The sequence below is a fragment of the Rousettus aegyptiacus genome, unplaced genomic scaffold (genome assembly GCF_014176215.1).
Source record: "Rousettus aegyptiacus isolate mRouAeg1 unplaced genomic scaffold, mRouAeg1.p scaffold_m13_p_6, whole genome shotgun sequence".
In the NCBI taxonomy this organism is placed as follows: Eukaryota; Metazoa; Chordata; class Mammalia; order Chiroptera; family Pteropodidae; genus Rousettus; species Rousettus aegyptiacus.
In genome coordinates, this window is record NW_023416309.1 from 73,799,690 (window position 1) to 73,940,012 (window position 140,323).

Here is a 140,323-nt window from a genome sequence, read left to right on the forward strand (position 1 = left end):
ATATTTCAAAAAGGCAAATGCATTCAGTTCCTTTCCATGCAGCACATAACAAAAAAGTATCTATGCATTTGCTATTTCTCGTCCAGATCAACAGTTTGGGATGACTTTTGAGGATCCACTCAACCTATGGTGAGACATCCTGCAAAAGTTCTGGAAGTAATCTTATGTAGGCAGAGAAGAAATGTCCTTGCTGCTCTAAAGATTAGCCAGGTGAAGAGTATGCTGAAAGAAGAACTGAATGTCTATGGTCTCTTTCATCATTATCAAGCTCATGCGAGGACAGTATTAGTTAACCTCTACCAACAGATGCTTATAGAGAGTCATTCAAATTTGCCATCACAGGGAAGAGGGCAAGAGAGAAGAGGAGGAGGAGACACTCAATGTCTCACAACAGAGGGTAGAGGCTGCTGGTTGGAAAAACAACCGACACGTTCTAATGAAAGATGGAAGGAAAAAAGCTACCCAGGAACAATAGAAGTGAAATTGTCCTTCTAAGGATGCCACACCAAGCAGAAAGCCTCTGAGAACTCCCCCAGCCACTGGAACATTCTTCCTCACAAATGATGCCACCTTCTCAGTTTTGCATTTGACTTCATTAGGTAACTGGTTGCTCTTGGAGATTTTTAGTGATTTCTTGGCTTTCTTCATATTCTTCTCTACTCACAGCTAGTAACCTTCAGTTTGCAAACTGAAGGAGAAAAAGCCTACCTCCCACAGCTGTTGCAACCAACTTTCTAACATCCTGGAAAATGAAAGCCGCATGCCAGCCAGGGGCACCTCTCATCAATGGTGAGGTCACCATGCTAAACTCTTCTGCAGAAGGCCCAGGTGCCTGCGTGGATATGACTGCTCTTTAGCAAATTTGGCGAGGTCTAGTAGTTCAAAATTTTTCTCAGTTTCCTTGACTGGAGGTGGTCATTTGGTGAGCATCTCTTTCAAGAACAATACAGGGTTTCTGCATGGCCCTTTTGCATTGTCCTTCCCTTGTCACATCACTGCCCTTTCCAGCAGGTCTGAAGTAATTGTAATTGTAATTATCATTCTTTCATACTCTGAATTCCCCTGCTCCTCTTTCCTTCCCTTTCTCACCAGGCTCCTCTTTCCTTCTCTTTCTCCCCAACCCCAGTTAAATTCTTCTTTCTTCTCACTGTTCCTGCACCCGAGCTGCTGGATATGTTGTGAATACAACCTCAATAACAACAAACACACCACCACATGATGGCCTCTCTGACTTTAAAACTGTGATCAATTTCAAGTGACTCTTCAGCATTGTCCCGCATTCCTGCAGATTCTATTAATCAATCCACTCTCCGTCTCTCCAAAATCATTGTTTCCTACTTTCTTTTCTCTTAATTAGCTGATAACTTTGCTTCTTATTTTGCTGAGAAAATGGCAGCAATCCAATGGGAGCTCCCTCTTAGGCCCTGTGTAGGAGACTGCCTGGATATTCACTAATCCCATCTCTGGAGATGCTTGGGGAATTTCATCTCCCACTCTCCCTGCAGGTAGGTTGGGGCTCTGTGACTGGGTCCTGGCCTGTACTACTTCTGAAGTAGTATGCAACCAGGCCTGGCCATGACATATCATAGCTGGTCCTTGCCATTCTTCCTCTTTGTTCCTCAGCTGAACAGATGGAAGGGATCCCAAGAAAGCCTCTAGGGAGGCCCTACTGAACAGCAGAGCCTGGATCCCTGAGTCACTCCAGTGAAGAAGCTTGACATGCATTGTACTGTGATGTGAGTGAGAAACACACTTTGTGGTGTTACACCACTGAGATTTGGTGCTATTACAGCAACTAAGTAGACTCATTCACTTTCCCACCTTCGAGTATACCACACTACCAGGCTTGCATCTATACCCACGCATCTCACCTTCCCATCTGCTAAAGGGTTTCTCTGCTTCTATTAAAGGCTGTGGAGCCACACCCACTCACTTATGCTGGAGCTTAGCTTTTCTGTATATCCACAAGTTTTCTCTCCTTCCTGAGTCATTCCCACAAGCTACAAACGAGCTTTCCTCCCTCCCATCTTAGATACCTACTCTGATGAACATGAACCACTTAAATGACTTCGCGGCTTCTTGGCTTCCCTTTAGAGCAAAATTCTTTAAAGAGCTACCTTTTTCGTTGTCTTCACTTCACCTCCTATTTTTGTTCTTTGCAAGGTTTGGTTTTAGGAGTCAATAAATTCTCCTTATTATTTTTTTTTCCTCTGTTACTTCCAAACAGGGAGTTCTGACTGATACAGGAAGTGGCCATACTTTTTGGTAATTCTTTCTTTGTATGCTTGGTTTCTCCATGTCCCGCTGCCCCAGCCTGACAACTAACACAAAGTGGCTATTGTCCTCCAATAGAAGCAGAAAATTGGTCACCTACTATGGACTGGCATCACACATGCCAGGATGTGAGGAATGGTCAACCATTTGAAGGCTTACATCTTTCCACCTCATCCAGCATGTCAAGACCATCCTCCATACCATATTCCCTTTTTCCCCATCATGTTCTCTCTGTTATGCATTTTCATTCCACCTGGGACATCATTTCAGGCCTGCCTGCTCCTCCCAAGGCTGTGTCTTAGCTCTTAGAGTGATATGCAAAGGAGATCTAATATATATACAGCTGAAATTTCTGAAGAAGAAAACCAAAACAATTGATAGAACGCACAATTTAAATATATAATTCAAGAAAGTTTTCCTGAAATAAAAGAGATTTGATTTATATATTGAAAGAGAAATCTATATGCCAGGGAAAACTAAACAAGTTATTGAATTTTAAAAATAAAGAATTTTTTTGAACAGCCAGTTCAAGCCACTTACAACAGGATAAAAATCAGGCTAGTCTTGGATGTCTATAGACACACACTAAATGCCAGAAGAGATGATCCATGATGCTCAAGGAAAAAAAAAAAACATAAGTCAGGATTTTATAAAAAGGCCATAGACAGTTTTCCCTCCTCTTTTCCCCCTCCTCTTGGCAGCCAAACATTTTTTAATTTTCTCAATAGTTTTTCTTTTTCCAAAATATCATATAGTGGGAATCGTATGATATGTAGCCTTTTAAAACTGGCTTCTTTCACTTAGCAATATGTATTTAAGTTTCTGCTGTGTCTTTTTGCGGCTTGAGAGCACATTTCTTTTTATTACTGAATAATATTTCATTGCATGGAAGTACCACAGTTTACTTATTTGTTCACCTATTGAAGGACATTTTGGTTGCTTCTAATTTTTGGCAACTGTGAATAAAGCTGCTATAGACATTCATGTGCAGATTTTTATGTGGACATAAGTATTCAACTCATTTGGGTAAATACCATGGAAGATGATTGCTGGATTGTATGAGCCTATGTTTAGCTTTGTAAAAAACTGACAAATTGTCTTCCAAAGTGGCCATACCATTGTGCATTGTCATCTACAGTGAACGAGAATTCCTATTGCTTCACTCCTTGCCAGTATTTGTTGTCAGTGTTTTGGATTTTTGCTATTTCATAAGTGTGTAGTGACATCCCATTGATGCTTTAATTTTAAATTCCCTAATGATATATGATATTGAGTATCTTTTCATATACTTATTTGCCATTTGTATGTCTTGTGAAGTGTCTGCTCAGATATTTTGCCCATTTTTTATTGGATTGTTTGTTTTTATTATTGCGTTTTAAGAGTTCTTTGTAAATTTTAGATACAGGTCCTTTATCAGATAAGTGTTTTACAAATATTTTTTCCTAGTCTGTGGCTTGTCTTTTCCTTCTCTAAATATAGACAATTCTTAACCTGCACAATCTGAAGAAATATTGCTATCACGAGCTCTTCTTGAGAAAATTACTAGAGGATGAACTTGATTTCAAACAAAGGGTAACCGAATAAATTTTAGCAAAAGGAAGATAGTGGATGTTGAACACATTTAACATAGAACTAAGATGAAAACAAAAGTTTGGTGATAGAATTAAGGAAGGAGAGAAGATGAAGATATAAGCTAATTTATTCGTCATTCATAAAAAAATAAATTTGAAAAGTTGGATCATTTTTTTAGGAAAATATTATTTACCAAGAAGATCATAAAAGAGAAAATATAAACAGACATTTCTATAAAAGAAATACAGAAATTTCTGCAGAGTTACTAGCTTCCCCCAAAGGATCAGACTCAGATGGTTTCATGGAAAATATCTAATAAAACTTAGAGGAAATTATTTAGATACTGTTCCAGGGCACAGAAAAGAGGGAAAAAAGTTTAAACTATTTTAATGAAACCAGTACATCGTTAATTCCAAAGCTTAGTAAAAATTATGCAACTATTACTTACCTATTTTAGTTATAAATATTGATATAGGAGTCTTAAATAACATATTAGTAAATGTAATCCAGGAACTCATTAAAAGATTTAGGACCATTATGACCAAATAGACTACATTTGGGGAATGCAAGGATAATTTGATATTATTATTATCCTTCTACCCATGCTTAATTTCCATACAATAATAACAAAATCACACTTCTACCCAATGTGGTACAAATATTTTTATTCCATGAAGATGCCCCATTGCTGGGTGATGTTAATTTCTCTTCTAGCTCAGTCACAACTGCTGGATATTATGTGACCTGAAAAATAAAATTTAAAGTTAACCACCACAAACACTCTTTATATGAAAAGGAGAAAGGGGGAAAAAGAAATAATTGGTTAATGTACAAATCTGTAACAAGCAAGGAAGATGTGCACATCTGCTACGGTCCTTATTTCTGTCATGGCTACAGAGCTGTAGTTGATCTTTAAAACTCCTTTCTTCCTCTACCCATTCCATATTCCTTCTGCCCTCAGTTGGCACCTTAGTACACAGGGGCCCCTTTTCTGGTAAGAAACACAACCCTTTGTTCCTGAAGGGTCTGAATCCTTGGCTTTTTGCTTTTATTAGGATGTTGTAGTTTTTCATTAAATTTTATTATAAGGCACGGTCACACTCACGGGTGCCCATGAATCCCCTGAGTAATAGATATACTCCTCCCACCCTCATTGTGTCATAGCAATCTTATTTCACCTTGACAACCACCATCAAGCATTCCAGATTCTCTTGTCTGTGGTTCAGTGGCAGAAGGGACTCAAAATGGCCATAGGGAAGTCACAATTTCCAGTTCAGTGGAACCAATTATGTTTCCTCGTGGGAATTAAGACCTTTAAAGTTGATAGCACAGAAGCCAAATACAAGTTGAGTCATTAAATGTAATAGGGAGAGCAGCCCTTTGATTTCTGGACCTGTTAATTCTGGCTATGGAGGGAACCATTTGAAGACTATAGAGCATCCTGCAGGATAGCACCCCAGTCTTACATGGTGTCGTCTCCCAGTAAGCACAGTTATGGAGTGCTGAGTAAGTCATTCCACCATTATATCAGGCAAGCTGCTTATGGGTGATGAGGTACATGGAAAGATCACTGAATTCCTTGGGCTTGAGCTCAATTTGACTCTGTACTTCCTTTGCTGTACAATGAGTTGCTTTCTCAGGACTATGTTGTGTATACCATGACAGTGAATAAGGCTCTTTGGATATCCACACATGGATGGTGGTGCTGGCAGAAGTATTGCAGGCAGTGAAGGCAAATTTATATGCTGAATAATGACTAGATATATAAGCTGCCTGCCCCCTCCTTGATGTCGAGTGCCATTAGCCTGATAAACTGCTACTTTATAAGCGGGCGACTTGCTGGCTTTTTCCTACACCTACCTTTCAAGATCCAGCCTTTGTAGTCTTTCCTTTAATTATACTAGGGAAGTTTTGGAATTATCTCAATCTCAACAAGTACAGACCACCATCGAGTCCAGATTCTAACCAACCAACTGTAACAGTGTAAAAGCGCATTTCAAGAACATCTTCCTTGTTCACATTTCCCCTCTTTATTCTGGCCATGACTACTTTGGAAAATATGTTGTTATGGTTATTGGTATCAAGTCCTCAGTAAGTCAGCCCCAAGGACAGGGCAGAGAGTGATAATATCTCCAGGCACCAGCTGTCTAGGAGAAAATAGCTCCCGAGGCTCCCAAGAAGAACAATAATAAAACCATATTTCTGCCAGAGAATAGATATCAAAACTAACTGCCAACATCTGCTTCTATAATCTGCTTGCTTGCGTAACCAAAGCCCACCAAGACATAGTTTTAGGCTTTATAAGCTGCCTCCTCTGGAGAATCGGGCCCGATTCTCTAGTGGGGAGAATTAGTCGCTGGCCAGCTAATAAAGGCTCATAATTAATCTCCATTGGCTCCGTGGGTCTTAGATTTGAATGCGCCACAACGCAACTAAGCAAACTTAGAGCTGCTCTCAGCTACTTCAATTAACTCAGTGAATCCAGAATCTCTAGGAAGCACACCTAAATCAGTAAAATAACTGAGTGGCACATAGTCCTATCTCTCTAACCCAGTGGCTCAAAATAGGCAATGGTTAAAGCATCATGTGCCTTGTCAAGGACAGCCTAGCCAGATCATGAGCATGGAATCTCAACTTTGATCAGACCAAGGGCAGCATCATAGTCACAGCTGCTTTGATTGTGGGTCATCCCAGAGTGCCCAGGGAGGAGAGAAGCCACAGGCTGACCTCCACAGGGGGAAGAGTATACCATAATGCCAAAGAGATGCCTGAGAAGATAGGGGGTAGCCAGGTATACATCTCTCAGGGAGAGTGGGAGGACTATTGTGGATTGCAGAGTTCCCTTGTCTCATTCTGGACACTTATGACCAGGACATTGGGACTGGCCACCATGGACCCAAAAAACCAAATGTCAATATTACAACAATCAGTAAGAGTGCAATGACCTTTTTTTTTTTTTCGGGGGGGGGGGGATAAGGGGAGCTGGTTCTTAGGGTATAAAAGTATAGGAAGGACAATTTATTCATAGAGGCCACCCTATATTTGTATACAAATATAGAAGCGGACCCCTAATAATAAGCTTTGCAAGTCCAAAAAACAAATCTTTATGTTGGTCATCACAGCCTATGCTCACAAACTTTGTATTATACTCTTGTTAAGGGCTGCATTGTGTCCCCCTCCCCCATTCCAAAATTCATATGTTGAAGTCTTAACCCCTTGTACTTCAGAATGTGACCATGAAACCAAAGGGCGACTAAGTCCCACCCAGGCTCATACTGCCTGCACTGCTCAGCTGGTAGACCCACACAGGAGTTGGGCTGTTTAGAATAAGCATTTATTAGAGAATTGTAAGTTTCAGAGGCACAGGCGAGGTATTGCACAAAAGCCAAGTATCTCAGAAGCACAGATTATATAGCAAAAAATCAGTTGTCATGGAAACTAAGGGAGTTGGTGTCTTGGGTGCTACTGCTTTGACAATTAAAAGGGGATGAGGTAATTGATCATTGTGTCTGGTTCTGAAATCAGCTGTGGCGCCATCTCGTCTGGTCCCAGAGACTTGGTTTCTAGGCTGGTGGGGTTGTAGTTTTGTAGTTTCGGCCTGGGGCTGAAACATGTCTAAAGCCAAGACATTATCCTTAATCTAAAGTCCAACCTATTGCCCTCCTGATTACAGACCTGGGGCTCAGTTAATCTTGTGTCCTAAGGCTTAATGATTAAAGGAGCAGACATACAGAGGATAAGGTAGGGGGAGGCAAATGAGTCACAATGCCATTATCTTGAAAAAACTAGCTTGATTCAGAGGAAAAAAAAAACTATATTAAAGAAATGAAGCTTGTGTGTGGCTACAAGCTATAGGATAAGAAGAGGTGAGGCCAGGGACACTGTTAGGCCCATAATATGGGGGTTCTTGCATCAGTCCTTTTTCAACCATATTCGGAGATAAGGTCTTTAGACAGATTATTAAAGTGAGGCAAGTAGGGTGGGGCCTAATCCAATGTGACTAGGAAGGAGAAATTTGGGTACAGACACACAGTGAAGGCAATGTGAAGACACAGGGAGAAGACAGACCTCTGCAAGGCAGGAAGAGGCCTGGCACAAATCCTTTCCTCTCAGGCCCTCCAAAGGAACTGACCTCGCCAATAACACCTAGATCTTAGACTTCTAGCCTCTAAGACTGTGAGAAAATAAATTTGTTTTTTGAATCCCCAGGTTGTGGTACTTTGTTGTGGCAGCCCCTAGCAAATGAAGATTGCTCCTTTCCTGCGTGGATGCATCTAAATACTACAGGGTCACCTCTGAGAATTTGTAATGCCACAGAATACCAAATCTACCAATAAAAATTTCTCTCCATACAAATTAGAATTTTTAAGTAATAAAATCACATGTGAGGAATGGATCCAACAAGATGTGTACAAATAAAATTTTGTTTCGGAACTCCAATTTCATTGATTAAATTTAATTAAATGGCATTCAATTCATCATCAGCAAAGCCCAGTATAAAGTGATATCACTGCTCTAAACAGTGACACCTTTTCATAGTATAAACAATGAAGTCTGCCCCTGTCTCCTTTCAGGACACCCTCTGGCCCACCCCTGCTGTTTCTTAGCTGGACAGCAGGGGAAATTCCTTCTTTCCTCCAGTTGAAGCTCCCTCCCGTCGTCAGAGTGATCCACAATAAATCATCCAGAAGGCAGAGGAGGCTATCAAACAAGCTTGCCTTCTATTTTTGGTGGTTTGTTTTGCTGTAGAGAAATTCCTGGGGTAAAAGGAGTGTGGATGAAAAAGGGGTTCTACGGAAAATCATCTCACCTCTGCTTTTATGGAAGAGAACAATTCACAAACCTAAAATACAAAACTAGTAGTTTAAAATTCAATAACCTTTTCAATCTAACAACTGGAGGTTTTTGTTTTTTTTGTTTTTTTAATTTTGGATAATGTATAGAAACAAAGATATTCCAGAGTCCCTCAACAAGAAGATGTTTTTCAATTGAAAGATATGATTTTTTGCTCAAGGGAGGCACTAAATCCTTAAACAGGTCATTTAGGTAAACTGATTAATTGTCTTTTTATTGCAAACATTTAAGGACCTCAGAATAAAGGGTTATGGTCCCACTGGTGAAATTAAAACTTAGGTTTGTTTTAGGAATCAATGAACGCTTCATTATCGGCGCTTTCTAGGTTTGGGGGTGTGAGGAGCATGTTTAAAAACAAATCAAACTGTTATAAACACTTGAAGCATTAATTTCACACCAGAGGTACAACCTACACAGACATTAAAAACATTAAAAACAAATTTACCATGGTTTCCAATGTGGAAATTTGTATTTTTTTATTAAGTAGTTTAGCTGTATGTTTAAGAAAAAAGTAATTTCCTCAAATCAGGACATTTGTGACAACATAGATGGATCCTGAGGACATTGTGCTAGGTGAAATAAATCAGACAGAGAAAGACTAACATCCTATGATCTCACTTATATGTGGGATCTAAACAAACAAGCAGACTGAACTCATAGATACAGAGAACAGATTGATGGATTGCCGGATGTGGAAGTTTGGAGGCAGGTGAAAATGTGTGAAGGTGGTCAAAAGGTACAAATTTCCAGTTATAAAATAAATAAGTCCTGGAGACATGTAATGTACAATATGGTGACTATAGTTAGCAATACTGTGTTGTATACTTGAAAGTTGCCGAGATCTTAAAAGTTCTCATTACAAGAAAAAGACATTTTTATAACTATGTATGGTGACAGATGTTAACTAGACTTATGGCAATCATTTTGCAAGACGTACAGATAACAAATCATTATGCTGCCCATCTGAAACTAACATATGTCAATTGTACCTAAAAAAAGAAAGTTAATATAAATGCACAAATAACTAACCCGAGGCAGAATTGATAAACTTCATAGGAGAGATAGAAAATATTATGGAGCTTTATAGAAGGAATTCAAATATAGTCATGTATCTTTAAAAAATTATTTTGAAGCTTTAAACAAAAAAGACTTTTGAAAGACTCTGCACCTTTCAACTGGTGGTGAAGAGCACTAGGCCAAGGATAGCAAATAGATCCCCAAGGAGAACCCGAGGGTGGAGCAGGATGCCATGGGGTGGGTGTAGGATGCTGGGACTAAGGGGGCACACATCCCCACTTGGCACAGGTGTTAATAAGAAACAGCAAGGAGCAACAGAGCAGCCCTTCTGGCAGCCACAGAGCTAAAACAGGGCAGGAAAAGTGGAAAGATGCTTTGTCCAGGGCAGTGAGTTGTGGGTGGCCACCAGGCCAAGAAAAGGGCAAGGTCAAGAGAAAACACCTACTGCTCTATCGATGCTCAACAACCTCTGGGCTCAACAACATCCCAAGTCTGTGGGATGTGGTTCCACCCTGAGGGTGAGTTAATATGGGAGAATGTAGAGAGCAGGTTGCAAGCTGACCAGGTCCTTGCAATCTGTGAGGCCAGCCAAGGGTTGCCTTACCTCCACAAAGCCTCCTGAGAATGGAGAAGTAGGAACTGATTGGAGAACAATGCAGTGTTGAAATGCAAATGATTATAGCAGGCTGTGTAGGGTGAGGGTAATCTAGGGAAATGTAAATGATTATAGTAGGATATGGAGGTTGGGTGGGAATAATCTCATTTTAGCCAGCAAATGTATGCTCTTGTATAAAAGAAACTTGCAAAGATGAAATTGCTCTCTACTCCATCATCAGTGGACATTGGGCTCCCTGATCTCAGCTTTCTGTCTTCTTTCTTTTCTCAATCTCCCACTGTTCCTACTCAGAATTATTTTCCAGGGCCGCACTAGATTTACCACTTGCTGGCCCGGGCAGGGGAAGCCAGGTATCAAACTAATAAACCTTGCTTGAGGACTTACTTTCGGCTAGATTATATGCTGAATCCAGTTGAGGATCTAAAATATGTGGTGTCTTGAAGAGAAGAGGAAACTCATTACTGAGGATCTATTAAATGCCTGGCAATTTATACACACTCCCTATCTCAATCCTTACAATGGCCTTACTGGGCAGATAGGTGAGATTATTGTGATTTTGTAGATTTCAAACCGAGTCTCAAAGAGGTTACGTGACTTGATTAAGGTCAGTCAGTTGTAGCCCGTTGGAGACACAGTGGAAGCCTGGTTCTTCTCTCTACTGTAATGCTTATGGTGCTTCTCTGCATTGAGGAGGGAACACAAAATGCATTTATTGCTACCTTATGATTGATTTTACCATCCTGGAGTACAACTAAAGTTTCCTCTCTATTTCATATTTAAAGCTATTGTTTAAGATCTCATCAGGCCAGAGAAGTGGTAAATCCTTTGTTCAAGTTCCTAGAGAACCCATGGAAACTTCTACAGTTTAAAAGGGCCATCCTGTCTCCATATGCCTTGTAGAGAGAGACCTGGAGAATCCCATCAGTCTACCAGCAGGTTCCATTTTCTACTGCCTTGTTGCTTCTGCCATTGCTGTCAGATGTTGCTGCTGAAAACAGGTACTATGCAGCTCGATGCTGCCCCTGCTCACGTCTGTGCTATCCACCCACTTCGTGCTCAGCTCTGGCCCTCCTTAAGCCACCAGATACCTGGGCTGTCAGAATTCCAGTTCTTTAACTGCCAATGCATGGCTTGCCCTGGGCGACCCTACTCCCTCAATAGTGCTACTGACCAAGACTGCCATGTCCTTGGTCCTTGAAGGTGCAAAACCTCCTGATCAGCTACAGTTTCCAAACCACAACTTCTAGGCATCTATTGGGTCAGGGGGCGCCTTCGACCTATGCCGGACCTGGCCTCTCTCACGAACCACTGCAGGTCTTATCATTGATATGAAGTGCTATGAACCGAATGTTTGTGCTGAACAACCAAAGTGACTCCATCTTAGGTATAAGACTCCATCTTCCGCACAGGCCAGTTCCCAGAAAAGCTGCAGATAGCGAGAGGACCACCCCACCCTAGACTCAGCCAATCAGAGCAATGATGGAAAGTAACTCTCTAAATTCCCTGCCTTGTTCCTTGGCGCCATCACCCAGCCAATCCTGCTAAGCGACAAGCTCGTTGTACCAATCCTATAGCGCCAAGACATCGCTCCCCATGCTTATGATTTTTCCCTTCAAATACCCCTGAAGCCCCATGTTCGGGATCGCCTCCTACTCACTGCTGCGTCGGTGTGCGGACTGCGGTCCAGACTTGGGTCTGAAATAAACTCCTTCTTGCTCTTGCATCGATGTCGGCTTCTCGGTGGTTCACGGAGATACGAATCAGGGCATAACAGTGCCTGCCTTCAATATTTGTATATTGAAGTCCTAACCCCAGTGCGATGGTATTTGGAGGTGGGGCCTTTGGGAGGTGATTAGGACATGATTGCATCCCCTTATAAGAGGTGGGAAAAACCAGAGCTCTCTCTCTGTCTGCCATGTGAAGGCGCACTGAGAAGGTGGCCATCTGCAAGACAGGAAGAAAGTTCTTACCAGATACTGTTGTGGTGCGATCAAATCCAAAACCCACGGAGCCAATTGAGATGAATTGTGAGCCTTTATTAGCCAGCCGGCGACTGACTCTCCACCACGCAGGGTTAGAGGAGATCAGCCTCAAGCTCCCAGAAGAGGCAGTTTATACAGCCACCAGCACATCCCTGAGCAGATCACCACACCCTGGTTAACAGAATCAGAAGTAAATCCTTAATACTGGCTTACTGGAAAATTGTCCACCCATAACAACACTAAATCTATGAGAACCTTGATATTGGACTTCCCAAAACCGTGAGAAATAAATGTCTTTTGTTTAAACCACCCAGTGTGTGGTATTTTGTTATAATAGCCAGAGCTGACTAAGACACAGGGTCACTAGTTCTGTCTCTTCCTTTGCTCATGACATGTTCCACTTGGGCCTTTGGCACCCTCTCCTGTCAGCAGACCTTATCTACAGCCACCTCTGTCCATTAGGGAGGTTCTAATGTTAAACCTCCAAAGAAAAGAGATTAGGGTTCTCAAAAAATTTAAATTTAAATTATTATTATTATTATTATTTTTAGCTTTATTGAGGTATAACTGACAAATCAATCTTTTTATTCCAAAGAAGATCTTTGGCCCTTGTGAAAAGTGCCAATATTTTCTCAGCAGCCAGATTTACAGCAAGGCTATGGAAAGGAACAGTCTTGGCTAAGCTAGTGGACAGGCCTTGAAACCCCTCCTCTGGGCCAGCAGCTTCAGCTCCCCACTAAAATGGCTGAGGGAAAGCCCACAGGGCTTCTAGCAGAGCAAGGATCTCTTGCAAGGTCACTCACAGGCAGAATTTGCTAGCAACTTTTACATGTCATCTTGGGGAAACAAAACAAGTTTCTGTTCCTTTAATCGGGCGTTGTGTTTCATCATTTAAAGTTAATTAGAAGAAAAGCTATTTCCAGGATGGGTCACAGGCAAGCCATCCAACTGGCCCTGAGAGAGGCCTGAGGTAGGGGAGTTGGAGCTAGAGGTCAGAGGATGGAGACCAGAGGTATGTGTAAATGTGAGGGATGGGGGACAACCAGGGAGATTAATCTTAAGAGGACTCACTTAATATCAACTGCAGACCAAACAGTTTAAGACCTGGAGGGTGGATGACATGCAGAAGGAAGGCTCAGGCCTGACCTGAGGCTCTGAGATGGGGGTCTCTGTGCCCAGGGCTAAGCCTGAGTCTGGAGAAGGTGGGGCTTACCTGAGGGGTCAGAGGATTCCCAAGAGGAGTTCTGTGGGGGCAGGTGTGTGGGTGGCAGGGTCCTGGAGGCCTGGCAGTTGCTGCCCAGGCTTCGCCACACTTTCTGGCCAGAGCAGGGAGAAAGGTATCTCCTGCCTCCAAGCAATATACTCTGGAAAAGTGCAGGGGAGTTGGTTGTGAGTGGAAGCCATTCTGTCTTCCTTCCTTCCCAGCACTAGGGCCTTCTCAGCCTCTGGCCCTGTCACCTCAGTTCTAAACAATTTGCATACCATCAAGCTTGTTGGAGTTTTCTTTGCAAAAATATGTTAAGGGAGGTTCTAAAATTCTGATGGGTGAAGACATGCTTTCTCATTCAGCCTTGAAGGTGTGTGTGCCTCCGTGGTAAGTGGGTTGTTTTCAGCTAAAAGAAACTTTAGCTCCAGCTTAAGAGAAACTTCTGCTTCTCAATTTCCTAAAAGAACTCGAGTTAGGGGCCTGGTCCATCATAAGAGATTATCAGAGATACTTTCTTTTGACCTATCTATAGGGCAGGGCAAACTTGTATTTATTAACATCTACTCTTCTTTCAAATACCTTATGAAGGCCCAAGGTGCCTTCCCTTATTCCTAGCTCAGAATATCATATACGTCCATGCTCCCTTTCTGCCTCTGAACCGCTCATGTATGGAGGACTCTGACTCTCTCATGTATGCAGTGTTTCCACACATGTGTGTGTATTAAATTTAGTTATTTTTTCTTGTTAATCTCTCATGTCTATTTGATTATTAGATGAGCCATAAGTACCTTGAGGGTGGAGGAAATTTTCCTTCTCTCCCACTAAGGAAACAGTTCTGCAGGTTCGCTGAGGAAGTTGAGCAGCAGGCTGCAGAGATAGATACCTGCAGGGTGATGCTGGGAGAAGCCTGAATACCAGGCAGCCTCGATGGGTGGTCCTGCTTGGTGGGCCAGGCTGTCTGCCCTGAGCAGGTGCCAAGGGGATGCTCTCTCCTTCCTGCTGCATGGAGAACCACATAGGGTGGCAGTGGAGTTGTTCTGTGTAGGTCCTTCACACCCCAGTTTCCTAATTTGACTAAGAGAGGGAAGGGAGGCAAAGGGCTGGTAGAAGCTGTAAAGTACATTAAGTACTTGCACGGAAAGCAAGACTCAAGAGGCCCGTTTTACTGATCTCATAAACCTGGAGTTTATAAACTCAATGCACCTGGCTTCTAAACTTGGGTTTCATAGGTCTGGGGATTAAACAGAGATACTACCACCTTCTGATGACAAACTCCTGTGGCACCTTCAGGGTTTTTGCAAGCCTTGACTGATTTTAAGATAAAATTCAGAGTATAGTAGTCCCCTTACGGGGGGGGGGATCCATTCCAAGACCCCCAGCCTGAAACCTGGGATGGTATCAAACCCTATATATACTGATTTTTCCTATATATACGTACCTATGATAAAGTTGATCAATTAGGCACAATAAAAGATTAACAACTAATAATAAAATAGAACAATTATAATAATATACCATAATAAAAGTTATGTGAATGTGGTCTCTCTTTCAAAATATCTTATTGTCTTGTACTCTTATGATGACGTGAGATGATAAAATGCCTATGTGATGAAATGAAGTGAGGCGTGTGATGTAGGCATTGTGACCTAGAGTTAGGCTCCATGGATGATCTTGGATCATCAAGCGATGTTGTCAACGGTTGGGAAAATATAATATTTTTGGACTGAAGTTGACCGTGAGTAACTGAAACCATGGAAAGTGAAATCTTGGATAAGGGGAGACTGCTGTAATCAGAAAGTGTAGAGGATTTGGCTAGACTAAGTTAATAAAAATTAATAAAAGAAAAATAGTCAAAGGAAAAAGTTGCCAAATTGCTTTCAGGAATTGATTTGTTTAAAACTTTTAGCTATAAGAATAATCTCTTTACTATTTAATGTTTCGCTTCAGCTATTTAGAGAGAGGCATAATAGTAAAAAAAGTTTGGTTCTCACAGACGGGAGCGTCATGTAGGTATGACCACAAGGTGGCGCTGCCATCCTGAATGTCGGGTATAAGAGGAAAAATAAAAAGCAGCTTCTTGAATGGTGAAAAAGTAAACCCCTAAAACACAAAGTAATTTTCAATGCCTAGCATAGTAATTTAAAGAAGTTTTACGGAATCATTATAAAGCAGGAAAGCTCAGTTTTTTCCTTCTTATGTAGGGAAAAATCCAGTTCTTCCCTACTGTGTTTCTTTCCTGAGTGGCTCCTTTACTTTTTTACATAGAACACTTCACTTCTGACACTTCCAGTCACCAAAAGGGTGGAGTTTTTTTCCCCACAACTAGCAATTCTCTGCGACACCAACTGGGTGTCCCGTGACTTAATTCAATTCTAACACTATCTACCGAGAAATGGCATTAGATCCCACAGACTGAGGACTCAGTCCCATTAAGACTGCCCCCCACCCATGCCAGTGGCAAGCCCAGGTGCTTCTGATTGACCAGCTATAGATCAGAGGTTCCCATGACCCCTTCCTTGAGTTTGATTAATTTGATAGAGCAGCTCACAGAATTTAAGAGGAATATTTACTCACTTTATCAGTTTATTAAAGGATATGATGAAGGATACAGATGAACAGTCAGAAGAGGAGATAGTTAGGGCAAGGTGGTCTGGAAGGATCCCAAGTACAGGAACGTCTGTCTCAGTGGATATATTCACTGACCAGGAAGCTCTCTGAACCCCATCCCATTGGGATTTTATGGAAGCTTCATCACACAGGCATGATCAATTATTAAGTCCATTTCTAGCCCCTCTCCCCTCTCTGGAGGATGGGGGCTGGGACTGAAAATTTAAAGCTTCTAATCATGGTGTGGTCTTTCTGATGACCAGTCCCCATCCAGCATCCCACTCCAAGTTGCCGCATTAGAACAAGAGATGCTCCTAGTTCTCTTATCATTTACAAGAGTTTTAGGACCTCTGTGCCAGGAGCTCAAGGCAGAAACCAATATATATTTTTCCTATTATTTCACACATGCAGATGTCAGATTTCACAAATTGAATACATGTGTGCAACTAGAAAGTCAATCATGAAAGAATATTATCAGCCCAGAGCCCAATCGTGCTCACTTCCTGTCTAGGCTCCCGTTCTAACTTCTAACAGCACAATTTAATTTTGCCTGTTTTTGTACTTAAGTAAATGGAACCACGCTATATATGCTCTTTTGAGTCTAGCTTTTTTCACTCACTGCTGACTGTGAGATCCATCTGAATTGTTGCATGTGGTTGTAGGTGGTTTCAACCTCATGACCATGCAAGGTACCATCATGTGACTATACCCTAATTTGTTCACCCACTCTACTGCTGATGGGCATCTGGGTAGTTTTTCATTTTTGGCTATTATAAAGAGTGTTGCTATGAACATCGTGTATAAAATTTGGTAAAAATATGAATGGATTTCTGTTGTTTATATCTCTAGGATTGGAATTCCTGGGTCATGTGTCCAGATTTAGTAGACACTGACAGGCAGGTGTCCAAAGTGTCTGCACCATTTACATCTCCATTGGCAGTAGAGGAGAGTTTCAGTTGCTCCATATTCTCACCAACATTTTTTTAGCACAATAATTAAAAACATTACTTCTTCAAACAAAAGTCATTAAGTCAACTAATATTTCTTAAGAGCCTACTACGTGCCCAGTGCTCTTTTAGGTGCTGGGAATGCAGCACTGAGCAAGTCAAAGGTCCTACTTCTATGCAGCTTGGGACCCCAAGGATGCTACAGGTTCATCTTATAAATAGGCCATGTTCGACTGGTACTGAGACAAGAGGGAAGCAGGGGAAATGAGACTCAGGAGATTTTGTGGGGATCTCTGGCTGAAATTCTGCCACCCCTTCTCCACCAGCAGCTTCTACTTAGTCCTGGCAGGACTGAGTGAGTTAAAAGATACAAAGAATTTTACAGCCGGCAAAAGAATCTCAATGTTGAATGCTTTTTGATGAATTGTTTCTTCAGACTTTTCTGATATTTGTACCAAAATGCTCTCTGTCCTCTATCTAGACTCTAAAAGAAAAATGGTGGAGGAGAATCTAAGCAAGTTGTGTGCTGGGTTCTGTGCAAGGTGTTAGGGACACAGAGGTGGAGAAGCCATGGTTCCTGACTAGAGGGTGTCAGGGTGCAGCAGCGGAGACAGACAGTTCCCCCAAAGTAATGACAGGGGAATATGCCCGGCATATGCCCAGCTTTCCTCTGGTGCAGAGGAAGGGATGGTGAGGTTCACTTGGTGGGTCAGGGAAGGCTTCCTGAAGGAGGAAACTCAATCACAGATGGATGCTTGGTCTGAGATTCCAGGAAAGTGAGAAGCTTGTGTGAAGGAACAAAGAACGGAAACAGCTTGTTATATTCTGGTGGCTCTAAGTAGTTTCCTACAGCTTATAAGGAGTTAGCATGTGGCGAAGCAGAGATGACCACTTGTGGAGCTTGGAGGCAGGAGCAAGAAGTTTTGACCTTTCTTATCTTGTGCTTCTCAGACACAAGTCTGTGATGTAACGGATGTACCTCAGGGGTGCATAATAGCAAGAGCATTGGCTCTGGAGTCAGATGGGCCTAGGTCTGCATCCTAGTTCAACAACTGATTTGTGAGTGACTTTAGGGAAATTATTTAACTTCTCTAAGGCCTGGTTTGCTCATCTGTAAAATGGGGATAATAGCAGTACTTTCTCCACAGGCTATTAATTAGACTTAACGGTGGTAGTGGAGGTAGAGAATGTTGTCTAAAGCCTGGCACACAATAAGCTCTCAGTAAGTGTTAAACTGGTATCATTATACTGTTACCTGGTAACGCATCAATGTCTTTTCCCCTTGGAGAGTTCATTTTGACCCAGTAATATTTAATTTAAATTTTTTTTTTTAAATTTTAACCAAACATAAATATATTGAAATAAATACTTTGTCATATGGCAAGTGAATCTCCTAGAGATGACTCTCCTCTGACATTAGGAGAGTGTAGGTAGAAAAGTTTGAAGGGTGAGGCTCTAGGCTGAGGCTCCTTCAAGGGCGGCAGAGCCACTACTTCCTCCAGAAAGCCCTCCCTGAACACCCTCCTCATCCTGAGCTTGTGATAGTTATGAATTCTTGTTTCTCTCTCATTTGTAGTCTTCTTAAGGGCAGGGTCCCTGTTCATTCCTGTACCCCTGGCACAAGCCCTGAACTGCACACAGTGTGCATCTGATACCATCACCAGGAGCCTCTGCTTGTATTTGGCCTTATAGACTCTTGTGATCATGTTGAGGAGGTAGAAAGCAATGTGGCTCAAAGAATCTGAGGAAGGTTCCTGACTGTTGCCTTTGTCACGTCCTCTTTGATGTTTTACTTCTCTAATACCCTCAATATGTTTGACAGTTCGAACCATTCCAGCCTCCTAGTGCCGTTGTGAGATTTTAAGAGAATATCTGTCCTCTCAACACAGTGTATTCACCTCACAGAAAGTCCTGGGTGACATAGTTTGTAAACAAAGCTGGGAGAATAAGGCCTCTATCAACAGGGCTGGAGACAAGGCAGATGTAGATAGATGTGGCCGCCATAATTAAGGGAGGCACGATATCAATAGGAGCTTTCAGGGAGAAAGAGAACACTGCTTCACAGAAAAAGAAGAAAAAGCACAAAGTTTTAAAATCTGCTAGCCCCTCAGCATAGTTCTCTCAAATGAGGGTGATGGGTCAGGTAGGGATGTCATTACTTTCTGGGAACATTGGTCCAAAAAGCTGGTGTTCGAGCTGCTGTTGTGGAAGTTTTAATGGGGCTTTCTGCCCCCATACTGCCTTTCCCAGTGCTTCCACTGGAGATACAGGGATATGGGCTTCCCTCCTACAGCCACCTCCCCACCCCCACCCCCTGCCCCATTCCCAACCCCAGTGATCATGGCTAGGGAGGAGACACAGACAATGAGACCAGCATAGCCAGTGATTAGGGACTAGCCCGGCAGGAGCAGGATTATCTCTCCTGAATGATAGGGCTCAAGGCATTGGGGCAAAAGTGTGTGAGTGTGTGACCCTGCCCAGATGGGGCCATTTTGGCTCTTCTCTTCCTACTGGGTGAGTCTTCTCCCCTTGTCCCTTCCTGTTGGCTTTCCTGACTCCTCATTTTGTGTCTCAGGAGTGCGTGGACTGCCTAGAAGGAGCCAGAGGTGAAAGTTGCTCTTTCCCTCTTTCCCCATGCCTCCTTTCGCTTCCTGTCCTTAGGTTCCCCAAATTATCGATGTCTCCAGATCCCCAGCCAGAGACCCATTCTTTTGCTCCCATCCCCTGCCTGAGCTGTTGGAAGCTGGGGCTTTCCTCTGGGGCTCAGATGCTGCCAGGCTTCTCAGTTCCTGTTGTGGCATCTACCCCAGGGGAGTAGATGCAAATGGAGCGCCTGAAGATCAGGGGAAAAGGAGAGCTTTCTCTGTGGCAATTGGAGGAAGTAAAAAGGAGTAAGGGAGTAGATTTTTTTGAGCACCTACTGTGAGATAGGTTTTGTGTAAAGGTTTAGTATTAGACACCTTTTCTCACACCAAGTCATTAATTCCCACAAAGACAACTAGAGATAGGTATTATTATATCAATTTCCAGCTGAAAAAACTGAGGTTTAGAGATCTTAACTTGTCCATGGTTCACTGAGAGCTAGTAAGTAGCAGAACCAAAATTCCAACTTCTGTTTGATTCCAAAGGCCATTATCTTCTCTATACTGTTGTTACATAGGGATCACTCTTATATAGCTTGGACTCTCACTTTTTTGGAGGACACAGTGCTAGGCATGGAGGTTGAGCAGTGAGTAAGGTGGTTCCTGAGCTCAAAGAGCTGGAATCCAGACAGGGAGAGAGACATGTAAACAGACAGTGAGAATCAAGGGCCATCCATCCATTCCCTCACACAGTACATACTTATTGGGAGCAGACATGTACAAGTACCATTCTAGGCCTGTGGAGTTAGGACTGAATGAGACAAAGCCCCTGCTCTCATAGTACCTGCATTCTCTTATGTGCAGAAAGATAATAACCTAAATAGCCAAAAAAGCATAATGTATTAAAAAATGACGAGTGCTATGGAGAAAAAGAGAGCAGAGAAGATGGGAGGGACAATTTGGTGGTGATGGAAATAGAGCCTCCTCATGTGAGAATGCGGTGGCCAAAGTAGGACACTGGCCTTCTCAGACTCTCAGGCTGGCGCTGGTGGAACCCTGATCTGCCCCATGTATTTGCTTGCCAAGAGTGGAGTGCAAGGTGGGTTCTACTGCGGTGTTCTTGGCATGGGTGGTACATTCTTCTAGACAGCTTGCCCTGGGCCCAGGACCCTTGGCATGTACACCCTAATAACAAGGTGAATTTTTGATATTTGTGGTGGCATTTGTGTACAGAAAAGTCTATTTTCTGTTACCTTGTTTAAAAAAAAAATTAGTGGTCAATTTGTTAAAATACATTTTAAAACTCATTTTCTTTAAGCTTCTTATGAGTTTGATTTATATTTATATAAATTTATATAAGTATGATTTATATTTACATATTTATATAAGTGTGATTATTCTTTTTTAAACTGAGCAAAATAAGAGCCATCAACTTCACTTTCTCATTAATTATTGCATAATACCATGAGTTGGAGAAACAAAACTCTCTTAAGTAATCCATCCCATTCACAACGCAGTCAAATGCCTGGAAATATTTTAAACTGAATTTACACATTCGAAGTACTTTAAAATGCCTGACCTAACAAGCAAAAACTAAGCAAATAAGTTAAATTAATATTCATAATGAAACTAAAGTTCTCGTAAACATTTCAATACTGTTTACAAACATCATCAAATCATTTTATACTTTTTAAATGAAACCACAGATTAAGGACTAAAATTAAGAATTTACTTTTATATTGAACTTGATATCCCAAGGCTAATTTCAAATTTTTTAGCACACCAAATTTTTTAGACATTACAATATGAAATATAGACTACTGTTAAATGTAATGCAAAAATATTAGTACCATGTATTTGACTTATTTTGCCATTTATGTATTTAGTTTGAAATCTCCCGAGTTTTGAATACACTTCCCTGAAGGAAGAGCACTACCGTTCCATGTTAAGTGGGGCGAGTCTCTTGTTGGTTGGATTCCTGAGACTGGGATATGGGGCTCGGGCTGCTTTGGAGGAGGATGGTTCTCGTGGGGCCCCAGGGTGAAGTTCTGAGCCCTTTCCTAGTTGCTAAGATGGGAGTGAACTCACAGCTTACATTCCCTGGGGTCTGTTCAATCTATTCCATAATTTATTGGAGTCAGATTTGAATAGATGGAATTATGCACAACCACTAAGGTCCCAACTACTTTCACTTACTTTACTGCTCAGATGAATACAGAATTGCCATTTATTCAATCTGAGCAAGATCCAATTCTACCAGGCATTTATGTGATGTCTGATTGACTTGCCATGAGGCTGACCCCATGAGGGGACACCATCTCTTCTTAGACACAGAGGTCTACACTGTGTCCTCGTCTGGGTGAATTCCTTTTGTTCAGCCAGATGATTTCTGTCATAGCTCACTGACTTGTTTCCCTGATCACGCATGTTTTGCCTTCACACTGTGGGGTTACAGGAACTTTTGAAGGTCTTGTCCAGTCTTCCAAGAGCTGTGAGGTTGATAAGAGAGAACTCCCCTCACCTTAACTAGGAATGGTTCTTTTGTACTTTGAGCAAAGCAAGTCTCTGGCCCTTAGGAGTAGCATCCCTATTATTCTATTTGTGAAATTGTCCCTAAAACTTCTGAGAGAGTTCTCCTGGAAGCCCCTCACATCATGCGGAGCCATGTGGCCTCCTCCTTCCCCCAGAAAGGGGGAGGGTAAGGCACCTCTCATTTGCAGAAACTCTCTCCTCCAAATGTCTTCTCTTCTTCCTTTCAGCTCACTTTTTTGTTTTTGTTTTTAAATCCATCCTCTATTACAAAGAACATCCATCTCTGGCTCACAAAGTCCACTTGTTTCCATTTATACTTGGTCTTCATTGAACCTGGCGGTTTGTATCTAGTCCTTTGTTCTTAAATGTGTGTGGTGGGGTGATGGGTGGTAGGTGGTGCAAAGGGAAAGTGAATAAAGTTATTTTTCCATGTCTCCAGTTGTTGCTAAAAGTTAACACTGTATTTCTATCTTGTTCTAATAAAATTTCTGCTACAAAGCAGAAAGGAGGCTTGAGATGCGATTTAAATTCAATTATGGGAAAATAGTGACAATTTTGGACCTTGATCTGTGACAGTTGTAGTAAGGGTTGCAGAAATATTTAGAAGGTTAAATGGGTGTGATGTGCAATTCACTGGTGCTGCAGAAGAGAGAAGTGTGAAGGCTGGTCCTGGGGCTTCCCATGGAGAGGACATGGGAGGAGCAGGTAGGCTGCTGGGGGTGGTAGGGGTACATACATTTTAGAAGTAGTTGAAAGATTTGCAATAAAAATACATAACAGAAATATGGTAAATATATCTGAAAATAGAGACTATGGACCAGGGGAAACAAATAAAAGTAGGAGGTCAAGATAGGGAAAAAAAGATAAAGAGGAGAAATGCAGTTACTGTTGAGTCTCTTGGTTCACTCTGAGATTCCTGGAAGCTGAGGTGAAAGACACAGTTACACAATGCTCACTATCAGAGAGGAAGAAACGTGCTGGCTTTGTTTGGGGCACTAACATAATACAAAATGCATGTGTTCTGAGTTGTTGGTAATACTGGAAGCATAGTAAACTAATATTTGTTGATCGAATACATGAGAAAAGGAAGAAACAAACGGGGTTACATTTGCTTCAGAAATTAGGGACAAATTTCTAGATGAATCCATTGGAACAGGAGACTAGGCTTTATACAGCTTGGGGGAATATTTTCTATTTTTTTCTTAAGTTACTTTTTCTATATTATTTTTGACTCTTTTTCTATAATTCTGATATGTGTTTTGGGTGTAGTGGTTCTAGCTTACATGCCTTTTATCATTTTTATTATCCTGTCTTTTCTTTTTTTCTTATCTTTATTATTTTTTAAACCATTATTTACTTATTTTTAAATTACAGCTGACATTCAATATTATCTTATTTATCCCATATTTCTATTATTTCTATGACATACATTTTTATATGTTAACATCTCTGAAATTAGGGTGTTTTAAAATTGGTGGTGTCTCACAGTTGCTTCCATAGAGGCGATAGTTGTGACAGAGATGTCATTGCCCGTGCATGCTCCAACTGGTTGTTGCTCTTGAAGGCTTGATTGATCTTTGCAATGCCTTGATATTTCAGGCAACTAACTGTTTAAGGATTATTTATGAAAAGAATGAGAAGCCAGAATCTTGTCTGAGAACCTTTTGTTGACATCTTCTGGAAAGATAAAGGAAGCTTGCAGAATGGATGTCAACTGCCCAGAAGAAAATCCTGGAAATAACAATGGAATATTCTTTTAAGAAATTCTGCCTCCACAACGTCGTGTGGGAAAACATGGACATTGATGATGCCAAATTGAAAATGATTCTGAAGAGTTGGATTCGGCAGATAAAGAAATTTTAGGAATATTTTGAACCAACTAATTTTACCAATATTTATGTATGCATATGAGGGATATAAAATAAAATAAATCTAAGTAAGTCTAAAAAAAGCTCTTTTAGTAAGTATATAATAGAAATTCTACGTGATCGATAATTTTGTCATTGTTTTTATTTAGCGGCACATGAACAATGGCATAACTTACAATTGATGGCATCTTATATTTGATGAGATATGTATCTACCACATTTTATCTATTCATTAATCACTGGACATTTGAATTGTTTCCATCTTTTGGCTATTGTGAATAATGCTGCTAAGAATATGGGTGCACAGATCTCTTTTTGGGAAATTTTGAGAAGTTTTGAGAAATTGTACCACTTCTGTCTTGTAAATTACCGATGTGGTTTCTTGTTATTACCGGTTGGCTCTTCACATCCTTTATTGTGTTTCGATGTCATCCACCATCATGTTACATCCTCCAGGATTGTGTTTCTGTTATCAATTGTTCCTTTTTGTGATTCCTGCTCTCGTTTTGTAAAAGCGAAAGTTAATTTGTTTAGCAAATAAACTCTATGACATATTTTGAAAACTTTACCCTGTTTATTGCTGGTAAGTCTATTTCAAGAGGATCATTCCTATGATTTATTTCTATCTTTTGACTTGCTGAATCTTTTCATACGTCCAATTTTTAATTTTGTCTTTCTGCCCAGTGTTAGTCTGTTTGGGTTGCTATATAGTATACCACAGACTAGGTGGCTTGAACAACAGAGTTTCTTTTCTTATAGTTAAGGAGGATGGAAGTCCAAGATCAAGACACTGGCGGGGCTGGTTTCTGGTGAGATTCCTTTTTTTGGCTTGTGAACAGCCATCTTCCTTTGTGTCCTTACACCACCTTTCCTCTGTGTGTGTGCAAGCCTGGTGTCTTTCCCTATTCTTATAAGGACATCAATCCTATTGGATTAGAGCCTCACCCTTATGATGTTATTTGACCTTAATTACCTTTTTCAAGGCCTTACCTCCAAACACAGTCATCCTAGGTAGGAGTCAGGACTTCAGCATATGGATTTTGGGGCTAATGAAATACAGTTCAGTCCATAACACCCATCCCTGTAGAGGAATGTCTATTTTTATTCAGCATTGGAGCTGAGATGGATTTTGTTAGAAAGTGGCTGTTTCTTCAAAATACAGACCCAGGTGGAAAGAGAAAGTAAAAGTTTACGTGTGTGTGTGTGTGTGTGTGTGAATATATCTTAGAGAGCTCATAAAGCGTAGGGCAGACCTTCTGACAGTCACTGATGTTTTGGAAGTTTCTTCATGTTTCAAAGAGTTTGATCTCTGGATCTGTGTGACAATATAGAAGGAACTGGGCAGTGACTTGTTCTCTAAGAAGTGCTGTTAGCATGGTTAGCAGCCAAGCTTGACATGACTTCTGCCTTCTTTAGGGCCAGAGTGCCCTGCTGAGCAAAAGCCACAAGTGCTGAGGAGGGCATTGGCTCATGAGGGATTTGGGTGCCCATGGCACTTCTTGCAGACCTCAGTATGATTGAATTTGGCACCCCAGACTGCCCTTATCCTCAGAGGCCACCATTTGAGCAGGGCAGGGATATCTGTGGCATTCCTTGGATGTACTTTTATTTATTCCTCAGATAGGAGTCTCTCCACCATCTTCCCTACCCGAGTCCTGGGCTGCTCTGGCCTTTGCTCACCTTTATCTACACCACATCTTGCTGTGGGATTAGGGAGTGGAATAGAGTGACATACACAAGCTCAGATATTTATCTTAGACTGACTGTCTCACTTCCTGAACTTCTTCACTTGGCTTCCCTTCCCCATTTTCCTTTCACTTTCTTGGCTACACTTTCTCAGTCTCCTTTCCAGGACCTCTTTCTCTGTCCATCTATTCAGTGTAAGTGTTTTTTAGGGTTCTGTCCTAGACCTTCTTCTCCACTTTCATGGCTTCAGTTACCTTTGGTGATTCCTGGCCTCCAGTCCAGACTTCTCCTCTGAGCTTCAGATTCATCTGTATTCAACTGCCTCCTAAATAGCTCCATCTGAATCAACCACCGTTATGCTAAACCCATGTTCAGCTTTCTTGCCCCTGCTGCCAAACCAGATCTCCTCCTGGTCTCCTCGATTGGTGAGTGGCACCACCAGCCACCTGCTCGTCTCAGCCAGAAACTTGGCTTTCCTGAGTTCTTTTCATCTGCTCCTTATTTCCAGTTACAATGATTACAATAGATTCCATGGTCTCCTATGGTTGCGATTCCCAGAATTCTAGCTAACATACTTTAGAATACAGGAAGTAGAGACTTGGGTTCACAAAGTGTTAAGATATCATGTACTTTCAAATGGCTTTCTACCAGTGCAAAAGTCATGCCAAGTCCCAGGGCCAACTTTTTCATAAAGTAAAAGAACAATTATTTTTCAAAATTCCTCCAACTATTTCTATTGTTCCCACCCTATGCAATGTGACCACTGGACAGAATGGAGGAGGAGATTTATAAATGTTATACTATTTATTTCTTATTGTGAGAAATGAAAATTACCTCTCTTGTGTCACTGCCATCTTCCAAATGTAGTTATAGCAGTATCTTTAGTTAAAAAATGAAGCATCCACATTATGTCTATGTAAATATCATGTCCTACAGAACCTACTATTCTAATACGACAATATTTTCTTTTTTATATAGTGTCTTTTGCTTTTACTGGAAATATACGGAAATATTTTTTTCATCTTGCAATGTCGTCTTTATAACAATCTTCTATTTCTTAAAATTAAAACTTTGTCAAATTTTTTATGGTGTTCTTAGCCACTGTCTGAATGTCTTGAGTGTTAATTTAAATTACTTGCTAAGCATTAATTCAGTGGAGTCATAGCCCTTAGTTGTTCCATCATGCCCAAGAGAAGAGGAAAGGGCCAGTGAGCCACTTCTAATTTGAAACAAGAATCATGTCCTTGCTTAGAGATTCCAAGTGCAATAAATTATCAGGGAAGAAATTTTTTGTGTGTATATTTCCCACTAGAGAAACTTTCTGAGCCTCTCTCCATACTGCTCCCAATTCGCTCACTCCTCTCCATGGGAGGAAGCTTGCCTTATTACTGAGCACACTTGGCTCAGCCCCATGGGGCTTTCTCTGGTGTCTCCTTGCCCACCTTTTTTTTTAAAAAAAATTTTTACCACTGATGACAACAATTTCTTTTAAATTCTTGGGAGTCTCTAGCCTTCCAAAGAGAGAAATGATGTTGCAGAGAACAGAAAACGTCCGCAAGAATTATAAAGGTCCACCTAGGTCTTCATAGTTCAAAGGAGAACAAGATGGTTAGGCTTGTGAACATTCTTACTTTAACAGACTATCAAATGAGAATCTCCATCTCTTCCTTAGATTTCTTATGTTCATCATGATGACTGGCATTTTTAAAGCCAGGCCCTCAAATTTCACTAGTTAACATTATAAGGAAAAAAAAGTCAACCTGTAGGCAGAAATACAGAAAGAGCTGAATAAGATTTTTACTTCATAATACTGAAAAAGGCTCATATTCAAATGTTCTTCTACATGTCTTGTTTTTGGATTATCTTCTCACTTTCTATGGTACTTCCTAATATTGTAGAAGTAGGACATAACTACTCTGAGCACTGGTATGTCTGAAAGCTCTTTATTCTACTCCCTCATGCCAATGATCATTTGTACAATTCTAGGCTGTAAAAGTTTCCCTGGGTGGTTTGAAAGGACCCTCCTGTCACCTCCTAGTGTTGAATTTAACAGTCGAGAAGTGGAATTCATTCTCATTCTTTTCTTTGTAGGTGATATTTTCCCCACTCCAGTAGCTTTTAGAATTTTCTTTTTATCTCTGGTATTCTAAAATTTCATAATGATATGCTTTGGGTCATCTTTCATTGAAAAACTGGGCAATTAGTATAGGTTATCTAAATTTGGAGACTCATCCTTTTAATTCTAAATAATATTCTCATTTTATTTTTTTGATAACTTTCTCCCTTTTACTTCCATTTTATCTTATAGAATTTATATTAATTGGATGTTGGTTCTCCAAATTGACCTTTTATGTTATTTGTGGGGTTTTTACAGGCATAGTAAAAAAAGAACTCCTTCTCTGAAGTTTGAAACCAACATGAAAACTAAGATGTAGTATACACATGAATGAATATTAAGATGTTAGCTTTATTGCTGATAATCAGTGAAGGTGGATTTGGTTTAAAACTTTAAATCATAAGGGCTTGTTACTATTTCATCCTAGAATTAGGCAGACATATCTACTGAGTCTCATGCAGAGCTTGGCAAAGCAGTGACTCCTGGAAGAAAGTAGATTAAAAGATGGGCAAAGAGACACCAGAGAAAGCCCCATGGGGCTGAGCCAGGTGTGCTTCTTCCAATGGGGAGGAGTGAGTGGATTGAGGAAGTCTGAAGAGAGGCTCGGAGAGTTTCTCTAGTGGGAAATATACACAAAAACATGAGACAAGGGAAAAAACCCACCCAATTTAGCTATCTGTTTTCTCATTAAAAAAATTTAAAATCTCTTTGTCCTTTTTTTTTTCTTCCTGATTTTCCAAATTTTATCTTCCGAAGCTTCTGTTATTTTTTTGGCTTTAACGATAATATTTGTATATTCAAAAGACCATTGTTTTCTGAACAAGTATCTAAAATATACAAGAAATTCTGGCTACTCAACAAAGTGAATTTAGGAAACCCAATGGAAAAATGGATAAAATAACATGAAAAGTCAGCTCATATAAGGGGAAACCAAATTATTAGGAAGTAGATGAAGAAATGATCAAACCACTCTTAACTGGAAACACAAAATAAGAGTAAGATGGCATTAGATTGTTGACAGCAATTGGGAAGTTGAATAATATCGAATACCGAGAAAGATGAATCAGAAGAGGGAGACTTTATATGCTGGGGGTGGGACTGTCAGCTGACACAGCCATTCTGGAAAATGTACAGTCTGGCAAAACTCAGTGAAATTAAGCATGAGAATACTTTCAACCTCACAATTTCACTCCTGAATATATTTCAAAGGGAATTTTTATCATGTTCCACATGGGAACATGATGGGAACATTAATCACAGTGTTAATTGTGGTAGTTGGGTGTTGGCGAGAACCTAGGGTTCATTATTAGGGGACTGGGTAGATAAACCAGAATGGATACACACCATTGAATAGGTTCGTAGCAACAAATCAGATGTACAAATAGCAACATGACAGATCTTAAACATTTATTATTGGTTGAAAAAGGTCAGAAACAAATGAGATTTATAAAAGTTCCATTTATATATAGAAAAACAGACACACAAACTAAATCACTACAAATTTTATAAGGATACATCATATTCAAGAATGTATATTATTTTAGTTACTTACTGACACATAACATGGCAACCCAAAATTTCAGTGACTTAGAACAAACAACTATGTATTATTTCTCAAGATTCTCTCCTTCAGAAATTTGGGCAGGGCTAGACCAGGTGGGTCATGTGGTATTGGCTAGGGTTATACACTTGAATGCATTCGACTGTTGTCTGGGCTGTTCTGGAAGCTCCCAGAAGGCTTTGTTCACATATCAGGGGCCTCATGCCCCTCTGTGTGGCCTCTTTTCCATTTTCTCCCTTTCCACCACATGACTACCCCTGCCCCCCGCCCCCTGCCACCACTCCCCTCTCTAACACTCCCTCCCCTGTGAGATTTCTCTAATAAGATAGCTAGACTTTCTTATAGTGTGGTGGCAGGCTTCCAAGAGTGAAAACTGAAGCTCCCAAGTCTCTTAAAGGCTAGACCAGGAACTGGCAATGCCACTTCTAACACTTTCTATTAGTTAAGGAAAGTCACATGGTCAGTCCAGATTCAAGAGAAGGGGAAACAGACTCTACCTCTGGATGGGTGGTCTGACTTCCACATGCAGTGAAGGGAGAAGTTGATGTCTGCCATCTTTGGAGACTATCACATATAGCAAACACAATTTAGGCTGTTGGTGGAAAGCAGAGGAATTGATGTGGGGAAACAGAGTGGATGAGGGAAAGTAATAAAACAGGAGAAAGGTCTTGCTCAGACCCCTGAGGAAGATTGGGTGTCGTGAACTCAGAAATCAGCTAACCTAATTTTCTGTGCCTGAGGTAAAACAAAAACAAAAACAAAAATCAACCAAATAAAATGGGATTTTATATTCAAAATCAGAAAAACCCCAATAAAAAAGTAATGAGACTATGTGGAAACTTCAGAAATAGTTCGAGTATATGTCAATGTTTGGAAAATTAAAATGCTGACTTTCAAATAAGGAGAAGTAGGATGCAGAGGATGTCTCTTGTTTTCTGTCCACCAGTGCCAGCCGTGGGGGCTTGTGCCTTGAAACTAAGAATCAGTTGGATGGAGGTGGTGGCCAGTGAGAATCCCTCTATCTCTGGATAGCAGTTGGCGAACCTCGATATGAAGTTGATAATCCCTTTGCTAAACTCTTGACTATATCTCAGAACTAAAACCACTTCCCTGCCAAGACTGGGATCTCATGACAGTGTTTTCAGACTTTGATTTGTGACCCATTAATGGATTGGAAACTTGATTTAGTTGGTCATGAAGTAGAATACAAGTAGTAAGTTAAGCATGGTTTTATGGAACTTACATGTCGATCATACATCTACAAATTCATTAATTTATTCAATCACTCATTCATTCAATAAATATTTGATGAACACTTCTATGTGCCAGGCACATACAGATATGCACATGTGCGCAAACGCTTGCATGTGTGTTCTGTATCACGCTGTGGAACATATTTCTCAAATTGTAGAATGTACCTCTTACTGCGAGTTACAGTCAGATAGCAAAGCAGCCACCACTGCCTTAGTGGCTCCATAGGAATGTCAGGATATTGAAATGTGTGGCTACTCCCCACGTGTGTTAGAAAGTTACCACAAGAAAAACACAGGCTGTATACCTGAAACTAATATAATGTTATATGTCAATTATAAGTCATTTAAAAAAAAGAAGAAAAGCACAGGTTTTTGTTTTAACACAAGAGGAAATACAGGCTATTTTGTAAGCAGCCCAAGTTTGATGAAGCTTTGAAAAATCAGAGATGAGAACTGTGTCTTTATCCCGTCTGTTGTTAGAGCGAGTATACAGTTATATTTCTTGTTTTTGGAACCCTATCTTCCTCTTAGGAATATGAAGACCCTTTTCCTATGGTATGACTTTTTTCCTCTTATCTTGTTTTGCATCCCAATTTCCCTACCCTCTGACCCCTCCACCCAGGGCAAGTCACTTAATCTCCCTGAGGCTCCATTTTCTTCCCTGTGGAATGCAGCAACCTTCTGGCGTGTGGTGAGAGTTAGGAGAGGAACTGGCTGGGAGTGAGGACAACCATTTGTGTTGCCATGGGCCACACAAGGGGCTACCTGAGGTTAAACTTCTCCCGCCCACGTTTGGCTGCCTTCTGCCACCTGTCTCCCTCCTACCCTTGCACTTCAGGTTCTCCAAGGGCTTTACGCACCAGGAGAGTGAAAATGGTCAGCGCAGAGCCCGTAGGAAGTGGGAGCTGAGGCTCGGATGCCAGATTGGGCAAGAACAGAGAACCAGCCCCTCTGAACCTGGTCAGGGTCAACAATTCTGAGAAATCTGAGAAGCAGGAAGTGAAAGGGGGGTGAGGCAGAGGGAAAACCAGAAACTGCATCCCCACCCTCCTGGTTTGGCCCCCTCCCAAACTGTGCAATGAAGACTGAGATGACCAGCTTATGGGGGTGAAGGGGACAGACCCAGAGACCCCTTCTCCAGGAAGAACAGAGACAATTCTGTTTCCCGCCCCCACAACGCTTTGCCTGAGTTCCAACTCCATTTCCACTTCTGTTTACCGTCCAAAGTTCTGGGGTCAGGAGATGTCAGATTCAAAATACTTGGATACTTGGACACTCGGACACAGGGACTTCAGGGCTCTGTCCTGGACCACCCCCCTCCCCTCCTCTTCTCTCTTATCTAGCACTGCCTGCCTCACTTTCCTGGCTCCAGGCCCTCCTTAACCTTGGGCCTTGAGCTGCCTGAGGGACCCAGGAGTCAGCCCTTCTCACCTTTAACAGGTAACCAAGGTTATGGACTGGGGATGTTTGGGATTAAGGATACCCTAGTTCAGGGGCAGTGGAGACCAGATGGGAAGATGTGGGATGGTTTGGTCTGTGAGAGTGTGGAAGGAAAGCTCCTTCCTGGCCATGTCACAGCCTAAGCAATCATCCGAGAAGGGACGGAACCTGGATATATTTCAGCCCCAAATTCACCTCCAGACCTAAACCAAGCTGTAGGCTCGATCTGCTCTGACCCTACTGCAACCCCATCATCAGCCTCCACCTGAATTAGCAACTTAGAACAAGCATCAGCCCTGAACTCAGCCCCAGCCCTGAGAGCAGCCTCGACCCAACCCCAGGTTGTAGCTCCAGCCCTGGACCCAGCATGGCAAAGGACTTTCAAGACATCCAGCAGCTAGATTCCGAGGAAAACGACCACCAGCTCGGTAGGGGTGAGGAGCCAGGTGCTCATGGACACAATCCCAGGAGAGAAGATGGATTTTGGAAAGGCAAGTATCCAGTTTCTGCAGCTTCACTTAACCCCTGTGTCACTCCTGATTGCTCTGACTCTCTGAGGTCTCTGTCCTGTTCACTTCATGAGCAGGGACTGGGCCCCTCTAGGTGTGAGGTGTCAACACTTCTGCTTGCCCCTGACCTCACCTTCCTCTGGACCCCAAGAAAGGTTATGTGCCCAGAGGTGAGGGAATAAGTGGAACCTGGAGATGACTTCCTCCTCTCTTCCTTCCAACCTTTGTTCCAACAACATGTGCTTTTGTATGTGTGCATGCACATTTGTGTGTGCAAGGAAAGGACATTCATTCAGGAGAGTGTGTATGTGTGTAGGGAGAGAATAGGAATGGGTGGGGGAATGGACACAGATATGTCCTGGAAAATGCCCACTCTCCCCAAGCCTCCTACAAGGCAAAAGAGATTTGAGCTGTTCTAGGCTGAAGGACAGTACCCAGGGGTGGGGAAGGGGTTTTCAGGTGTGTAGGTGCTAGTTACGGAGTACGGATCTGTGGAGACAGGAGGAGTGAGGGCTAGGATTTCAGGGAGGTTGATTGGTTAGCCTGGGTTAGGAAGAAATACCCCTCTTCCTGAGGCTGGCAGACCACGGGGACTAGTGCTGTTGCAGGTGAGAGTGGGAGATGGGCAGGAGGGACAGGCATTCCTACCAATGGCTTCTTTTCCCTGGGTAAGAAGGTAGGCCAGCAGGCCTTTCCACGAGGCAGTAGGCCGCACGAGGGAGAGGCCACACTCCCCTCTGCATCCTCAGTGCCCACGTGATGCATGCATGGTATGCAGTGAACACTCAAAAATGATTTTAGATATTGTCCTGGAAAATGCCCACTCTCCCCAAGCCTACTATAAGGCAAAAGAGTTTAAGCAGGAGGCCTAGAAGAGAGTTCAGAGATTTTGTGTTTCATGGGAGCAAGAGCTCACCCAAAAGGCCTGATGGATGACATGGCCAGGCAACTGGGGTGGGGTGGGGGGGTTACAACCGTCAGTACATTTCTCTCCAGCAGCCTCTGCTACCTTCATGTGAGCTGGCATCGATCACCTGCATTCCCATGACTATCTTCTACTCTTCTAAGCGTCCTATCTGCCCATGGTTTTCAGCAAATTTGGAAATATTTTGGCCACTGTTTGCTCAAAAAATTTTGTCTGTCTCCCCTTTTTCCCCTTTCCTTTAGGACTCCGATTAAGCATCTATTAGTGATTCCACAGTTCACTGATCTCATCCCGTTACAAATTTTTTTTCTCTTGGTTTTTTATGTAGTTATTATTGCTATGTCTTTAAGTTCACTAATTTTTCCTTATGCATACCTAACTTTCCCTTAATTTAACCAGTGTCATTTTTCATTTCAGACATTGTAGTTTCATGTCTAGAAGTTCAACTTGGGAATTTTAAATATCTTCCTTGATATTCTACTTAATTTTTTGGACATGTGAAATACAGTTACAATATCTGTTTTAATGTGCTGTCTGCTATTGCTAATATGTTCTGTATCAGTTCTGGATCAGTTTTGATAGATTTATTAACCTCCTCATGATGAAATGTATTTTCCTGCTTATTTGTATGTCTGCTGATCTTTAATTAGATGCCAGACATTGTGAATTTTACTTTATTATGCGCTGGATATATTTATATTCCTCTAAATATTCTTTCGCTTTGTTCTGGGATGTAGTTATATCACTTGGAGTCAATTTGGATCTTTTGGATGTTGCTTTTATGACTTGTTAGGTGGGTATGGAACATTACTGGGGCAAGGGCTTATGGGTCCTCTACCAAATGCCCTTTAGGTTTTGAGTTTTCCTGTCTGGCTGGTGGGAATGGCCACTATTCCTGGCCTTGTGTGAGTGCCAGGCACTGTTCCCTAATCCTTTCAGATTGTTTTTCTCCTGGTCTTGGGTAGTTTTTTTTTTTTTTTTTTTTTTTTTACATGCATGTGCTGATTAGTATTCAACTGATTGCCTGAGAGGAACCCTCCACAGATCTCCAGGATTGTCTGTGCCGCCATCTCCTCGGATGCTCTGTCCTGTGAAGTCTAACCCACCTTGGTCTCCTTGGTCTCTCAACTCATCTCAACTGGGAGAATCTCCTAGTCTCTGCTTGGATTGCCCCTCCCTGCCCTGTGGACTGAAAAGTTTATCCTTTTCAGCCGGGGTAATTATAGGGCTCATCTCATCTGTGTCCTATCTCTCAGGGATCATTGCCCTGTGTTGCCTGAAGCCCAGTGTCTTGAAAATGGTTGTTTCTTATAGTTGTTTACTTTTTGTTTTGGTTGTCTCAGGGAGGAGAGTAAATATAGTCCCTGTTATTCCATGTTGGGCAGACCCTTTCTTTTACTTTCACACTTGCCTAAGCAGCACTTCACATGTTTTAACTCATTTCATTCTCAGAGCAATCTAATCAGGTAGCTGCTGTTCTTACCCACATTTGTTTTATTGTGATAAGAACACTTAACCTGGGACCTGCCCTTTAAAATATTTTAAAGTGCACAATCCTGCTTTGTTAACTGTAGGCACAGTGCTGTGCAAGCAGATCTCTAGAACTTTCACCTCTCCCCTAACTGAAACTTGACACTCATTGAACAGCAACTCTGCATTTCCCTTCCCCCAGCCCCTGGCAACCACCATTCTACTTTCTGTTTCTGTGAGTTTGACTATCGTAGACTGTATAAGCAACACAAGAAAACTGAGTCACCAAGAGGCTGAATAACTTGTCTATGATCTCAGAGCTAGGTGATGGCACAGTTGGACTCAGCCATGGGTGGTCTGGTTTTAGGGTAGAAGTGCAGAGACATTGCTGAGCTGACCCAGAGTTGAGGGTTTATAAGTCATAGGTCAGGTTGGGAAGCAGGACAAGGGCCCACTGAGTGGACAATATTGGAGAGAGCAGTCAGAGACTCAGCCATGGAGTTCCAGCTGGTTGGGGAAGACCGTGGTCAAGGATAGCTTCTAGATGGACAGAAACACGGGTGATCAGGGAAGACATAGGGGAGGCAGTGATCAGAGCAGGGAGTAGGCAGTGGAGGTATCAGAGACATGGCCTTTCTGGGTCAAGATAAGGTCCTGAGTGTGGCTGAAGTGGAGCAAGGTGATAGTCATTGGTGTGAGGAGGTCAAGAGCTCTGGGTGGTCGCTTGCAGGGTTGGTGTCTAACTCAGGATGGTGGCAACTGATGACGTGGGGAGGAAGATTCTGGGACACTGACTGAGCCTCCCCAGGATGTGAGGGTACCTGGTTGTGATGACAATGGGAAGAAAGGGAAGATGGCAATGAGGCAAAGAAGAGAAAACATTTTGTTAGAAGTGGATGGTACAAAAGCAGAAGCTCGGAGTTGGGAGGACAGCCGCTACTTCAGGCCTAGAGAGATGTGAGGAGGGGTGAAGCCAGTTCTACGCCTGTGAAGATGTGGGCGCATGTGTGTCAGCATGTGAGAATGTGTGTATCAGTGTGTATGTGTTTGGGAAGGTATATAAATTGTGCTATAGTATGTGAAAGAGTATGTATGAGAGAATGTGCATGTTAATGTGTGTGAGTATGAGAATGTGTGTTAATGGAAGTGCCTGATTTTCCTGGACCTCAAGGCCCTGCTGCTGGTGGCCATCTGTGTGATTAGGTCCCAAAGTGAGAATCACAGGGGCCAGCAGGGTTGGAGCCATGATGGGAAGGAGATGTGGGCAGTGCTTGGGGCAATGAGCGTGTATTCAGTAGTGAGTGTAAGAGGGTAGTGAGACATGCACGTGGGCGTGCACGCGTGTGTCTGTGTTTTCAGGGTTCAACTTGACTGAGGGAAGGGAGAGGTTTCTACAAGATGACTAAGGGCCAAGGGGAGAGAGCTTATAGTGGAACCAGAGTTTCTGAGGTGGAAGGACAAGGATGTGAGAGAAGAGGCTCTGAGGAGTGGGAGATGAGAGAGGATGGGGCTTGGAGGTAACTCTTGGGGAGTGGTCCATGGTAGAACTATCTGGACTTAAGAATCCCAGTGGAATTGGGGAGGTCCAGTTTTGGACTTGTGTGATGGCCCCAGGCGTGGATTTTAAGAATACAAGGCCCAGTCTCTAGGTCTCCGAGGTCTAAGAGTGGGGCTTTACACACAGCTCATGTGAATAGCAGTGTCGTGCGCATGTGTGTTTCATATACCTGTGTAGAGGTGTGTGCATATTTGCATATGTTCACGTGGGTGCAAGTGTACACAGGTGTGTGTGTGCAATGTGCAATGCTTGAAAGCTGGGGTCAAAGACCATTGACTCTCCCAACAACCCTCCCCTCTACTTTCCTCCCACCTACCTGGGCTGTACTTCCTTAGACTTCTGTCCCCCTGGATACTTGCATTACATCAGATCTCAACATCCCTCCTTCTAATACCCCTTCTCTCCCAGGGACGCCTCCTCCAGAGCCCCTTCTGCTGCAGCGTCTCTGCTCTGGGTTCCTGCTCAGTCTACTCATCCTGGGCTTCAACCTCCTGCTGCTGGTGGCCGTCTGTGTGATTGGGTCCCAAAGTGAGGATCTCGGAGGCCAGTAGGGATGGGGCCACAATGGGGGAGGAGATATGGGCCGTGCTGTGGGCAATGAGAGCTATGACAGGGGAAGAGGTGGAGGCGGTGCTGGGCAAGTATGCGGGCACTGAGGGGAACAGTGTCACGGACAGCAGTGGGGTCTGTTATGTGGGACACAGCCCCCTTCCCTTTGTCCTGTGCCCTCTGTCTCCTGACAAGGAACACAGCTGCAAGTGGAGTTTTGGACCCTAAAAGAAGCTTTCAGCAACTTTTCTTCTAGCACCCTGATGGAGATCTGGACTCTCAGCTCCCACGGTGAGCGGGCGCTGCCATCCCCCCCCCCCCACCACCCCGCCCTCCGCTGCCAGGGTCAGGGCCGGGGGTGGTTGGATTATCAAGGCGCTGGTTTACCAGCATAGGTTGGCTGGACTCTGAGGTGGGTGCTCAGTACAGGGTCTGCAAAGTGGTGTGTTTGGGGTGCTGTGGGCAGATAACCCAGCCTGAGAAGCTGGGTAAGGCTTCTAGGGACACTGATTCCCAGGCTGAGGGACCCTGATGGGGGTTAGTGCCAGGCAGAGAGAACAGAATTCGCAATGGCCAGGAGGTGAGGAAGACCGCTGCACATTTTGGGACTGTAAACACTTCTGGTGTGGCAGGAGCTAAGTGGTGAGGGGTGGGTTGGGGAGGTGGGTAGGGGTCAGGTCATGCAGACAAGAAGTAAGCCTTTATTTTGAGAAAATGGAGACCTATTGAAGGGATTTAAGCCGAGGAGTGACCTAGCAGGTTTGTTCCCCAGCCAGTGTGGCAACACAGGGAGACTGGGCGAAGTCGGAGCAGAGCCTGCAACCTCCCAGGTGAAGGGGGCAGTGACTCAGACTGGTGCTCCAGTGGGTGAGAATGGAGGGATGTTAAGGAGGCAGAATGGAGGACAAACAGTTTAGCTTTCCTGTTTTTCAGGAGGAAGTGCAGGCGACAAGGTGGCGACTCTAGAAGCCAAGCTGGAGAAACAGGAACAGGACCTGAAAGCAGGTCAGAGACTCTCCCTTGAGTGTGTGTGTGTGTGTGTGTGTGGGGGGGGGGTTACGTGAGTGTGTGTGAGATGTGTGAGTATATGTGTGATGTGTGTTGTAATAATGTGTGTTGTATGTGTCATCTGTGTGCGTGAGTATATGTGTGGTATGTGGTATGAGTGATGTATGTGTTGTGTTTGTGTGTGTAGTGAGTGGTTTGTGTGCTGTGTGCATGGTGTTTGATGTGTGTGTTGTGTTTTCCCAGCCCAAGGCTGGAGTCCTGTGCAGGGTCCTGGCAGATGGGGCATCCACCCTGCCCACAATATTGTCCATCATTCTGTCCCTCTAGATCATGCTACCTTGCTCTTTCACCTAAAGCACTTCCCAGTTGATCTGCGCATCCTGGCTTGTCAGATGGCATTCCTGCGGAGCAACGGTAGGTTCAGGGAAGTCTCCGGGCCCGGTGTGCTTGTCACCGCAAGCTGGATCTCATCTCCCTGTGTCCACTCTCATCCTCTCAGGCACAGAATGCTGCCCCATTAACTGGGTGGAGCATGGCAGCAGCTGTTACTGGTTCTCTCATTCTGGATTGACCTGGCCTGAGGCTGAGAAGTACTGCCAGCTGGAAAATGCGCACCTGGTCGTCATCAACTCCAGAGAGGAACAGGTGAAACCGTACCTTTCTCAAAGTCAGGAAGAAATCTGGGGAATGTAAACTCTGGGAGGCCGGATCAGGCTTGCTTTATTATTTTTTTAGTCTAGGGAAGCGCCCAACAGCAGAACTCTGGGAGGTTCATGGTGGAGTAGCCACTGATTCTGAGGTGGGAGATTATAGCCAGAAACTCAGCAAAGAGGTAGGAGCCAAGTGAGCAGGTGATGAGAAGCAGGTCAGGAGACAGAATGTGAGACAGGATGAACTAAAGCCATGACTTGCAGAGGTGCCGAGAGTCCCTTCTTGCTGTGTGCTGGTCTTGGGATGTTGTGGTCAGTTGGGTGAAAGGAACAGAGTGGGCGGCATTCCCAGTGACATGCCTACCTAGGGTTACTGGGTCCCTCCAAGATGCTCCAGGTCTCCCTTGTCTGGTGCTGCCACCAGGACACACTCCAAACACCTGAGTTTACAGAGAAGCACCGACCTGTTAGAATGGGTGGGGGCAGTTTTGTTTTTTTGTTTGGTTTTTGAAAAGGAGGATATTGATGGTAACATTTATTGAGTCCTTACTATGTGACAGGCACTTTCATATATATTTACTTCTTTAATCCTCACAACCCTACTGGGTAGGCACTCTTATTATCCTCACTTTGAGGGAGGGAGAAATGAGGGAACTAAGGAAAAGGAAAGCTAAGGAACTTGCCACACAGCTAGTAAGTCAGTATGTAGTCAGAATTCAGAGACACTCTGCCTCCTTAGCCAGTGTTTTTAGCTACTACATGTTGCCAGAATAAATTTACTGAATTTGAATGTATATATTTTACTTGGTAGAATAATTACAAACATATTTTGCTTTACCAATCAGGTTGCAATTGCCAATACTAATTAATTTTGACCTCTATGGGCCAAGCTAAGACTTCAGTGCTCTGTAAGTTGGTCCACAAGTTGTTGTTGTTGTTGTTGTTGTTGTTGTTTTGTAGTTCATCTAACTTTATTAATAGGTCCACAGTTCTTGGTGGTGACAACTTCATGGTGGATCGGGCCGCTCTTTCATCACTGTGAAGTGAATGTCAACGTCTGGTTTAATGCTTTTTGCCTTGAATTTATCTCTATGTAATATAAATTGAATGGACCTCGATATCTTTTCACTAGCATTTGCTGAATGTAGCTACGTCCATGCATTCGTTTCTAACCTTTTTGAGTTTCTGTTTTAGATTAATGCTCCTCACCCTTGGCTCTACACTGTAAGCCTTTAAACTTGAGGAGTTTAAAGATTCCGATTTAAATACATTTATCTGGGACAGTGAGATTTTTAATAGAGTTTCCCCAACGGATGCAGCCATGCTTAAGGTTGTGCATAAGTTTTATTTTTGATTTTAAAAAATCGAATGATTTTTTAGGTGTGTAGCTCATTTATTTTTAATACTTACATTCAGTCTTAATCTGTCTTTTTTCTGTTTCTATTCTTCTGTTTTCTCACATTTGCTATGTGAGAGATGTTCTTTTTGTTTTCTCCCCTATGGTATTTTGAACTAAATGTGGCTTAGTTTTTCATTATACTAGTGATTCCTTTCATAACTTTAAATGATAAGCTGAAACTTATTGGCTTCCAAAAGTCAAGGAGTTTATATTATATAATTTTCCATATGAAAGCTGAGAAAATCAGCCCCATTCTTCACATGCCTCATTCTTTTCTTTTTAAATGGAGATGTAACTGACGGAACATTGTTGGTTTGCTACATTTACATATTGTGACATGATTACTACAGTAGGGTTAGCTATTACCTATTTCATGTCATATAATTATCATTTTAGTGTTGAGAATAATGAAGATCTAGACTCTCAGCAACTTGGCAGTTTATAATGCCTCATTCTTTTCTTTTCCAGATTCCTTAAGTATTTTATCTAAAGAGTTGGAATCTTTTTCATCTTTAAATTTCATTAACCTCATCCAGATATATCTCGATGTCGCTCATTCTGTATTTTTGCTCTGAGGCTAGGAGAGTTCTTTTAATATGTAAAGTTAGGATTTCTAACATTTTAGAAGGTTTTCTTAAGTCATATATTTGAGTATTTTTTCTTGTTCATTTGTTCTCTTTTCCTCTGGAGCACATGATTCCAAAGTAGCTCCATTGTTTGCCTCCTCAGCCATCATTTTGTTGCCATGACTTCCACCTTTCTCTCTTTTCCTGTGTTCTGGGCCCTTTCCTCAGTCCTTTCATAACGCAAACTTGTTTTTCTGCTGAGTTCCTAAGTTGTTTTTATATAGCTCAAATTTTTCTCTTCAGTTTCTTCTCTTATCATTGTTTATCTTTCTTCTTTGATATTGTATATCATTTATCTCCTCTTAATTTTTTGAGGTTGTGAAGTTGTTCTCCAACATCCCCTTCAGTTCTAAAGTATGCTTTTTATTCAAAATATATTTTCAGCTCTCTTTTTGATATCACAGTTCTTCCTCTTCCCCTTCCTCTTCTTTATTTTTGTATAAGTTCCACTATAATTTCTCTTCTCTTCCACTTTTATGAATGAGCACAATTCTTTCTTGACTGTTATTTACCCATGAATAGGGGGAAAGGAATTCTGGACTATCTTCTCTGATAATCTCGTTCTATTCGACTCCTCTCATTGGTGTTTGACACAGAGGGCCAGGTTCTGATGATTTGTATTCTTCCTTCAGTTATTCAGCTTCTTGTGATGGAAAAAGAAGACAAGGGCAGCAGGCAGTAGCAAATAGAATATCTTGTCTTTAGGCACTTTCCCTTTATCTCTGTTGACTTTTTTGAATTTTGGCAGTAGCCCGATCAGCCTCTGAGGGCTGCCCCTTTATGCACAGAACATTGTCCTACCTGCAGGATTCTAGAATTCAAGGAAGTTACTGCATCTGCCCTCAAATGAGGTGACTAACTGCAACCTTAGTTGTGTCTATGGGAAGTTGTTGTGGTGTGATCAAATAAATCTAAGACCTACAGAGCCAATTGAGATGAATTGTGAGCCTTTGTTAGCCGCCTGTGACTGACCCTCTACCATGCAGTGTTAGAGGAGATCAGTCCCAAGCCTCCAGAGGGGGTAGCTTATAAAGCCTAAAACCACATCAAACTAGCAAGCAGGTTTACAGAACCAGAGGTTGGCCATTAGCATATCTTTGCACAGAATATCTCTTAGAACTACACCCTGTTTGACATTAAGCAGAAGTTGGCCATTTGAAAATTTTTCACCCTTAACAAAGTGAGAATAGAATTAGGAAATTTTCTTCCAAATGTAGTTGGAGACTCTTCACATGACGTCAAAGGGAACTGCTAGGTATGCAGGTTGGTCAAAATATCCCTTTGCTTTCTTTACGCTCTTCCCTTGCTACCTTCTCGTACCAGGAAGAGCCATATCTGTAAGAAAAGCCCACTCAGGGGAGTCTGTTGTCTGCTCAAGTCCTGGTGAGCTGTCTCACTTTCACTTAATCCCCTGCAAGCTGGCTGACTGGGCTACTCACACCCAGGGCAGCCTCCTATTTTCAGGACAGACTACCAGACCCTTTGTAGCCAAGTCATAATGGGGCTCTGGGCAGTGGGTCTAATTGGAAGTTCCAGGAACTGGTGAACCTCCGGAAATGACAGCTACACATAGAAGCAGGAGCAGGGCAGATGCACCTGAGAGGAGAGTGAAATCAAGGAGTCCACAGTGGTGGCAGGGGTCAGCGTCAAGATTCTGATTGAGTTTGAGGCTGTGGACAGAAGACTTGGAGGCAATGAGAGTCAGGGTAGCTGCCGTGAGTTGAAGATGAGTAATGTGGGGGGCAGCAGTCACAAACTCAGGAACTGGATTGGCTTTCTGGGCTCTCCAACTACCTCTGAGTTCTTAACCTTACTTGTACATTAAGGCAACCAATTTAGAGGGCTTGTGAAGCATTTAGCATGTGCTTTAGCTCAGCAAATGTTCTCTAAACAATAGCTAAGATTACAGAAGAAAAAGTGAGGAACTAGTTTCCTTGGGAGCTGATGCTTGGGGGCAGATTAGGGTGTGGAGGCCTGAGGGAACCACTTAATGGTTACATGGAGGTACAAGGGACTAGAAACTTCCCTCCCACTTGTTTTTCAGAAATTCATTGTACAGCACATGAGTCCCTTTCATACCTGGATAGGTCTCACTGAAAGTGATGGTTCCTGGAAATGGGTGGATGGCACAGACTACGATTCTAGCTACAAGTAAGTGCCCCTCCCCCCTAGTTTGGCCTGGGTATGGCCACCTGGCCTTTTGTCCCAATACACCCCCACCCATCCCCTATGGATCAAATTCCCCAACCCTCTCCCCTCCAGACTCTTAACCTCCAAGGCTGCAGCTTCTGCTCCCTGAGCTCTCCAATGCTGTGATTTTCTGAGGTGGGGGTGAGAGTTTCTGGGATGAGAGTATTCAGAGTTTGAGCTCTGTCTTGCCTTCCTAGGAACTGGGCTGCCACTCAGCCAGATAACTGGCATGGGCATGAGGAGGGTGGAAGTGAAGACTGTGCTGAAATCCAGATGGATGGCCGCTGGAATGACGATTTATGCCAGGAGGTGCAACGTTGGGCATGTGAGATGAGACAAAAACATTACCAGCTAGGAGACCTGACTTCTAGCAGCTCTCCTCCCATGCCCCACCCTACCCTGCCCCTAGCCTCTCTACCCGGAGATTTGGAAGAAAGCAAGAATAATCAGAAGCATGGTGGGGGTGGGACGAGGAGGGCGCATTAAGGAAAGCTAGAGGTTTGAGAATCTCAGATCCCGAGGAGGCTGAGATCCCGCCTCTTTTTGCCACTTACTGTAATTATTATAATTTTCAGCCTCCTTAATGGAGTAGGACAAAAAGAAACAAATATTTAAAACTCTGCGTGGACTGGTAATTTGGAACAGGGAAATGTAAGGTGCAAACAAGAGTTAGTAGAGAGGGTCTGGAAGAAAGTTTAAGTCCCTGTCAGCTGCTCCTTTACACCCAACCTTGAGGGACACTGGTCAAGAGAGGTATAGAAGCACCCCTTGTAACAGAAGTGCTCAGTGGAAAGCCTTGGGGTTGGGGGAAGGGGGACAGTATGGGAAGAGCCAAGTGGGCTGGGCTAGGGGTCTGCCCACATCCTGAGAGGTTCCCAAAGAAAGCAGTTTTCCCTGCAGTTGGGATCTCCCCCAGAAGAGGTTACAGGGAGCACCCCGTTCTGTACTGCCTGGGAACAGTGGAGTGGGCTGGCAAGGCCAGTGAAAAATGTTTACTAAGAGAAAGAGAACGGGTAAGACACCTTTCCCAATATTTTCAGCATGGCTGCCCCAATCAGATCTAGACATATCCCCAGCACAGAGTGTCACCCACAATTTCCACAGTGGCTAAACTTCATATTCCAAGGTGATTCTGAAACCAATCTTAGAAGGGTCTTTAAGCAAGTAGATTTTTTGTTTTATTTTTATTATAAAAATAATACATACTATTAGTAAAAAATGTTTCAAATATACACACACACTCACGGAGTGTCCTTTCCTCACCCTTTCTGCTTCTCCCCACAGTTAACTATTACATAGGTATTGTATTAGTTAGAGTTCTCCAAAGCAACAGGACCAATAGGAGATTATATGTGTACATATATAATTTTAAATATATATATATACACATATATTTTACATATATTATATATGTACATATATATATTATACACACATATGTGAAGAGTTTTACTATAAGGAATTGGCTCATGTGATTATGGAAGCTGACAAGTTCCAAGTTCTGCAGGTGAGCAGGCAAGCTGGAAGTCCAGGAGAGCTGATGATGTTGCATATGAAGGCAGTAGGCTCAAGACTTGGGAAGAGCCGATGTTGCCTTTCGAGTCTGAAGGCAGGAAAAAAGCCAGTGTCCCAGGTTGAAGGGGCTCAGGCAGGAAGAACTCTCGTATTAACAGAGGGTCAGCCTTCTTGTTCTATTTAGGGCTTCAACTGATTGGATGAGACCCACCCACATTAGGGAGAGCAATCTGCTTTACCAATTCAAGTATTCCTCACATCTAAAACTACCCTCACAGACACACCCAGCATAATGTTAGACCAAACACACAAAATTAACCATCAAAGGTTTCCCATCAGGATGTTTCCTGCATATGTGTATATATGCAACACTAGATTTCACTATGTAGATTGATTATTTTCAATTTCCAGTGTCTAGTGGAAATTGATCCAATCTATTCTCTGACAGGTCTTACCTCATGAAACTTAGCAGAGGTGGAGAATTCCAAAATATGAATGTGCCATATGTTATTTAATCTTTGTGCTGGAAAGCTAGTTGCCATTTTTGTATGTTTTCACATATAATATTTTGAGCAACTTTTGCTTCTAACCTTGTACTAGGTAAAGATTTTCAGTTGCAAAATTTTCTAGGACTTCTTCAAGATGTGAAAATGGCATTAAGTTAAAAAATTATGGAGTTGGGAGGGAAGATGGCAAACTAGGTAAAAGCAGGATTCGCCTCTTCCCAGGTCCACATTGAAACTGCAATCAAATTATAAAATAATCAACATGAAGATTCATCTAAAGTCCCGCTGATCATAACATGTATGTCTGATAATATAAAGGAGGAGCCACATTGAAGCCGGTAGGAGGGGCAAAGTCGCAAATTGGGCTGGACCTGCACCCACAGATGGTGGAGGAACACCAGGAGAGTGAGGCTCCCCTGAAAGGGGGTGGATCTCAGCCTCATTCCAGGGCTCTCCAGCCCTGGGAAGAGTTGTTTCCAAAACCTCTGTAAAAACTAGAGGGGATTCTGGCTGTCTGGATGAGACAGAAGGAGACGGAAACTCTAGACACCCCTTTGAAAGGCCCAAGCACAGGCTATCTGACCTGCAGATGCTCACCAGGGATACTGGTGGTAAGTTAGAGGCTCCCGTGGGGTCTGGACAGGCAGTTACCATCGTGCCTTAGAGAAGGCGGAGAGCCTACAGGGGCAATCTACAGACCAAGCCAGCATGCCTGTGCAGACCCCTCCCACAGGGCCATTTGGAAGTGCTAGCCAGAGGAGATCAGCGTGCTCCACCCAACCTGCAGATTGCCTGGGGCTTTTGTTACTGGGTGGCTGCCACACCCTGCATTGGTTCAGGGCCAAACATTTGCTGCTGGCAGCCAGCGCTGTGAGTGTGCATTTTAGGGATAGTTTCAGGCAGATCACTGCTGCCAACATGAACTTGGGTGAATCTTGGGGATCTCTGGGCCAGTCCCAGACAGCAGCTGGTCTTGCTGTGATCTGTGACTTTTTGTGGGAACACGCAAATTGTTTCCAAAATTGCAGCAAGACTGAGACTGTATTGATCTGACGACCATTGTCTCCCTGAGACCCCACCCCACCCCACTCAACCCACAGATAGCCCCATTGACAGTCAACCCACCACCCTGCTACTGCCCTCCTCCCAATCCACACAGGAAACAAACTTTGCTTAGCACAGGGTGGGCACTGCCAGGAAATCAGTTGCTGGAAGACTTCTGTTGCCTGCAAGAGCTGCAATGGCGTGAAGGGATCACAGGGGTCTGTGGGACCACCCCAGATGGCAGCTGGTCTCATTGTAATCTGTGACTACTATGGGAACGCACAGGCACAGAAGTTGCAGCAAAACTGAGGTTGTATTGGCCTGACAGTCCTTGTCTCCCTGAGATCCTGCTTCACTGAAGCCGGAAAGTGCCTGCAGCCCTTTGACAGGTAGCCTCCCCTGCCCTGCTTTTCTCTGGGGTTGTGCATTCTGTGAAGGCAACGGACCTTGGCTAGCGCAGTGAGTGTAATTTGGGGAAAACAGTTGTGGGTGGACCACTGCAGCCTGTATGAGCTGTACTATCTCTTGAGAGGATCTCAGGGGTCTGTTGGACTACCCCAGACAGCAGTTTGTCACCCTGTGATCTATGACTACTGCAGGAATGTGCAGATACAGAAACTGCAGAAAACTGAGACTATTGGCCTGATGGCCCTTGACTCCCTGAGATCCTGCCTCATCCAATACACAAAGTGCCCACCGCCCATTGACAGGCTGCCCCTGCCCTGGGGTGGCACATTCTGTGCAGTCAACAAATTGCAGCCAGCAAAGCGAGTAAAGTTCAGGGAATACAGTGACGGGAAGACCACTGCTGCCAGCACGAGATATAGTATCACTTGGGCACATCTCAGTTTTGTGGGCCCGTCACAGACGACAGTAGCTCACACAGTGATATCTGACTTTGGTGGGAGCCTGCAGTCACAGAGCTGGCAACGAATCTGGTGCTGTGTAGGTCTGATGGTCCCGTGCCTCACTGAGATGATGTCCCACCTAACCCACAAATTACCTGTGGCAAGTCTGCTCCCAGGCAACTTAGTCCCATCCTGTGCTTTCCTTGAGTCACAAATTCAATTGCAAACAACAGCACTCAGTTTATGTGACCCAGGCAAAGCCCGTTCACCCAGGAGAAGGTTTCGGTGGTGGGCCACACTCACACCCACGAGCTTCAGTAATTCTTTAAGAGATATTGCGTATTTGCAGGCTGGAGGTGGGCTTGCTATGATTGGAAACTTGTACAGAGAGCCACTGAGACAGCACTGACATGCAAACTAACGCTGCAGTGGCAGGAGGAAATTTACTCAATAAATTCAGGAAACTTCCGGTGTCCCTGCATCACCCAACATGCATATCACCCAGAGGCTCTTCAAATTTCAGAGACTTACAGGCAACTGACAGGCAGTGTCAGCCCTTGAGGAGCACTGGTCCTTCTGCTAAACAGCCCTAGGCCAGGTATGGGGGATAACTTGACTGTGGCCTATAGCATTGTCTCTTCCACTTACCTGTAGATTCAGCATAGACAACAACCATCTGTGGATAGCTTGGTACCTCCAACCAAGTAGACCTGAGCAATCAAAGGCAACAGCTGACCTTGGTCTACTGGGGAGCCCCTCCTAAAAGGCCACAAAACTAATGCACCCGGATGCCGGCACTAGACCACAACAGAGCAACACCTGACTAGTCCCATAGGTGGTACACACAAAGAATGGTTTCAACAAGTACACAAACCTGGTAGGGCAAATCCCACTCAATGGGGTCAGTCCCCACGCAGCAACTCTTACCCTGTGGGTGCAGCCAATTTCCACAATTAGTCAGCCTGAACATTAATCTACTGATGTACTAACACTAATAAAGGCTTAGCTACAACGGAAGATCACACACAACCCACACAAAGATCACGTCCAGAGCCCCTGGCACAGGAGATCAAGGACAGTGCACCACTGGGCCACACAGGACACCTTCCCCATAAGACCATCTGGCCACAGCTGAGAGATGAAACAAATATTCATAACATGAATAAATAAACACAGAGAGGCTAATAAAATGAGAAAACGAAGCAACACACCACAAATGAAACAACAGGAGAAAACTCCAGAAAATAAGCTTAAAGAAATGGAGGCAAGAAACCTACCATAGACAGAGTTCAAAATAATAGTTATAAGGATGCTCATCGAACTTAGGGAGAGAATGGATGAGCACAATGGAAAGCTCAACAGAGAGAGAGTAAGCATAAAAAAGGACATAGAAACCATAAAAAAGAACCAGACAGAAATGAAGAATACAATAACTGAATTGAAGAATACATTAGAAGGATTCAACAATGGATTGGATGAATCAGAAGATTGAATCAGTTAACTGGTAGACAAGCAGAATACACCCAATTAGAAGAACAAAAAAAAAAAAAAAAGAATTTGAAAAAAATGAGGACAGTTTAAGAAACCTCTGGGACAACATCAAGCATAACAATATCCAGATCATAGGAGTACCTGAAAGAGAAGAGAGAGCGCATGGGACTGAGAATCTATTTGAAGAAATATTATAGAAAACTTCCCTAAATTGGCAAAGGAATTAGACATACAAGTTCGGGAAGCACAAAGAGTCCCAAACAAGAGGAATTCAAACAGACCCACACCAAAATGCATCATAATTAAAATACCAAGGGTCAAAGACAAAACGAGAATCTTAAAAGCAGCAAGAGAAAGGCAGCTAGTTACTTATAAGGGTAGCCCCACAAGAATATCTGCTGATTTTTCAATGGAAAATTTGCAGACCAGAAGGGACTGGCAAGAAATATTTAAAGTTATGAAAAACAAGAATCTACAACCGTGAATACTCTATCCAGAAAGGCTTTTGATTAAAATGGAAGGTGAGATAAAGATATTCCCATAGGGAAAAGCTTAAGGAATTCATCACCAACGAGCCAGTATTACAAGAAATGTTAAAGAAACTTTTGTAAAAAAAAGAAGGGGTAAAAAAGAAAAAACAAATATGAATAATAAAATGGCAGTAACAATGTACCTATCAGTAATCACTTTAAATGTAAATGGATTAAATTTTCCAATTAAAAGACATAGGGTAGCCAAATGGATAAGAAAACAAGATCCATACATGTGCTGTCTATAAGAGACCCACTTCAAATCAAATAACACTCACAGACTGAAAGTAAAGGGATGGAAAAAGATATTTTATGCAAATGGAAATGAAAAAAAGCCAGGGCAGAGATACTTATATCAGATAAAATAGACTTTAAAACAAAGACTATAATAAGAGACAAAGAAGGGCATTGTATAATGATAAAGGGATTAATAAAACAATAGGACATAACCCTAGTAAACATATATGGACCCGACACAGGAGCACCTACATAAAGCAATTATTGTATGACATAAAAGGAGAGATCAACAGTAATACACATAGTAGGAGACTTTAACACTCTATTGACATCAATGGACAGATCTCCCAGACAAAAAATGAACAGGAAACAAGGGGCTTAAAAGACACACTAGACTAGATGGATTTAATAAATATTTTCTATTTTACCCCAAAGCAGCAAAATATACATTCTTCTCAAATGCACATGGAACATTTTCCAGGATAGACCCCATGTTAGGACACAAAACAAGTCTCAATAAATTTAAGAAGATTGAAATCATATTAAATATCTTCTCTGATCATAATGGTATGAAACTAGAAATCAACTAAAAGAAAAGAAACTGGAAAATACACAAACACATAGAGGCTAAATAATACACTATTAAACAATGAATAGGTTATCAATGAGATCAAGGAAAAAATCAAAAGATACCTAGAGACAAATGAAAATGAAGACATGACTCAAAATCTATGGGACACAGCGAAAGCAGTTCTAAGAGGGAAATTCATAGCAATACAGGCCTACCTCAAGAAATAGGAAAAAGCTCAAATAAACAATTTAACTTTACATTTAGAAGAACCAGAAAAGAATGGCAAACAAAGCCCAAAGTGAACAGAAGGAAGGAAATAATAAAGATCAGAGCAGAAATAAATGAAATAGAGTCTAGAAAAACAATATAAAAGATTAATGAAACCAAGAGCTGGTTCTTTGAAAGGATAAACAAAATTGACAGACCCTTAGCCAGACTAGACTTATCAAGGAAAAAAAAAGAGAGAGGACTCGAATAAATAAAATCAAAAAAGAAAGAAGAGAAATAACTACGGACTCCACAGAAATACAAAGGATCATAAAAAAAGTACTATGAGCAATTATATGCCAACAAATTGTACAATCTGGAAGAAATAGATACATTCCTAGAAACATAGAGTCTCCCGAGACTGAGTCAAGGAGAAATAGAAAATCTGAACCAACTGATACCACCAATGAAATCGAATAAGTAGTAAAAAACCTCCCCCAAAATGAAAATCTTGGACCAGTGGCCTCATAGGCAAATTTTACCATTCAAAGAAAGATTGACACCTATTCTTCCCAAACGATTCCAAAAATTTTAAGAAGAGGGAAGGCTCCCTAACTCCTTTTATGAGGCCACCATTATCTTGATTCTCAAACCAGACAAGACAATACAACCCCTTCCCCCAAAAACAAACAAATAATAATAATAATAAAAAAAACTATAGACCGATATCTCTTATGAACATTGACGCAAAAATCCTCAACAAAATATTAACAAACTGAGTTCAGCAATACATTAAAAATATCATACACCATGAAGTTGGATTTATTCCTGAGATGCAAGGTTGATACAGTATCCACAAATCAGTTAATGTGATATATCACATCAACAAATTGAAAGATAAAAACCATGTGATCATATCGACAGATGCAGAAAAGCCTTTGACCAAATTAGCATCCATGTTATAAAACCTCTCAGCAAAGTGGAAATAGAGGGAACATACCTTAACATAATAAAGGCCATATATGACAAACCTACAGCTAACACTATACTCATGGAGAAAGGCTAAAAGCGTTTTCCTTACAATCAGGAACAAGACAAGGATGCACACTTTCACCAGTCTTCTTCAACATTGTATTGGAAGTCTTAGCCACAGCAATAAGACAAGAAAGAGAAATAAAAGTTATCTGAATTGGAAAGGAAGAAGTAAAACTCGTTATTTGCTGATGACATGATACTATATATAGAGAACCCTATAGGTTCTACCAAAAAATTGTTAGAACTGATCAATGAATTCAGTGAAGTAGCAATATACGAAATTAATATTCAGAAATGAGTGGCATTTTTATATACCAGTGATGAACTTTCAGAAAGAGAAATTAAGAAAACAATCCCATTTACAATTGCATTGAAAACAATAAAATACCTGGAAATCAAATTAACCAAGGAGGTAAAAGACTTGTTCTCAGAAAATCGTAAGTCATTGAAAAAGAAACTGAAGAAGATACAAAAAATGGAAGCATATACCATGCTCATGAGTAGGAAGAATCAATATCATTAAAATGGCTGTACTACCAAAAACAATCTATAGATTCAATGTAATCCCTATTGAAATACCAAAAACATTTTTCAGAGAGACAGAACAAATAATCCTAAAATTTATATGGAACCATAAAAGGCCCCGAATAGCCACGGCAATCTTGAGAAAGAAGAACAAAGTTGGAGGAATCACACTATCTGATATCAAACTGTACTACAAGGCTGCAGTAATTAAAACAGCAAGGTACTGGCTTAAAAACAGATACTTGATCAATGGAATAGAATAGAGAGCCCAGAAATAAATCCATGCCTATACCCTCACTTAGTATATGACAAAAGAGGCAAAAATATTAAATGGGGTAAAGGCAGCCTCTTCAATAAATGCTGCTGGGAAAATTGGGCAGATACATGCAAGAAAGAAGAAAGAAAGAGAAAGAAAGAAAGAAAGAAAGAAAGAAAGAAAGAAAGAAAGAAAGAAAGAAAGAAAGAAAGAAAGAAAGAAAAAAAGAAACTGGACCACCTTCTTACATTGTATATAAGAATAGACTCGAAATGGATTAAAGACTTAAATGTAAGACTTGAAACCATAAAACTTCTAGAAGAAAACATAGACAGTAAACTCTCTGTTATTGCTGACAGTAGTTCCTTTTTGGCTATATCTCCTCAGACAAGGAAAACGAAAGGAAAAATAAACAAATGAGACTACATCAAACTAAAAAGTTTTTGTACAGTAAAGGAAACCATCAACAAAATATAAAGACAACTGACTGAATGGGAGAAGATATTCACTTATGATACATCCGATAAGAGGTTAATATCCAAAATATATAAAGAACTCATACAACTCAACAGCAACAACAAAAACAATAAAAAACAACCCAGTTAAAAGATGGGCAGAAGACCTGAACAGATATTTCTCCAAAGAGGAAATACAGATGTCCAATAGACATATGAAAAAGTGCTCAAGGTCACTAATCATCAGAAAAATGCAAATTAAAACCACAATGAGATATCACCTTACACCTGTCAGAATAAATCAAAGAACAAGTGTTGATGAGGATGTGGAGAAAAAGGAACCCTCATTCACTGTTAGTGGGATTGCATATTGGTACAGCCACTATGGAAAACAGTCTGGAGATTTCTCAAAAAAATTAGAAATGGATATACCTTTTGACCCAGCAATTGCACTTCTGGGTATTTATCCAAAGAAAACCAAAACAATAATTTGTAAAGATCTATGCATCCCAATATTCATGGCAGCACAATTTACAATAGCCAATATATGGAAGCAACCTAAATGCCCATCAACATATGATTGGATCAAGAAATTATGGTTCATATACAATGGAATATTACTCAACCATTAAAAAAGAAATCCTACCATTTGCCACGACATAGATGGACCTAGAGGTTATTATGCCGAGTGAAATAAGTTAGACTTATATGCAGAATCTAAGGAAGAAAAAGAATAAATTCATCAAAAACAGATTCACAAATATAGAGGACAATCTGGTGTCTGACAGAGGGAAGGGGGGTGGAGGGCTGGAAGAATGGGGTGAAGGGTTAAAGAAGTACAAACTAGTAGTTGATTGATGGTCATGGGGATGGGGAGCACGGCATAGGGAATGCAGTTAGTATTAATGTAATGGCTAGGTGGAGAGCCAGGGGAGAAAAAGAGCAATTGGGGGATCGTTTTATAAACTATATAAATGTCTAACCAATGTACTATATACTTCAATCTAATAATAAAATAAAATTACATGCAATTTAAAGTCTTGTGGGACCAGAAGCATCTACTTCTGCGATTAGAGAAACCACTGTTGTAGCTGTTTCTTCCAGTATTGACACTGAATTTCTATAATGCACATAAACAGATATATATCAGTTGTTTACATTATTTAGTCACTATTGTGTAGATGAGGTACAATCTTCCAACTGAGTCTACATTTCTATTTAAATTCTAATTCAGAATCTCTATCAATTATGGCTGCATCAATATTGTTAACTGCTGAGCCAAGTAATATAATTTGATTATGTTTCCTTTCTTGCACTTTTGTTTCTTCTGAAGTTTATAATTGTTTCATTTGAAAATTTGCTGCGTATTCCTTGAAGCTGTTGCAGTCTTGTCCCTATTTTGGGGGGTGGGGTGGCGGGGAGGGGGTGAGTGGTGAGTAAATATATACATTTATTCTGTAACTCTTTATAGAGGAAAAAGGTTTCAATTGCTCTAGTGTAAATGTAGTAATAGACTTCAGTTCTTTAAGTAGTTGAGAAAGTTTTTCTGAAGTTCCAAACTTTAAATAAACAAATTGGTAAAACCAAGGAGCAGAAAGACTTTCATGGCCCCTCTTATAACTTTCAAATATTGAGCTTATCTTATTCTTCCTTGTAGCATCGTGTTGTAACTGTCGACTTTGCCCTATTACTCAAAAAACTAGATATTGCTGCTCTAAATAGCCCTTTATATCTGTACCTCTCAAATTGGGCTGTCCCTGCAGTTAAACATTGCCCCAGGATAAACATGGCCCATCCTTCTCAAGCACTTTCAAGGGGAACAAAAACATATCAATGAAAGAAATTCTAATACATTTCTGATTAGAATAAAACATCCACAACAATTTTAAGATAAACTTGCAAGACAATTTATGGAAGCAGAAGACTGCTTCACCTCTCTTAGTGGTGTGTGTTCACTCCCCTCCACTAGGAGGGCTATTTGGGAGGAAAAGATGAGGAAGACTGCTTTAAGCCAGGCCTGTATCTATGGAAAAGCTCTTCCAGCTGAGAGAAGTGATCTCCTGTGGGTCTCTGTGTCACATCAGCATAGCTTTGACATGGTCCTTCAGACAGCCTCTTTCCAAATTCCGGATTCCTTGAAGCAACTCCAGTCTGGATATGGCTTCTTCTATATATCCTTAGTTATAGGACTTCTGTTCAGCTACACTTCAGGTTGTTCTCAGTGGTAGTTGTTCTGTAGTTTAGTTGTAATTTTGATGTTGCAAAGTCTTCTTTAACCATAAAAAGCCTGATACTATAATTGTCCACACATGCAAACTGGTCATATAACCAGTATTTCAGCTGGACTTTTTCCCTATAGTCATAGGGATGAATCAAAGTTTTATGAAGCCTGATACGTACACAATTTTGGGGGGCTATCCCAATGAAAGAATAAAAAATTGGAATACAAAATTAAGCATAAAATGAATATTTTCTTAAGTTAGAAAAAACTCACAAATTTAAAAGGCTGAAGCGACCATAAACATCACAACATCCAGAAAAATAATATAATATTTTAAGTAACCTTCCAACACACCTCTAAACTCCATTTTCCCTCTACTTCTTTGCTGCACACTCATTGGTAACTGTCCATAGAAAAGAAAGATAGTTGAGTGTTTTCTCTAGCATGTTTCTGCTTTATTACTGGTGTAAAGTCTTTTATGGCATGCTCATGTGTCACGTTCATGTAAAGAGTCTGCGTAGTGGATGACAGAAATATCCCTCCCCTAAAGATACATGGTGTGACTGCAACCACATATCGGTGCACCTCTCAATCCAGCCAACTTCTTAGGAGGATAATCAAAAGCCACTGACCCAAAGAGAAGTGTGAAGGTGGGGGAGTTGGAGTGGAAAGTGACAGTGGTCATCTTAAGTGATTATAGTCAAAATAACTTTTGTTTTCATAATTTACAAAAACTTATGACCATGTGAAGATGTTGCTAGGGCACACGAGGGGCCCTTGACCTCAAGCTCGCTTAGACTCATTGTCCATCTACTTCTGTACCTCCCCCCAACTCCCCTTGCCACCATATCCAGTCCTGTATCCTCAGCTCCCACCAGAGAGATTGTCTCTAAGCCTGTGACAGAGCAGTTATCTTGGGACTTCCCACTCATCCTGAGAAATTTCTGGACCTTTCTCATTCACCTGAGTTGAATCCTCTCTTGCCTGGATTCATGTCTTCTTTGGTTTATTCCCTTGTTTTGTTGAAGCACTCCCCCTACACCCCCCCCCCCCCCACACACACACCGCGCCTCTTCTAGTAGCTTTCAGGAAAATTGGTAGGGAAGGGACATTCTTTGATAGATTGATTGATCATCTGTGGGACTATAGAATTCTAAGTTGAGAATAATTTCCCTTCAACATTTTGTGGTCCTCACTCCATGCTCTCTAGCTTTCAGTGTGCTGTTGAGAGATCTGACTCTAGTCTAAGCCTTATCTTTAGTATGTGAACTCTCTCCTCTCTTTAGGATGTTCCCTTAACCCTGGTGTCTGAAAATCACCACCGATGAGTTTTGGTAGGAGCCTTTCAGTCATTAGACCGGGCTCTCACCAGGTTTTCTTAATCTGGGAGAATGGAAGATGATGTAAGAGAAACGGCTGGGAACCAGGTGATTGATTTATTGGGTTAAGTCGAGGATTCTGCTGTTACTTGCTCGAAATCTGTTGTCTGTGTCAGGCACTGCCTTCCTCCCCTGCTCAGTGACCCCAGGGTTGTCATGGAAAAACCTCAAGAGACTCGTGTTGACATGCAACATTAACATCATATTATTGTTCAGTATTTACCTCTGAATCTTAGATTTTAGGTTTTTATGCCGCACTTACTCTTTTCAATGATTGACCCATATTCTGAATCAAAAATATAAATTTTAAATTATTACATTAAAAGTAAGTGCTAAGTGTTGATAAGTGAAAGAAGCAAATCTGAAAAGGTTACATTATATATGATTCCAACTATACGACATAGAAAAAGCAAAACTATGAATGGAGACAGTAAAAAGATCAGTGGTTGGCGGGGTTCCAGAGGGAGATAGGGAGGGGATGAATAGATGGAACATGGGATTTTTAGGACAGTGAAACTATTCTGTATGATACCGTAGAAGTGGATACATGACATTATACATTTGTCAAAACCCATAGAATGTACAACACTGAGAGTGAACCCTAATGTAAACTATGAACATTAGTTAATAATAATGTATCAATAATGGCTTATCAATTGTATCGGATACAAGATGAAATAAGAAAGTGAAGGAAAAATAAAATAAAAAATACAATGAAAATAATTTTCTGTACTTTTGAGTTATTGGGATGACTCACAGGAAGAACAAGTAAATTTAAGCATGGCCTATGGTTGTAAACAGAACATCTGATGAAGTAACACTGACTCTAAAAGATGAACAAATAATGGGAGCCAATAGTTTCCAATAATAATGATAATGATAAATTAAAACAAGTTATTTATATGGTGTTTTTAGAAATAATTTTGTCACAGCAATCTATCAAAAAAAGACCATAAGAAATGCTCCCAAAGAGATATTTTTAGGTTGCATTTTCTTATTATAATATAATTAAATAAAAATAGAACTATTGTATGATCTAGAAATCCCACTTCTGGGTATACACCTAAAGGAAATGAAAACAGAATATTGAAGAAATATCTGCACTCCATGTTTATTGCAGCTTTATTCACAGTAGCCAAGATATGGAAACCACCTAAGTGTTCATCAGCAGATGAATGAATAAAGAAAATGTAGTATATATGTACAATGGAATATTATTCAATAATGGAGGGAAATCCTACCATTTGCAACAACATCAATGGACCTTGAGGGAGCTATGCCAAGTGTAATAAGCCAGACAGAGAAAGACAAATACTGCATGGTATCACTTACATTTGGAATCTTTAAAAAAAAATCAGATTCATAGAAACAGAGAGTAGAAAGTGGTTGCCAGAGGCTGGAGGTGGGGGAAATCGGGAGAAGTTGGTAAAATGGTACAAACTTTCAGTTATAAGATGAGTAAGGTCGAGGATCTATTGTAAAATATGGTGACTAAAGTTGATAACACTGTATAGTATAATTAAAATTTGCTAAGAGAGTAAACTTAAATGTCCACACTAAAAAAAAACAGAAGAGAAAGAAAGAAAGAAAGAAAGAAAGAAAGAAAGAAAGAAAGAAAGAAAGAAGAAAGAAAGAAAGAAAGAAAGAAAGAAAGAAAGAAAAATATGTGACGTTATAGATGTGTTAATTAACTAGATGGGGAATCCTTTTACAATGTATTCATATATGAAATCATCGCAATGTACACTATAAATATCTTACAATTTTATATGTTGATTATACCTCAGTTAAGCTGAAATTTAATTAAAAGAAACTCTGTACAGTCTTTTGAAAGTTAAAGAGAAAAAAATTCAAAATAATGGCAGTTTTCCAGTCTCCCAGGGCTTATTCCTCTCCCACAGAGGTCTTGTTAGGCATTTCTGGGGAATGTTCCTCCTCCCCCATCCCTGCTCTTTCTGTGGCCGAATGGTCTACAGAAAGCAGCTCCAAGGCTCTCCTAGCTGGCCTTGTGCAGGCTGGCCTCACAGATCCAGTTGTAGAGCCTCTGGCAGACATCATCGTTCCACTCGCCAGTAGGGCGCAAGTGGGCACAGTCTTCGCCGCCACCCAGCTCATGCCCATGCCAATCGTCTGGCTGGCCTGGTTCCCAGTTTCTGAAGGGAGAAGGCAACAGTAAGCTAGGAAGGTCAGATGGAACAGAATCCAGGTCTGGGAAGAAGGAGCAGTGGGCCAGATTCTTGAGGAACTAAGGGAGGAAGATGGGCACAGGAAGCCAGGATGTACTTACTTGAAATTGGTCTCATAGTCTGTCCCATCTACCCATTTCCAGACTCCTTCAGGATCAGTGAGGCCTATCCAGGTGTTTGAGTATCTTATATGTTTCTCGAGAAAATTCTGGGATGACAGAAGGACAATGGTGACTTCTCTCCATCCCAGCCAACTCCTTGGACCAAGAGTCTAAACTTTACATGTCAAATCAGTTGAGGAGGTTTGAGATAGTTATCCAAGTGCCCAGGCCAATTACTGTCATGCACCACTTAACAACAGGGATGGGTAATTTCGTCATTGTACAAACATCATAGAATACACTAACACAAACCTAGATGGGATAGCCTAATCTACACCTTGGCTATATGTTATAGCCTGTTGCTCCTTGTCTATAAACCTACACAGCACATTACTGTAGAAAATAACACAAAATTAAATCAAGCATAGAGAAAATGGTGCAGTCAAGAGAAGCAGTAAACACAAGATGTATGAGGCTGCTGCTCGCATAACATGGCATACTGTTTAAAAGTAAACATGTTTTTAATAAGCTGAAAGAATATGCTCTAAAATAATAATAAAAACTATAATACTATAAATACATTACCTAGTAACATAGTAATTTATTATCATTATCAAGTATTATGTATATAAATGTCTAACCACTACACTGTACATCTGAAACTAATATAAAATCATATTGAATGTCAACTCTAATTGAAAAATAAAAATTAAAAAAGTATAATGTACCATAATTGTATGTGCTGTATTTTTATATGTATACAACTGGTAGCAGTGCAGTAGGTTTGTTTATACCAGCATCACCACAAACATGTAAGTAATGTTGCCATGTTACAATTTTACAGTGACTATGGCTCGCTAAGAGTAAGGAATTTTCGGGTCCATTATAATATTATAGGACCGCTATCGTGTGTGTGGTCTGTTGTTGACTGAAACATCATTATATGGCACATGACTCTGGCTTCAATGACAGTGTTTTTAAAACTCTCCAGGTGATGCTAATGTGCAGCCACAGCTGAGAACCACTTCCTTAAATGGGACATATCTTGGGACCTAAGCACAAGAGCCCTCACCTGCTCCTCTCTGGAGTTGATGACCACCAGGTGCCCGTTCTCCAGCTGGCAGTACTTCTCAGCCTCGGACCAGGGCTTCCCAGTGCGAGAGAACCAGTAGCAGCTGCCTTCATGCTCCAGCCAGTTAACAGCACAGCAGGTATTTTGAGTTTCTGAGGGGAGGGGGTTGGGGAAGGTCTGAGGGGAGGGGGTCGGAGATGCTGCCCAGTGGGACCTGAGCAGAAAATGGAGCCAGACACTCCCCTGCACACCTCTCACCATTGTTCTTGAGAGTAGCCATCTGGCAATTCAGGGAGTTCAAGTCTTTGGCCAGCTGCTGGACTCGCAGGAGCATTTCAGAATAACCTGGGACATACACAGATGGGTAGTGGAGACAGTACAAGGGGCCCAGCCTAGTACCCTCCATACCCTCCCACCACATTATGCCCAGGTGGAGGGAAGAAGAGGCCTGACCTGCTTTGAGTTCTTGCTGCTCTTTCTCCAGCTTGCCCTCCAGAGAAAACACCTTGTCGTTCAAGCTGCGGGCTGGAAGGGAGGGCACTCAGCACCTCAGGCCGTTCCCACCCCCAACTCTGTGCTGAGAGCCTGGCCTTCACCCTTGCACACACACTCCTGAAGGGTCTCTCACCTGCTTGCAGTTCCTGCTCATGGTTTTTCACCATGGCTTTCAGAGATGTTATCATTTCTTGCAAACTGCCATCTGAAAGACATGGGACTCAGTGCTGGGGAGTCAGCTCCCACCCCCTCCTCCACCACACCTCACCCCAATCCAGAGCCCTTTCCAGTGGGGCTCACCCTGAGAGTGCAGTGCCTGGACCTCAGCCACAGTATTTGCAGTAACATTGCTGAAAGTTGTTCTCAGGGTCACCAGGTCCCTCTGAAACTTGGAATCTGATCAGGTGGATGGGACAATCAGTGCTGAGATTTATCCAGCTCTCTCTGGACCAGTACTGAGCAGGACACTAGGCGTGCATTGTCTCGCTGGGTCCTCACAGCGACCCAAACCAAAGGGACAGATGCTATTGTTATCCAAAATCTCAGATGAGGAAACTAAGGCTTAGAGAGGTTAAGTAATTTGGCTATATCACCCATGGATAAGTGACAGAGCCAGGAGCCATTTTTATTCTTCGTGATTGCCATTGGTGCCCCCATCACTGTACCCCGCTATTGCCCCCATCCCTGCCCACCCTGTGACTCTCACTTTGGGATGCAATCACACAGATGCCAACCAGCAAGAGGAGGCTGAGGCCCATGGAGAGCAGATGCGGACGGAGTCCAGAGCAGAGATGCTGCAGCAAGGGCTGGGAAAGAGGCACCCCTGTAAGAGGAGAAGGCATCAGGACAAAGAAGTGCAGGACATGAGAGAGACAAGGGAGGAGAATAGGGCCACAGGGACCTATTCACAGGTCAGGGGTGAAGGCTGTTTTAGGTAAAGCTGAGGAGAGGCTGGACATAGAGGATTGTGGGGCAAGAGATGCCCAGGCCTCTGCGCCTTCATGGACCAGCACAAGTTCTCAGTTACATAAGACCCTCACACACAAGGACACACTGATGAGGGACAATGATGATATTTAAGGTCCTATCATCAGGTCTGGGGGGGTGGGCAGGAGAACACAGAACAAACGGGGAAACCAGGCCTTCAGCAGGCTCATGCTCATCTCTGTTGTCAAGTTAGAAAATGTTTCCCTTCCAAACTCAATTATTCATTTCCCCCAGTGCAAATGCTTATGCCTCCCCCAGGGTATAGGTAGCCAGGCCCACTATGGTCCCCCCCCCCCAATCCCTGTCTTTCTGAGGACCTTGAATCCTCTTCATAATGGAACTCTAGGGGCTAGGGCCTGACCCCCCTCAGAGGCAAGGGGGTGGGGCCCACCAGTACACATGGCAGAGGTACAGACATGATATGACAGCAGAAATCATTAAGAGGGTATTTTGGGAGACACCATTCTCTTTTCCTCTTACCATTTCTAAATCCCTGGCTCTTCTTCTCACTCTCCAAGGACTGGAGGTCTTCATACTTCATTGACATACTTGGATCAACACTGAGGCTGTGAAAGATGAAATGAAGGCAGGGCCAGAGACAGACTGGAGCTAGAGTTGGGGCACAGGAGAGGCTGGGACTAGGTTGGAGCTGAGGTCAGGGCCAGAGTTGAGGTAAGAATTGAAGTTCTGGCTGAGAATGATCTGGAGGTTAGGGCTAGAAATAATGGGCCTGTGTTTGCAGCTGAGGTTGGAAGTGGGGTCAGGATTGAGCTTTGTGTTGGAGTTAGGTTGAGTATGGGAATGGAGGTAGAGGTTAAGTTGGAGCCAAATGTATTGCTAGGACTGGGTCTAACATTGGGCCTGGAATGGAGCACGCATCTCCTGCTAGGATTGGGATCAGTACTCTCAGTTATTAAATCTCCAAGCTGCCTTTTTATATCTCTTCCCATTCAATTCCACCTGAGACCCATGGTCCCCTCTCCATGCTTTCTCTTGCTCCGTGTCCCCTTGGTCTCACCTATATCCCCAGCCCCATTACCTGTGGAAAGTCCGGAGGCTGTGATCCTTGGGTTTGCTGTGCAGCAATGAGCAGAGTTGGAAAAAACTAAATCTTGTAGTTTGGGTAGAGGTGAATGAGGGAGGAGTCAAATAAGTGACCAGAATTCTGCTGGTCTTCCTGTTTGAAAGCCCAGGAGTCTATAATCTAGAATCTCCCATTTCCTCAACCGTGGGCAGTCAATAATTGGAACACAGACAGAAATTGCATGACTGGGGGAGTTATATATGGGACCAGCTTTGCTCTCCTCTTCTAGGATGTGCCTCCTCCCTTCCGCTTCTTTTGAGCTTTCCTGACTTCCTCATTTTTACCATTTGGGAGAAGGGAGCTGGACCAGCAGGGACAAGAGGTGCAGTCTGTTTTTTTCTCTGCCCCACATCCTCTTTCACATCTTGCATCTGAATTTTCCAGATGTTGGTATCTCCACCATTGCATATCCGGGTCCAGAGCATATCTGCTCTTGCTCAATTACGACCCATGTTCCTGTCATCTGAGATTCTTTTGGGGCCTCAGCCATCAATTTCCCACATTTCTGGCCTAGCTCTCCCCACCCTACTCACAAGAAGGGAAGAGAGTGAAGGAGAGTATTCCTGGCTGAAATGGGATGGGAGGAGTAGTGGATAGGAGCAAACTTTTACTGAGCATTAAATCTGTGATGGGGATTGTGCCAGACACTTGCTGTACATTAACCATTCAGTTCCTACAAGAACCATAGGAAGAATTTTGAATGATTAGTATTATTGTGAAGGTAATTTTGACCTTGCGGACCCCTGGCAAGCTCTCAGGGATCTTGAGGAGTTCATGGTCCATACACTGAGAAACTTGGTGTAAAATAACTAATATTTTTATAATGATCTTATATCCAGCCACATTGACAAATTCTTCTGTTCTAGAAGTGTTGTTTTTTTTTTAAAATGCTACCTTCTTGCATGTTAAACTGTCAATTACAACTAGAGAAAATTATGTCAAAACATTTTACTTTATATTTTCCTGCATGTGCTATATTTTTAAACTTATACATTATATATTTAAAGTCAGTTAAAATTTATTTAATTCATTAATGAGGGAGTCACTAGGATGATAAAGCTAATAAAGAGGAATATAAGATAGAAAGAAATATTGATAGGAATAGAAAAAAAGATTGCTAGAATAAGATTCCTAAATTAGAGGCAATACTTACTTGCCTTGCAAGACAATAAACCTATAATCTTTGAGTAATTTTTCCTACCAGAGAGAATTCATTTGCATTGCTATTGGACAAGAATCATTACCTTTTATATAAGCTTTTCTATAGAGTCTTAACATACACTAATCAGTTTTACATATAATTCAAACAAAAGCATATTTCTCTAAAGAGTTAAATAATCCTTATGTGAGTCTGTTAAACAAGATTCGAATATGGCAATTATAGACATGCATTCATTGTTTTACCTATCTCTAAGTTTTGGATATTTTTTCTAAAAAGTCCCCCTTGTGGTAACAATCTCAAAACATTTTTCTTTATTACCAAAAAAGGCTGGCATTTTTCCTGATTTGTTTATATAGGTACAGCATGAAGTACTAATGAATATAAATAAGCCTCCTGTACTGTGGTTCACAAATCTAGAGCCATATAGTATTAGTCTACCAAAGTCTAGGAAAATTTTGTCCATTGAGCATTATAAGACTGAATTAGGTTGTGATACAATTGTAAATAAATAAGGTTCAAGATGAATTATCTTTACCGAAACAATTCAGCATATTCACTGGCACCTAATATTCAGTATCAACTTATCAAATACTTTCTTTTAAACTTATACCCACAAAGATAATGAGAAACAATTTGCCTTCATGGGGCAAGCACAGCAGTGCACATTCACTGTCTTACTTATGTCAATGCTACTATTCTCTATCATAATGTCCACTCCACTGTCAGTTCTATGCCCACTCACTCTTCTCTATCACAATCTAGTCCAGAGGGCATCTAAAACTTTTATTGCCTTGCTGTTGCACAAAATATCATGGTAATATGTTATATTGATAACATCATACTACTTTGATTAGATGAGGAGGAAGGAGCAAGCACTCTTGATGTGTTTGTAAGACACATGCACCCTAGAGGAGGTGAATAAACTCTGTTAACATTGCAGTGGTCTTGGGTATATCAAGCTGCCCTTCAAAAGTTAGGGCCAAGTTGCCACACCTGCACTGCCCATCAAGAGGAAAGAGGCTGGATGCTTCGAATGTCCTTGAATTTTTAAGAAAATATATAGCACATGTGGATTTGTTGCTCTGAACCACGGAATGACCTATAAGGCTACCAGTGTTACAATAGGCCTAGAAAAAGAAAAGGCTTTGTATCAGATTCAGATCGAAGGGTAAGACTTTCTACTATTTAGGCCTTACAACTGAGCAGACCCAATATTATTGGAAATATCTATGGCAAGTAAGGGGACTATACTGAGCCTCTGGCAAATGCCAGTATGGAAATCACAGGGTAGACCCGTAGGACTTCGAAATAAAATAGTGCCCTTTTTTGTTTACCACTATTTTCTATTTGAAAAGCAGCTCCTGGGCTTGCTCCTAGAGCTTAGTAGAGATTCAAAACCTAACCACTAAACTTTAAATCCCCATCATGATCTAGGTTTTATGTGATGATCAAAATCATAGAATTAAACACAGGTTGCAATAAATTATAAAATACAAATGTTTCATACATACAAGATGAGTCCAGGGGGCACCATTGCTTTGATAGGTGGCTCACACTTCCATTGTACCTGTTCCTAATGCTTTGCTGCAGTTTCTTCAGTTCACATCTAGGACCTCATAGGGAGTTCCATATAATTAGTTAACGGGATTTGAAGATGGCTTTTCAAGTTATGCTAGCAACTATGCACAAGTATATGGCTGCTGCTGTATAGCCTTACTTAGGGGATGCCCCTAAAGGTAATGATGAAGGGAATTCTTTCAATAGGCAGATGCTTGGGCAATATATTTGGTTGTCCATTTTAGGTGGGAGGGGATAGTGGTTTAATGAATTCACTAGCTGGTCAAAGCCTTGGGGAAAATAAGATTGGAAAATTGTTGACAAGTTTTTTGGGGGAAGAGATATATGGCTGAACAACTCAGAAGGAACATATAGGGTGAAGATATTTGTATCCCATGTAAATGCTCACCAAAGGACATCTACAGATGAAGAGGCTCTCAATAACCAGGTAGATCATATGATCTGCTTCGTGAATGCCAGTCAACTTTCCCTGGTGCTTACTCAATTGACTCATGTAGAAAGTTACCATGGCAGCAGAGATGGAAGGTATATATTAGCTCAATAACATAGATTTTCTTTTCCAAGGATGACATGGCTGTTGCTATTGCTGAGAACCCAACTTGCCCAAAGCAGAGACCAACACTGAGCCTTGATTTGGTGTCATTTACCATGGCAGGTTAATTACATTGGACCCCTTGCATCATGAAGGGAGCAGCAATATACCCTCAGAAAAATAAGCACATATTCTGAATATGGATATGACTTCCTTTCCCATTATGCTTCTGCCAGCATCTCCATTCATGGATGTATATATACCATGTTATCCCTCATGCTATCACCTCCAACTAAGGAACTGAGTTCATAATGAAGGAACAATGGACTGATATCTGTGGTATTGCCATGTGAATAACACTCAAATAGATAGCTTGACTGAGTGGTAGGAGAGTTTTTTGAAGGTGCTATTATAGCACCAGGTGGGAGACAATACCTTACAAGGTTGGGGGTGCTGTTCTACAGGATACAGCCTATTCCTTATACAATATATGATGCCATATTTCTCAGGGAGATAGTGCACAAGACTGGGAACCAAAGTATGAAGGTGGGCATGTGTCCTCTTACTAATTTACCTAATATTTCATTTACAGATTTTTGTTTTCTGTCTCACAATCGTGGGCTCAGTGGGTTTGAAGATCTTAGTGGCAAGGAATGAATGTTCTCACATGGAAAACAATCATTGTTCTATTAAACTCCCACCTAAGAATCACTCCTGTTCATTTTTGGTTCCTTGTGCCACTGAACCAACAACAGGTAGAGAAGAGGGTTCTTTTTCTGGTGGAAGAGGTTGATCCCAATGACCAAGGGGAAATGAAAGGCCATTACATCATGGGGACAAAGAGGACTATATTGGAAACCCAGAAGAGTTGCTGGAGTGGCTTTAGTACTTCTATGACTGGTAATAATGGTCAGTGGCAAATAGTGGCAACTGAGACAAGACAGGAACCCTAAGGGCTTGTGTTTTGTGAGAATGAAAGTTTGTTTAGTCCACCAAATGAAAAACAATCTTATAAACTGAGGTTCTAGCAGAGATAAAGGGATCATGGAAAAGTGAGTGGAAGAAAGAAGCTATGTATATCATTTTATGCCTCATGACCAGCTACTGAAAAAGAGTAGAATTGTATTTCATGTTAATTTATTCTTCCTCTTCCCTTGCTCACTTATAGGAAATGTCTTTGTCGAGCCTAATACTACATTTAGGTTCCAGCTGAAAGAATGACCGAATATCATTATCACTCGATGAGACATAAATCACTTGTGTTTACTCCTGTCGTTGGGGACATGGATTTCTGCAGCCAAGTGAAGACCAACAATGAATGCTGAATGGCAAAAGTAAGGGACAGCACTGGTTATTCTTTTAGTCTCCTTCCAGACACATTCTCCATTCTTTTCTGCCCTGCTGTGCTCTAGGAAGCTGAGTGCTATGGACTGCATCATCACAACACCCTTGTCATATGACATCTTTTGGGTCCTTCCGATTGAAGGCACTGTTAAGTAGTTCAGAAGACAGGAAAAGAGATGGTTATATATTGCTTTTCCTGCTCTCTTCTAGTTGTTATGGCTCTGGTGGAACTGCCTTCTAATGCTCCTGGCAAGTGGCCCTCTTCCATGCTCCAAAACCTCTCAGGGCTCCACTATCATGTTCCTGCCTCTGCTTTCCCCCTAGATGTGGGCTTATTGCTGCTCCCAGTTACAGGGGGCTTCATTCACTTTTGTTCTCATTTCTGCTCACACTCTGAAAATATCCCTTCATTAAACTCTTTCCAGTTAAATCCTTTTGTGTTGCCATCTGTATCTTGCTGGGACTGACAAAACCTTTTTGAAGAAATTATAAATGTTTACCAAAGGACACAGGAAAAAAAAACTCCTATTAGGAAGTCAACAGGCTTTTCAAACTCAGCATGTCCAAAACAAAACTTATCTCCTCATCCCACCCATAGAACCAGCTTCTCTCACAATCTTCTCCATATAATTAACCGAGACTCCATCCTTTTAGTTTCTCAAGCACAAAACCTGTAATTATCTTTGACTCTGTCATTCTCTCAAACCCCTCATCCAACCCATCAGCAAATCATGACAGGTCTACCTTTAAAACACATCCAGACTGTAAATGCTTTTCATACTCCACTTCTATTACCCTGGCCAAATTATTATTGCATCTCACCTCAAGGTCTTCATGCTTTCCTCCTTGCTGTCTTTCTACAAGTCACAACTCAGCAGGCAGAATGATCCTGTTAACCTCATCTTGTGATTCCCATGTCAAAACTTTCCAAAATCTTCCTGTTGAACTAACAGTAAAGGCAAATCCTTTCCAGTGTCCTTCAAGACCCAGTCACTCCACGCCCCTTGACCCCCCAAACTTATCTACTACTCCTTTCCCTCTGCTCAGTCCACTCCAGCCAAACCAACATCCTTGCTGTCTCCTGAACACAACAGTCATTTCCCTGCCTAAGAGAGAATGAATAAGACACTAAACAGATTCTAAAATGAGTGGAATATATCTTTCTCTCTGATATAGAAAGAAGTTTATGCTATATTATTAATTTTAAAAAGGTAAGGTACAGAAGATGACCCCATTTATATATAAGATAAAAGCTATAATATATTGGCTTTCCTTCTCCACCTTCCAAGGCACTCAAGTTCCCTCATCATGTGTGCATGGACTCAATGAAGCCATATTAGTAGGATTTACGGGGTTCATTGGTGGGAAATAAATGTCTTTTTTGAAAAGAATGCATGTGCAGAGAGTACAGACCAGGGTGTTGGGCAGTACTGAGTTTGAATCCTGGCTCTCTCTCTCTTATGAGATTTCAAACATATCATTTAACGAGTCTCAGTTCATCATCCAAAATGCTTCCCGAGGTTCTTGTAGGAATTGAATGGTTAATACATGGCAAGTTTTTGGCACAATCCCCATCACAGATTTGATGTTCAATACAAATTTGCTCCTGTCCCTGGCTCCTCCTCTCCTGGAGCAGCCAGGAAATCCTCTTCTCCATCACCCTCTCTTTTCCTTCCCATGGTCTTGAGTCCTTGTTTGACTTTTGCTTCTGAGTGGAGAGAAGGCTAGAGCTGAGCCAACCTGATGAAGCTGGATCAGGAGTTCAGATTCTAGGAGCCCAGGTCTGCATTGGATAAGAGAAGAGAAATGGGTTCTTCTGGACTCAAGCGAAAAATATTTGAAGACCAACAATTCTGGGGGAATTTAGAGGCAGGAAGTGAAAAAAGATGTGGTAGAACAACAAACTTCACCCTTAGCCCTTTCTGGTCCTTCTCTCCCACTCAAATTGTAAAAATGAGGAAGTCAGGGAGCTGGAAAGAAGGGGAAAGGAAAAGAAACACATCCTGGAGGAGGGGTGATCTATGTGAATTATCCCCAACTGCCGCATAAGCCTTTGTCTGTGTTCCAACCCCCTTCTGATTTACTGTCCATAGCTGGGGGCTAGGAAATCTCAGGGTACAGAGTGCTGGGCCCCTTCACACACAGATAAGAAGGATTCAGTCTCTCGACCTTATGGCCCTCCATTCAGAATTTCCTGACCCTGGTACCCGTATTGCCTGAGGAAACCAGAAATCATCTTCTCCAACTTTCTGCAGGTAACTGGACTGGTGAGGGAGGGAGAATATCAGAAAAAGTAGGGGAGAGTGACTTTGTGTTATAGGGGAAAATAAATAGAAGTATACATCACAGATTGAATCCCTAATTGGAGGAGATAGATTGAGACTCTGTCTCCACTGACTTCTAGACCAGTTAAAACCAAATCAGCACAATCGCAGCTCTAACTCCAGCTTCAGGCTCAGCCCCAGCCTGAACCCAAACCCCAACCCCAACTTCAGTCCTAACTTTAGCTCTAAACTCATCATTGAATTCAAGCTCAGTCCCAAATGAGGCTCCAACCTGGCCCCACCCCAACCTCCACCCCAAACTCAGTCCCAGACCCAACATGAGCCCTTCCCACAATTTTAGCCTAAGACCCAATCTCACTTTCAGCCTCAAACACCAGACTTGTTCTTACCCCCATCTTAATTCCAACTTCAGCCCCAGTCCCAGCCCCATTCCTAATCTCAACACCAGACTCAGTCTCCACCTGACCTCATTTACTATCTCAGAACCAGCTCTTGATCCATTTCCAGCACCCATCCCAGGCTCCTTCAAAAGGACCCTAACACCTGCCCAGGCCAGCCCCTCTCTGCCTTCATCTTATCTCAGCTTCCATCTCAGCCTCTGAGACCACTTTGGCCCAAGAATGTCAATGAAGTAAGAAGACCTCGAGTGCTCAGAGAGTGAGAATAAACAAAAGTTTAGAAAAGATAAGAAGACAAGCAGAAAACCCCTAGGGATAGGCCCATCCCTAAAAGTTTTGGGGGCCTGAGCTAGGTCTTCTTGAGCCCACCTGTCACTTGCTCCCCTCCTGGTTTAGTCCTGTCCCTTGAGGAACCTGGGAACACACATGAGGACACCTCCAGCCCACAGTCCACATTCCACTCACCTCCCAACTGCTGGCCATGGCTGTTGTGTGGGAGATCAGGATGCATACACTAGCAGCACAGCCAACCCAAGAGAACAGGCCCAGGGAGTTGATGCACACTAGCCCCTCTCTGATACAGGCTCAGGGTGTTTGGGGCAGGTGATCTGGGCTCCCAGGTATCCACAGGGTGATCCAGAAGGGCAGGTATGGCCCAGAGTGAGCATGTAGATTCCTCTTTCCATGGGAAAGAATAGAGCTGGAGGATGGTCAATGAAGGCCCCCTGAAGTGTGAAGCCCATAGGTTCAAATTGTCAGAGTTTGAGGACAGCCCTGCTCTAAAATATGGTGTCTCTCCCTATATACCTGAAGGGTTTCTGGTGTCATGTCTCCACTGGACTGTGTCTCTGGGGTCCTGGTTTTGTTCCTTCCTATGATTTTGGCTGTTGATATTGAAAGTCAAACTTTTGGAATTTGAAGTCTTTTCTCTCCTCTACCAACTGACTGTTACAAATCTAGAATCACCTTGGCTTTGAGAATGTTGCTCCTGTTATGGATTTTGAAAATCTATTCAGATATCCAGTTGAATCTTTTTTCTTGGCTTATGTGCATATCTGCCCCCAACTCAGGGCAGAGAGTATGGAGGGCAATCACTGTGCCTGAGCGGTGGGCAGGAAGTGGTTACACTGAGGTTTGATTCTGAAGACTTTATCTGCTAAATATTATTATTGTATACTTTTCATGTAATATTTTTCTGCACTCTTAGATTTTCTAAACCATATAAAGTGTATTTCTAATTAAAAATAAACAAAAAATGACATTACGAATATCTAATTAGAAATTTTTACCAACTTGCACAAGCTCTCCAAGTTTGGAATGAGTGAGTTGAGGTCACACTGTAATTGTCACTCTTACAACAAAGACCAAATCAAGCAATCCCAGCTTGGTTGGGTGTGGCAGTGTCACAAGTACCACAAAAGGGAGGCTGTCACAGCTCTGAATGTTAGGGGTGGGCTGGGTTAGATAAGGGTGTGCAATTGGTGACAGGTTTTGAATATTAATATATCAATATCCAGAAAGGGGGGATGGACTAGGATGAAGTATAACTACTCTGGCACATCAGGATGTCTGCAAATTGAACAAAAAAGTGTTATTTAAAGGCTACATTTTCACTCATGGACATGGACTGCTGACTAGTGGTTACCAGAGGGTAGAGAGGGTGAGGGAAGAGGAGGCAGGTAGATGGGGTAAAGAGGGTCAAAAATAGGGGCGTAGAGGGAGAATGAAGTGGGTAAGGGGGATCAGATATATGGTAGCTGAAGGACACTGGACTTTGAGTGGTAAACACACAAAAGAATATACAGATGTCAAGTTATAATGTACACCTGAAAATTATGTAATTATAGTAACCAATGTTACCCCAATAAACTTAATTTAAAAATAATAATAATAAAAAGAAAAAAATAAAACACACAAAAAATAAATAAAAGCTACATTTTCACAAATTAAAATGACCACTACTACCCTGAATTTTCTTCCGTCTGGCAAGAATACATTTTAAAAGAAAACTGTTTCTTAATTTTAGGAAACTTTTCATGCTGGCTCTCTAATTATGCAAAGAAAAAATTATGCAAAAAAAAATATACTCGCTTATTCAAAATTATAGCAGGCCCTTTTCTGAAAAATGACTTTGTTTCAAAGGAGATAAAATGGCTCTTGGGTGATCATATACAGTTTTCTAAGTCACTTCTGGAAACCAAGAGTCTTAAGTAAGGAGGGAGGCGAGATGGAGAAAGGGATGGTGTGACACTTGTTTGTTCAGACGAGTCTGAACCCCTTTTAGAGTCCCGTGTTAGAAGAACTCTTTGGTTATAAACTACAGGAAATATCAGGATTTAGGTAATGCAAAAGGACCTTTTTTGAATCATTCATTCCTTTTACAAGGGTGTCTTATACAACCTGCCGTGGGTTGGTTTGTGTCTCTCTAAAAATATATGCAAAGTCCTAACCCCCAGCAGTACGTGTGAATGTAACCTTCTTTGGAAACAGAGTTGTTGCAAATGCAGTTGAGGTCAAATTAAAGCAGGGTGGGCCTTTATTCCAATATGACTTGTGTCCACATAAAAGGAGAGGAGACAGAAACACACGGAGGGCAAAGCGATGTGATCATGGAGGCAGAAACTGGAGTGCTACAGCTGCAAACCAAGAAATATCAAGAATTGCCCAGAAACCACCAGAAGCTAGAAAGATGCAAGGAAGGATTCTCCCCTGCAGGTTTCAGATAGAGCATAGCCTCTTGATTTCAGACTTCTAGCTTCCAGAACTGTGAGACAATACATTTCTGTTGTTTTTGTGGAATTCTGTTAAGGCAGCCCTAGGAAACCAATAGGTGATTCATAGGCAAGCGAGTGGCTCAAGCCTTGAGATAGACTGGAAAGGGGAGCTGAAACCTTAAGAGTCTTTTTATTTTCTTCTCCATTGGCTTTATTCCTCTTTCTCACTGCAGACTGTCGTTCTCTGCTCTTTGGCCAATGCTCTCTGTGGTCATTTTTGACTCCTTCCTATGCAGGTCTGGGGTAGCGACCAGTCCAGGGTGGCTCCTTAACCCCTTCACTACCAAGCCCCGAATTATGATTGATTCAAACCTATTAGAGAACATCAACTCTCTTTTGTTGGTATGGATTTAGGGGTAGACATGTGACTCAATATTGGCCAATGACACCTGCTGGAGCTTCTGCGACAGATTTTCATCCCTCATGAAAAATAAAAGATGTCTAAATAAGGAACCCTCCTGTTGTCTTCTTGCTGTGGATGTTTCCTTGTTGAAGATATGATGTTTGGGGCAGTGTCAGCTGTCTCACTACTATGAAAGGAAAGCCAAGAGTATGGAGTCTATTTAAATGCTATAGCAGTGTGAATGTTCTGTGACCACCTGGGGGAATGCAGAGAGCTGGGTGTTTAGTGGACCCAATACTGGCTTAACGCTATGCACTGAGTACAGGGCTCTGCATCCTGCTTCTCATCTGGAATAAAAATATACACTTTAAAAAAATTAACTAATTTTTTTTTGTGGTAGCATTGGTTAATGAAATCCAAAATATCTTTCTTTTAGAGTTAATCTACTTGCAGTTTAGGGGGGAAAGGAGAAGAATCTGAACAGAATCTGAAGAAAACTATGTGAATCATTGGCTAGAAAGGAAGACAAATGCATCTAGTCATGCCCCCAGAATTATTAGAATTTGAAATGTCAGAGTGAGTCATAGCTGATCATGTTTTATAAGTGAAAAAGCAATCCCATTGTGTATTATTCACGTGGTGCACGATTACTTTGTGGGGGTGTATGGGAACAGTCTTATCGTCATTTGATAGAATGGATTTAGAATGAGAAAGAAAATCATTAAATAAATCAGGATAAGAAGTGCACAACCCTCATGACACCATCTGTTTTCCACCGGTTGATTTGAGAATAAGGGGCAAAACACCATCCCTTCTACACACACAGGCATAGCCACTACTATATAAAATTAGCCAATTCAAAAATTAACACATAAACTCTCCGGTTTCATACCTTGACCATGGTGAACTGCAACTAGAGATAAAATAATTCTGTCCTAAAGGATCATAAAGAACAGAATGCTTATATAAACTAGATCGCCTTAGACATCTGTAAGAAATTGTATAGGTGGCAGATGCAAAAAGCTAAAAAACAGTTTGTTCCCTTTTGTCAGCAAAACTGTTTGTTGAGCTATGTTCTGCTGAAGTCCTTATTGGGTTTTGTTGATCCAGCAGATAGACATGAGTGAATGGGAAGTAACCTTGTTTACATTACATTCCATTACCATCTGACCATGCATATTAATCCTGAGATCTTTACCAGTTCACTGACCATCAATCAGAGCCAATCCTGAGATGGTGGTAGGTCTGTTCTCAACATAAAGGACGGGAACTAACTCCCTCTTGCCTTTGCTATCCTCATTCCACCACTGCTCTTCAGGTTTTTCCTGGATTCTCAGAGGGTCTTCTTTCTTAAAGGCAAGATCTACATCATACTTATTAAAGTCAAAGAGGAGTTGGGTGACACATCCTTTGGTTCTTTCTGCCTGAGAATCGCCTCGATTCCTTGCCTGGCCCTGGAAGCTTGTTCTGTCAACATTGTAGCGTCCAAATGGTACATTTTGTACAATTCCAATAAAGTAGGAAGTTAATCAAATTTCTGATTTTCTGTTTGTATTTCTGCAGGACTCAACCCAGCTACTATGCTCTTCCAAGTAGAAGTTGCCCACCATGTTCATCTCCACACCAGTGTTCCGAGACACTGTTGGCATGTGCATCCCCACCAGCACCACCAGCCCCACAAACCCCAGCAGCCTAGCAGCCACACCAACCTCACCAGCCCCAGCACCCAGTGAGCAGCAAACCAACTCAGGTCTCAGTCTCACTAATGAGCCTGAAATGGTGGCAGCAGCCGTGGGCACACTTCACTGGAAAACTCTCTAGTTCTTTTAGTAGTTTCTTTTTTTTTATTTATTAATTTTTTTTTAATTCCCTTCTACCTACTAGATATAATTCTTTTGTATTTTCCTAATAATTTCAACATCTAAACTCCACACAGTTTTATTCTGCTCTTTGCTATTTCTGCTGACTCTCATTCCTAATATCCCATTTTCTTTTGTGTTTTGTGATTTTATTTTTATACTATGCTCTTAGTTTTTGAAACTTTGTCTCGCAAAATTCTTTCTGGTCTGGTCTGGTGGTATAGTCTTCCAGAGAGGATTTGTATTTGCTTCTGCCAGGTGCCTGAGGTCCTTCCAAGCTGAAACTACTTTAAATATATCACTTAGCCATACATTTCTTAGACCTCAAACGATGTGTGTATTTGTGCCCTGATGCTGCTTTTAAAGGCAGGCTGTGGTTATAAATTTTTATGAGAATCCCCTTTTCTTCTCTGGAAGACCAGTGTCCTTCTTGTCCTTTTTGTGGTCCTTCTTGAGGCTGCCATCACACTCTAACTCCCACTTCATGTGGGCGCAAGCCTTCATTGCTTGCTACATAGGCATTCAGTTTGAAACTCCATGTAGCTCTTCAGGTGGCTATCTGCTTTAGCCTTTGCTTACATCTCTGGATTCAAGCTTTAGCTATAAGAATCTTCTTACTTTCTTTCTAGTTAAGCCACTAATTTAAAAATATATTTTTTTAATCTAGCACTTTTAGGTATTTTATAGTGGGAGTTTAGCTTTCTTATTGCTAGAAAAAGAACTTAAAGCTACTATTCTACATTTATATATCTTGTATCTAGTCACCTTGCCATTTTTTTTAAATTAATTCTGATAATTTTTTATGCTAGAGCCTCTTGTGTCTTCTAGGTATTCATTCCTACCAATATGTACTTCCCTTTTTATACTTGCTAGAACCTCTGGGCATCGTTGGGCAATAATGGTGGTAATGGGTATACTTGCTTCTTAATGAAATAGATTTAATAACTTTCTCTTTAGGATATTTGCCTTTTTTGAGAAACAGCCTTTATTAAATTTAAGAAGTCTCCTTATATTTATATTTTAGATTTTTTAAAATTAGAAAATGGCTGCTCAAGTGCATCCAGTCCCTCCTCAGATTTCACTGGTGTGATGCTACACCCAGATTTTAGCCATGCCATGCCTATTCACGCTTCCGTCATTTACCTTTCTAGAGGGCTGAACCGAGGATGAGAGAGAGAGAGAGAGAGAGAGAGAGAGAGAGAGAGAGAGAGAGAGAGAGAAGAGAGAAACAGAGAGAGAGAGAGAGAGAGCGCGCGCTCTAGGCCTTTTAAGGGCAGTAGGAAGCCTTTGTGGATAGATCAGATTTGTATTTTGAAAAAAAAAAATCACTCTGCTGCAATGAAGAGGATGGATTGCTGGGACCAGCTGGAGGCAAGGAAACCAATTAGGATGTGGGTTTGGTCATCTAAACTGTGGAAGAGAGAAATGAAGTTATTTATTGCTGTTATATTGATGCTCACTTCCTGACAGACATTATGCCCGGTCCTTTACACAAAGTGTAGGTTTTTCTTCCTGTTCCTTGTATTTATGTGTGGTAGAAGAAAAAATTTGTGGTAAAAATCAGAGGGAACAAATCACATTAATAGTAACAAATAAGAAGTCCCCACCAAAGTGCCAAGAATGGGCTCCTTCCAAGTAATCTTTGGTTTTCCAACCTCTCCAAGTCCCTTCAGGCACCAACGGTGAGTTTGTAGATGACTTAACCAAAAACTCTTGGTGTCCTATGCAACACTGATTCTTTTTTCTCCTTCCTTACTAACCTTAAATGGTGTTTAGGAATCCATCCTATTCCATACAGTCATATGCTTCAGGTGAGTTTGGCTCCAGCCCAGTCCCAGACGTAGGCCCCGATGAGAGTATACTTTTTGTCAGTGGCTAGTTGTGGACACAGGGTATAAATCAGGCCATGGGTGAAGGGCTATCTCCTGGGGGCCGTAGGCAAAGATTTCCTTACTGCTAAGGGGAACACACTGAAAGAGATGTGCTCATTATCTGCTGCATTGTTATACCTGAATGACATATCTGAAACTGCTACAGCCATGATGCAACCTTCAGAGGAAAAAAGCTAACACACTGAGGTGATGGACTGTAAACACAGGAAGAAACTGATTTTTTGATGATGTTGTTGGGTCTTCCTACCTCTAGTTTTATTGATATATGAGATAATATACTTTGTTATTGTTCAAGCCAAGTTGTTACTTGCAGCCAGCAGCATTATAACTAATAGACATGGTTTTTTATTTATAGCATACTCTGTTTCTACATTCCCAAAGGGCTTGTGATGTGCCACCACCATGATTTTCCTTTCTTTCTGGAACCGATATTACTATAAACTGCCATCCACTGACCAAGGCACTGCCACTTCTCATCACCATTCTCAATACTGAATGGCATCATGGAATGTTGGACCCATAACCCAAAGACAAAGATGAAAGTGAGAGCGACCCTCAGAGAGTGGAGGGGTAACAGGTAGAGTCAAGGAGATATATGTACGATGGTCAGCAGAGCCAGAGGCTATTCAAGAGTCCAGCAAGTCAGCGCCAAAATAGGCAATTAGATTTGGGAGGAGTTAGGAAGATAGCTTCCTTAATAAAAACCAAACTGGATAGCTTGCTTAATAAAACCAAACTGGAAACTCCATGAGTTAGTTCAGGCAGGAGAAGCCCAAAAACTAGACAGTAACTCTCTTGGAGCCCTTTTTGCTCTGCCTCCATCCTGAAAGCCCAAGTGTACATATGTCCTCTCGTGGCTCAATACTCTTCTTAGGTTCACTAGCCCAGGTGAACACTTAAACATGTAAGCAAACACTCAGGGATCAAAAGCTCTTCTGTTTGTTTATTTATTTAGACAAAGAAACCCTTATATAGTGCTTACTTCTTGATAGGAATTGTCCTAAACACTTAACAAATATTAACTCATTTAATCCTCATAACAACTCTAAGAAGTTGTGCTGATAGTAACAAAGTGCTAGCATCATCATCATAATCTTTTTTTTCCTCAGAAGTAGGTGCTATTGTATCCTCATGTTTTATGGATAAGGGAACCGTTGCACAAATAGATTAAGTAATTTGTTTTAAGTCATAAAGCCGATAAGTGGCAAAGCTAGAATTCGAATCCAGGGTCAGTGTTCCTACCACCATGCTATATTACTTTTAATTTTGAGAGTATTAAAATACACTCATATTTCACACTAAATGTAATATTTTTGCTAAGATTTTTGAAAAGATTTTTTGTTTTAGAACTATCAACAAGAAACTCATCAAATCTATCATTGATTGGTTCTGATTTCTTGGCAGTTATCTTGAATATATAGGAAATTCTGGGAAGTGAGAAAAATTAACTTGCAAATTGTTTCGAATGTAATGAAATTTCGGGAACATGAAATTTAACAAAGAAGTTGATTGACTAAGATTATATTTTGCAGACATTTATTTAAATATTTAAACATTCATTAGTTTAGATTTTTATAGTTTCCTTTTTGTATTTTGGACTTAATAAACTTTTTCAGGTCTGTAACATTTCTGTAAGCACTCAGAAAGCTTTAACCCTAGGTGCTGTGTAATCAGGGAACAAATCAGCTTTCTTCAAGGACAACAGGAAAATGAATCCAGAAACACAAACCACTTAAGAACAGTCAAGCTTTATGTATTACGGAGCTCAGTCTCTGGTCTTACCCCAACTTGCTGCTCACTTCTCTCAGCTCTCACTGGCCACTGTCCTGGAACATCTCTCAGATTCCTGGGTCCACGAGGGGTAAGTTCCTAACCCATAAATCAGGATGCCTCTCCTAGGCAGCCAGTCAACCAGATGCCTAAGGCCTTGCCCTTATCTCTGGTAGGCTTCCTCAGTTGTGACTTTTCTCCAGGCCAGACTCTGCCCCCACACTTTTTAAACTAGGTATTAAAACAAACATAGTTTAAAACAAACATATTTCAAACTAGGATCTGTCCCATTGCAAGAGATTCTTGGTTATGAATCAAGAAAGAGAGATATGAACAGAGCTTGAGAAAGAGATGGATAAAGCTGGAAAAAGCTATTTGTCTGAATAAGATAGAGGGAAGGAACCCTTAGGAAGAGAAGCCATCTACTACTTAAAACGCTTTGAAGATAGGGGAGAGGCAGGGAGAAGTCTTTGCAAAGGAAATGACATTGAAATGTAGGTAGGGGCAGAGACAATTCGAGGCAGACAAGAGGAACTCTGTTCAGAAGAAAGGCCACTGAAAGGAAAAGGCCTACCTTGTGCATAGACAAGAAGAGGTTTGTGTGGTATCAGTGGCAAAAGTCACAGCTTCTTTAGTTCACGCACCCTCCCAGTGGTTTCAGGATCTTCCCAGGGCTCCGTCAGTCACCACCCCACTCCTCCCAATGTCCACACAGGGATTTCTTCCTTGGGAAAAGATTACACATATTAGATCTCCCGAATGTCTAATTTACATTTCTACAGTTGCAAGAAAACCTGTTATCTGACTCCCTGTCTCCTTCCACGTTGGCTTCTCGTCCTGGTTGACATTATTCAGCCGGGAAGCAGATTCTGGCCACTCAGGGCCACTGCAACCCTAGGGCAGATCTAGCGGTTGTCAACAGAGTCCCCTAAGAGGCTGAGTCCTTTAAATCAGATGTGAGGTTCCAGGCTGGGGCTGGGAAGGCAGACAATAGGCCCAGAAATTTCAGAGATAGCTGAAAGTGTGGGTACTACAGAGGGGAAACAATAGATATTACCCCTTGCCCTTTTGGTGTGACTCTACCTCTCAAATCAAGACTTGAGGAGCACAGGCAACTGGAGTAGAGAGTGGATCGAAATAGAGATGAAAGGGTGACAACCTGTGGCCAGAAATTGGGAGGGAATGAAACGGAAGTGAACTCCATTTGTACAGTCCCTACCACATGCCTGGAGTTGATGTGGTCCTTTTTAAGCCTTGCCTCACTGAAGTCTCACCAACAGTCTAGATGCCTAGAAAATGTTGTAGTTAAAAATCAAGAACTATGCTTTCAACAAGTCACCACATTCAAGTTGCTTTTGTAGGATGCATGCACACCGCTATCTCAATTCAAATCCCATTTCCAACCTGACAACTTGCTTTCAGTGGATGTTTTAGACTGCCTTGCACCTGAAAATTTTCCTTTGAGAAATTCCTATATTATTATTATTCCACTTTATTGACATATTCCACCTTATTATTTTTGATGAGAGGCAGAATCCATCTACCTGTAGACAACGAAAACACCAGGTGCTCACTTTTCTTCTTTCATTATTCCAGATAGAATGAAAGAATATGACCAGGGTTCAGGTGTTCAGGAATACTGATCCTTGACTTGGATTTAGAACTAGTGGTGAATGAAGCAGAGAAGTGTTTGAGCTTCATCGGTTTCCAGGCCCTGTGGGCACAGAGGCCTAGTAGTGACATCTAGCGTTCAATGATGACAGCAGTGGCCTTAGTAACCCACGTAGAAGCCCAAGATTAGCTGGGCCAAACCCCAGAAAATCTCATATTTTTGCATACCTCAAATAGAGCCATATTTCCTGTGGGTAATGCCATCTATCCTTGTCTTTCCCCTTCCCTCCCATGCACCTTCTACAGAGGGAGCCCCCAGTAGGTGAACCCAAGGAATGGCTGGACTCAGTTCAGGGCTTCCCAAAGGTTGCAGACCCCTGAGGCTCCCATAACCTCCCACAGGAGTTCCCATGTGAAAACCCCAGAGCAGTTTCAGAGTTCACAAACAGACATACTTCCAGATCCTGTGGTCCCCAAAACAAATCATATACAGACCTTGACCCTCTCTTTTGATCTCCCTAAAGACCTGACCTGGCTCAGTATCTACTTCTGGGGCTTTCTGCACGTGGGCAAGCATTACCAGCTTGGTCCATCAGCAACCCCTTCTTGCAAAATTACCACGACGTGTGGAGCACCAGTCTCTGAGTCCACTCATGCAATGAGTCCCTTGTTCAGTGTTTCTCTCATTCAGTCATTCGTCATTCACATTTAGCACCTTTGGGTGTCAAAGATCCAGAAATCAATAATGTAAAGTTCCACCTCCAGGGGCTATATGGGGGTGAGGGGAAGAAGATAAAAATGGTTGATTTCACCACAGTCTGAGAAGTGCTCTGATGAGGATTAATTAGGCAAAGGAGGAGGCATCTAATGCAGATTAGGAGTTGGTGTGGTCAGGATGACTTCCTAGAGGAGACCCTGCTGCACCATCAGTGGAGAAGACTTGGGGAGAAAATTTAAATAATTTATCTGGTCATATAAAGCACTATTTTTCTATGAAAGTATGCATTAAAGATTATAAAGTAGAATGAAGTAGGATGCAAAATTCCACATGAGTTTTCAATATAAAACAAGATATTTCAGAGAGATTTCCTAGACATAAAATGTGTATAATCCCAGACTCTCCAGATTCCTCTGACTGTGGTATGAGTCCTCTTTCATCTGTGTTCAGCTTCCAACATTAGTGAATATTAGTGAATGTTAATTAGAGAATCAGTCTCTGGGAAAACATTTAAACTCTTTCAAGACCTTTCATAGTGGGACCCTCTGCCCTAGCAGCTTTGTCCTGCATTGTCCTACACTCTGTCTGTTCTCCACACAGCAGCTACTTACGGATGCCCAAACAATAAACGATGTGCCAAGCTGGTTCATGCCTTTGTGACTTTTCCACAAGCTGCTCCCTTTGCCTGGAATGCCCTTGCCCACATATCCATCTGGCAAACTCCTACTCATCATTCAAGGCCCAGCTCAAAGGGCTCCTTTTCTGTGAAGCCTTCTCAATAGGCCCCAGCAGAATGAATCATTTCCTCCCATACACCACTCTTTGGTGTCTGTGTCCCTCTCCTTGGTTGAGATTTCTATATTTCACTTTTTCTCTAATTCGATTATGGGAGCTCGGAGAAGACTGACTGTATTATTTATATATTTGTACCCCTGGCCCCAAGCATAGCATCTGGCATGGTAGGTGTCTATATTTTGTGGAAAGGAGCAAATGACAAAACTTATTTTAACTCCTTTCTTCTCTTTTCTTTTTAGAGTCCAGATAGGGAGACCAACATTTTCTTATAAACTTTGGAAAATGGTAAGAAAAATACTCACCACATAGGAAAAAAAAAAATCTCATTTAACCTTTTTGTAGACATTCATATCTTCTAACCTGTATAGTTCTACGAGAACTCTGCAGACCAGTGTGGTTCTTTGACCTCGAGACACTAGTAGACGTAGTCAGGTGGCAAAAGCACAGTGGTGCTGAAGAGTCTAGCAGGTTAATCCAAGTCGCAACAATAGAATCAATAGCGGCTGGCACATGATATGTTCCAGGCACTGTTTGAGGTCCCTCACTCATATATGTATACACAGTGATCTACTTAATCCTCACTAAAAACCTTATCAGGTAGTTACTATTATTATTCTTATTGTAAAGATGAGGAAAATGAGGCATAGAGGGATTGAATAACTTGCTCACAATAATACAGCTAATAAGTGGCAGAGATGGGATTCAAACCAAGGAAGTCTGTCTAGCTTGGGAATCCATTCTCCCAACTTCAATATTATATTAACTCCATAAGCAAAAGATGTATAGTGATGATAATTTTGGCTAAAAATACAGGGACATGAAGTAGAAGAGGAACGTGCCTTTTCACAACCAATCACCCAGCCCAAAGCTCCAGGATGCCCTCTGGGTTCTTAAATACCCTTTACAGGTGCTAGACCTAACTTTGCCTGACTTCCAGACACAGAGGGCCCATTCTCCTTTTTGATTGCCCTGCATTTTTTCTTCACTATGGAGAGGAAGTGATTTGTTTCAGTCAGCTTCAGTCAGCTTGGAACAGAGTCATCACCACCCATTTCAGGGAGTTGGGCTCCCTTACTTCCTGGGTACCTGAGGATCTGCTGGCTCTATCTCCCAGGTTTCTTTCAGAACAGTAACTCAGGCTACAGAAACCAGTGACACCACTTTCTAAGGGTGTACATGGCAGGACCTTAAACCTTCATGGACTCCTGTACCCTACCCAGGACATTTCATGCAGGAGGCATGACATATGCAAAAATTCAGGAGTGAGAAAGACAGGCATGTCCATTGAGCAGGTGAGACACTGGCTGATGGTAGGGCGTATGAGAGAAGGAAGGGAAATGGAATGGAAAAATATTCTGAGTCTACTTTTGGTTGTGAAAGGTCTTATACCCAAAGTATAGAGAAATTTGATTTTTTTTTTTCCTCCTATAGGCAGTAGAGAGCCATCAAAGGTCAGGCTGTGGTCATTAGGTTTACAGTTTCACTACTTAAGAAGCTGTTTTTTTCTTTAGTTGCAGAAACATTTCAACAATTAGGAAACACTGCCATCATGTGGCTTTTGGGTGATGCATGCTCCAAACTATAAATTGTTGAACTTTCTATGATTTTGTTTAATAATTAAACCACAGAACATATCTCTTGAGTCAAATAGCTAAATAAAATAATGGTAATCTTAATCATTAAGGATACCTTTTAAGAAACACTTTCAAGAAATCAATACCTGGGTTCAATTCTCAGATTTCTTACTTTGTTTTTAAAATTTTAATCTCTAAATCTGTAGTGATTCCGATCACAAGGATCCTTTCCATTCCCAGTAACCCCTATCTGAGAATTCTAAAAGGGCTCTGCCATTTACAGGCCAGTTTGGTATCAAACTTTCCAAGCCATCTCCCTCCACTGTGGCAGATTCTGTTTCAGTCCTAGGTCTTCTTGTACGATCTTCTTGTTGTTCTCCTCGTATGGTTCTGCAGCTGGACAGACCCAAATTCAAATATTTCCACCATTTTTTAGCTGGGTGATTTGGGGAATTCACCTAACCTCTGGAAGCTTCAGTTACTTCGTTTCTAAAATGAGGGCGACACCATCTTCACAGGGTTATTGTGAAGATGAAAAGACGACATGTGTAAAGAGTGCCTGGCTCATCACGGCCCCTCATAATAAGGAAATCCTCTTCTTTCCCCTGAGTCCTTGCCGGCATATTATTGTTGAGCACGAAACAAGCACTCTGTGGAGGTCTGTGATTTGATATCCAAGATTTACCTGGTCTTCAAGCAACGTTTTCTGAAAACGAAACTACTCAGTCCCTCAGGTCTTGGGGTACCACTCCTATTTCAGTGCATTGCCTACCGACCTTGTGCTTGCTGAGGACTGCTATCCACACGGCTCCTCCGCTCCTCCGTGTGCTGCAGGCCAGGCGCATAGCTCTGGGTGGGGCGGGTGACATTCATTTCTCGCCCGCTCCCTTTTCCTGGTGTGTGTGTGTGTGTGTGTGTGTGTGTGTGTGTGTGTGTGTGTGTAATTTAATACCTGTGGAACTCTGCTTCTGGCCTCAACCTCGGCTTGGTGGATTGGCTGTTTCAGCTTGCCCCCGCCCTCCTTACCACAGCATCCCAGGTGGTTCAGGTCCCTGCGGAGACCTTTGTTTACAGAGAGAAGCTGGCCCAACTTAGGCTCCATTTCTGCACTCGCTCCCTTCTGGGGCCCTGCTCTCCCGGGAAGAGGGGAGAAGCCCGGCTGAGCCATTCCTCGCCCTTTCCCTCCCCACACCACCCGGAGAGGTCGGGTAAGGGGTTAGGGTTATGTGGGAGAGGGGCGTCCCAGGCCAAGGGTATATCATCTGTCGGTCCTCACGCGGATATGGGAATTTTATCCCTACACCCAGCTCCTGCTTCCTCTGCCCCCGCCCTATAGTGTGCTCAGGGTGATGTGCCCTCCCTGAGCAAGTAGCAAGAAGCTGGATCTCAATGATGCCAGGTACCTAGAGGAGGCACAGACATGGAGACTTCACTCACAGGTGTTCCCCCTCCCTCAGACGGTGATGACTCCCAAGCCGGACGGACCCCCGGACGGGGGCTGGGGCTGGGTGGTGGCGGCTGCAGCCTTCGCGGTGAATGGGCTCTCCTACGGGCTGTTACGTTCTCTGGGCCTTGTCCTCCCTGACCTCGCGGAGCACTTTGATCGAACTGCTCAGGACACAGCGTGGGTCAGCGCTTTGGCCCTAGCCGTGCAGCAGGCAGCGAGTGAGAGAGGCCCCAAGGTGGGGGTGGAGGGAAGGAACGGGAGTGGAGGGACTGTGAGTTTAGTGATGGGGACCCACCTGATTACCAGATAACCTGAGAAAAGGGCAATGGGTGGAATCAAGTTCTAGGAGAGTGGGTAATGAGGTTAAGGCAAGCAGCTATTAGGCTGGGGGAGGAATTCTAGGCAAGGCAAACAGCCAAAGAGAAGTGCTGGAGCGAGTTTCGGGGCCCAGGGCCGCGTCTTCCGTTTACTCTCCCTCCTTTTAGGCCCAGTGGGCAGCGCCCTGAGCACCCGCTGGGGCGCTCGCCCCATAGTGATGGTTGGGGGCATCCTCACCTCACTCGGCTTCGTCTTCTCGGCTTTCGCCCGCAGTCTGCTGCACCTCTACCTTGGCCTTGGCGTCCTTGCTGGTGAGGGAAGAGTCTACCTGGGTTTTTAAGGGGTGATGGTGAAAATAGGAGCTTGTTGGGTACTGGAGTCCAACTGGGCAGGGGCCTCTTCCTGGAGAAGGGCTGGGGTTGCTGCGCGGGCATCCCCGCTCCTCACCCGGTCTTATCCATTCACAGGCTCCGGCTGGGCCCTGGCCTTCGCACCTGCCCTTGGTACTCTCTCCCGTTATTTCTCCCGCCGTCGAGTCTTGGCCGTGGGCCTGGCCCTCACGGGCAACGGGGCCTCCTCGTTGCTCCTGGCGCCCGCTTTGCAACTCCTCTTAGATACTTTCGGCTGGCGGGGGGCCATGCTCCTCCTTGGCGCCATTACCCTCCACCTCACCCCTTGTGGTGCTCTGCTGCGACCTCTGGCGCTTCCTGGCGACCCTCCAGCTCCACCCCGCGGACCCCTAGCTGCCCTTGGCCTGGGTCTCTTCACACGCCGGGCCTTTTTAGTTTTTGCTCTGGGCACGGTCCTTGTGGGGGGCGGGTACTATGTCCCCTATGTTCACTTGGCCCCTCACGCCTTAGATCGGGGCCTGGGTGGGTACAGGGCAGCGCTGGTGGTGGCGGTGGCTGCGGTGGCGGATGCGGGCGCCCGGCTGGTCTGTGGGTGGCTGGCAGACCAGGGCTGGGTACCCCTCCCACGGCTGCTGGCAGTGTTTGGGGCTCTGACAGGCCTGGCACTGCTGGCCGTGGGATTGGTGCCAGTAGTGGGGGGCAAGGAGGGCTGGGGGGGCTCCCTGCTGGCCACCGCTGGGGCCTATGGTCTGAGCGCCGGCAGTTACGCTCCTCTGGTTTTCGGTGTGCTCCCTGGGCTAGTGGGCATCGGAGGTGTTGTACAGGCCACGGGGCTGGTGATGATGCTGATGAGCCTCGGAGGACTGCTGGGCCCCCCTCTATCAGGTAAGGGCCTGAGCCAGCAGGTCCCCTTGCCACCATCCTCTAGAGCCCCTAGGGTCTGAGGTCTCTAAATTCCTTTCCCCTTCCTTCCAGGCTTCCTAAGGGATGAAACGGGAGACTTCACCGCCTCCTTCCTCTTGTGTGGCTCTTTGGTCTTCTCTGGCAGCTTCATCTACATGGGGCTGCCTGGGGTACTGCCCTCCTGTCATCCAACTTCGAGTCCAGCCACCCCTCCCCCTGAGAGAGGGGAGCTGCTCCAGGTTCCTCAGGTTGCCCAACTCGCCCCAGGGGGCCCTCAGTCCATTCTGGACACCACTTGTTGACAATTTTCTTTTGGTGTGAACCTCTCCCCTAATAAAGAATTTCTGGTTTTCCTGCAAGCTCCAATTGTTAGGCAACCTAGAATGCTGAAAACATTCTACTTAAGGTATTCAAAAAGGCTGGTTAAAAGAAACAGGATCCCACTAAGCCCTGGGGGAGGGGAAGGGTATCTGTCCAGCCAGTCCATTTCTCTTCACCCAAATTGTTACCATTATAACAGGGAATCTTTGAGAAGTTGTCTGTCTGTCAACCGTAGTTTGCTTGAGGGGGGAGGAGGACTCATGGGTGCTACTTGCCCCATCCTCATTTCCCTTACTTAAAACTCTTTCTTAAATCTCAATGTCCTTCTACAGGCCTGAGGTAAATACAAGAATCCTTGACTCAGACTTCAGCTCTCTTGGCTTTAGCTTCATCTTTCAAACTATCCACCACATACACACATACACTGTGTCCCCACCATTCTCTTAATTTCTTTTCTAAGTTATAGGGGATAGAGGGAAAGAGGAAGATCAGTGGTCAAGTGGGAGCAACTGTAGTCCAGAGAGCAGAGTACAGGGTTAAAATGCTCAAGGTCACCAGAGCTCCTGGAGACCTCCCCTCCACTCTCCCAGCCACGACCCCATCCAGCCAACCCAAGCATACAAGCCTCAGCTCTTTCTGAATTTCTAATTATTATCTAGTTTTCTTATTCAGTTTTATCTCAAAATGGGCATCCCTCTTTCCAAAACATCTGTCTTCAAAGAAACAGTGGGTAACACTAGGGATCACTTGTAAAACATAATAAGTCTCTTGGCCTTTGATTTTCACAGCTGATTCACAGCTCAGTGGAGCAGGATGAACTCCTGGATCCTGCAGAAAAGGTTGTGGGAGCAAAGAAGAGACAGAAGTCCTCAACAGTGTACAAAGGGTTGGTATATACAACACAGGAACCCTGGGCCTGCTGTGGCAGAAGATAGATCAAGAATAGATTAAGGCGCTGTGGTTCTACGGGCATCAAGATGGGGCAGGAGGAAAAGACCTAGAGCTGCCAACCTCTGGCTTTCTGGGTCTGACAGCCCCTTATTGAACTCAGTCCTCTCCTGATCCTTCCTTGGGCATGGGGACTTTGATATCCAGTGCCTCTGTTACAAAATCCTGGGGCTTGGAGGTAGGAGCTGGGAAGCAGACGTGGGGCAGAAGGATGAGGACTCCACTCCCTGCAAGAAGGAAGGCTCCAGCCACCACAAAAGAAGCTGTGTAGTTGCCTGTCACATCCCGGAGGTAGCCTATGTCCAAAAGAGAAAAAGAATACACATGGGTGATCTATTTTCTGGGACTGATGGCTCAGACACATTTTAGGGTGGAGGGAAGAAAATAATCCTTAATCCATCAGCTTGGAAGAGTTAGAACTGCCAAGGTAAGTCTGAATGAACTTGAGAACTCTCATTTCCCAAGGGGCTTCAAAAGGTAATTTCAGTCACCTTCCCACCTTCAGAAAGGACTTCCAAACCAGCCAGTGGGTATTTGGGGAATCCAGATCAAGTTAGGTAACCTGTGCCTTTTTTTTTTGTTTGTTTTTGGCAACTGTGGCCTTCCCTTTTATACCTTTGGTTAATGGTTAAGAAGAAAATGTTAAGAGTCTGAAGGTTCTGGCCTCAGGAGGCTGGAGAACTTTGGCCAGACAGCTCAGATACTTGGGCTATCTTTCCCAATGGGCCAAGGGAAAAGACAGAAGTGACATGCTATGTCTGGCCAGGTCCAGCTAGGTCCTCTGAAAACCCAAGCTGCAGGCACCCTGCCAAGGGTTTCAAATAGTTCCTTTTAGTCTTTCCACAGTCCCAACTTCTTTTCCCCATGGACCCACTTCAGGCTTCCCATGATTGGCTATACAAGCTATGTAGTATACAGTACCAGAGCACAACATTTATATCCACTATAATGTGAATAGTTTCCTGCCTGAATGGTATGACATGGCAGCCCTGGCCACCCAGAAACCCCATTCCCCTTACCTGACAGAGGAGCCCCCAGCAGCCCCCCGATGCTCTCTACCATCTGCATCAGTCCCAGGCCACAGTATATCCTTCCAGTCCCCACCAGTTCAGGCAGCACGGAGAAGGCCACTGGGGTCAGGGCTCCTGATGTGAAGCCATAGGCCACGGCCAGAGTCACCAAGGCTGTGGGAGCCTGAGCCACGGGGAACAGGGCCAGTGACACCCCAGTCAGGGTGGTCCAGAGAATCAAGAGTCTTGCCACAGGCCCTGGGACTGTGTCCCCTAGCCACCCAGAAACCACACGCCCCACAAGGTCTGAAATAGCAACTACTGAGAGTACAAAGGCAGCAGGCAGTGGATCCCAATTCAGGTCTTGGAGATGGGCCAGGAGGTGCACATAGGGAATGAAGTAGCCAGTGTTGATCAGGGTAAGGGCAACAGTGTAACAGAGGAAGGGTCCATGATGGAGGAGGGAGATGAGTTGGGTCCCAGGGCCACTCGTGGCAGAGTCCTCATTTAGAGAGAGTGGACGGAGAAGAGCACCACAGGCCACCAGGTGGAGGGAGAGAGCAGACACCAGTAGTAGGGCCCCCCGCCAGGCATAGTGGTTGAGCAACCATTGGAAGAATGGTGCAAAGGCAAAGGAGGAGAGGCCCACGCCTGTCAGTGACAGCCCTGTGGCCAGGGACCGCCGGCGAGAGAAGTAACGGGTCAGGCAGGCCAGGGTTGGAGTGAAGGTAAAGGCCCAGCCACAGCCTGTCAAAAAGGAAGAAATAGGGGTTAGAGGACTCTTAGGAAGTCAGGGGAATCCAGTTATCCCAACACTGTCCAACAGCAGAAGGTAGCACAATCCTAGCTTTGATACTTTCTAGCTGTATGACTTGTATATTTTACTTAATATCCCAGTCTCAATGTCCTCATGTGCAAAATGGGGGTAATATACTTTTATGAAACTATGGAAGTTTGGAGATAATGTTTGTAAAGTAACTAGCACAGAATTTTGAGTCAGACCTGGGCTCTACCATTTCTGGCTATGTGATCTCCATTTGCCAAGTTGCGTATGCTTCTAAAGACTTGCTTCATCTGTAAACAGGATAATATCTATTTAACAGCCATGGTAGCTGACACAGCTTTATAGTATGGAATTCTTCCTTTTACCCTCCAGTCCCACTAGCCCTGGGCTTGCATATTCTGGACTTATCATCTCTGAATTCCCTAATTGCCCCACGTGTTTAGATAGTCCAGAGGGTTATCTAAAGACTTAGGCATTTGACTTTTCTGCCTGTGTCCAAGGTCTCACCTGAAAGCAGCCCAATACTCAGGTATAGGTGGGTCAAGGAGGTAGCAAAGGAGGCAAGCAGCATTCCCAGAGCAGCCAACATGCCACCAGCCATGACCACGGGCCTGGGTCCGAACTTTGCGCTCAGGGCACTGCCCACTGGGCCTGCGGAAGAGGAAGGGGATCTCAGGCGTCCTTTGCCTGCACCCTCCTATTCCTACCCTTCCCCTTTTCTGTCCCCACATCCCCTCCTCCTCCTGATTATTGCAGGACACCGAACCCGGGCGCAGCACTCACTTCCAAGCTGCTGCACCGCGATTCCTATGGAGGCGATCCAGGACACGCGCGCTGCTTGCTCCTCAAACGCCTCCACAAACTCCACGAAGAAGACGCCGAAGGAGCGGAGCACCCCGAACACCAGCGCCGACTGGAAGAACGCTGAGAGCACCACCATCCATCCCCAGCCCCCGTCGGGGGGCTCGGCCCTAAGCGCCATCTGGGAGGTAACAGAGCAATCGCCACCAAGAACCCCCGCGGTAGCTGGGCTCAGAAATCACTACCTCTGTCCAGCCTGGCAGCCAGCCAGCCGGACGGCTTGGGGCTGCTCATGCGAGGAAAGGGTAGTAAAGAGGAAGGTACTGACGAGCGCTTCAAAGCTGCAGAGAGGCTGCGTGAGGCGCCTGCGCCTTTCTCCTAGCGGGGCGATATCGGTGGAGAGAACACCAGGGTGTTCGCCCAGGCGATCAGCGCCCGGGGGCGTGGCTCCGCTGGCCGCTGGCTGAGAATCTAGGCTGGATAGTAGCGTAGGTTCACATTGCGTAGACGACCCAGGCGGAGGCACTGGGTTTGAGGCACCCCGTTCTCCGTATGGATTATCTAATTTATCACTGCAAGTGTCAGCACCTGGCCTGCTAGGCGAACATCCCCCTAGCTCGCCAGTGAGGACGCGTGACTACTGACCAGGGGCGGAGCCAGAAGAGCAGAGCGAGGTTTAGAGTATTGTTCAGGACTTGAGCCTTGAGTGGGGAGCATGCGCAAAGATGGAAATGTAGGAGGCCGATTAGGTGGACACCACATGACGCAGGGACCTACGAAGAGGCTGCTTCCGCCTCCTGTTCACTTAGCCCGCCAGTTCGTGCAGATTTCAGTATCGACACCCGCACATAAGGAATACATGGGGATTGGGGGTTGGTTCAGGAGAGGAAAACATTCACTTGCTTAAATAGGAGCCCAGGAGTTGCAAGGTCAGGTGTGGGAGTGCTGAGGGATTTTCAGATGAGATTAAACAAAATACCTGACCAAGCTCCTGAGTCCACTAAAATCTAGATGCCTGGAAGACTGAGGGGTTCAAAGGCCAAGGGAAGAGACAAGGGGAATGGGATGTTGGATTCCTGGCGTTCATTTGTGTGATGTCGCTTGTTCCCACTAACAGGAAACCTACAAGTCAGAGACCAAAAATAACTGGGGAGAGGAAGGGCGGGCCTTACCAGCATCACCTACCCCTTCTTCAGTGGCGCTGAAACCCTTTCCTCTGTTCCTTAGTAATAACCACTTCCTAATCTGTTTTTGATCTCCTGACTAACTAAAGAGACAAGCCATGACTACTGGAGCAATTAGACCCTCCTACTTAATCAATATCCTCCACCTTATGTGGTACTAATGGCTTTGCTGCCTGTTTCCTCCTGATTAAGCTCCCAGGACCTCGAAGCTTGGACTCAAGGGTTAACATCCAGACGAGTGTGTGCAGGAGGGATGGGGGAGAGGGAAAATATGTGATTTCAAGGAGCATGTTAAGTCTTATAATTTTACATGTGAAATAAAAATCATATTTAAAAAAAACCTTAAAAAAAAAAAAGAAAAACTTTGGTGAGGAATATGCCAATGATGTAGAAATTAGTGTGGTGGTATAACATAGTAAAGAGCAATCTTTAGAATCGTCCTTTCAATCATGGCTTCACTTATTAACGTAGCTAAGATATTGAACCTCTTAGTTGGCTTCTCTATCTGTAAATTGGGGGTAATAACAGCACCTACTTTTTAGAGCTATCAAGGGAGTTGAATTAAATAGCCTATGCATCAAAATGCTTAGTCGAGGGCCTGACATGTCACAGGAGATAAGTAATATTAGCTAGTCTCATTTTCGACAGGGGTTATGCTGTAGTGGGAGAAGAGAGGTTTTAGTTTAATGTCTTTGTTTCATTTTTTTTTTGCTTTTAAAAAATCTAATTCAGGTTATGCGTTTTAAAAGCCTGAGAAACACAACCTCAAACCGTAAATGTTGGAAGGAACTGCAGAGACCATGTTAATGAACTTATTTCACAGAGTCCAAAAGGAAGGTAACTTATTGGAATTAGTGACCCTTTACCCTCTGCCCAGAAGGAAGAACAGAGTTGTGCACTCAGGACACACACAGGACAGGGGAAAGGATGAGAGAGAAGTATGCACTGGGCAATGGATAGATTTAAAGATACCATTGCTGGAGGAGGGGTGGAGTTGGCACGTTGGCTCTAACCACATAATCTTTTCACTGCCACCTCCAGCCTCTATTCTCATAGGATTCAAGTCCTATCAATTTTCCTTGGTGGTGGTGGTAGGGGGTGTCCAGCACAGATTCATCCCCCAGCCTCTTGGTATTATTGGTGGCTTCCTGGTTTCTCCCTGCCTCTTCCACACTTCAGGCAGGAAGTGACTTCAGAGCAGCAGGATGCAGGTGGCTCCGGAGAAGCTTCATGAAGTCACTGGTTCCTACACAATGAGCCGGAAGGCGAGGGCAGGGAAGGGGAGAACAAGAGCCATTTAAAACGTCTAGTGGGATGGGACAGTAGAATGGGCACAAAATCCAAGATGGTATCCAGGAGGGAAAAACCCTCTTTTCCCAGCTTTACACAGTTTCCATATCCCCCCAGGCAAGAACCCAGGACACAGCAGACAGCATAGAGAGGCTTCTTTATTCCATGATTTCTGATCTTGCAAGGTCTAACATCCCCACCCCTAGGCTCTCTCCACCTGCGCATCCAGTCTGTTTAAAAAAAAAAAAATCATTGTTCCTTCTCACATCTCTCCTCTACTTTCCCTCCCTCCTTCAACTCTGCAGTGGGGAGTAAGAGGGAGAAGTGACAGTCATCAAGTGACAGACACTAGTACTGCCCTATCTTGAGGAAGCTCCACCTCACAAATTCAAAGTGCTTTTTACCCTCCATTCCATGCCCTATAATAAAACAGGCTCCAGGGCAAAAGGGGCAGGACTGTAAATCAAGGCTTCGGAGTATCATCTTACATTTCAGACATTCCACTCAGTTAAGAGGCAGCCTCCCTCCTAACTTTCCACCTACTTGTCCTATACCAGAGACTGTACCTCTTAACCAACATCTTAATTCTACCTGGTTACTTGGTCCACTAGAAGATCCATCAAGTCGGTCAATCTTCTAAATCTTGTAAATCTCTATTCTCAATAGTAATCCCAATCATAATCCCAAACTAGCAAATTCACAATGGAACTCAGCCCCTTTACTGTCCCTGTAGAGGGAACTAGTGCATTCACTGGTTCCAGAAAGGAATGCAGAGATGGGAAGACCAGGTCATAGACCCAGCTTTTCTGAGCTAAGAAAATTACCAAGCACTTGTGATTTCCAAAGGCAAAGAAGTTTCTGGAACCTGGACATTTGCCAGAAGATGTCCAAAAACCCACTGAACGAAAAAGGGGTTTATCTCAGATAGAGAGAACCCCAAGGTACATTCAAGCCTAGATGCCTCTGCAGTAAAGTACTGATCACAACATGATTCTACTGTGTAGTCAAGATAGAGTTTCGTAATTCTCCCCTAAGTCATAACATTCTTAGAGACTGGGCAGAATCAGAAAAGGCTGCATCATCTCTGATAAGGAAATTCAGATCTCTCCCCATGGAGAGATTAATTCAGTGCTAAGAACAGGCCTGGTGGGAGGGTGTGGGCTTTATTATGGCAGACATGGCAGAGTCAAACCTAGGCGACCAGACTAATAGGATAGTTAGGGGCATAAAGACAAAGCTTCTCCAATCATGCCCCAGCCCCCACCGGCTCAGGAAACAAGTCAGTCAGTTCCAAGACTGACAAAGCCCCCACACCCACAGCCCTCAGGAGACATTTATTATCTCCATTTCATGATTATAAAGGTTCCCATAACCACTGAAGAACAGAGAAAAGTCTACCGAGTTCTAGCCTGCTAGAGAACCTAGCAGGGACAGAATTCCAGAATACCAGAGAAAGTTCCTGACCCAATTCCACAAATCCACATGTTCCCAGAGCTGCCCTAAAACAAATAAAGGTTCCAGACCTATAATTGGAGAGGCAGAACACAGAGAACCCCTTTCTCCATTTTAAACAAACAAGCAAACACATAGGAGAAAGAATAAAGATAAAAGTTATGGCAATAATAATATAAAATACTCAAGCCAAAGGAGATAGCCAAGTACTAATCTCTGCCAGCAGAGTTCTGACCTCATATTTTGTGTTTCAGGTCACTTTTGATCACACTTGTAGAAGAGGGAAGTAGGAAATGCAATACAATGAAGGCTCTGGTGCAACCCAAAGGCCTCAATAAATTATATTTACAGATAAACCAAATGAGATGGGGGCTACAGGTGGAGAACTGTTCCCTTCCTTAAGGCCTCTGGTCTCTCCCTCCTCCAGCTCCTAGCTTTCTCCCTCCTCAGAAACAATTTTGATTGTGGGGAAGAGGTTTTGACCAGCAAAACAGAGGCAGATCAAGCCGGGATCTGCCACCCCTGCTCTCCCCAGTGAAAAATATTGACATGGTGGCAGTATCTGATACTGAAGGGGCATTGCACACCTCCATGCCCAAGTCTCACAGAGAAGCCAGGCATAAGCCAGAAGCTTTCCCGGCTTCCAGAAAGTGAGTGGTGACTGGGCCGTCGCTCAGCTAGGGCCCCCCCAAAATGTGGTAGTGCACTTTGGTGTTGGTAGCAGCTCCGTGTTTCTGGCGCAGATGCAGGCGTAGTTGACTCTTGTGCCGGAAATGCAGGCCGCAGGGGTCGCACTGTGGGAGGACAGCTGAGTCAGGTCCCCCACCCACAACCACCTTTTAGGTGTTGGGAAAGGGAGAACTGTCCAGCTCTCTGCCGAAGAGATCATCTTTAGTCCTCATGTCCTCCTAAATCCTCAGGGGGTGGCCAAGAAGACTGGCACCCCTCTCTTCAGCAAAGGTTTTTCCATCGTTTGGCTCCTCTTCAGGAGCATAGCGTCCAGTCCAGGACCCTACCTTCTATACCTGGCCATCCCTCCCCGGATCCCCGCCCCTTACAATCGTACCTACGGCCCCGCCCCTTGCTCACACGGACTCTTCCAGGACACCACCCATTTCGTAGAGCTCTAGTGACTGCTAGGCCCGCTCCTCCCTCTCGGAGCCCCGCCCCTAGGTAAACCGGTGGTAATTCCAAGGCTTTGGGGCCAAGCCAGGTTGGGTACTCACGTGGTAAGGCTTCTCTCCTGTGTGGATGCGAACGTGGCTCTTGAGGGTCTGTAGGTGGCGGAAGCGAGTCCCGCAGGTGGGGCAAGGATAGGGCTTCTCCCCAGTGTGGATCAGCACGTGCGCGCGCAGATGCGCTACCTGGGATGGGAGGGGACCTCGGATCGCGCCCCTGGGAGCGACAGAACCCTCCCCGTACGCCCCGCCCTCCCCTCTTGCAAATTTGCCTTTGAGCTGGTTCTGAGACTGGACCTGTACCTGCACGAAGCGCGAGCCACACGTCTCACACTTATAGGGCTTCTCTCCCGAATGGATGCGGCTGTGCGTTTTCAGGTTAGCCGGCCGGTTAAAGCGGGCTCCGCAGATGGAGCAGTGGTAGGGCTTTTCCCCTAGAGGCGGGAAGGAAGGGAAGTCAGGGACTCGTATGTGGGTGTGAAAGCCAAGGCCCTCTCCTCCGTGCTCCTCTCCTACCTGTGTGCACCGTGCGGTGACTGGCCAGGTTGCCCTTGTAGCGGAAGGCAGACCGGCAGAGCTGACACTTGTAGGGCTTGTCTTCATCCTCAGGAGCCAAAGGGTCCAGCCCAGATGAGCACCCAGCCACAGCCTCGCAGTTCTGGCAGCTGAAAAATTCACTTCCTGGGGGTGGGGGTGGGGGGTTGGGGGGGTAATGACAATAATACCAGGGAATTCTCAAACGACACAGTAGTAGGTTTTCTTTTTCTCAATATACTATTAAGGCTTCTGGGGCTCGTTTGACTTGCTGGAAGTCACATGGTTAGTAACAGGAGAAGCCAAGATCTGACTCCATGTCTGTCTGACTCCAGAGTACTCTACTAATCTCTTCAATGGCGATGGGAGCAGGCAGAGGCCCCTGCTAGTGGATGGAGGTTTCTGTTTCTTTCTTCTCTTGCACCATTCTGGATGACAGCATACCAGAGAGGCCCTGCCAAGTCCTGGGCTGACCACTCAGCCCTGGGTGAGAATAGGCCAGAAGTTCCCAAACACTGCTGCTCATTGGAAGCTTTAAAGAATACTAATAACTGGCTCCCACTTTCAGACATTCTGATCTATGGGGTGTAACCTGGGCAATGAGATTTTTTAAAAGCTCTCTAGGCGATTCTAATTTGCAGTACATAATTGGAATAGGCCTTTTGTGGGGCATTTTTGGCCATAACTGGCCTTGAGCAGCCACAGAGGAAAGCCCAGGCGGTAAAAAGAGGGGCTCTCACCTGGTGGTGGATAAACCCGCCCAGAGGATGATGCAATGGGCTCTTGAGCCCGTGGTATGATATGAGGTGTATTGACTGGAGCCCCACATTTGAACTGTACAGTCACAGCAGCTGGAGAGAGTCTAGGCAGAGTAAAAGGTTAAGAGAGATTATGTGGAGGGGTTTCTCTGCAAGAGAATTTAGAGCCAAAGGCCTACCCTCTAGAAGTGAGCCAGTATTGACCAATGAGTCATATCCAATTGTGCTGCCAAAGACCCACCCCACTAAGTCTGGCCTCTGGCCAACTTCCTAAAGTGGGCTTGTATCCCTGGAACCCACCCCCTCACTCCCAGCTCCTGACCACCCAGGCCCAATAGCTCTGCCTCCTAGCTGAGGTTAGCCACTACAAATTCTTGGGGTTCCAGTTTCTGTACCTGCTCTGGGGACCAGGAATGGGTCCTTCTTCGCTGCCACTGCTGCTGCTGCTAGAAGCCTCATCTCCACTGGGGAGCCCAGCTTGGGGGCAAAGTTGAACAGAACTCCTCTCCCCAGCCAGGCTCCCTGCTTGGGAGGCCTGAGAGTTTAGCACGATGAACTTGTACTTTTTCCAGTTGCAGGCCTTGGTGTCTGGGCTGCCTGGACTGGGGGGGCCTTGACTGCAGCTGCGAGACTCAGTAGGTGGGTCTGGGTGCCCTTCGGAGCGCCTGGGACTGCCTGGTGGAGGGGCCGTTGGGGGCGTGGGGGGTTCTGCCTCCAAGGGCCGCAGGCAGATGCCCAGAGGTTCATAGCTGGGAAAAGTGCGATGGACATTAGTGCTATTTCCTAATCTTGGCCTCTGCCCTTGACACCTGGGATATCACCTCACCCACTGAGAACACTGGGTTGCGGCTCCCTCACCTGGCCTGGATGAAGCGGTGGCATGCCTGGACGACATGTTCCATCTGCAGGTAGGTGGCAGCCGCAAGAACGGCTGGTGCAGTGGCCAGAGAAAGACGGAGGCGTGAAGTGTACATGAAGTCCAGAAGAGGGGCGAAACCTCCGGCTTCGGGACCCCCAGGCAGGGAGAGCACATCCACTCCCACTCCTGCACGGCCTCGGAAAATTGAATAGAAGAAGCCACTGGAGAAAAGGCAGATAGGTCAAATTAGGGGCTGGGGAACTAAGGGAGACCCGGGCCACTATATAAAACCATGCCCCATAAAGAGCCCCGCCTCCTCACCATCACCCCGCCCCATTCCGAGATGCTCCGCCTCCTGCTTCTGGAAGGCTTTGCTTCGGGTTCCCTCCCAAAGACCTTACAACTCTACCCCTCGCCCATTTGGTCCCTCCCCATCCAATGAGGCTAGGCTCCCCTCAAACCTGCAAGCGATAAGGACTGCCTTGTGCGCTCGAAGGGGTTGCCCGCCAACCAGTAGCGTGACGTCAGTGAGGATCCCGCGCAGGCGCAGCTCATTCAGGTTGCCGAGCACGTCGGAGGAGTGGCGAGTGAACTCGCGGACGTAGCCCAGTGCTCCCTCCGAAGTAGCGATGGAATCCATCGCGACGCAGGCCTGCAGGTGTCATGGAGAGGGCTCAGGGATCCAGGCAGTCCTAAGACGCCTTCCCTTCCGCAGTTTTGCCTCATCTTCCTGAGGTGCAATCAGAGCCAAGGCTCCTGCTCACGCAGCCTCATTTAATTCATTTTGTTTTTTTCTGCCCACCACCGCTCCATCGCTGGCTTTTTCCCTCTAGATTTGCAGGTTCCCACACCGCGGCGTCGATGGCGAGCGCGAGGAATCCGGCCTGTAGCGCTCTCACTTCGATTCCTAGCGCTCTTTCGGCAGCACACCCCCCGCCCCACGCCCCTCGGCTTCATTGCACGCCTGAGTCTTGGGTGTTCGACCCTGCCTGGAGACTTCGAATGACTTGCTGTCCACACACCTTCAAATCCCAGTTGAAGCTCCCTCCCCAAACCACGAATTCTACTACTATCTAGTTCCAGATCCCTAGCTTAACCCAATTTTGGGGTCTCAGTCTTCCTACCACCGTCAAGCCCCAACTCTCTTCGGGGACCCAGGAATCTGGTTCTCTCAGTCTCCCGTTCTTACCCCCGTCCTGCAGGGGCTGCGGCTTCTCTTCTCGTGGGGGGCGGGGTCTCTCTCCCCTGTTGGCCTCGGCTCCTTTATCTGGCCGGGATGTCGGGGGCGGAGGTGGAGGTGGGGTGAACGCCTGGGTCTGTATCCTTCCTTCCTCGCTCTCCAGATGGCGAGCCCGGGGCGGGGTCTCCGCCTCTAGGGCGGGACCTCAGAAATGTTGGGTGGTCGTAACCTAAGGGGTCTTAAGTCACTGAAAGTAGAACTGAGATGGAACATTGGAATTGGGGAGAAGGTTGGGGATATAGAGGTTGGAAATATAGGTGACTGGGTCATCGGTGTGGTGCGGCGGCTGAGATTTCGAAAATGAGCGTGTTGGCTTTTAGAGGGTAGTGTCAGGAGCCTGTTACAGGAGAATAAATAGAGCAAAATTCCCTTTCCAATGTACGCTATTACGGGGCCTAAAGGGGAGCCCAACGAGGCGCCAGGTTTGGGAAGGCGATAGTGGGCTCCTGTGGGGTCTCAGACAGCCGGAGGGGTGCTTTTGAATGACAGGTTCCTCTAGCGGGGCTTACAAAAAGGGGGGCTCTGACTGGGAGGGGTAGGGAAAGGGCGGATATGATTTCTAGTTCGTTTCCTTCCATTGTCCTGCGACCGGACGGCTCCGCCAGCTGCTTCCCCTGGAGGAGGTGGGGAAAGCCCCGGTTGGGGGCCGAGAGACGCTCAGGAGACCTAGGCGTCTAGACTCTTGCTCCTGACTCCCTTCTGAATCCTTTTAGGGACCCAGAGAGACAGACTCCCGCCCAAAGCCCGCTCGCCCTCCCCCAATCCCATCTCACCAGGGCCTCGGACACCCGCCCGTCGGCTACGCTTGGAGGCTGGCGCGACGCCGGGGTCCAGCGCGGCAAGTAGGCAAAGCTCAGCAATGTTTGACTCCTTCCACGAGGGGGCGGACGAGCACTAGCTTCGTCTCACCCCGTCTTCTCCACCCGGCGGGGGTTCACTCAGATTGGGGCGCAGAATTGATTTGGTCTGGGCAGCTGAATTCTTCGTTTTCTTCCCCTTTGCGCATATTTATTTTGCCCCTTTGTCTCCTAGGAGGGGTCTAGTGTTGGGCGGTAAGAAGGAGAGCTAGACGACAGAGGGGACTTTCCTCTGAGGCTGTGGTCCTACCTGGAGTGAGAAATCTGCTGGCTTTAGGAGCAAGGGAAATGAGTGGAACAAAGAGTAGGGTCTGAACCCTGAGAGCACAGGGTTTTCCTTTCTAATTAGTATAGATACTATCATCTGTCTTTAGAGGTGGATTTTTAGTGAACATTGATATGAAAGTTGGATAGGGTGAACAAAGAGAAGGGAAAACAGGGAAGGTCTCAGGGTAAAAACAGGGAGAGAAGGCAGGAAGGGACTGTTAACTCTAATTTTAAGTCTCTGTTCTGGGATATAGGCAAGGGTCGCACCCCTATATTTTGAGGAGACATTGGATGGGGAGGAACAAGATTCATTTGGAGAAGGAAGGCCAGAACTGAGTCCAGCTGCAAAACAGAACTTGGATTTTGGGTTCAGGAGAGTCTCCTGTTGCCCAGGAATGACTGACCTTTTTGATCCATGGAGCTGCATATCCAAGTCTAGGGTCCTTCTCTTCATATTCGAGGGGTCTTTATTTGAGTGCACAAAAGAATTGCTGAGGAATTGAGAATCGGGGACCACTAGGAATTTAGGAGAATGAAGTGGCTTTTGCTTGTGTTACTTTGGTCTCTGCCCAGTTCGGAGGTGGGAGTTTGACTAGGGGTTCCCCGTGGTATCAGGATGAAGTTAATTTTGTGTTATCTGATCAGTTGTGTGATGCATGTTTATTATGGGATGTTGAGTTAGTTTGATTGTTCTGGGCACTTGGGGCTGCATTCAGGCTTGAGGGCAAATGGTAAATTTGAGGCATGGAACTGATTTTGAAGCTATAGTAGTTCTGGGGATTCTGACACACAATTTGGAGATCATTATCTTGGAACATCAGGAGAACCTTGCTAAGTGCTATTAGAAAGGTGGATAAAGGTTTTGTTTTAGTGATTCATAGTCATTTGGTGTATATGGACAATCTGATTGCAAATAGTCATGCTGATTTGGGAGTATGTTCTGTTTTGGGGTGCCATATAAATTTTAAGGCTTAGATTATATTTGAGGGGCATGACATTGAATTTGGAGTTTCTTATTAGTTTACGGTGGAACATAATAGAAACCTGGGAGCAAGTTCGAAGGCCTATGATTATAGGTCTATGATGGGGAGCAAAGCTTTGTATTTGAATGTTGTGGAAACTTACTTTGAGGAGGGTATATTCCTGTGCATGCATAGGTAGCCAAGACGCTTTTTTTCTTAGCAGAGAAACAAGGTGAGGACCTAGGGTAGGAGATTAAAGTTTTGGGGTATCCTTATTTTGGGGTGTTTTGTCACTCTTTAGGTCCATTTGGTCAAGTTGAGGGATGGGTATAAAGTGAGATTGACTTGGGGGGTCACTTAATTTGGAGCACAATGCTGGTTTGGGATGTTCCTTGCTTATATCTCCCTTTTACCCCAGATTCTAGGAATCTCTTTCTTTAGTGAACCCCCAAATATGACCAGGATTTTAAGGGAGAAACTTGGAAAGGGAATGTATTTCCTCATTCCCGGATAGATCCGAGGTAGAAAAGGTAGACTCTGAACCCTAATTTCTTAAGGAGCATGGCTTCGTTTGGGAAAATTTGGGGGGAAATGGGGTGTCTTATGGCTAAGTGGACACCCTGATTAGAGCAGTGCCGTTGACACTGTGGTGAGGAGAGGTGATAGTCAGGTACAAGGATGTGATTCTAGTACCCTGATTTTCTAGAATAAGAGCCCCAAACAGAAAGCAGACAGAGGATTGGGAGTGTGGGTGAGATGGGGGGAGGGGTTCCCCACGGCAGCAGGGGCTAGGGGGTCAGCCAGGCCAGCTCTGCACGCCTGGGTCCCTGCTCTCTTCAGCTCTCCTCCCCTCTCTCCCTCCCACCGCCCACCCCCCCAACCCAAGGAAAAAAAACTGCCTGTGCAACAGCAATGGCAGATTCCAATCCTCCAGGCTTTCCTGAACCACCACGGAGACCAGCCAGGGGGGAGGGGAAGGGAGGATCGGGCTTTCCTGCTTCCCTAAGACTGGGGCTATGAGCTTGACCTCCTGGCCCCTAGCTCTTTGAGGAGTGCCTCCCCCCCTGTCTGGAAGCCAGGTGTCCTGGACCCTAACCCCCGAGCGGGGGGGTCTGGAAAGACCGGGAGGAGGAAGGAGGGAGTGACTTCCAAAATTGGCATCGGGACAGAGCAGGGCTGGCGGGAGGCAGGCGAAAGACAGAATTTTCCTGAAAAAACGGGGGTATCTGAGGACCCCAAATTTGGGGAGCTAGTCCAGGACTGTTCTGCCAACATCCTAGATTTTTTGGGGATTTTTTGGGGCCCCCGGGACCTCTCTAGATGGGGTGAGGAATGTAGTGTTGGGGGAATCTGACTGGGGCATTGCAGCTGCCTCTCCCGCCGAGTTGGAGACGGATGGGCTGGGACGGGTTTGGGGGGGTGTCCCCAATTCTGACTGGGAGTGGAGGAACCCCCTCCTGAGCTCTCTTGTGGGGGTCCCCCCTCCCTAGGGCACTCCCCACTCCCTGAGCCAGCCGAGAGGAAGGAGGCCAGCGATGCGACTGGGGTGGCTTTCTCCTGCACCCCAAATGTGAGGGATGCACCCCAAATTTTGCTCCCTTCAAAATAGGGGACCAGGATCTCAGGGGAGAGTAGCTGAGGTAAGTGGGGAGGAAAGTGTCCCCTGTTTTCAGGAGAGACGTGGCGGTTGGGGGGGAGGTTTGGAGGTGCGTGCTTGGGTGGGGTTGGGCTTTGTCAGTCTTGGAACTGGGGGGATGATTGGAGAGGCTTTCTCTTATGCCCCTAAACTGCAGTCCCCCCGATGGAAACCGAAGGCTGAGACCAGAGGGTCCCCCAGCATCCCCAGCTGTTAGTATAGTTTTTGATTTCTGATTCACCCCCACAAAGGCTCTGCCGAGGATGGGAGCTGGGGGCAGCTGTTCAATTTGGGGGCTGTGGAGGGTGGGGTGAGGAGCAGGAGGCCTTGGCAGGATATGCTGTAGGAAAGATAGGAGTTTCAAGGGAGGGGGTCCGGCATCCCCTAGGCCTAAAAAGACTGCTTACACCTACCATCTTAGATCTTTTTGATTGCTAAGAGTTTTGGGGGGTGTGTCGGAGGGAGGGTGGTAAAGGGAGGAATGGGAGATAAGAGGATACCTTTTGGGTTTTAGAGGATATTATTTTGATTTGTGGAAGGTATTTTGGCCCTTGGATTTTGCTTTCTGGGGGCCGCTTTTAAAAAATCAAGCCCTGGACAGGAGAAAAAGGCTGAGGAAAGGCCTACTGTGGGGGTGGGGAGAGGCATGTTTGTCTCAGCTTAAACGTGGCTTTCTGGGGTGGGCACGCCTTCCTGGGCCTGGTGGATGGGCTGATGGGGATTGTTGCAGGGGGTGGGACTTTGGTCCTGGGGGCCATGGGAAGTGGGAACAGCACTAGGGGTTGAACACCTGGCCCCCAGGTCCAAATGGCTCTTTTCCTGGGCCCTGCTGCTCCCCTTTTCCCCTAGCCTCCATTTCCTGCCTTTGGCCTCCATCTTGTGGCAGGCCCAGGGCCCAGGGCGACTTCCGGCCCCCCTCTCCCAACCATGTTCCGGCCCCACCACCTCTAGATTGCCAACTTCCAACCCTGCTGTCCTTGGCCTTGTCTCTCCTGGCTTTCTCTTGGGTTTTGACCCAGAGAGGGGAAAAATGGACACAGGAAGCCTTAGGTCCCTGCCCTTGCTGAGTCAGGAGGCAGTTTGTTGGTCTCCCATAGGCATTCCCTATTTCCTTTGCCTCTGACCCCACCCTAGGGATCCCCTGAGCAGTTTCTAGAAAGGGAGGATGGTTCCAGTCTTACTATACTGCAAACTCTTTATGTCCCTTTCCCTCCAGTTGCCTGCTCAGCTATTAGCCCTGGTTTCTTGTTTTCCCCAACCATTCTTGGGGCCATGTTTGCCTTTTATGCCTTCTCTATTTCCCTGCTCTTGGTGGTGGGGGTCTTCCTAGCACTGTCTTGTACTCCCTCTCAACCCACCCCAGTCCTGCTCCCGCCCCAGCAGCACACTGTGGTTTGTACGGCACTGTGGCCACGTCCAAACCACACTGTGGTGTTAGAGCGAGGGTGGGGGAGGCACCGCTGAGGCTTGGCCCCGGGAGGCCACCCTGGAGAAGTGACACAAAAAACATCTGGAGCCTTCTTTTGAGGTTGGGGATGGGGGCGGAGTAGGGAAGAGGGAGGTATGAAAGCACTAGAAATAGTCCCCTAAAATCCCCAGGGCAGTCCCAGAAATAATGAATGCTGAGACCCTAGGAGTAAGTCCTGCCTCCAGAGAGCAGAGTGGAGTCTTTGTTGCCCATACCCAGCTCCCCTGGCTTTAGCAGCACAGAAATATTGGCACTGGGAAGAGTCTGCCAATATTGGCTGAGCTGCTCCAGGCAGGGTGGCGAGAGCTGCCCAGGAGGGGTTGAGCCCCTGGGGGGTATAGAGAGAGAGAATGGCCCCTTGCACTCCAATGTTAAGTGAAGGCACCAAGCTGAGAGGGAAATCTTTATTGTTTTCTGTATAAAAATGTCCATCAGATGGAGATCAAAGGGGTTGGAGGCAGATGCTTATACAGAAACAGCAAGGTGGGCAGCCCCAGCAACCATTCGAGCCTCTCACGCAGGCTTTGCTCAGAGTCCCAGGCGATCCACAGGTCCAGGGTAAACAGCAAGTGGGGTCAGAGGTGGAAGGCTCAGCGAGAGAGTAGAGGAAGATCAGCAGAGGTCATGAGAAGGCCAGAATCCAGGGTCAGGCTGTCTGGAACAGGAAGTAAAATGGGCCGAGATGGAGAGAGCCCCAACTATGCTTCCAAGATAATTCTTGCCTCCCCAAATCCCTGGCTCATTACTCATCCAACCCCCTGCCTGCACTGTGAATGAGAGAACCTTTTCTTCCAAAGCCCCAATACACAGGAAGAGGCTCCAGCTGAGACCCTCCCCTACCATCAAAGCACTTCCTCCCCAACCCCATTTGCTGGTGTGGGAGGAAGAGGACTCCTACCCTGGTCAAAGTTGAGTTTCTTGGCTGGAGGAGTTTCTCCTAGCCCTTCAATATCCACCAGGTCACTGTTGGCGTCAGAGTCGTTCAGGGCACTCAGTGTCACATCTGGGAGGGAGGCATAAGCTAGGTTCTAGGTTCCCTGACTGCCACCCTGGCTTCCCAAAGCTTCGAGCTCTTCCTCCCTCTCCTACCCAGCCACTCTCTGGGGACCTTCACTGGGAGATGAAGAGAGATTTGTCCTTCTTTAACCCAAGCCCAATTCAATGAACCTCAGATGAGACCTTTAACCCCTAGGCAGCAACTCCACAGCCCTCACCAGCTTTCTGTTTCTTTATGGGGGGACCGGCATCAGGGACACTGGAGCCGCTTGGTGGAGGGGCAGCAGGAGGTTGTGACAAGACACCAGATGCCACCTTCTTGGGACCCTTCTTGGGTGACTCAGCTGGAAGAGGGATACCAGAGTCTTCATATACCTTGCGCTTCACGGTGGCCTTTATCTGAGCCCTGAAGAGATAAGAGGGCAGGTCAGGAAGGGAGTCATCAGAGAGGCTGAGGGAAGTAGGGAGGGGAGGGACAGGGGTAATGGGCTACCCTGAAGGAATACTGGGGAGCCCCTTTGGAACCTGGATAAGAATCTACGTTAGAGCCCCCCACCCTGTGGTAGGGTTCTCATTTTCCTGAAGCTTTCACTCACTTAGGGCAGATGGACTGTGAAGAGTGGATTTCCTGAACTGAGTAGTGGGAAGGGCCTGATTCTTTTCTGGGAGAGATGTCTGGATGTCGAAGGCTATCAGGTAAGCCTTGGTGATCTATAGGTACTTTCTGATCAACTACTTCAGAATCACAATATCCCTGGAAACACTGCAGTAGTCTTAAAAGATCTGTATAAATAACCAGGCAACTCTCATCAAATTAAATTACTGGGTACCTCAGGCAACCTAAAATCAAATTCTTGGAAGGTCCTGATTACCTCAGCATTTTTAGTAACTTCTGACCAACTGTGACAACTCTTTTTATCCTCAGTCCTTAAGGGGATAGTAACAAAACTAGCAACAAAGTAGGGAAGATGTTGAGCTGGGAGTTCTGAGAAAGATGTAACAAGGGGTATTAAAGAAAGCTGCCCACCCCCCACTCTTTCTCTACCAGCCAACCCTCCCTCACACTGTCCGTTCCTTGATGACACAGCTGATGTGATTAAGATCGTCCCCAAATCGCTTCACAGCAGCCCTCAGCATCTCTATCTCCGTCTCCGTCCACTTGGCACTGTCAGAAGGGGAGAGGGAATAGCGAAAGTGGAAAGAGAGGGGTGTGGAGCCAGCCCCCAGGCGATGCATTCCACAACAACCAGCCTCCTTCCCCCCAATCCCTGGGGTCCCTCCCATGGATCCATAAAGAAGTCTCCGTATTAAAAAAAAAAAACAAAAAAAAACCTCTTAAGACCGCGTGGACCCCCAATCACATATTGCCACCTTATAATAAAACCTTCCCAATCAACTTGAAACAACAGCTCACTGAAACTAATTCAACAAGTAGTCTTATAAACAGAAACCTTGAACACAAGTCTGCACCAGTCTGCGAGAATTCCACAATTTTGTGGGTGAGTAGTGGTGGTGGTCTATGGTCTGCGGGTTCGCAGTAAGGTAGAGCTGTGAAATGAGTCCGGGTTATGAGCCTCGGTCTGTTTTTATCTGTCATTTATTCAACTATCATTTATTAACGCTTACTCTGCGCTGTGCCGGGCACAAAGGCAAACTAAAACTAACATCTGTCCCTGCACTAGAGAGTGTCCGTGTCAGTGATCGAGTCTAAGCGTCCGCTCTCAGCGTCCACATCTCAGTCCGAACTCACGTACCCCGCGGGGGAAGAGTCGGCCACGGGATGCAGCTGCATCGTCAGCTCCCCGAGCTTCGTAAAGGCGGCACCCGCGGCGGAGAAGATCTCTCCAACCTGGGGGCGGAACAGCATTATGGGGGGCCGCAGCATACCCCCGCGCCGTCCGGCCGGGACGCCCTAGCTCCACCCCAGGTTCACCTCCCTCCAGGGGCGGAAGAGCCAGGAGCCAACTGGGGGACCCCACCCTCCCGTGGCCGCCAGGGAGCGCTGTCCGCGTGGGAGGTCGAACCTTTGTGGACGCTGACGTCATGGCCCCGCGCGCCTCCGCACGGAGACGCTGCCGCCGCCGCCGCCGCCACCACGGAGCCGGGACCACGGAGAGAAGGCCGATCGAACGGCTCCAACACGCGCAGGAAGTCCCGCCCCTCTTCATAGTTGATTGGCTCAAACTCGGCCGCTCAGTGCCTCACCGGCCGCAGTTACTCAGGCTGCCCAGCGCACTGAGGAGTGGAAGACCTCGCCTCACTTCCGGCTCGGGGTCACTCCACTTCCGTCGAGGTCGAGGGGTCGGGACTTTATTTGGAATCCGATCTCCAATCACTATGCCCGCCCCGCGAGCCCAAGTACAGACACAAAGATTGTGAACAGTTTCTCTTTATTGTGGTACGGGACAAGGTTAGGGGGCCGGAGGAACAGGTGATGGCCAGCCCCAGCCTCCCTCCACGGGGGCCGGGCGCCAGAGTAGAGAACAAGGGATTCAATATTCAGGGAAACCAAGTCCCACAGAGGACGCCATAATGGAGGGTCGAGAGAGGGTGGGGAGAGTCTTTAAATAGAGGAGAGGGTCGAAGAGGGTAAACGCGATCGTGCTTCAACGCACCATATATTCCTTGCGCTTATTGAGCCGAACTTGACAGAAAGAAAAGCCTCCGAGGAGGAGGTAAAGGCCTGCAGCGATGAAACAGTTGTAGCTGACTTGCTCGTAAAGGTTGTATATGTTCTGGGGGCCATTCCTAGGGGTGAGGATTAGGCAAGATGTCAGAAACATTAATAGTCAACATTTACCGAGCACTTCCTATGTGCCAGGTACTGTTCAAGTGCTTTTACGTATATTATCTTATTCAATCTTCACCCATAGGGTGAGTTCCATTATAAGCATCCACTTTGCAGAAGTGGATGGAGGCACAGAAAAGTAAAATACGTAAAGAAGCCACACCTGCAGTGGTAGGTTTAGGATGGCCCCTGAGGTCTGACTTCCAAGACCAATCCTAACTACTCTAAAGAGCAGTTCTCTGCACTTAGTTCCCTAGCCTTTGGGCCCCACGCATCCAGCCTCCTGCAGTTACCTGCCCATAATTCTGACTACAGGCTGAGCCACCTCCCGCCTGCCCCCGCCTCACCTCTCCCACCTGACAACTTACTCAAAATCTTTCTCCGTGAAGGGAACATCCTCAATTAGCACAGCAGAATGGACGTTGAAAAAGATTCCAAGCATAATCTGAAAAATGGGAATGGAATGGGTAGGTTTTGACCTCAAGCACTTGACTAGTTCACTCCCTAAACTTCCAATTCTAATGCTGCCACATCTAGGCTTGAGAATTACCAGAATGAGCTAGGATTAGAGGTGGCTGTCGCTGGATTCGGACTGAGTCGCCCGGACCAGAGCGTGAGGTGGTGACAGGGCAAGGGCAGGAAAAGTGAGCAGACCAGGAACCCAGTCTATCCTCCTCCCCAGAGGCGTCCTTATCACGGGACAGGGTAAAGGGGTGAGGGGAAATCGGCACTTCCTATTATTTCTTCCTGGAGTGCGGAGGATAGAGCCGTGGGGAAAGAAGGCCTTAGCTACTAATTTCGGGAACTAGCACTCCCTTTTCTTACAGCCTTCCATTCAGTTCAAGCATCTCTCAAGAATCCAGCTCTTCCTCTCACCTTGAGGGGTCTCCAAATTTACCAGCTCCCATTCCAAGTTCCAGATCCCTCCTCCACTACCCGCCCCGCTCCAATTTCCTATTTCTAATCTCAGTTCTGCTTCGTTCTCCAGCGGTTAATCAACCACTCTCTCTAGTCTGCTTGTTGCTTTCTAAGGCCTGGGGTCTCCAAGTCTTCCAGCCCTCCAACACCGAGGCCCATCAGGCCCTCTCCGGTTCTCGCCGGTCAGTACCCTCACCAACATGATCACGCCCCAAGCGCTGAGGACGATACCGCAGGCAGCCAGCTTGGGCCCACAACACAGAAGCGACGCCATGAAGAAGGGAGTCGGGTATCGCCTAGATAAGGGCCGAGTGGAAAGGCGGTAAGAGGAAGCCCGAAGGGACAGAAGGGGAAAGAAAGAAGGACTCGGGAGATCGCGCGGCGGAGGACCGAAAGACTAGAGAGTGGCCAGAGGGCGTGGCCTCCGGCCCCAACCATCGGGCAGGCGCGCCAGGAGAACGCTGGACGACTCCGCATCCTCGCGAGGCCTCGGTGGGAAAAGGCGGTGTCTAAACCAAAGCAGCCCCTCCAAGTCCCTTACTGACCCATGTAGCGAGTATTGCAGGAGCAAGGGCCTCCTGTTTCTTGGACCCTCGCCCCCTCCAGGTTGGAATGGAAAGAGCCGGCATGTCATGTGACCAATTTCGGTAAGTCATATGACGAGGAACAGGCTATAGAGGTGGTTGGGAAAGGTTCTAAGTCTTGGCGAGAGGCCTGGTAACCAGGGGTCCCCAAACCCTGGCCATAGACCAGTACTGGTCCGTGGCCAGTTAAGAACCCAGCTGCACAGCAGGAGGTGAGTGGGGGAGCAATTGAAGCGCTAGCATCACCGCCTTAGGTCATCAGGCATTAGATTCTCATAGCACCCATTTCTGGTGCCTAAAGGGTTGGGAACCGCTGCTGGTATCCTTGGCTGATGAGCTGTGTGATGAGCTGTTAACAGCAGAGGATTGTAACTACCTGACTTTTTCCCCTCATACTATGGTTTCAGGTGGTATTCTGTGATGGTGATACATAGAGATTTACACTAAGAGAGAAGGCCTCTCTCCCCTCAGTAAAAGGAGATGGTGTGGCTAGAATGCTTTAACATTTTGGAAGGTTCTTGGCACTGGAAATACTTAAGTAACATTTTGTTATCTGAATAGTTTTTGATGCCAAGTTCAGGAAGAATATGGACATAAGGAAAAGTCCAGGGAAAGCAGATTCTGAGCAGTTATGAGAGTGGCCTTGCTGAATGTCCTAGAGAAAGGAATAATACACAAAAATGTCACTTTGCTTCCTTACTGTAAACTAAAGAAAGGGAGTATAGGTCCTTTGAATAAGGCATGGTACGAGATTTTAAAAATATGTATAGATCATCCTCCCCAAAGAAAATGTTTATATACTTCACTGATGACAGATTTGTAATAATTATTCAGGGAAATAGAGTTGTTTAAAGAACACAATTTTGCACTGAGCTTGTTGTGTTTAGTCTGGTGAGGACAGTGATGATAGATAATATAATTGAGAGGGGTCATTTTGATTCCAGAATGAGACAAACGCTGTTGTTAATGGTTAGCATAACTTTGGGGTATTTTAACATTTATTTTGTGCACATTGTTCTGAAAGTGTTGTGAAAGAATTTGGAACCTGGGAAACACATAGAACCTCCAGCATACTAAAGGGGCTTGAGAGATGAATTTCATGTCTCTTTGTGAGGCCCATCAGGCCTCACAGTGATCAAGGGGCAGAAAGCCATTTAGGGGTGAAGGTTTTTTTATTCTGCTCTGGGAGCACCATTCTTATTTTTGGAATTTTGGAGGTAGGTGTGTGAAGAGGAGGAATGGGGATGGAGGGAAAGTTTCCAAAGAGTCAGGAATTTTTAAGTTTGGCATTAAGCATGAAGTCTAGTTCTTGGGAAAGGAGAATTAGTTGAAGTAGTTCATTTACCTAAGAAATCTTTCTTGCCCACCACTGAGAGCATTCTCTGGATGTTTGCAAGTAAGGTTAGTGCCCTAGGCTAGAGCAGGGTACCTTGTGCAGGTACTGCCACTGGGGGCCAAATTCAGCTGTGCAGTCTGTGATTGATGGCCCCATGCTGGGCACTGCACGTGAAGACACACATAATAAGGTTTTTTGTTTGTGCGTGTGTGTTGCATTTTTAAATAGTTGACTAAACCAAAAGAATATTTTGTGACACCCGAAATTCACATTTCATTGTCCATGAATAAAGTTTTATTGGAACACAGTCACACTCATTCACATTCATATTGTCTGCTGCTGCTTTTCTCTACAATGAGAGAGTTGAGTAGTTATGACAGATGGTGTGCCCTACAAAGCCTAAAACTTTATTATCTGGTTTTTTTTTTTTTTTACAGAAAAGGTTTGTAGCCTCCCTGGACTAGTGGGATACTGATGTAGGGGATTTAGTTGGGGGAAGAAATAGAGCCCAAGCAGCAGAGACTTAGGAATCTAGGAAATTTGAAATGGAAATGTCAGTCCTAGAGCCGATCTGAAGTTTTCCAGGCAGGATGGGCAGGGCACAGAGGGCACCTTAGAGCTCAGATGGTAATACTGTTCTCTATGTGGCTGGGCTTCAAGTATTCGTAGGGCAAGTCAAGTTGCTCATTCCGGGCTGTAATTTCCCTTTCCAAGTTTTCCAGATCTGTTTGGAATTGGTTTAGTACAGCCTCGGCCTTGGGGCCTGAGAAATACTTTTCTTTGTGATGCCCCAGAGGCACCTAAGAAATAACAAAGAATCAGTGTCAGGTCTGAAGGCAGAAGAACCTGGAACTTAGCCCCTCACTCTGATGTTTCCCTTCCAACTGTCATTTCCTTTCTTCAGAATTCTCTCTTACCATATCTGGCTGGCGTCGACCCAGATGCCATGTGATGGTCATTTGAAGACAGCTCTGTTGGACATCAGGTAGTGAGCCCATAACTGTGGCCATTGTCACATCTTCCTTGGTAGTGGGTGGGGGCATCCGCATTGTGCATGGGGCATTAGGGACCCAGGCATACCACTCTAGCTGAGAAAGAAAGTACAACCCTAGTATCCTGGTACTTAGGGTTTGAATCCTCATTTCTCCGTTTGTCATCCCAAAGTCTAGACACTTGCTTTCAGGGTCCCAGGTTTTCAACTAGTCATACCTGGCCTTGATTGATGGCCCCATGCTGGGCACTGCATGTGAAGACACACATAGTAAGGAAATGGCAGAGTTGATTCTGGGACTGGAAGGAGACAGGGAAACCTGGACAGGAAAGGAACAAATTTAGTAACTACAGCATGAGAGGAGATAAATAGAGGCTGATGTCTTGGGATATCTATATTTTGGAATTGATGGGTATTTGTTCATTTATTCAAATATATTTGCATCAGACATGAATTTCAAATTCAGGCTTAAGCATTATAGTTTAGGCCAATTAACCTCTCTAAACTCAATTTCTTCACCTGGAAAATGTGGATGATATCTACCTTATAAATGAGATAATGTATCATAATCACCTGGTACTCAGTAAATGATAATTATTGTCGTTATGGAAGGTTTAGGGGCTGAAAAGTTCAAGTTATCAAATACTGTCTGCTTTAATTCCCTATTCTCAGGGAATTACAAATGCCTGAGTTATAAGGTGAGGAATAAGAGAAGTCATAGATTTCTAGTGTTACAGCCAAGAGAGGTTTTCCATAAAGGTTCCTCAGGCCACTCATTTAACAGTGGAGGTGGAGACCCAGTAACCCTATCTGTTAAGTGGAACAAATATAATTACTCCTTTTTTATAGATTAAAAAAAAAAAAGACCAGAGAGATTAAACTGCTTGTAAGGACTCATAGTTGGAAAAAGGCAGAGGCTGACCTTGAACTCTGGTTCCTGACTGCTATTTTTAATTTTGGCACATTTTCTCTAACAAGTCTGCTGGGAAAATTAGGCAAAGGTGAGCTATGAGAAGTGAGGGAGAGAGAATGAGAGGCAGGTAGTGGAGGTTAAAGTTAACATGTGAATGTTTTATTTTCCAAATGTAGTAGATGCTGGTTGGGGAAATATTGCCAGGAGAGGAAGAAGAGTCTTTTGGGGATATGTGGAGCTTAAGGGACAGTACTGAGATGTCCTAGAGAAGTTTGGTCCTGGAAGGGTGGGAGTGGTACAGCCTCAGATTACCCAGAGAGAGGCTTCCCCAGAATGTAGGTATTGGTTTATTGCTTGCTGTATTTCCAGAGCCTAGCCATAATGGCTCCCTAGTAAATGTCTTTTGGCAGCAATGTTAGTGTGAAGTGTGAGGAGTAGGTACCGAAGGACGATTTGAAGCAGTCCCCGCTGGCCCGTGTGTGTGAGAGAGAGGAGGTGAACCTAGAACAGTTCAAGAAAGGCTATTGCTGCCCCAGTGGTTAAATGTGGATGGGGTTGCTAAAACTAGTGACTAGATCCTAAGCTAGTGGCTAGATCCCACTGGGGGTGGGAGGAGGCTGTATTGGTCAAAGGAGCATGAGCCCTATGGGACAGGGCACTGAGTTTGGATTTGAGACAAAGCATGTATAGTACTGAATTTGTACCTAGAAACGACCTTGTACTGTGGTAGAGTGTACAGTATGTTTAGACCCTCTGTGGGTGCTGAATAGTAGCAGGAAGAAGAGAGGAAAAACAGTGAGTTATTGTAGGCTTTGGTGGAAAAATCTTCCCATTCATATCCTCAGGTAGAAAAATAGACAATCACGAAGAGAGACTGTGAGCCCCAGTGGTGCCTGGGCAAATCCCTCACTGGCTATGGTTCTGGCGCTCTGGATTCACTGGGGCTCATGCTATGGCAGGTTGGGGGCATCTGTGACTAAGTGTGGGAGATAGACAAAAATGCTGATGGCCAGGGTCTCTAAGAAGGAGAATCCTTGGGTATCTAGAATTGTCCAGAGTCTTAGGAGGTGGGAATGGGATCCAGATGCTTCATGTATGGAGGGGAAATGGGTGAAGAGGGGTTGGGTCATGTCCCCAGAAGGGCAAGGCTGAGAAGGGGCTCTGGACAGTGTGTCCGATGAACCCCCTTCTCTGTGGAGGGATCTCACCTCGGTCCTGGGCCTGGCACAGACCAACCTCAGTGATCTCTCGACACCAGGCCTGCAGCTCAGGGTCACCTCTCACGACATCATCCCCATGGTAGAAGAGGTGGACAATCTCCTCCACATATCTGCCCAGAGGAGAAGGGAGCTGAGCCCCTTGAGAGTAGAAGGCTATAGCCTCTAACCTCTGCTCTATTTCTGTGGTCTCTGTACAACAGACTCCCATCGTGTCTGAGTATAGATTCTTCTAGACTTGCCTTTTGGGACATTCCCCAGCCCTTACTACACTAGATTAGAAAGGAGTAAAATGTGGGTCATTAGTTCTAGGATTTCTCTATACATGGTTGATAGCTATCCTTCCTAACAAAAGTCCTGATTTGTCCAGATCCTTCAATCTCCCCCATCCACAGCTTTCCGGGCTTAGGCTCTCTACCTCCATCCCAGTCTCTTCCTTATTAGACTCTACCACTGACTCCTCACTTTCTTCATCCCTCCCAGGATTGAATCCTCTGCTCCACTCCCCCCGTCTGGACTTTTTTTGTTTCAGGTTCCTTTCATTCCATGCTGACCTCAGCCCCAATTACCTTCTATTTCTCAGCTCTCCAATTACCCTCCATTTCTCAGCTCCCACTCTCACCCACCGAGCAATGACCTTCCAGAGCCGTAAAGCATCATGAGCATAGAGAGCACTTGGGATTCCCAGTAGGCCCCGGTCAGCGAGATCATCAGGAGGACAGAGGGAGCGGTAGGTCAACTGAGTCATGGCCCGACGGAGTAACTGCACATGGCCCCCTCCACCTGTGCTGACTGCCTGGGACAAGAGAGATGAGAGGCCTTGAGGAAAAAGGCAGAGCATAGTGTATAAGTGGTTCAGATGTGGAGTTTTCACATTTAAAGACATCAATATAAAGGGACAGGCTCCTGGGTTTAAGGGTCAGGGCATTCACACAGGTTGGTCTGGGGTCCTGAAAGTGGCAGGAGATCATAGAGAGTTTGATGATTAGGTGGCCTCACACCCCATTATTTCCTTACCTTATCAAATATACCTCCATCTGAGATGAGTTGGGTCCGCGCCCGGGTGTTGATCTCCATGGTGTAGCGCATGTGTGGGATCAGGAGCTAGATGGAGAAGATTGGAGGGGGTGGTTAATGGAGACTGTGCTTGGGTCCTTCCTTATTAGGGAGTGGCATCCAACATGTTGGACTTCTCTCCTCTTGATGCTTTTCTCCCTGTCATTGCCTTTGCAGGCTGGTCTCCTTCTGCTTCTCTGATCACGTAGTCTCATGCTCTTTACTCTGTGAGTCAGGCTCTGGAGCTAGACTGACCTGGGTTTTAACCTATACTTTGCCACTCACTTTGATCCTCATCCGAGGTAGTGGACCTTCTAAGGGTTAATCTGTCTCATCTTCTGTCTATCACCTCATTTGTCTCATCACCTATGTAGCATCTCATTTGTCAACAGAGTGATGTTTATGTGAGTGATGTACGAAGAGGCTTTAGTACATACAAAAGTCCTCAAGTCACAGCTGTTAACATTTATCTTCATTATTTCCACCATGCATATATGTAACTTTAAGAATCAGCCCCTCTTGATTTTCTTTTATATTTCTATCATTTGTGTCCTCATAGCTTATATTTTCCTCTCTGTTCAGTATCAAAGCCACACCTTCATCTTCTGGTCACTTCACTGTTGTTTTTTTGGGGGTGGGTACCTTTAGTCAGAATAAGAAGAGCCACATTGAGCTTACCTACTTAAGCAGCAGAGGGGCTGTCATGGAATCTGCCCCAGTCCCAACTGGGCAGTTAGGCTCTCTCTGTTTTTAATGGCTTTTTAAAAAATACCTTTCCTTGGGTATTAAAAAAGGTCACCTGATAAATCACATACTTTTTTTTTTTAATCTCAGACTATTTTGTCTTCATTTCCACCTGGTTATATACAGGTTTCATGCAGTGCTGGTATTTATCTGAGTTGTTGATACTGGACACAGAAGGCGAATGCAAGTGAGGCATCTGGTGTCAAAATGGCAAAGCAGCTTACATTAGTCTAAAACTTTTCAGATAGTTCATGAAAGATGCTGAGCGTCATAGCCCCAAGTCTACATGAGGAGAGAAGATACCCGAGGAGAAACAACTCCTAATAATAGTAATAATAATTGTAAGAACTAACAGTTTTTGTAGCTTTGAGACAGTGTCACATTATGTCACTTTGATTCTTCAGCAGCCCCACGATAGAGCTCTTATTGTCCTCATTTAGAGATGAGGACACTGAAGCAAGCATCTGGTAAGTACCAAGATTAGGATTTAAGAATCCGACTCCGGCAGTCTGAATCCAGCGCCTGCACACATAATGTTTATGACATTTGCAGGTTCTCTTGTGTGTCTGATAACAACTTGGATTTCCTATGTGTACTGAAGTTGTTTTTGATGAGTGGATATAGGTGGGGAAAGGGACTAACTAGTAAAGGGGGATTTTAAATGTGGATAGAGGCTTAACCTTTTTAAGATGAGCAGAAGATGGTGATGCAGGAGCACCATGAAATAAGTAAAATCCAAGATTCTATTAATCACAGAGGTCTCCATCTTGTCTGTGTTACCCCAGACTCAATTAGGCCATAGCTACTATTGGCCAGGCTTGGGGGGTTGGGGTGTTAGGCCCCCAACTTGAAACACTGTTCAGTTGTTCTCCTTACCAGGTACTTAGTGCATATCTTGCCAACATATCAAATTCCATGGACCTAACACCAAATGCCTCATGTTTGCTTCCAAACTGGCTTCTTCTCCTGCTTGGCTGTTTTTGACAGTTGCTCTAGTTCATAAGCTTTTATCAGTGTTATACCTTTTCTGCCACGTTCCTTATATCTAAAGTGTCATCAAGATTTTGAGATCATTTTAAAGCAAGCACAAGTCTTATTTTGCTGCCACCTTCTGCCTAGCAGTAGATACTGAACTCACTTTGTTATAAATTATGACACGCCCACCCCATGGGCTCTTAGGTGTTACAGAAGCTTAGACCTCTGACTTTTCTCTCTCTAGTCTTATTCCAAGTCATGTGCACCTGATATTTCCTCCCTTTATCAAGTCTTTGATTTCCTTTTCATTACTGTCACTGCCTTGCATGTTTTTTCCCTCCTCGTTGCTAGGTAGATAGCCTGCTCTCCTTGCCTTGATCTGTTCATACTTAGCAGATTCCTCTGTTGAGGCAGGACATTCTCCATCACTACTATAGTACTTACAGGGTGTTTCTTGTAATTTGAAATTCTAGTTCCAGATATTGTTCTCTGGTTGGTGATTATGGGCAGCACTTGTCTTCCTCGCTAAATAATAAATCTCCTAAGGCAGGAGCAAGGCTTTTGTTTTACTAACGATATTCTAGCAATACTCCAGGCCCATTGCTAGATTGTCAGATCTCTGGAATTTCAGATGGTCTCCTTATAATATGGCCTGAAGAAACATTAAGTGACTTGACTCAATTAAAATACAAATCTTAAGATATTGATATAGTCTTCCTTCTTATCTCCCCTCTTTCATAAATTGATATAAAATAATAATAATTGATATGAAATAATTTTTGCTGCTGCAGTATCATTTGATATTGGCAATTTCCTCTCTTGGGTCTGAAGGAGATGGGACATGGAAGGCAGAGGATTTACCTTAAAGACAGGGTGCAGTCCTGGGAGGCACCTCATGGTGGCAACAGCAACAACTTCAGCCACCAGATGAGTGTTCAGCAGATGGTATTGGAGCTGGTGCAGTTGAAAATCTGAAGTTCGTACCCAGGACTTTGCCAGGAGCCAGGCAAGTGGAGGATCTGAGGGCAGGAACAGTGGTGGGGTGGGAAAGTTGGGGCTGGGAGGCTGGATCTGGGAAAAAGAAATTAAGCATTTATTGAACTCCTACTTTATGTATGACATTATGGTCAGCCTTCTTGGGGGGAAAAAGAAGAGTAAGTAAGATTATTATTTTCCAGGAGGTTATAATCTAGTAGGAGGAATGAGGACCTTCTACTTTGCATCTCACTAGCTGTGGTCCCATGTGAGTGCCATGGAGTCAGGTTCAAAGGAGGAGAGAGAGAAGCAAGCGTCCACTAAGGAGATCCGAACAGTGATTTGGGAGGAACATGATGGGAATCTGAGTTAGGGTGGGAGGATGAAAAGGAGGAGCTGGATGTGTGAGTGACAGGATTTGTTCACTGACTGTTGAGAACTTTGAGATAAAAGATATTCAGGAGACAATGGGTATTTAGAGTCAGAGGGTACTGAGAGATTAAATAGCCATTCTCGTTATGTGTTTCCAAACTAGCAGCATCAGCATTACTTTGGAACTTGTTAGAAATGCAAATTTTCAGTCTCCACCCCAGATCTACTGAATCAGAAAATCTGGTAGTGGTACCCAGCAACTTGTGTTTTAACAAGCCCTTTAGGCGGTTCTGATGCACACTAAAGTTTGAGAACCACTGTGTATAGGATGAGAACTCCAAATGGCCATTATGACTCTTGAACAAGTACTTCCAGTTGGGTGAGTCAGGGGGAAATCAGGCTGCAAGCAAGGAGTGACATGAGGACGCGTCTCACTGCATGAGGCCGGAATTTAGGAGCCAAGAGCCAGGGAGCTGGGTTCCTGGGTCCCAACCCGGAGGTTGAGTTGAACATAGAGGAGCATTGGAAGGGAAAATGCCCAGAGCACCTCACCTGGATGACCATGGGTAGCAGCTTCCCACTAGGTTCCATCCTCATCATGACAAGGGGGGCAGCCAGATACTGCTTCTCTCCTCTGATCACATTGGCTGGAATTCCATCCAGCAGGATAAAGTCAGCTTCAAACAGGGAATCGTTCTAGAGAAAGGAGAAATATATCCATGATTATTAGAGTTCAACCCTCAGAGGGCCAGGGCAAAGTGGGGAAGACATTTAAAGACACTTATCTAGCTTCTTGCCATGATCCTATATCAGTACTACAGTCCTACTGACAGAACCAGAGCATCTGGTCCATTCCTCTCATTTTAAAATAATTAAGAAACAGTCTAGTGTGGGTTGATGCCTTGTACAGAAGTGTGATAGCAGATCTGGGTTTAGAACCAAGCTTCTCAGTCCAATTTGCATCATAGGCATTATAAACTCTTCTTGTCAAGATGGCCAGGCTCCTTCCCCATTCCCCAGGGCTCTGCTCCCTGTGTTTGGCTCCCACCAGCTCATCAAACACTCTTGCACCCCCTGTCCAAATCTCACCTCCTCTGCCAAGTAATCCACAGAGGTTCCCCTGACTACTACTGCCACTGAATCCAAACATGCATGTGTGTGGACATGCTCACATCCAGCTTGCTCGTCTGCCTCACATCTAGCTCATCTTTTTCCAACCCAGCCCTCCTCCAGGAGAGCTCACCAGTTTTCCCCACCTGATGGTGCTTCATCTTTCTCCCTGCCCTTGAATACTGGGAGCATTGACATCAATCAGGGAATATCATAGTTCCTGCTAACATCTCTGGCCCCATCTACACTCTGGGAATCCATGCTGGCAGCTCCTCATTTCCCCTACATTATCATCTCTGGGCTTTTTCAGCATAGGACTCTGCACCAAAGGACAGTGGTTTATCACGGTCTCTTCCCTGACTCATAGTTGGTCCCTCCCCTTCACCATTTCTCCTCCCTACACAGTCAAAGGCAGAACAATGGAGGGTAGGAAGAGGTACCTGGAGTTCTTTCTCCAGCTGGGCCTGAAGCTCCTCCATTCCTGAGGGCAGCACTAGCCGGGAGGGCAGAGAGGTGGAACGTCTCAACATCATGGGGTTGGCACCATTGAGGAACTGGTAGCTAAAAAACTCGTCATCCTGCCAGCACTGGCGAACCTTCTCTGTGGGATCAGGGTGGAGGGTAGGAGGATATTCACCATAATCCATTGTCCCTCTTCTAGGTTCTACCACAGTGATTCAGGCAGATTACCACCCTGTATCCAGGCCCCCCCCCCTTTTTTTCTTGAGGACTTTTCTGAGAAACCAGGAACAACAAGGTCTCACCTGGCAAGGAGAGTTATGGGGGACTATGGAGTGTGAAGGGCAGGTCATCAAAAGGGGCCATCAAGGGATTATAGAGACCTGGGGGAACCACTGACCAGCCAGGGTGCTCTTTTGGCCCCAGAAGATCTGATCAAAATCCTCCAGGTGTTTCCAGGAGTTCAGGAGGGTATAAGCACGCTTGAGCATCATCTCCAGTGCCCTAGGACAGGTATCGAGGTATGAACTCATTTGCTGATTCCTTAGCCCCTCACCGTTTACCACCATCCTTAGATCTCCCTGCCCTTATTCCACTCTGAGCTCTGGGCTTTTCCTTACCCCGCCTTCAGTGTCCATTCAAAGTCCAGCCTCTTCTCCTCGTGGAATCTCATATTTAGAGGTAGTTCATCCTTACAGCCTGCAGCAATCGTCAGGGGTAACCCTTCCTTCCAGGTGGCCCAGCTAGGAGATAGGGACAAGGCTTCAGGGAGGGTGTCCAGGTCAGTGATGTGGGCAGGGTCAGAAGAGGGAGGTACATTTTGGGGGCCTGATATGGGTGGGTGGTCACCAGTATGTCTGTCGTCTTTCCTTCAGTTCCTTCTCTCGATACTTCTGAAACACATCCAATGCATTGTCTCCTGCCAGGCGGGCTGGGGAGGCAGTAAGACCATTGGCCACACAGTTTTATGTGATCTTATGCTTTCCCCTGCCTGTCCTCACCTTCCTTTTCATAGGCACAGTCCATGTGTTCATTCATACTGTTGCTTTTATCTCTGGCTCTGCCTCATTTCATTGATTCTCCAGACACATTTATCCCATCTTAGCCAATCTTGCACTCCTGATTTCACTTATCTCAGCCTTCATCTCTTGCCTCGAGACAAAAATGTCATTTTTGCCACCCTTTCATGTCCCTTAACTCTTTCCTTACCTGATCCTGTTTCATCAATATCTATGACTAGATAAATCGCCTGAATTAACGTGATAAAATCTTAAACACTCCTTTGCCCCCACCTATGTGTACTATATATTGTTTTGGTGCATTTCACTTCTTGAACCTCACCTGCCACACCTTCAACTGTCCTCAAAGCTCTGTTTGCTTTCTTTAACTGACTTCATGTTAGACTTACCATTATAGTCTATATTCACTGACTTCTTCCTGCTCTTACAGCACTTATACTCACCTATCTCAAAGTCGTCATATCTATATTTAATGTTTCCATCCTTGCTGTTCTTGTATTCCTTTGTCTCTGTATTCGTTTTTCTTATTTCTCACAGTAACTGATTCAATATTTGCTGTCCTCATTCATCCCCATCCCTGCCCTCCCAGTTGTCTCCATGTTTTTCAACCACAGCACCTCTCCATGTCATACTGTTCACTTCCCTTAACTGTCTCCTCCCACGGATCACCCACTATCCCCTATTCTATGTGCTACCCTTACCTGTCCCTGCCCTAGCTAGTTCCCAGTCACATACAGAACTTTCAGTGTTCACTCTGACTCTTCAGTTTTCCAGCATTGCTGCAACTCCCATTCTTGTCCTCACCTTGCGTAATGGGATCTACACATCACTTATTTCTCTGTCCAGTCCCACTTCCACCTTTTTAATTCTATGTGTAACTTTGGGACTTTATAACTTTCCTCCGTTTTCTGCCTTCCCCACCCTTAATCTGATGAGCACTCACTTTTTTCAAAGCCCCTCTGATCTTCCTCACTGCTACTCCCTCCGCTCCCCCTAGTCCCAATGCCCCGCTCCCAAGTCCGGGAAGCGGCCGCTCACCGGTGCCTTCCGGCAGGCTCAACACGCCTTTGCCCTGCACCCAGCGGTAGCATGGGAAGGCAGCCTCCACGCAGTCTCCGGGCCCTTGCACTGTGATGCGGTCGCAGAACCATGCGTTGTCCACCAGGGAGTGGTGTTTGCATAGCTTCACGAACTGCAGTGGCCCTAAGTCCTCGGGAACATCGTGCTCAAACTCCAATTCCTGTAAGGTGCAGAACGCCACAAGACTTAGTAGCAGGCACCCCGGAGGGGCCGTTTTATTGGGGATTCAGGAGACCCTGTGGAGGCTGGTGATAAGGCATCCCTTTGTTCCCTTCTTCAGACACTGGGAGGGGGGGGATGCGGGGGAGGTGGATCTCAGGCACTCCTCGCACAGGGAAAACAAGGGACGCAAGGTGTTACCCGCAGTGCCTTGAAATGAGGACTGAACACCATCACCTATACCCGTCCAGGAACTGAGCTCTCACTGCGCTGGTGCTCTCCGAGGACCTTCCCCTTTGACCACTGATCCCATAATGACATTGGCCTGTGGTCAATTGGGGAAGGAGTGGAGGCTGCTGAGGACCACGGTCGCGGGGAGGTAGAAAGGGGTTGAGCCCAGCCCAGGCCCAGGTTCTGATCCTCTCTCCGGCCAGGAGAGGCGCCGACTGCCTTCTCCAGACCCCAGCCCATAAAGTCTGAGCAGCAGCTGTTGCCTCCCACCCCGAGCCCTGCCTGGTCCGGGACCAGAATCGGGGTCCCAGCTTCCCCTGCTGACCTGGCCCCGCGTGGGTCGCAGCTGCAGCTCCAGCTCTGACTCCCCGCGCACCCCGACCAGCCACAGCTGCACACGGTTGTGCGACCCAGAGAAGAGCCAGGCTCCAGTGGCCACACGGATGCGGTAGCGACCCATGGGGGGCCTCTGACAACTTGGGCGATGGGGAGCAGAATCCTGCACTTCTTGGGACAGCCCAGGGCCTTCGCCGGGTGTCGGGGTGCCTTAGTGCCAGTTCCAGGCCTTTAAAGATGGGCCTGGGTCCCCACCCTCCTCAACTTTAAGTCTCTCCCAAGTCCCCGCCCCAGACTAGCCTGAACCTGCCAGCGGTTGAGCAGGCTGTGAGCAAGTGCCGCGCCTCCCGGCTGGAGCATAACTACGGGAAGATGAAGGGGCACAGGCATAGGAGAGGCGGAGACAGTTGATGGATTCGCCCTGGCTTCCTGAACCTCCCGGCTGGGCCTGGGACCAGGAGCTTCAGGGTTAGAGGGAGCAAGAATGAGGACATTTCCCCAGGTCTCTAGGCCTTTTGGAGAGCTAGAAAGAAGATCTAGTGAGTTGGCCTTGCAAACAGGGTAACGTCTCCCCTTTCCTGGGCTGGGGTCTGGGAAAGGCAGTGGGCTGCTAGACTTGTTATGGTCCAGAAAGTCTTCAGTTCCTGAATTCTACCTCATTTGAGCCCAGTCCTTCAGTAAATGACTAGAATTTCCCCAGGCTACCTAGAATCTGGAAAAGTGACAACTCAAAGGCTTGTTCTCTACCTCTCAACGTGGTTTCAAATATCCCTGCTTTAGCATCCTAAGTGTGCTGGGTATTGAGAGAGGCCTAACAAGCTGGTCAGTGAAAGCCTCCTTTTGTCTAACCTTCATAATGGGTGCAGAAAATGTTAGAGACCCGGGTGTTAGGGTGCAGTATGGAGTTAATTGGGGGACCAGCATACATGGGCAACTCCCACAAACCTTGCCCTTTCCTGGTGAATCCAGCCTCTTCCTCTTCATTATATTCCAGGCAAATATTAATTCTGGCCTCATTTTACTGGTCCTGGTGCCTGCTTCCCCTACCAGAATTCAGTTTTCTCCTAAAAAATTACATGTAAACAAGGATGAAGTTCCATTTCTTTCTTCTCTTGTGTTTATCCCCTCCACCCCCACCCCCAGGTTATTTCCTCCTAGTCCTTCATGGCACTTGGGAGAAAACCAAGAAATAGCAGTAGGGTCAGTGCTGGTTAAGGACTTCGTAAACATTAAAAGGATTCAGTTCTCAGGATTTGTCACCCAGCAATCAGATGAAGCTTCTCAAAAGTCCTATTTAGATCTTCTTGGTCCAAGTTATTATAAGCACTTGGCTCACAGTAAATGTGTCTGGTGGCCTGGGCTAAGCCAGGGCAAGGTAAATCTGCTTTCTTGAGTTAGACCCTAAGAAATGACTTGGCATTTTTGTTACTATTAAGGATAAAAAGGATCTTGGTCTTGTCCTCCAGCCTCCAGACCTCACGGAAGTGTCTAATCCATATTGGGTGCCCTTCCCCTTCTTATCCTCCAGGCCCATTCCTGCCTGTATCCTCTGTGCTCAGGACTGGTGTTTGCCATATGCTGGCCCCCAATTTCCTCCAGTTTTGGGGTCACCTTATCCTGTAATATCCAAATAGAATGGCTCACATCCCTATCCTATGTAATAGCTAAATCTGGCATTTCCACACATCCTTCAGAGGTCACTTTTGCTCAGAAAAAAGTTTGTTACAAACCTACTTCCAAAATCAGTCCATACTTCAGCCTGCTTCCCTGCCGATGCTACCTTTTCTACCCACTCTAGTGTACTGCGAGGTCACATGGTCGTGGAGTGTGGGAATGGGGGGACGAGTACTTAAGAACAATTATCCAAGCTATTGCATGTGCTAAATGAATGAATATTTTAAAACACGTAGACATTGCCTGGCACATAGTCCCTGTATCTGTTAGCTGCTATTATTCTATTATTTACAGAGTGGAAACAATTTCCAATTGAATGTCAGCATCACTCCTAGGAATTCCTCTGCAATTCTCTACCACGTGCTGTTTTCCCATGTCTCTCCACAGGCCCCAGCCTCCCACCAGGGATCTTACTCCTCCAGATCCTTCCTCCCACTTCTTTTGTTCTTTTTCCTTTTTAAGCACATGCATTATGTTGGGGGAATATAATTAAAAACAAAATTTACCAACCTAGGAAAAACTCTCCATGAAGGTAGCAGAGGAAGAAAACAGATTTATTATTGAATGAGCATTAAACCAGAGTGTGATATAAATCACAGGCAATCCGCTAAGAGACCATAAAGACAGAGAAATCTCACCATTTTATGTAGCCAAGCAGATACAACCCATGACACACATGTTCTCAAGATAAACAATAACTAGTTCTCAAGTAAGAGGCTTGATGGCACCATTTGTCATGCATAGTTCATCCTAACTTTACCTGGTAATTAGTGACCATCTGTGTTATTAATAGGCTTTATCGTAGGAAAAACAAAGTTCTTGTATCTTTATGACAGGAAGTAATTTTGCAACTCAGAGCAAGGAGCCTACCTTAATTAGGCTCTTAACTTCTCACAGAAATTAAGAGTTAGGGCTGCTGTCTCCGTTGATTTCAAAGAGATGGCTCCCAGGTCCTTGGGAATGACATTTTTTGATCACAAAGTTGGCAAGAAGCTTGTTTAACTTTTGCAAAGATCTACAACATTTCAAAGAGACAGAACTTAAAGTTACAAGTTTTCCAAAGTAATGTTCTAAAAAAGGGAGGGTGAGGGAGAAATCTTTTTTGTTTGTTTTTTGTTCTTTTATTATGGTGACATGGGTTAATGAAATCCAGTAAGTTTTAGGTGTACAATTCAACATAAGGCATATATATACATTGTATTTTGTGTTCACCTCACATAGTTAGATTTCTTTCTGTCACCACATATTTGACCCATTTTATCCCATCTACCTCGCCCCTCAATCCTCCCGCGCTACACTCTGACAACCACTAGTCTATTGTCCATGTCCATCAGTCTCTGCTTGTTTGTCCTGCTCATTGGTTGCTTTTAGGTTTATATAAGTGATATCATGTAGTTTTCAATTTTTCTGTCTGGCTTATTTTGCTTAGCATGTTTATCTCAAGGTCCATCTATGTTGTCGCAAATGGCAATATTTCATCCTTTCATTATGTATATGTACTACAGCTTCTTTATCCAATCATCTGTTGTAGGACACTTTGGTTGCTTCCATGTCCTGGCCACTGTGAATAATGCTGCTATGAATATGGGTGTTCGGATATGGGTTTTCAGTTCTTTGAAGTAAACACTCAGTAGAAGGATTACTGGATCATATGGTAGATCAATTCTTAGTGAGGAACCTCCATACTGTCTTCCATAATGGCTGTACCAATTCACAGTCCCACCAGCAGTGTATGAGGGTTCCTTTTTCTCCACATCCTCTCCAACATTTGTTATTACTTGTCCTGTGGATAACAGCTATTCTAACAGGTGTGAGATAGTATCTCATTGTGGTTTTGATTAATGTTTCCCTAATAGATAGCGATGTTGAGTATCTTTTCATGTTTGTTGGACATATGTATGTCTTCTTGGGAGGAGTGTCCAGGTCCTCTGCCCATTTTTTGATTGGATTGTTTGTTTTTTTGTTGTTGTTATTAAGTTGTATGAGCTCTTTGTATATTTTGGATATTAGACCCTCATCGGAGGTATTGCTTGCAAATATATTTTCCCAATTGGATGATGTTGACAGTTTCTTTTGCTAAGCAGAAACATTTTAGTTTGATGTAGTCCCATTCATTTATTTTCGCTTTTACTTACCTTGCCTTTGAAGTCAAGTTCATAAAATCCTCTTTTGGTCCAAGGTCCATGAGTTTAGTTCCTGCGTTTTCTTCTATGCATTTTATTGTTTCAGGTCTTATATTCAGGTCCTTAATGCATTTTGAATTCATTTTGATGTGTGGTGATAGACAATAGTCTAGTTTCATTCTTTTGCAGGTGGCTGTTCAGTTTTTCCAGCACCATTTATTGAACAGGCTTTCCTTTCTCCACTTTATGTTTTTGGCTTTTTGTTGAAAATTATTTGTCCACATAAACATGGGTTTACTTCTGGACTCTCGAGTCTGTTCCACTGGTTTGTGTGTCTGTTTTTCTGCCAACACCATGCCGTTTTGATTATGGTTGCTTTGTAGTATAATTTGAAGGCAGGCAGAGTGATACTTCTAGCCTCGTTCTTTTTTCTCAGGATAGCTTTGGCAATTCGGGGTCTTTTGTGCTTCCATACGAATAGGATGATTTTTTTTGTTCTGTTTCTTTAAACAATGCTGATGGGATTTTGATGGGGATTGCATTAAATCTGTAGAATGCTTTAGGTGATGAGGTCATTTTAACTACATTGGTTCTTCCAATCCAGGAACACAGCATGTCTTTCCATTTCTTTGTATCCTCTTCGGGTTTTTTTTTTTTTTTTAATAAAGTCTTGTAGTTTTCATCATATAGGTCTTTCATATGTTAAATTTATTCCTGGGTATTTTATTCTTTTTGTTGCAATTGCAAAAGGAATTATTTTTCCCACTTATTTTTTTTGACAGTTCATCATTAGAGTATAGATAGGAATGCTATGGATTTTCAAACGTTGATTTTGCATCCAGAAACTTTACTGTATTTGCTTATTGTTTCTAGCAGTGTTCTTGTGGAGTCTTTAGGGTTTTCTATATAGAGAATCATGTCTTCTGCAAAAGTGACAGTTTTGACTTCTTCGTTTCCTATTTGGATGCCTTTTATATCTTTCTCTTGTTTGATTGTACTCGCTAGGACCTCCAATGTTAGTTATATTGAATAACAGTGGCGATACTAGACAGCCTTGTCTTGTTCCTGATCTTAGAGGAAATGTTTTTAGTTTGTCACCATTAAGTATAATGTTGGCTGAGGGTTTGTCATAGATGGCCTTTATTATGTTAAGGTACTTTCCTTCTATACAGATTTTGTTAAGTGTTTTGATCATAAATGGATGCTGTATCTTGTCGAAGGCTTTTCTGCATCTATTGATATGATCAAATGATTCTTATTTTTAAATTTGTTTTTATGTTAAACCATCCCTGTGCTTCTGGCATGAAGCCCACTTGATTGTGGTATATAATCTTTTTAATATGTTGCTATGTTCGGTTCACTAGTATCTGATTTAGGATTTTTGCATCTGTGTTCATAAGAGATATATGTCTGTAGTTTTCTTGTGTTATCTTGACCAGGTTTTGGTATCAGGGTAATATTAGCATCATAAAATGAGTTGAGAGGTATCGCCTCCTCTTTGAGTTTTTGGCAGAGTTTGAGGAGAATAGGTTTTATATCTTCCATGAATGTTTGATGGAATTCACTGGTGAGGGCATCAGTCCTGGACTTTTACTTTCTGGTAGGTTTTTGATGATTGTTTCAATTTCCATACTGCTGAGCAGTCTATTTAGATTTTCTAGTTCTTGATTCAGTCTAGGAAGGTTGTATCTTTCTAAGTATTTGTCCATTTCTTCTAGGTTATTAAATTTGGTGTTATATACTTTTTCATAGTATTGTTGTATAATCTTTTGTATTTCTGTGGTGTCTATTATAATTTCTCCTCTTTCATCCGTGATTTTGTTACTTCGTGTCCTTTCTCTCTCTCTTTTTTTTATTGAGTCTAGCCAGGGTTTTGTCAATTTTATTAAACATCTTAAAGAACCATCTCTTTGTTGTATTTATTTTTTCTATTGTTTTTACTTTTCAACTCATTTAATTCTGCTCTAATTTTGCTTATGTCTTTCCTTCTGCTCACTTTAGGCTTCATTTTTTCTTCCTTTTCTAGTTTTTTAAGATGAAGCATTAAGTTGTTTTTTGGGCTTGTTCTTGTTTTTGGAGAGAGGTCTGTAATGATATGAACTTAACCTCTTATGACTGTTTTTGCCATGTCCCAAAAGTTTTGATATGTTGTACTATCATTATCATTCGTTTCTATGTATCTCTTGATATCTCTTTTCATTTCTTTTCTGACCAGGTTATTCTTCAGTAGCATGTTGTTTAATTTTCATGTATTTGTGGTTCTTCTCTCTTTCTTTTTACAGTTGATCTCTAGTTTCAAAGCATTATGATCAGAGAATATGGTTGGTATGATTTCAACCCTCTTATATTTGTTGAGGCTATATCTGTATCCCAATATGTGGTCAATCCTTGAGAATGTTCCATGTGCACTAGAGAAGGATATATAAGCAGCTGTTTTGGGATTGAAGGCTCTGTAAATGTCAATTATGTCTAGTTGGTCTAATGGGTCATTTAAGGATGTTACTTCCTTATTGTTATTCTGTTTGGATGATCTGTTCATATCTGACAGTGGGAAATTTAGGTCCCCTACTACGATAGTGTTTTGGTCCGTTTCTCTCTTCATTTCTGTTAGTAATTGCTTTACATATTTCAGGGCTCCCTGATTGGGAGCATAGATATTAATAAGTGTTATGTCTTCTTGGCGCATAATTCCCTTTATCATTATGAAGTGTCCTTCAGTATCTTTTTTACCTTTTTTATTTTGAAGTCTATTTCATCTGATATTAGTACCACTACTCCTATTTTTCTCTGAATACCATTTGCTTGAAATATCATTTTCCACCCTTTAGAGTCTATTTTTGTCTTTGGAACTGAGATTATTGTAGCTGCCAGCCCCCGAAAGACACACGGACCACCAGAACTCAGTGAGTGAGTTTTAGAAAACACTCTTTATTCAGCCAGCTGGGTCTGCCAGGGGTACGCAGACCCCAAATTAAGCAGCCCCGAAATGTAGAGGTACAGGGTTTTTAAGCCCAGAATCCATTCTTCATTCCGTCTAAACACAAAGGTCTATCCTTCTTCTGTTCATTACCTGTCAACTCACAGGTCAGGTGCGTAAGTGGGGTTACAGAAGCAGAAAGCTTGTTTAGAATGTTATGTTCCTATAATCAAAGGCCTACGTTCCCATAGTGATAGTCAAACAGTAATTTCCAGTAAGAGTCAATTTTTCAGCCACCACAAGATATGTCTCCTGAAGGCAGCATATGGTTGGGTTTTGATTTTTGATTCATTCTGCAACTCTGTGCTTTTTTATTTGTGAGTTCAGTCCATTTACATTTAGGGTGATTATTGAAATATGAGGTCTTCCTATAGCCATTTTATGTATTGCTTTCTGATAGCTTGGTGTTTCCATTGCTTCCTTGTTCTCGTGTTCTGTTTGTTTGTTTGTTTGTTTTGTTTTTAATTTTGGTTGAGTTTTGTGGATTTTCCCTCTGGTCCTTTTTGTTTTATGTTATATACTTCTGTTCCGAATTTTTAGTGTGTGGTTACCATTACAAATATGTAGTGGATAATACATACATACACACACACAGATATGTGTATATGTACACACACACTAGTCCATTTTCTTCTGCGTGGTGCCTTATCTCCATGCCCTTTGCAAATTTGGATCTTTGAATCCTCCCCTTTTCTGTTACTGTTGTCTCAGTTTGTCCTTATGTATGCGGAAAGTTCATTACTACCTTGCAATAGCAAATATCTTCTTGTTTAAGCTTGTAATCTCGTTCTAAACAAGGGTTGTACTCCTCTGCTTCTATCTGCCTGATAGTCACCTTACTCATAGTTATGTTTTTTTTTTTTTGTCATTTTGTTTTAGTTGAGCTGGCCCCTTTCAGTATTTCCTGTAATGCGGGCCTCGTAGTGGAGAATTCCCTCAATTTTTGTATGTCTGGAAAGGTCTTTATTTCTCTTTCATGACTAAAGGAGAGCTTTGCTACACACATTATTCTTGGCTAATATTTCCTTTTATTTAATAATTTGAATATTTGATTCCAGTCCTTTTTTGCTTATAAGGTTTGTGTTGAGAAGTTTGATGATAATCTAATGGGGTTTCCTTTATAGGTTACCATCTTCTTTTCCCTGGTTGCCCTGAGAATTCTTTTTTTGTCTTTCATTTTTGATAATTTTAATATAATGTGGCTTGGAGAAGGCCTTTTTGGGTTGAGATAATTAGGCGTTCTGTTGACTTCTTGAATTTCAAGTGCTAGCTCATTTCTGTGGTCATTCTTATTTGCAGATTCCATGCTCAGATGTGCTGGTGTGCAGGTTGGGTGTTTTTTTTTTAGAGTTTTAGCTGTTCAGCTTATTGACGTTTCAAGGGGAAATATCTGGGTCATCTCTCACTCCACCCTGTTTCTGTTGTCACTCTCGAGAAATCTATTTTCAACAGGGAGAAACAATCCTCTTATTTAAAAATTTGTTATTAGTCCTTACAGCTACCATTTTGTTCTTATGTATGCCACAGAAAGGTACAAGGGCTTGATTTTGCCTGGGTTCCTTTGCAGTGGGGAAGCCCATATTTGTCACACGTGCACACCAAAACTAAATTCTCTTCTGCCAGACTCCCAAGACCCTGGTCTCTGTGCCAGTAATGGACACCCACATTCCCATCACCTCTCTTCGCTGAACAATTTAGCTTCTTTATCAAAGTTTCTCTTATTATCATTCTTAGGGTGTTGGTAGAGGGGAATAAACCTTACATTTCATAGACAAAAAGCCTCATTAAAGTGTTTTCCTAAACACAAGAATAGTCATCCCCTTCCTTTCTCCTATGTTAATGTGGCTCCAACTGTGGTCAGTTTAGAGGATAACTTTATTGTCCCTGCAACATTAGTGTTTGGAGCCCATATTTAGCATGGGGCTATATTAATTTGTATTTGTTTTCAAGGACAAATTGAACATACAAACATTATATTGTCTATGTAACTTTATACTGTATTAATATAGGATCTGATTTCAAAGTAGGAATTGTATCATCTGTTTTTCCAATTAGTAATTTGAGTACCCACACATCCATATTTGCAGGAAGTCTAGCACTTCCCTTTCTGAGTGCTCTCACTTGCTTCTGTCCCTATTCAATAGTGTAATTGAGGAAACATTGTCCTGCACAGTCTAATGGGTCATTTTCTCATGCTACAGGGATCCCTTCATAGGGATGACATGAGTGATGTATATTGGGCTTCCCAGCTCCTAGTTCATACAGGCTCAGGCAAGGTCCCCATGCTCGACTGTTATGCTAGAAGGCTGTGCTAGGATCACGTCCAGCCTCAGCTTCTTAAATCTTTAGGCCTTGGTGTTACATCTGGTTATTTAACCAGACTGCTTTTCTCACAGAGGGTTTCATCTTGGGACTTTTAGTGTTCTTTCTTGCTGGTGAATCTCTATTAGAACCTTCTCAATCTTTCAGAGGGGAGTTAATATTGAATAATATAAAAAAATAATTTAAGTCTCAATCCTTTTTCCTCCAGGCACTTTATGAAGTTATCCCTTCCTCCTTATCCACCAACTCTGAATACCAAGGGAATATTGGGGTGGGGGTAGGAGATGGGGAGGGTATGAATTTGTGGGACCTCAAAAGGGTGCTGGTAAGAGGACACTCAAGATTCAGGGAAGAGTCAAAGAAAATTTTCTCCCAGGGAGCTATGTCCATTCAGAGAGAATAAAAGCTGGCAGATTCTTGCCCCTTTACTACCTGTTCCCCTCTTTCTCCCAACTTTGCTGCCCCAATCCTAGCAGGTATGTCCAGGTCAAGCCCAAAGAGTCAGCTTAAGTTTCTATGCGTTCACAGAATCATCTTCAGTCATGCGTACACTTCTAGGAATGGTTGGTTTTGTATGTTTAAAAAATATGTGCTGCGTATTTTATACATTTTCACAAAGCTTGCTTTTCTCATGTAAGAGCTATATCTCATGGAAACCTCTGTACTTCAATAGTTACACTTCAGACTCATTTAAACAGCATTCAGTTTCTAGTTTCTTGACGTATGATGAATATTAGAAAGGGCATGCTTATACTTATACCCTTGTATATTTAATGGTTTTTATTTCCATGGATTAGAATGTAAGGAAAGAGCGTGAAGGATAAAAGACTACACAAAGAGAGAGAGAGAGAGAGAGAGAGAGAGAGAGAGAGAGAGAGAGAGAGACAGACAGACAGACAGACAGACAGAGACGAGAACACAGTAAAACAAACAAATAAAAGAAAAACAACAGAGCTGAATGTTTTTACTTGTCAGGAACACACCAGACAAGACATTGACTGAGTTGGCACAGAGGAGGATAAATCAGAGACTTTTAACTGCTAGAAAGGGGTGTTCATAATATTTATGCTAATTAAATTTGAAAGCTAGTACCCTAGAGAGGCTGGATTGAATACATAGGTTCGTATACAGTTGGTCGAAACAAGTCCTGTTGTTCTTTAGTTGAGGTAGTCTTAGGTCCACACTCAAGATTGGCCTTATCAGTGTTGCTCAATATTCATGGTCATTTAACATCTCCATTTGGATAGGAAGAGTTGTGGTGAAACACAGCATTCAGTTTTGCCATTTCTGAGGCAAGTGCTGCTAAAAGTTCTTTTATATGGGATTACTGGATAAAAGAGTATGTGTGTGAGGGGACAGAGTTTATTTGTGATGTTATGGAGAACAGGTTCAGTAGAGAGATGGAGGCAGAACACAGATCAGAGTGTAGCGTGTCTTTCAAGAAATAAGACCATGAGAACAGAACAGAGAGAGGGCCATAGCTGGAGGTGGGTGACCAGTAGAGCCACTGAGAGGGAGAGGTTGAGATTAAGGAGAATGAGGGTAAGTGATTAGGGGAAGACCCAGAGTGAGGAAGATAAAATATGATAAACGTGAATGAACTGGCCTTAGATCATGCATTTTCAAAAAGAGTGGGGTAACAACATCCTAGTTGTTACAGTGGTTTGTGGTCCACCGAAGGGCCATATATATCAACAGACATACTAAGGCATTAAAATCTCATGAGGCTGGGACAGAAAGCATTTAAGAAAAACATGTCTTAAAGGCTTTGCAAGGGGGCAATAATGGAAAAAAGGTACAGTAACATGGCCCAGGGTGTAATTTTCCTAGCAGTACTCACTGCTTGGTTGCTGACACAAGAAAAATAAAAGGTTGGATTCATCCAAAATATTGAGGAAAGAAACAGGGATCTTGAGGCTCTGTTTGGCAGAGGATGACATCAGCTCCTTCGTCATTCTTATATTCTCAACTTCAGTGGTACAGCAGGTATGGACAACAGGCCTCATTCATGTGTGTTATCCATTGGCATTTTAAATAAATGTGTTGTCAAGATAAGCCTCCTAAACCCCCTTGCCATGAGATTGGTTTCTCTAATTGGCTTGCATTTACTTTTTCTGAAGCTGGCTCTTTTCAATATTTCTTTAAAGTGTTTTAAAGGTTAATCCTGGTCCCTCCCTTCAGCCACCACTAGAGTCTCTTTTCCTGAGGGACTCAGCATACAAAGTCTGGCCTCTCTTTTTAGGACTGAACTTCAAAGCCAGACCCACAGCATCTTGGGCTTTTCACTCTACTTTGGAGAAAAATAAAGGTTAAAGGACAAAAGATTCATGTGGTGCATCAAAGGGTACAGCAGATACAAAAATTCCATTCTTTCTCTGGGATCCCAGCCAACACCCCCTAACCATCCCAAACTCTGTTTATCTTTCTCTTTGTCCTGATACTTACCTCGTATTCCTAATTATTCGGATTTCTTATTCACTCTGATTTCTAGATAATTATCATGTCTAGGTGATGGTCTTTCTCTACCCCGTGCTGAACCATATTTAAAAGCTATCACTAGGTTTCTGGTAAAAATAGCAGAGTAGGTAAATGCTGTCTTGCCTCCTCTCACAACCACATCAAAATTATAACAAAACTATAGAATAGCCATCATTGGGAGTAACCTGAAGTCTAAAAGTCCTACAACTGGGGGCACATAGAAGTAGTCACCTCGAAACTTGTAGGAGGGGCAGAGATGTGAAATGGGCTGTTTCTACACTCGCTTGTGGAGGTTGAGAATTGGGCGAAATATCTCAGCAGTGGAGATCCCCCTGAAAAAGAGAGGGGACCCAGCCCTGCATCAGGCTCCCCAGCGCAAGGTTCCAGAGAGAGAGAAGTCCCTACAACATCTGGCTATGAAAACCAGTGGAGATTGTGGCTGAGGAAGATGGAAGGCTGAGGTTGCTGCAGACTTTCCTTTTAATGGGCTCACACTCTGACTTACTTGGTGATAGACTCACTTACTCTGAGCTCCAGCTCTGGGGCAGTAGGTTGAAAGGCATAAGGAATATACCGAGAGTTGTCTGGCTTCAGGTGAGAGCTAGAGGGGCAGCTTTCTCCAAGACAGAATTGCTGGCAGAGGGCATTATTCTTTTGTTGAGCCCTCTGTTGCCCAGCTTGCAGACCCAGGCAGGCACTGTATCTGGGTTTCCATCAACATAGCTAACACTGGTCACCCCATACTGTTGATTCCCTGAGATCCTGCCATTTCTAATGTGTGGGCCCACCCAAGCCACTTCTAAAGGCTTTTCCATACAAATGTCTTGTGTTGCGGACTTTCCTAAAATCTCTCAAAGGTTCACAAAACCGAAACAAGCAGTATCTGGCCTTGTTATTTCCATACCTCTTGCTGAGCAGCGCTAAACTTGGCACTAGTGGCAACTGGCCTGAGCTCATGGCTTGGCCTCTTGAGGCACTTCCAAGCCCAGCTTAAGTGGTGGCCATTTACAAATTGCTTGTTTGCTCATGCTAGGTGGCCCCAGGCAGGGCAAAGGCTGCAGCTGAACTTCTACTACGGCAGGGCCCATCCCAGGAGGCCCAGGAGCCTGCACATCTGGTGGCCAGCCTTAGTCTGAGTTGGAGTACCATATGGGGTCACATTTGAAGACAACATACCCAAAGGGCAGACAGGGCAGGCACCAGAGGCCTGCTAAAGCAAATCCTGCTCTGTTAGGGTCAGCCTCTGTACAACAGTTCCTTCACTGGTCACAGCCAGTCATCACAACCAGCCTGAGTGTCAGTCCCTCCCATTGATGAGCAAATAGCAACGAAATCTCAACTACAACAGGAGGGCACACACAACCTATACAACATACATACCTAGAGCACCTGGCTCAGGTGAACAGGGAAGACTGTGCCACCGGAACCCATGGCACACCTACTATATAAGGCCACTCTGCTAAGACCAGGAGATGTAACAGCCCTACCTAATACATACAAACAAACACAAGTAGGCAGCCAAAAATGGGAAGACAAAGAAATGTGTCCCACATGAAAGAACACAACAGAGCTCCAGAATGAGAACTAGACAAAATGGAGATAAGCAATCTACCAGATGCAGAGTTCAAAACACTTGTTATAAGAATGCTTAATGAACTTAGGATAAGAGTAGATGAACTCACAAATTAGTAGTTGATAGATGGTCACGGGGTTGGGGCGCACAGTATAGAGGATACAGTTAGCATTAATATATTGGCTAGGTGGAAAATCAGAAGGAAGGGAAGGAGTAATTAAGGGGATTGTTTTATAAACTACATAAATGTCTAACCAATGTGCTGTATACTTGAAACTAATTAAAATAAATTAATAAAAAAGATGTGATTATACACACACACAACAGAATATTACTGCACCATAAAAATGAATGAAATCTTACCATCTGCAACAGCATGAATGGACTTAGAGGGTATTTTGCTGAGAGGACTAAGTCAGACAGAGAAAGGCAAATGTCATATGTAGAATCTAGAGAACAGGATAAACAACAAAAACAAGTTCATAGATACAGAGAGCATTTTGATGGTTATCATTTGGGGGTGGGGAATAGGCGAAAGGGGAGGGAGTTAAGAGGTACAAATTGGTAGTTACAAAATAATCATGGAATATAGAATATAGCATGGATAATATAGTCAGTAGTATTACAATAAGTATGTATAGTGTCAGATGGGTACTGGATTTATCAGAATGATCACTTCATAAGTTACATAAATGTTTAATCACTGTGTTGTACACCTGAAACTAATATAATATTGTATATCAACAATAATTCAAAAAAAAAAAAAGCTGTCACTAGCCCAAAGCTATTGCATGTAACAGACAGTACTGAAAGTTTGAAAGTGTAATAGCCAGGTCTGAGACTAGCGTGAGATGAATGAGGCGCTTAACCTCAGGTGCAACATATAAGGAATCCCAGAAAAAAATTAATGTAAAAAATTTATGATGAATAAAATATGAAAATTTTAAATAAAGACAGGATCATTTGTAAGACTTGATATTAGCCACCTATATTCTTACTCTTTTCTGGAATCACTCTTGTCACCAGAAATTTCTCTCTGACTGACTTGACCACCAGCACCTCCATAACTAACCCACAGGTGCCTTGTTGTGGAAATATCTTACTTTATATTCTATTTGCATATTCCCAGGCTGTCTCACCAACTCTCCCTACCTTCACCCTCTCCCCAGCAGTGGCATACTTGAGGAAAGTCAATATTATTTTCCTTTTATTATGTAGAACAACTTATCTCTTGTAGTCTAATCTCCTTTCCTCTGTTCTTCCTTCTGGCTTTGCAAAACCAAAGTGGTTCTTCAGATGTTTTGTAAATAATGGGCCTTTTGGCACTTTAGCTACATAAGTAAATGATTTTCCAAAATCAATTCCCAGGCATCAATCACTGTCTTTTCCACTAGTGTCTATAAAAGGAAGAAAGCAGAGATTGACTTTCTTTTTTAAAAAAATTAATTAATTAATTTTTATGGTGACATTGGTCAACTAAATCCAATAAGTTTCAGCTGTACACTTTAACAGTAAGGCATATATATATTTACACTGTGTGTTCACCTCTCATAGTTAAATTTCTTTCTATCACCACATATTTGACCCCCTTTACCCAGTCTACCTCCCCCCTCCTCCACCATCTCCTACCCTCTGGTAACCACTAGTCTATAGTCCATGTCCCTGAGTCTCTGTTTGTTTGTCCTGGAGATTGACTTAAGATTCATGCACTGCCTTTCCCATCTCAACAACAACAACAACAAGTTGGCAATTGGCTACAATCGTGTGTGAAAAAAGAAATGGATCTAATTTAATCCTCAAAACTTGGAAAAGTAGATATTGTTATCCCTCTTTTATAAATGAGGGCACCGAAACCCAAGGAGGGGAAAGGATGTCCTCAATGTCACATGACAAGTAAGTGAGATAGCTTGATTTATATCCTCATCACCCATTCTCTCTTTGATACTTCAATGTTACCATCGGCCCTCAACACTATGATGAATCCGCCACTCCCAAAGCTCACCTATGACCTCTTCATTCTTAAATCCCTATGTGCTCATTGTTGTAAAAGTCTCTATCGCTTTGATTAGGACTGCCCCTACGAAGCACAGAGTCTCAAGCGAATAATTTTTCACAGGCCCCAGATCTATATAAACAATTTGATTAAAAATGTATTACATAATTCAGCCCATGTGAGGGATGGTGATTTATCACTATTTAGAATAATGGTTAGTCAGGTTGTACTTATGTATTTGTTTATTGTGCAACCAGTGCACATGGAACCTGGCACAAACATTTGTTCTGCTAGTTTTCTGAGAAGGAGTGTTTAAGAGGTACATTTTTTGATACCTTGCCTATTTGAAAATGTCATCATTCCACTCACACTGGCTTGGTAATTTGCCTAGGAATAGAATCCTGGGTGGGAAATAAACTTTTCTCAGAATTTTGACAGTATTCTTGTTAGTGAAAGTGTAGGCTAAGCTCCATAACAAAGAAACCCTACAGTACAGTGACTTAAACATCTGATTAGTAGTTCCTGTATCATCTCTTCTAATTTCCAGCTCTGTCTTTTTCATTTTCTTGGAGATTTCCTCAGCTTCTTCTCCATCTCTTCTATTTAATTAAAATTTTTCTGCTATTAAATCTTCTCTTATTCTTTGTTACTTTTAGAAAACACTTCGTTCTTATTTCAAGGGTGATAAATCTTCTCTAGTATTTCTGAACATTGTAATTATAGTTTTAAAAAGCTACTATTCCTTCAGTTTTCCTGAGATTCAACAGCAATACCACATTTGAGTAAAAGCAACAAAAGTCAAAAAACAAATAAACAAATGCCTGGTGATCCCTTTTTTTTTTTTTTTTTTCATATTTAAGAATGAGGCACTAAATTTCAGAAGTACAAATTTGCAGTTACAAAATAGTTGTGGGGATATAAAGTACAGCATTGGAAATATAGTAAATAATATGATATGACTGTATGGTGTCAGATGGGTTTTAGACTTATTGGGGGTCACTTTGCAAGTTATATAAATGTCTAACCACTCTGTTGTACATCTGAAACCAATATAATACTAAGTGTCAGATGGAGTTGAAAAATATTTTTTAAAGAGTGAGGCACTAAAAAAGGTCCATTGGTAGTGCCTTATAAAGGAATGGGCCAAGATCTGGTCATTTGGGATGGCATCCTCGGTATCAGTATCTTTAGGGCTTTCCTATGGATTTGCTTAGTTTATCTAGAGACCAACATTTCATTTTCCTTTTTGGGGTATATAAGACTGGCCATCAGCATTCTTGGTAGCATTTGGAGAAATGGGACTAAGAACTCACTATTTACTATGTTAACTTTCACTTAGATTTTCAATTTTCAGTAGGACACATCCACTTGCTCTTCTCAAATTCAGAGTCCTATTGCTCTATCATAGGATAAACTATTAATTCTCTGTTAGGGAGGAGGTAAAATTGCTTGAGTGGGTTGATAAAGGAATATGGAAGCCATTTGCTTTGTCATGCAGATTTTCAATCACTTCTACTATGTTCAGTATCACCCACACCCATCCCCCCAGGAATCATTGGCACCACTTCCTGAGCCTTTCCGAGGATCTGTGCCCATTCCTTTGAAAAGACTGTCTGCCGTCTTGGATTTCCCAGCTAAAGTGGAGAGAGGGACTGGCATGCTGTCAGGGTTGTAGTCTGTATATTTTTCCACTGAAAGTTGGAGTGGAGGGGATGTGCTGCTGGCAAGGTACATGGAAGTTGGAATATAGCGTGTGATTGCTCCATACTCCCTGTGGATGGCTTCCATGTGTCTACCACACCTCAGGGCATTGGTCTTGTTTCTTTTAAAGAGAGAAAATATATTCCTCTCTGTATATTTCTACTGATGTTCTGGGCCACAATTTTCTTTTTTAATCTAATCTGTCTGATTTCTATCGTTAGCAGGTTCTCTCTTTTTAGTCTGTCAAGCATTTACTTTTTAGTTTTGGAGCATAGTTATTAATTTATTTATAATATAGTTTCTATTGTTTCTATGGTTGAAGTTTAGTGTAGGAGGGTACACTCTATATTGTAATCAATATTGGATCTTTTAACTATACCAAATCCCCTGGTACTAGTGACTGAAAAGATATTTTAAAACAGTCTTGTGATTCTCAAACTGTGAATCAAAGAAGCAGAAAGTAATTGAACCTATATACCCTGTTTTACCAGTTTGTTGCAAAATTCGGTTTCACTCCTTTTAATATTTAGATTAGATTGTCCTGTACTTCCACTCTGCCTATTAAGATATGTTCTTATTCTTTCTCCAGAATCTTTCTTCTCTGATGATAGTTATGATAGTTAACAATTCTATAGTACTTATTTTGGGCTAACATTCTTCTAAGTGCTTTTTACATTAGCAGACTTAAGTTCTCAGTCTGCTAGTGATTTTTGTTTGTTTATTTGTTTTTTGACAGTTGTTGCTTTTACTCATGGTATTGCTGTTGAATCTCAGGTTGCCTAACGATTTTGCTCCTTGTCTTCTGATAAATGATTCACTGGACACTGACTAATGAGAGTATTTCATTATATTGGACAGTGATTGGTTAGGACACATGGCCCAGGATGGGCTAATCAGAGCTAAAGAGGTTATCTACTGGGACTTTGATGGAAATAGAATGAAATCTGTGTTTCCATCAAGCTTGTAGACTACATGCATTCCTAGTTTTATGGTATTTCAGTTTATTGTGCTTCAAAAATGTTGCATCTACAAATTGAGTGTTAGACTCTCCACCAGGAAAAATACTATGATTTGCTTTATTGCCATACTCACTTTGTTGCAGTGGTCTGGAACCATATGCAGAGGTATGCCTGTACAGACCTGTTGACACTTGTGGCCCCATTTGGAGAAAGGCTATCAGAGAATAAAGCCCAAATAGAGGAAAGTAAAGCCGAGTCATGGAAGGGGAGAGAGAGAGAGACAGAGAGACGGAGAGACAGAGAGAGACAGAGTGAGACAGAGTCCTCATGATATTGTTTGAACTTCCATTTCCAACCACGCCTGAGGTCACACAATTCCTGACTTTTTAAATTATAGGAGCGAGTACCTGTCTTTTTTTTTTCCTAAAATGCCACTTTGAATTCATTTTGTGTTACATGTGAACAAAGAATCCTGAATAATGTAAGGGGCACAGTCTCTAGGCTAGAACACCTGGGCTCCTATTGTCTGGGTCCAGGAGAAGGGAATGTAAAACAATGCGCCAATCTGTAAGCAATATTCTCCCCAGGTAGCTCAGGATCTCTGAGTGTGGATGTGGAGTGAATTTTTTGCTATCTTCCTAGAGTCCTTCTTCAGTTGGTACTCTTCTCATAACTGCTGGAATCTTCTCCTCTCAGGGGTACGAGTATGGCATCTCTTGGTTTTCTTAGTTCTAGAACATCCCTGGACGAGGCAACCAGTTTAAAGAGACCAGCATTTGGGTATTTGGCTTTATATTTTCATTTTGACTCACTATTTAATGTTTCTTTTCTTTTTCTGTGTGTAGTTGGAAGTAAAAATTTTTATTTCTATTTTTATTTTCTTGAAAATTGTTTATTTTGGAGTTGAGCTTTGTCTCGGTGCCTACCTGCAAAGCTTAGCGGAGGCAAGTCAGTTTTGTCCACCAGTTCTTCTAGAGGAGGTGCTTTGAAGTAGGTCACCTTGATTTGGCCTCTCCCACTCAGTTTGTTTTTGTTAACAGATAATATTCCAAATCTTTCCATCACTAGAGAGCACCTGTCCACTGGCCAATTAGTTTTTGTTAATTTTATCATAATACTTATCTTTTTCATGGTTCCTGGCATCTGGAAAATATTTTTGTGAGCAGTGGCAACAATTAACTGATAGCTTTTAGGCTTATATTTTAGGTGCAGTTGTCTAAATCTCCCTTCTACAAATTCAGTCTAATGCATTAATCTGTGAGCAGTTGTCTCCACCTAACATCAAAATGTGGCATGTAAAGCCAGTGACATCATTAAGG

At 43.8% G+C, this 140,323-nt stretch overlaps 9 protein-coding genes and 1 long non-coding RNA gene across 18 annotated transcripts; 4 read left to right on the forward strand and 6 right to left on the reverse strand.

Annotated features, from left to right (window-relative positions):
• Window positions 1-31,909: 31,909 nt before the first annotated feature.
• ASGR2 (asialoglycoprotein receptor 2) lies at window positions 31,910-43,618 on the forward strand. 2 transcript variants are annotated; one of them, XM_016142079.2, is made up of 9 exons: window positions 31,910-32,114; window positions 32,456-32,605; window positions 36,985-37,104; window positions 37,321-37,416; window positions 38,059-38,130; window positions 38,461-38,547; window positions 38,633-38,778; window positions 42,853-42,959; window positions 43,196-43,618. In XM_016142079.2, exons 2-9 carry the CDS (start codon window positions 32,482-32,484, stop codon window positions 43,482-43,484), a joined length of 1,041 nt encoding a protein of 346 aa, XP_015997565.2. In that variant the 5' UTR covers window positions 31,910-32,114; window positions 32,456-32,481; the 3' UTR covers window positions 43,485-43,618. The 2 variants fall into 2 exon arrangements, with proteins under 2 accessions (XP_015997565.2, XP_015997566.2); XM_016142080.2 differs by lacking the exons at window positions 31,910-32,114; window positions 32,456-32,605 and adding an exon at window positions 34,592-35,697.
• A 13,872-nt stretch (window positions 43,619-57,490) lies between these two features.
• LOC107509506 (C-type lectin domain family 10 member A) lies at window positions 57,491-86,245 on the reverse strand. Of its 2 annotated transcripts, XM_036223220.1 has the most exons (11): window positions 84,591-86,245; window positions 84,381-84,467; window positions 61,140-61,225; window positions 60,379-60,495; window positions 59,973-60,068; window positions 59,806-59,877; window positions 59,631-59,702; window positions 59,436-59,522; window positions 59,178-59,329; window positions 58,106-58,212; window positions 57,491-57,971 (listed from the first exon to the last, which is right to left on the reverse strand). In XM_036223220.1, exons 1-11 carry the CDS (start codon window positions 84,602-84,604, stop codon window positions 57,815-57,817), a joined length of 1,047 nt encoding a protein of 348 aa, XP_036079113.1. In that variant the 5' UTR covers window positions 84,605-86,245; the 3' UTR covers window positions 57,491-57,814. The 2 variants fall into 2 exon arrangements, with proteins under 2 accessions (XP_036079113.1, XP_015997561.2); XM_016142075.2 differs by having other exon boundaries at window positions 84,381-86,245.
• LOC107509508 (monocarboxylate transporter 11-like) lies at window positions 83,465-84,404 on the forward strand. Its single transcript, XM_016142078.2, has 2 exons — window positions 83,465-84,060; window positions 84,311-84,404. The coding sequence occupies exons 1-2, from the start codon at window positions 83,842-83,844 to the stop codon at window positions 84,329-84,331; spliced, it is 240 nt and encodes a 79-aa protein (XP_015997564.1). The 5' UTR covers window positions 83,465-83,841; the 3' UTR covers window positions 84,332-84,404.
• Window positions 84,781-85,698, forward strand: LOC107509507 (monocarboxylate transporter 11). Its single transcript, XM_016142077.2, has 2 exons — window positions 84,781-85,378; window positions 85,469-85,698. Exons 1-2 carry the CDS (start codon window positions 84,781-84,783, stop codon window positions 85,696-85,698), a joined length of 828 nt encoding a protein of 275 aa, XP_015997563.2.
• Window positions 86,246-86,348: 103 nt separating the features above from the next.
• On the reverse strand, window positions 86,349-89,871 carry SLC16A13 (solute carrier family 16 member 13). The gene is made up of 4 exons (XM_036223219.1): window positions 89,243-89,871; window positions 88,967-89,110; window positions 87,685-88,422; window positions 86,349-86,961 (listed from the first exon to the last, which is right to left on the reverse strand). Exons 1-4 carry the CDS (start codon window positions 89,439-89,441, stop codon window positions 86,765-86,767), a joined length of 1,278 nt encoding a protein of 425 aa, XP_036079112.1. The 5' UTR covers window positions 89,442-89,871; the 3' UTR covers window positions 86,349-86,764.
• A 1,631-nt stretch (window positions 89,872-91,502) lies between these two features.
• BCL6B (BCL6B transcription repressor) lies at window positions 91,503-97,879 on the reverse strand. Of its 2 annotated transcripts, none has more exons than XM_016142073.2 (9): window positions 97,705-97,879; window positions 96,977-97,167; window positions 96,515-96,701; window positions 96,052-96,405; window positions 95,639-95,760; window positions 94,881-95,045; window positions 94,668-94,798; window positions 94,413-94,550; window positions 91,503-93,980 (listed from the first exon to the last, which is right to left on the reverse strand). In XM_016142073.2, the coding sequence occupies exons 2-9, from the start codon at window positions 97,068-97,070 to the stop codon at window positions 93,864-93,866; spliced, it is 1,308 nt and encodes a 435-aa protein (XP_015997559.2). In that variant the 5' UTR covers window positions 97,071-97,167; window positions 97,705-97,879; the 3' UTR covers window positions 91,503-93,863. The 2 variants fall into 2 exon arrangements, with proteins under 2 accessions (XP_015997559.2, XP_015997558.2); XM_016142072.2 differs by having other exon boundaries at window positions 93,433-93,980; window positions 96,515-96,736.
• Window positions 97,880-103,335: 5,456 nt separating this feature from the next.
• Window positions 103,336-106,124, reverse strand: CUNH17orf49 (chromosome unknown C17orf49 homolog). Of its 6 annotated transcripts, none has more exons than XM_016142063.2 (6): window positions 105,966-106,107; window positions 105,696-105,790; window positions 105,005-105,106; window positions 104,160-104,347; window positions 103,844-103,948; window positions 103,336-103,596 (listed from the first exon to the last, which is right to left on the reverse strand). In XM_016142063.2, exons 1-6 carry the CDS (start codon window positions 105,984-105,986, stop codon window positions 103,592-103,594), a joined length of 516 nt encoding a protein of 171 aa, XP_015997549.2. In that variant the 5' UTR covers window positions 105,987-106,107; the 3' UTR covers window positions 103,336-103,591. The 6 variants fall into 6 exon arrangements, with proteins under 6 accessions (XP_015997549.2, XP_015997548.2, XP_015997551.2 ...); XM_016142062.2 differs by having other exon boundaries at window positions 103,336-103,600; XM_016142065.2 differs by lacking the exon at window positions 103,844-103,948 and having other exon boundaries at window positions 103,336-103,600; window positions 105,966-106,124.
• Window positions 106,125-106,312: 188 nt separating this feature from the next.
• Window positions 106,313-108,139, reverse strand: RNASEK (ribonuclease K). Its single transcript, XM_016142070.2, is given in 4 exon segments — window positions 106,313-106,689; window positions 107,098-107,174; window positions 107,844-107,983; window positions 107,986-108,139. Coding segments are annotated over 4 exon segments (498 nt in total). The 5' UTR covers window positions 108,125-108,139; the 3' UTR covers window positions 106,313-106,547.
• A 164-nt stretch (window positions 108,140-108,303) lies between these two features.
• On the forward strand, window positions 108,304-111,422 carry LOC118603853. Its single transcript, XR_004951364.1, has 2 exons — window positions 108,304-108,443; window positions 110,472-111,422. It is a non-coding gene; the product is annotated as an uncharacterized LOC118603853 (long non-coding RNA).
• On the reverse strand, window positions 110,188-121,328 carry ALOX12 (arachidonate 12-lipoxygenase, 12S type). Its single transcript, XM_016142071.2, has 14 exons — window positions 121,194-121,328; window positions 120,437-120,638; window positions 119,229-119,310; window positions 119,000-119,122; window positions 118,780-118,883; window positions 118,361-118,521; window positions 117,363-117,506; window positions 116,325-116,534; window positions 113,706-113,792; window positions 113,315-113,484; window positions 112,680-112,801; window positions 110,777-110,877; window positions 110,485-110,655; window positions 110,188-110,367 (listed from the first exon to the last, which is right to left on the reverse strand). Exons 1-14 carry the CDS (start codon window positions 121,326-121,328, stop codon window positions 110,188-110,190), a joined length of 1,992 nt encoding a protein of 663 aa, XP_015997557.2.
• Window positions 121,329-140,323: the final 18,995 nt, after the last annotated feature.

Excerpts from the sequence above, each read along its gene's own strand:
- ASGR2 (XM_016142079.2), top strand. The coding sequence starts at position 32,482 with ATGGCAAAGGACTTTCAAGACATCCAGCAGCTAGATTCCGAGGAAAAC. Across the intron at positions 37,417-38,058 it reads CTGGACTCTCAGCTCCCACG|GAGGAAGTGCAGGCGACAAG; the intron begins GTGAGCGGGCGC and ends CCTGTTTTTCAG. Across the intron at positions 38,131-38,460 it reads GGAACAGGACCTGAAAGCAG|ATCATGCTACCTTGCTCTTT; the intron begins GTCAGAGACTCT and ends CTGTCCCTCTAG.
- LOC107509508 (XM_016142078.2), top strand. The coding sequence starts at position 83,842 with ATGACTCCCAAGCCGGACGGACCCCCGGACGGGGGCTGGGGCTGGGTG. Across the intron at positions 84,061-84,310 it reads CGAGTGAGAGAGGCCCCAAG|GCCCAGTGGGCAGCGCCCTG; the intron begins GTGGGGGTGGAG and ends CCCTCCTTTTAG.
- LOC107509506 (XM_016142075.2), bottom strand. The coding sequence starts at position 84,577 with ATGCCCGCGCAGCAACCCCAGCCCTTCTCCAGGAAGAGGCCCCTGCCC. Across the intron at positions 60,069-60,378 it reads CTGTGTGATTGCATCCCAAA|ATTCCAAGTTTCAGAGGGAC; the intron begins GTGAGAGTCACA and ends CCACCTGATCAG. Across the intron at positions 57,972-58,105 it reads GACTATGAGACCAATTTCAA|AAACTGGGAACCAGGCCAGC; the intron begins GTAAGTACATCC and ends TTCTCCCTTCAG.
- LOC107509507 (XM_016142077.2), top strand. The coding sequence starts at position 84,781 with ATGCTCCTCCTTGGCGCCATTACCCTCCACCTCACCCCTTGTGGTGCT. Across the intron at positions 85,379-85,468 it reads GCTGGGCCCCCCTCTATCAG|GCTTCCTAAGGGATGAAACG; the intron begins GTAAGGGCCTGA and ends CCTTCCTTCCAG.
- SLC16A13 (XM_036223219.1), bottom strand. The coding sequence starts at position 89,441 with ATGGCGCTTAGGGCCGAGCCCCCCGACGGGGGCTGGGGATGGATGGTG. Across the intron at positions 89,111-89,242 it reads CGCGGTGCAGCAGCTTGGAA|GCCCAGTGGGCAGTGCCCTG; the intron begins GTGAGTGCTGCG and ends CCTCTTCCGCAG. Across the intron at positions 86,962-87,684 it reads GCTGGGGGCTCCTCTGTCAG|GCTACCTCCGGGATGTGACA; the intron begins GTAAGGGGAATG and ends TTTTGGACATAG.
- BCL6B (XM_016142072.2), bottom strand. The coding sequence starts at position 97,155 with ATGGATTCCATCGCTACTTCGGAGGGAGCACTGGGCTACGTCCGCGAG. Across the intron at positions 95,046-95,638 it reads GCGGGTTTATCCACCACCAG|GAAGTGAATTTTTCAGCTGC; the intron begins GTGAGAGCCCCT and ends CCCCACCCCCAG. Across the intron at positions 94,799-94,880 it reads TCACCGCACGGTGCACACAG|GGGAAAAGCCCTACCACTGC; the intron begins GTAGGAGAGGAG and ends TCCCGCCTCTAG.
- CUNH17orf49 (XM_016142065.2), bottom strand. The coding sequence starts at position 106,109 with ATGAAGAGGGGCGGGACTTCCTGCGCGTGTTGGAGCCGTTCGATCGGC. Across the intron at positions 105,791-105,965 it reads TGACGTCAGCGTCCACAAAG|GTTGGAGAGATCTTCTCCGC; the intron begins GTTCGACCTCCC and ends TTCCGCCCCCAG. Across the intron at positions 105,107-105,695 it reads GCCGACTCTTCCCCCGCGGG|TGCCAAGTGGACGGAGACGG; the intron begins GTACGTGAGTTC and ends CCCTTCTGACAG.
- ALOX12 (XM_016142071.2), bottom strand. The coding sequence starts at position 121,328 with ATGGGTCGCTACCGCATCCGTGTGGCCACTGGAGCCTGGCTCTTCTCT. Across the intron at positions 119,311-120,436 it reads GAGCCTGCCGGAAGGCACCG|CCCGCCTGGCAGGAGACAAT; the intron begins GTGAGCGGCCGC and ends CTGCCTCCCCAG. Across the intron at positions 110,656-110,776 it reads GGGCCATCAATCAAGGCCAG|CTAGAGTGGTATGCCTGGGT; the intron begins GTATGACTAGTT and ends TTTCTTTCTCAG.